The sequence below is a fragment of the Moschus berezovskii genome, chromosome 11 (assembly GCF_049115385.1).
Source record: "Moschus berezovskii isolate FMDL1 chromosome 11, NW_MosBer_1.0, whole genome shotgun sequence".
Classification (NCBI taxonomy): Eukaryota; Metazoa; Chordata; class Mammalia; order Artiodactyla; family Moschidae; genus Moschus; species Moschus berezovskii.
Genome location: NC_142470.1, coordinates 78137795 through 78275456, shown reverse-complemented (window position 1 = coordinate 78275456; position 137662 = coordinate 78137795). Strand labels below are relative to the sequence as shown.

Genomic DNA, 137662 nt, shown 5'->3' with positions numbered 1-137662 from the left:
GGGTTAGGGTGAATGCCCCAACCTAAAAACATTGAGAAGTTTAAAACCCTACAGGCCATGAAAATATGTCTTCAGGTCTGATTTGGTCCTAGGGCTGCCAGTTGGTGCACTCTGGGTGGCCACTAATGTTTCCTGATTACATGAATAGTTTGTTTCACAGGTGCTATAAAAGGGTCTAAGCCTTGGTTGCACTTGTTCTAAGCCAGCATCCAGAGAGCCACCCCGAGGTGGTACCTGCCCTCCTTTCTCCTCAGAGGGCCATGTCAGTAATCTAGCTCATTCTCTAATCAGCAACAGAGCGCTTTTCTGCTTTATTTTGTATAAGCTGTGATCTTAGCACCCGAGTTTGTTGAGGCTTGGAAATATTCATTGATAACACTTTTCCCTGATACCTTCCTGGTGGTCCTTTATCTTGAATCAGACATGGAGAGAAAAGGCCCGATGAATTGCAAGCAGAGAGAGTAGGGTGAGGATGTCAGGTTATCTGAGAAAGGAAAGGCAAGGTAGTCAGGCCAAAGTGGCACTTGCAAGCCTCTTTCAGCTCCGTGAGCTTAAGTCTAGGTTTTACGGAGAGTGGGGCTAAGGAGATAAAGCAGACTGTTTCCTTTAGAATTCACTATGACTGAAGTAGCTTTCACGATTGAAGCAAACCCAGACAGCAACCAGATCAAGGATAGGAATCCCCAGAAGGATGAATGCAAGGAAGAAATGGACGTGTCGTGTTTGAGTGCAATGAAGGGAGTGTGGGGGTGAATTAATAATAGCTAAAGCTGAAACTGGTCCCATCACTTCATGGGAAATAGATGGAAAAACAGTGGAAACAGTGTCAGACTTTATTTTTTTGGGCTCCAAAATCACTGCAGATGCTGATTGCAGCCAGGAAATTAAAAGACGCTTACTCCTTGGAAGGAAAGTTATGACCAACCTTGATAGTATATTAAAAAGCAGAGACATTACTTTGCCAACAAAGGTCCGTCTAGTTAAGGCTATGGTTTTTCCCGTGGTCATGTACGGATGTGAGAGTTGGACTGTGAAGAAGGCTGATTGCCGAAGAATTGATGCTTTTGAACTGTGGTGTTGGAGAAGACTCTTGAGAGTCCCTTGGACTGCAAGGAGATCCAACCAGTCCATTCTAAAGGAGATCAATCCTGGGTGTTCATTGGAAGGACTGATGCTAAAGCTGAAACTGCAATACTTTGGCCACCTCATGCGACGAGTTGACTCACTGGAAAAGACTGATGTTGGGAGGGATTGGGGGTGGGAGGAGAAGGGGACGACGGAGAATGAGATGGCTGGATGGCATCACCGACTCTGTGGACATGAGTTTGAGTGAACTCCGGGAGTTGGTGATGGACAGGGAGGCCTGGCGTGCTGTGATTCATGGGGTCGCGGAGAGTCGGACACGACTGAGCGACTGAACTGAACTGAATATTAATAATAGGAAAACAATTGAGAAGAAAGGGGGTGGGATTATTAACTCCAGAAATATCAAAACTCTCATGATAGTACACTGCCTACCTTAACTGTGAATTTACCTCATTTAGTTATAATAAGTTAAACACCAATAAGTGATTTAAGGAAAAAGTTTAAAAAAAACCTATGTTGGGAATGAAGGGTGTTATGAGAATAAATCTACTTTCTGTAATATAATGTCTAAAATTGGAAAATAAATAGCCGAATAAACACATTAAAAAACATGGAGATAAATGCTGGAGGATTCTGAGAGAGCTGAAAGTGACCAGGGCAGCATTGAGGGGAGGGATTATCATTTTTTATTACAAACCTCATGATGTTACAGTTTGATTTTTTAAAAACTGTATTTATTGCTTCAATAAGAAAATCAATATTAAATTGACAATGAACACAGAAAAAGAAAACTGCCTAAGAGTATATTTAAATTACGATATTATTCAATTCGTATGTTGACTTCTTAAGAAAAACCCAGTAAACACAATCTCATACTTTTGCCCTAAGTAAATTGCTTTATAATGTAAGGTTGACAGGGAAATCTGTCTTATCTTACATCAAGGACTATCTAATATCATAAAATATCTTCAAGCACTCTTAAAATTGTGACTGAAGAGAGTTTACTATTGAAAAAAAAAGAAACATACCTAGGGCCGGGGAGGCAGAGGGGAGAATGGGCAGTGACTGATTATGGGTACAAAGTTTCTTTGGGGGATGATAAAAATGTTCTAAGATGAGATCATGGTGATAATAAAAACACTATAAATATACTGAATTGTATACTTTAGGCAAACTATGTAGTATATTTTTTTCTCAAAGCTGTTAAAAAAGAATAGCTTAAGTAAATGTAATAACAGCTATGTGTCTGGCGTACTCAATTTACTCTGTGTACTGTCTACTCTCAACAAAGTAAATACTATTATTACATTTTAGAGACAAGGAAGCTGGGGTGTAGGGAAGACACGTGACTTGCCAAAGATCATCAAACATGAGGAGATTAGGATACAAATTATTTTTCTTTCATGTAAAGGAAGTCTGGAGGGAGGAAGACTAGGTAAGTTGGCTCCACAAGCATTAGGGACCCTGATTCTTCAAGTTTGTCTCTCCACTGTGCTCAAATTCTCTTCCCAAGACCCCCTCATGTCCCAAGGTGACTGCTGGGGCTCCAGCCAATGCACCCACATTTCACTCAGCAGGAAGGAGGACTGTGTAAGGATGCTTTTCCTTGCTTTAAGGAATCCTGGACTGTTATACAGATTGCTTCCACTTACATCTTCTTGGCTAGATTGAGTCATGTGTCCATGCTGAGAAAGCTAGGAAATGGAGTCTTTTGGCTGTCCTCCCTACCTCATAAGGGCACTTGGACCAAATTCATTTTGAAAAGTGTGTTTTGGGAATGGCAAGGGACTTTTAATGTGATGCTTTGCGATGATATTTCTTCTGCCAACCTTCTTCAAAGCCCCACCTTGTCAAACTGTTAATTTAATACTACTACTGGGCTTCCCAGGTGGTGTTAGTGGTAAAGAACCCGCCTGCCAATGCAAGAGATGCAAGAGACACAAGTGTGATCCCTGGGTCGGTAAGATCCTCCAGAGGAGGGCATGGCAACCCACTCCTATTATTATTTGATTTATTTCTTCTCAAAGCATATCTTGGCTTCTGTTCTTTCTCTTTCCTGAGTAATAGCTTCTTTGGACTCCACTCTGTTCTGTAATCCTGTTTCCACTTGAATCCAACTAAGCTGAAAACTCAGGACCTCATCTGTCTTGCCCACAGTTCTCAGTGCAGCAGGCATTGTGTCTCAGGAAAGACTTGTGCACAGAATGTGATCTCCCTGGAGACGTGGGTCACTGACCCATGGAGCAGGGACTGTCATGGGGCCCAGTGTGGTTGCTTCTCTCTGTGTCATTGTGAAGGCCAGGGGAGCACTTGAACACTGGCACGGATGGAACAAGACGATCCTCCACAGGAGGCGGAGGGCAATGACCTCATGGCTGGTTGGTGGTGGAGTTGGCCTGGAGGCTGAGTCTCCTGACTGTCCGGCACCTCTGACCTAGAGCTTCTCAATCAGACATTTTCAGACAGCCACTTTGCACAGGGTCAGTAAGTACAATGGAAATGGATGGTAAATTTTTATGTATTCAGAAATTTTTTCTCTCTTCCCCTCCTCTTGGGATTGACTAACTCATTGGAAATAATGAACCTGAACTGATTTTTGAGCACCAGATCTAAGTGGTAATTACTGTACTTGTACCTTGTTTGCAGACTTTACAGAGACTGTAATACTTACTAGGATAATCCTTTTCTCTCCTCTGTCCCAGTTTTTCCCTTGGTGTAGGAACTGACAAGCCAGAAAAGTGAGCTGGAGAAAGATAGTTTCAATTTTCTAGGAGTTGTGTCCTCTTTCTGAAGGACAGTGCTGGAAATGCCATCTTCTTCCCTTTGGGGAAGCAATCATACTTGAAGGACAGTCACTGGTGGACAGGTTCCAGGGGCAACAAGGCCAGTTCAGGACCTGCAGTCTTGGGCCAGACCCCTTCCTTCCAGCAGTCTTGCTGACAGAGGTCCCAGGGCCACCTCCGAGGGTGTTTTGAGGCCATTTCTGCTTTCTTCGGACTTCCCACAGAAGATTTTGTGGCTCTCTTAATGACATTATCTTTCAGATCACTTGAAATCAATCCACAGATACCTCTTGCTTCCTCCAAATGAATCCTCGACTCATTTGTTCTTAGCTGGCTTCTCAGGGTATAATGGAGACCCTTTTTCTGAGTCTCAGGGGTTGGCGAGCAATTCTGTCTACCTAGTGAGGGACACGGAGGCCTCATAATCTCCCCTGGAGCTAGTCCCAGGGTGACTCTGGCCTAGATTCTGTGGTCACCAGAGGTCGCAGGTGACAGCTCAGAGAGGGTACCATCCCCTAGGAGACCTGGGGACTCTTACTAGGTGGAAGATGTTCTCGTATTGATACATCCCACCTGGGCCCTGGCAGCACAACAGCCAAGTAAGAAAAGGCCCAACCTCCTTGACCTGCAGCTGAGTTTCTTCTTCTACATGTGGAGCTGTTACCCTCTCTGGTTCCTTCCTGGAGCTTCCAGATCCCTGCCGTCCTGGTCCCATGTTCTCCCCCATAGTCCAGGAAGACTAAGGGCCAAGTTCCTGGAACACCTTCACCACTTTCAACAGTCTGATGTCAATTCTTCCTTACCCACAAGCATCTTGATATTTTAATATTGTGAAGCTCTGCTGTTTCCTGATCTTGGCTTCCCACGGGCTGGCCTCCTCCTGTCCTTGACCCTTTCCCTGCCTTTGGCCAGCCCCCGCTTCAGCTACTTCACCAACACTCCTGCACAGATGGAGGCTTAGGCTGTGGGAAGGGTCCCTTTGCCAAAAGAAATTCATTTCATGTAGCTGGGACTGTCCTTGGATAAACAGGACTGCAAGGATCTTTAGACAGCTCTGTCAAGTTCAAGCACCTGAGAAAATTAAGGTCACACAGGTGGTATGGAGTGGAATTGCCAGAAATGGGCATGTTAAGAAGCCACCTGTGTGTCCCCATCCCAGGGTGCTAGAGGAGGCTGGACTGGATGTCCTCCAGTGAGACTTTTGCAAACTCTAATCCACTTCAATGGTGAGATGATTCCTGATACGTGTTCACCATCCCCTCCTCATCTTTCTTGGCAAAGCCCCTCCATGCAGTTCAGAAGGGGCTGCAGGTCACAGGGACCACTGTCCTGGCCAGAGCGGTGGGCGAATGAGCCAAGCTTCCCACTGGAGTTTACAAACAGATGAGCAGCCCTCCCTCCAAGATTTTACACTGGGGTGTTGCTCACCTGGAACTGTTTATGGGCATGCCCCTCCCCTCCCTTCATCTTCTTTTGCCCACCCAGCCATCATCACATGGAGCCCAGCAGTAGCAGGGAAATTTGAGTCAACGGAAAGGAGAGCTCTTAGAGAGTGGTGGGGGAAAGGTACAAAACCAGGCTGACCACGTTGTTAGAGTCCCTGGCCTCCCTCCCTGGAAGCCAGCTCCACCCCTGGGCTCTGTGTCACCAAGCCAACCAATTCCCTTTGGCTAAGTTACTTTGAGTGTGGTTTCTGTTGCTTGTGACCAGAGGGTCCCTGGATGATTCATGCACAGATTTCGTTCTGAGCCAAAATGAAAACCCATGACAACCAACTCCTAATGGGCCTCAAAAGAGACATAGGAGACTCGTGCTTCTGTGAATTATTCAGGCATCCACTATTTAAGGCAAGTCTGACGTGAGGTGTTTTGCAGCATCCTGAAGACCATAATGCGGTGTTGCATGTGTGGATTGAATAAAGTGGGGTTAGATCAGTAACACGTGACTGCACCTCTTCCCCAGGCTGTAGCTTCTGAGAACAGTTGTTTCCCCACTGCTGTGTTTGCACAGTATCCAGCGCGTGGCCACACTGGGCACTCATTTAGAATGAAATACATTCATGCAAACATCTTTGCTCTGCCTCTAGACCTCAGAATGTTAACCTCACCTTCCACATTTGTAAATTGAGCTGCTAATAATTAAACTTTTTTGCTTTCAGATAAGAGAAAGTCGACCTATACCAGCTTATAAAAAAAGAGTCATCTGAGGTTGGAGATGCTGGAAGCTGGAGCAGTGCCGGCTGGCCACCCTCCCTCCCTTCCTCCTCCCTGCCTGTTTGAGTGTTGATCTCGTCCTCAGGTTCCTTCATGTGACAGGAGGACCCTGCCACCAACAAATAGTAACAGTCATCTCCTTGCATCTCTCAGTCCAGAGAAACAAGGGCCTCTCTCTTTCCGGTCCCTATGTAAAGTCCCGGGAAGGATTTCACTCGCTTTGATTGAGGCAGAGTCTACCAGGGCAGCCCCCCAGAACCGTGCGGCATGGAGGAGGGGCTTTCTAAAGGAAATAGGGGGCGGTACCCTGATGAAGGAAGTGAGGAAGGGATGCTGGGCTGAGGAAAGTGGCATGCGTCCACATCTTTACGGAGACTTGTGTGATCGAAAGAGGCGTGGCTTGGGAGGCCGTCATACAGAGTGAAGTAAGTCAGAAAGAGAAAAACATTAACTCATGTGTATGGAATCTGAAAAAATTGGTATAGACAATCTTATTTACAAAGCAGAAATACGCACAGAAAACCAGTGTATGGATACCAAGGGGGAAAGGGTGGGGGGAGTGAACTGGGACATTGGGATTGACATAGACACCATTGATACTAAGTATATAATAGGTAACTAGAGAGAACAGCCTGTATAGCTCATGGAACGGACTCAATGCTCTGGGGTGACCTAAATAGGAAAGAAATCCAAAAAAGGGGGAGGAATATATGTACACACAACTGATTCACTTTGCTAAACAGTAGAAACTAACAACATTGTAACACAACTATATTCCAATTCAAAAAAAGAGAGACATGGCACAGCCTCTGGCTCCTAGCAAGCCCTCAATAAGAGTCAGCTGTTGCTATAATGTCCGCAGAGTGGGGAGGGAGGGAGAGGAGGAGAAAGTGGAAGGAACACGCAGCGAGGTGGCGACTGAGCGCTTTGCACGGGGGCATCCAGCCTGTGGCCGAAGGGGCAACATTGCAGCCTTCACCCGTCACCCTGGTCTGGCCTTTTATCTGCTCAGAGAGGTGTCTGGTAGCCTCAGAGGCCCACGAGTGAACCTTGGCCTCTGAGGAGGAGGGGATCTGTGTGCTGAAACAGAACTGAAATCCCTGAGCTCATGATGGCCAGAGTTGGGAAAAATAATTCTCCAGTCTGGTAAATGATGCTGCATGGAGCGTGAAAGAAGGAAAGGTTTCAGAAAATCATTTTCGAGGACCAAGAAGCCACTGAGCCTGGCTTGGTTTCCAAGTGGAATCAGCCTAAGAGAAGGCACTATTGACACTCAACTTGGGTGTCTGGGGGGCCCTGTGCCTCCTGTCCTAGGCCGTGGGGACCCTGCTGAGTGTGGCCCGCAAAGACGAGGGTGGGGGAAGGGAACAAAGCCCAATGAGCACCTGGCGGGGGCCACGCACTCTGCACACGTCATCTCATCCACCTTGCCGCAAACGTGTTACCTACACAGACCCACAAGTGGAGGCTTGGGGAAGGGACATTAGCTGTCCCAGCCGCGGAGCTCACAAGTGATGGCTGTCACCATGCCTCCTCCCCCGTGAGCCGGCTCACAGAGAGGACAGCACCGTCACCGGCAAGCCGGCCGACAGGTTGCTGAAGCCCGTGCTTTCCCGACTAGTTCAGTCGCTCAGTCGTGTCCGACTCTTTGTGACCCCATGAATCACAGCACGCCAGGCCTCCCTGTCCATCACCAACGCCCGGAGCTCACTCAAACTCATGTCCACAGAGTCGGTGATGCCATCCAGCCATCTCATTCTCTGTGTCCCTTTCTCCTCCCACCCCCAATCCCTCCCAGCATCAGACTCTTTTCCAGTGAGTCAACTCTTTGCATGAGGTGGCCAAAGTATTGGAGTTTCAGCTTTAGCATCAGTCCTTCCAATGAACACCCAGGATTGATCTCCTTTAGAATGGACTGGTTGGATCTCCTTGCAGTCCAAGGGACTCTCAAGAGTCTTCTCCAGCACCACAGTTCAAAAGCATCAATTCTTCGGTGATCAGCTTTCTCCCGACTTACCCGCTAGTAAATACAGATTCGGAGAGTTGGAGGGCCTCGCTCAAACTCACAGGACTGGTAAGTGGCAGAGCTGGATCTTCGGTCTTTAAATCTGCAACACCAAACAACCCCACTGGCCGCATCGGCAACATTTACTCAGCAATGTCTTTGCAGGAATTTTTAAAAAATATTTATGTATTTATTTATTTGGCTGCACTGGGTCCTCTTTGTGGCTCTCAGGATCTTCCGTCTTTCAGCATTCAGACTCTTAGTTGCTGCATGTGGGAATCTAGTTCCCTGACCAGGGAATAAACCCAGGCCCCCTGCCTTGGGAGCAAGGAGTCTTAACCACTGGACCACCAGGAAAGTCCCCTTTGCAGGAATTTTCCAATCAAACTTCTGGTGGGTAGTGACCTGCAGAGATTATGGGGTGTTTCATTTATCATGTTGACAGGTCCTTGTTTCTCACTGCGGCAACAAATTTTGTAAGATTTTCCTCTTTTCATCAGCTGAGAAATACAGCCCCACACTGTTTATCTGGTACTTTCCGTAGGGAGATACTTTTCCCCTAATTCTTCCAGGGGTTGACTTAAGTCTGGACAGAACTCAGGTGGTGGGGAGAGGTTTTTAAGGAGGAGGAGGCTGGCTGCTAATGCTGCAAAGCCCTCACTTAATGGATGCTCAGCAGACTGTTGTGTAGGGAATGCCTGGCCCGAGGCAGCTGTCTTTAATGTATCCATCATCTCCTAGTTTAGTCTATTTTGTTGGTTTCAAAATCCCTCATGGACAGTCCAATTAAAAACTTGGAAGGAATTTGGACTCTGTGCACTGTCCTCAGTGGAGCAACTGAGAACTGAACACAGTAAAATGAAAGCTAAGACAAAGCCAGAGCCAGGTTAGGATAATGAGGATCTGAGGCGTCTTCCTTGTGCAGGAGGAAAAAAATGTCCTGGTGGTCTCCAGTAATTAGAGAAAGAGAAATGTTTTATCAAATCAGGCGTAATCCTGACAACTGCCTTCTACGGGAGCTTGAAAAGAGGTCTGGGAGTGTTTAATCTCCCAACACTTTCTCTGTCCTTCCCTGAAGACACTTTTCACTTTCTGCCAAGTTATTTATATCTTGGTCGTAATATTTAATTTTCGCTTCTAGATTGTATATTACTGTATCAACTTCAGTGGACAACTCACAGTGGCTTGTACTTAGAAGGTGTTCAAAAAATTATGTTATAGAGATTCGTGGATGGGTGGATGATGGGTGGATGGGTGGAGCTGCATTGATGGATGGCTGCATCAATGGATAAATGGTTGGATGGATGGCCTCTTGTAGTTACAGGTTGAAATAGGAGAAGTAGGATTTGTGGATTGATAGAGGGAGGTAAGAAGGGAACTGAGTATCTGTGCTAAATACTGTGTTTGGCACTTTATAGTATCATTTCACACCAATGCAGTAAGGTAGGTTTGTTTTTCTATTTCAGGATGTTGAAACTGATGCTAAGAGAGTTTAAGGAATTCACTTAATGGGACCCTCATCTAGGTCAGTCTGAATAGAAAATGACACTGCACTCGAACGTCAACCCAGCACCAAGCAGACACCAAAAGCTGACTTTTGTGATGTTGTTTACTCAGAGCACTGACTCAGAAAGCATGAGGATGTGGCTTTAAGTAGAGTAGGCCCGGGCTTGACCGAGGGTCTGCAGTAGGGACTGAGGGAAGAGCTGCCCCCTCCCACCCAAAGGCCTGGGTGTCATATTGCATCAGCCTTGGAAGACTGTGTCCTTCCTTGGTTTGAGAGGAGCCTGAGGATAGGTGTGGCCTTGACAAGCATGTCTTGGAATGCTGTTTGCTAAAAGGGGGGGCGGGGGCTAGGCCACCTGACACTGCCTAGCGTGTTCCTTCTCCCCTCGCATGTCCTTCAGCCCTGCCTTCCCCCAGCCAGCAGACCACCCCCTCCTCAGTATTCATTCCACGGTGTAAAAGCAGAGAGCAGGTGTTGAGTGAATGTTGCAGGAGCTGAGGGCTGCCTGGGACAGCCCCAGGCCAGGGCTTGCTGGTGTCAGAGGAGCAGAGCTCAGAGGAGATGAGCCAGCAGGGAGCAAGTGGGCAGAGCGGTTTGGGAGCCCAGACTGGATTTGGTTCTGGAGACTGATTGGTGGTGACAGCCCAGCATGATTGTGGTTTGGCTCGGAAGCCCACTTCACCTTGGTTGTGGGCCTGTCCTCCCAGAAGCCTGGTCAGCCACCAAAGAGAACACATCAATCCCATTAGGTCCCTGTTAAAGGGAGAGAAGGTCTGTGGGGCTGGGATCTGGAGCTGATTCTCCTGGGAGGGGGCTTGAAGCCAAGCCCAGCTGTGCTTCCATGCACTTCTGTTTTATTTATTTCGTATTTTATTTTTGGCTGTGCTGGGTCTTCGTTGCTGCACGTTTTTCTCTAGTTGTGGTGAGCAGGGGCTACTCGTCGAGCACGGGTTCTAGGGCACATGGGCCTCAGTAGTTGCAGCTCCCGGGCTCTGAGCACAGGCTCCGTAGTTGTGGCACATGGGCTTAATTGCTCTGTGGCATGTGCGATCTTCCATCAGGAATGGAATCTGTGTCCCCTGCATTGGCAGGTGGATTCTTTACCACTGAGCCACCAGAGAAGCCCTCCCAAGCTCCCCTTTCCCTTTGGCCACTGGCCTCTGCTGGCATGACCCAGGCAGGAGAGGCTGCTTTCCAGTGAAGAAGGGCCTGGGTGCAGGTGTGTGGAGTGAAGAGTGGACTCAGCAAGCTGGGGTGCTCACACCTGCACTTTCCAAAGGCTTGGCCCTTGAGCTGCTCCTGCGAGAAAACCTCTGAGCCCTGGGAAGATCCTGCTGGATGGCAGTTTCTTTGTTCACCTGGGAGCTTGAGCCATGCTGCATAGTTTAACCTAATAATATGGTTCAAAGTGATCACCTGGGCCCTGAGCAGTGCTGTGTTGGTTTGCTCTCTGGAGAGACTGAAGACTGAGTAGCTAAGGTCTGTCTGCGGGTGCTCCCTGCCTGCGTGACTGACTCCCATGAAAACCCTGGACACCAAAGCTTGAGTGAGTTGCCCTTGTTGGCAATACTTTACATGCTGTCACATGTTGTTACTGGGAGAATTAAGTGCTGTTTCTGTGGTTCTGCTGGAGAGGATGCCTGGTGCTTGTACCTGGTTTTTCCTGGACTCCGTTCTATGTGCTTTTGTCCTTTACTGATTTATTTATTTATTTGGCTGCACTGGGTCTCAGTTGCGCATGTGGAATCTTTAGTTGCGACACGTAGGATCTGGTTCCCTGACCAGTGATCAAACTGGGGTCCCTTGCACTGGGAGCACAGTCTTAGTCCTTTGCTGATTGTAATCTGTATTCTTTCACTGTAATAACCCACAACTGTGAGTACAGTAGCTTGTTTGAGTTCTCTGAGTTCTTCTAGTGAGTCACTGAGCCTAAGGGTGGTTTGGGGGACCCCTGACAAAAGGTGCCTGGGCCTGAGCCTCATGTTTGTTTCAGAGATCCTACAGCAGGTGATCTTGCCAACTTTCAGCCTCAGGAAGCTGGGAGTGGGGGAAGTATTGGCATCACTGGTGAAACTGGAGAAGAGCTGCCTGAAATCTCAACCCAGAGGCAGCTGCTGACTTGCCTGGGGTTGCAGGTTTTCTTGAATGTCTCAGGTAGGGTGCTGGTCCCTTCATTCTCTGGGAGCAGCAGGTAAGCATTGGTGGGGCTGGGCCCTGATGTGGCCACTGGGGCAGATGGGGGTGGGGATTGATGGTGGAGACGTGGGGAGTAAAGAGATTTTATACTTAACAGTGGTGCTATTTCCAAGCTTTGTCTCTTTGTTATTCTTACAAAAACCGCATGGGATATGGGCTAACCTTTGACTGACTGGTTTTGACTGTGCTGGCTCGGTCTTTGCTGCTGCACAGGCTTTTCTGTCGCGGCGAGCAGGGGCCGCTCTTCAGTTGCGGCACACAGGCTTCTCATCGCAGTGACTTCTCTCGTTGCAGAGCATGGGCTCCAGAGCATCTGGGCTCCAGGGACTGCAGCATGTGGGCTCAGTAGCTGTGGCTCCTGGTTTCTAGAGCACAGGCTGAGTAGTGGTGGTATGCAGGCTTAGTTGCTCTGCGGCATGCGGGATCTTCCCAGACCGGGGATCAAACTCATGTCTCCTGCATTGGCAGGTGGATTCTTTACCACTGAGACACCAGGGAAGCCCTATTTTGATTCTTCGACCAATGAAAAGGGAAATTGCTTGTTAGGGAGAATGGCGTGAGGCTAGAGGGGCTGGGGAGGGGCAGACCTTCCAAGTTTCGGGAACAGAGATGCTCCCTGGCTCTCTGCTGCTGCTGCTAAGTCACTTCAGTCGTGTCCAACTCTGTGTGACCCCATAGACGGAAGCCCACCAGGCTCCCCCGTCCCTGGGATTCTCCAGGCAAGAACACTGGAGTGGGTTGCCATTTCCTTCTCCAATGTGTGAAAGTGAAAAGTGAAAGTGAAGTCGCTCAGTCGTGTCCAACCCTTAGCGACCCCACGGACTGCAGCCTACCAGGCTCCTCCATCCAAGGGATTCTCCAGGCAAGAGTACTGGAGTGGCTTGCCATTGCCTTCTCCACCCTGGCTCTCTAGCTCTCTAGCCAGGAGAAATCTCCCTCTCACCACTCTCTTGCCCCAAGCTCTGTGATGCTCAGGAGAGAATCTGGGGAAGTTGGAACATGGAAGAGGGAGACAGATTGAGAGGTTCCTGTGAATGTTGGGGTGTTTGGTTAATAGAATTAGAAGCCGGGCTGGCAGAGACCCTGTCACATAAACATTCAGTCAACACAGGAGCCTGAGCATTTGTTAGAAATAAAACAAGGGATGGCTGGAAATTTGTTTTTAAAGAGAAGGCGTATTAGGGCTTCTATTCAGCTTCTGTTCTCTGCAGCTTGAGTCAACAAGGTTGATCCCAGATGCTCTCCAATGGCCTTTCTGTGGCCTTTGTCTGTTTGGTAGAGCTTACATCGCCTTCTACCAGGAGCAAAGGCTTTCCCTTCCCTCTGCTCCATCAGAATCTGGTCTCCGAGACAGGCTCCACTATCAGTCATTTACACTTTACTGTGAAAGCGTACTGTACTCACTCTCCCAGCGATGTATGCAAAGACTGAACTTTCCTATGAAAGTGGCTATTACTGTAAAAGACTCCCTCAAGGAGCAAGGAAGGATTTGACTTGAGGTAAAAAGACTGTTAGTGTTAGTCGCTCAGTCGTGTCTGACTCTTTGCAACCCGTGGACTGTAGCCCGCAAAGCTCCTCTGTCCGTGGGATTTCCCAGGCAAGAATACTGGAGGGGGTTGCCATTTCCCTCTGCAGGGGATCTTCCCAACCCAGGGACTGAACCCACGTTTCCGATATTGCAGGCAGATTTTTACTGCTTGAGCCACCAGGGAAGACTTTTTCAGTTGCAGGGTAAGGTAACCTAACTTCAGCCCACAGGCAAAGGCAGAAATGATGGGCTCACAGTGGTAAAGAAAGATTTGGAAGAAGAACTTTAGGCACCAGGCCTCGGGGAGCACACTGGGCTCAGGCAGGCAACTCGGTCTGCCTCTGCTTCCTTTGCACAGTGGCCTCCCTTCCCCTCCTGTAGGCAGACCCTCCACATGGCCGAGGAAGGGGTTGATCACTGGCTGACAGGCCCTCACATCTAACCCACCTGCCTTATAGCAGGCTGTCCGGTACTGCAGAGGCTAGAAGGCTGAAAACGGCAAGTCCCCGACTCTCCTGCAACTCCCACTCTGGATAATGCATGTTAGATGCACTTGCACAGATTTGAGAGGCAGATTGGAGGTGGAGCCCATGCTTCTGCTGTTTTCTGTCTGCAGCTGCAGAGCTGAAGTTTCCATTCCATTTAATTTCAATTCATTTACAATTAAAGAGTTGTGTGTGGCTGGCGGCTACTGCATTGGACATCACAGCTGTAAAGAAGAGGACAGACCAACAGGATGACCTGGAGCTCATGGAGGTTCTCACAGGGTTAGGGGTGTGTTGAGCCTGCAGCTTTCAGCAGGAAGCCAGCCCATCCTCAGTGGGACACAGTTCCTTCTTTCCTGCATCCAGATGGCTGGTCCCACTCAGCCCAGTCCATGGACAAAGAAGAACTGGGACAAACTGTCCTAGCTAGGTTGGGGAAACAGCTGAGGTTTGCTAAGGATGGTTCTTGATAGGAATCCCTGTGGCACTTTGACATTCTTCCTCCTGAACCTCGGAGTTACAGGCTGAAAGCCAGCCGCTCATTTTGCTGACAATGAAAAGTAACCACAGGAAGGCGGGGAGGTCTGTTCACCACAGGCCAGAGAGACAGAAACCAGAGAGGCAGAAGTGAGCTCTCACACCAGGCATTCGTTGCCTTATGGTTACACCTTTCTTTAGCCGATTCCACCAACATCTCTTCTGTGAATGTTTCTCTCAAAGTGGAGTCGGAAAGAGCCACAAATGTACTTTTTTTTGCCCAGATTCCACTTCTTATAATCAAGAAAGCACTATGCCGGTTCTAGGCCCAGGGGACTGCACACAGGTCCCTTCCCTGTCTTCCTACACACAGTTCCTTCTGCCTGAAACACCTCTACCCCTCAGCAGCCAGCTCACTGGGCCCCTCTTGCACTCAGCTTGGACAACCGGACTCTGAGAGGCTCCCTTGACTGGTGGGCTGGCTGCCTCTCTGTGGGCGCTCCCAGCAGCCCACACGGCCCGCGGATGTGGAATGCTCATCCTGCAGAGCTGCCAGGCCCTCTCTGCTGTTGGCCTCCCACAAGCCTGGAGTGAGGGCTGTGCTGTCTTTCTCACCCTGTCTCTCCAGGCCCTAGCATGGCAAGAGGTTGCTGGCCCCAAACTAAATAAATGACCTATCCCCTCCGATCTGGGACCAAAACGGGAAAAGTACCAAACTTCCAGGGTTGGTAGGAGATTGAGATAAACACACAAAACCCTTGTCCAAGAGCCTGGCTTGGCAAATATAAGTTCTTTTTTTCTTATCTTCTCATTAGGCTTCCCTGGTAGCTCAGCTGACAAAGAATCCGCTTGCAATGTGAGAGATCTGGGTTTGATCCCTGGGTTGGGAAGATCCCCTAGAGAAGGGAACAGCTACCTACTCCAGGATTCTGGCGTAGAGAATTCCATGGACTGTATAGTCCATGGGGTCGCAAAGAGTCTGACATGACTGAGCGCCTTTCACTTTTCATCAGGAAAGCAGAAAGGTAACTGACCATAGAAGGGAAGTGTTGGCAATCCATCCGGGATGGCTGGGTGGAGATCTATTGATCAAATGTCATAGGAATCTTAGGCCTTAGAGCTTGAAAGGAAGGTAAGGACCACTTCATGCAGCTGAAACACCCACCTGAGCTGATTATACAGCTGGGGAAAGAGGCCCAAAGACAGAGGAAGGCTGATGGGTGACCACAGGGCAGGCTCCTCCATTGCAACAGCTAGCTGGTAGGTCTCCGCTGGAAGCAGAGGAATGGGAAGGCCTCTTTCCAGAAACACCACAGGCTACAGTTTTGCAAAGTTGGGTATGATTCCTAGGCAGATCAGAAAATCAATAGCATTAAAACAAACCCAAAACAAACCAGAATGGAATATAGTACACTGTGTATCATTGCAGCTATACGGAAACTTTGGGGCTTAGGGGAGCCAGGGAGTGATTTTGTAGATTGAGGCGGGCAGGGCCTGTACTTGAGTGACCTATCAATTACTTCTCATCTCTAGAGCAAACTGAAGGATAAAGATAACCTGGGGAGGAGGCTGAGGAGGAGAGAGGAAGCCTCAGTGGCATTGGAGATGGTGATTAAAGAGGGGTCAAAAAGGAGAGGTTTTCAAAGGCATCGTGGGCAGAAGAAATCATTTGGTTGCAGCCTTCACTCCAGTATTCTTGCCTGGAGAATCCCATGGATGGAGGAGCCTGGCAGGCTACACTCCATGGGGTTGCAAAAAGTCGGACATGACTGAGCGACTAATGCACTTTCTTTCCTAGCTGGCTCCACAGAGGGCCTGCTGCAGAAGCCATAGGAGCTTCCTGGTCTCTTATCATGAAATGCTTCTGTAACAGTGATATTGTATATGTGGAGCATTTACACTTTTCAGCATTCTAAGCCTCCTAGGAGGTGTGGGGAGGGGCGAGATCATTATCCTATTTTGCAGATGGGGAGACTGAGGATCTGAGAAAGCTGACTGCCAGATGCAGAATGAGAATCCAGTCTTCCTAGCTTCTGAATGGGTGGCCTTTCCACCACACCACAATGCAAGCACTCTGTTTAGACAAGGTTTAGGGTTTAAGACGTTGGTTGTCCTTCAGAATCACCTGGGCAGCTGCCAAAAAATTCCAAGGCCTGCCTGCTTCCCTCCTGCAACCACTGAAATCAGAATCGGGGCATGGGGCTGGGGTATCAGTATCTTTCAAAGCTCCCTTTGGGAAGCCTAGTGCACAGCCAGAACTGAAAACCTTGGGCACAGTTGGGACTGTTTCCGCAGTGCTGTTTCCTCCATACCTCTACCTTCTTTCTGGGCCTGGCTATCAGGTTCTGCCTTGGCCCATCTGGCCAAGCTGCCTAGGATGTCTGTTGGTGCCCTTCGCTCACATGAATGTCACTGTTGTTTTCCAGAGTAACTCCCCCAGGACGCTGCCACCCAGGCCCAGTCCTCAGAGCCGATGTCTCTTGGGGTCCCCTGAGAGGAGGTGTGATCAGGGAGGTGGAGAGGCAGGAGGCTCTGACAGACAGAAAGCAAACAGCTCAAAGGGGTGGCAGGCTTCATTTTATTCATCATTAATTTCAACACCCTTCAAACCCTCTCTTGGAGTGCTGCTCAAAAAAATAAATGTATTGTTTAAGAAACCCTGCAGACTGGCCCCGCATGCTCTAAGTCCCTCCTAAGAGAACAGGGAGCATAGAAAATGATCTGTAAAGCAAGCTGGGAGCTTCCCTAGGGAAGAGAGGGTAGAAGCGGGGACGGGGTTGGGGGTGGAAGGGGAGGAGGCTGACAGCAAGGGGAAGGGGAGGGTCTTGGGTCAGGTTGGTGCAGAAATTTCACCACTTCAGTGTGAAGACTGGCTGGGTGGGCACGGTGCCTGGAGGTGTCAGAGCTGCTCCAGGGGCCAGAGTCCATGTTGATGGCCCTGTCCTCAGGATCAGGAGTGCTGTCAACAGCCCTCTCCCCGTCTCCCCCACCCCACAGAGTAGGGAGCCTTTGGCAGCACCAAGCAGCACATTTTCTAACAACTGTTCCAACAAAGAAATGAGCCCCAGCCAGTGCCTCTTCTGGACTCAGAAGTGCCTCAAGCAGTCTGTCTGAATGTGCTTTCCAGACAGTGAGCACGTGCAATTGTGCTTTTTGTTTGTGAAAAATGTAAAAAGTTACAGTAAGATGGAGCCATCTGGCCCATGGCTCCTGCTGTGCCGGGTCACTCCTCACCCACCTGGGAGGGGGCGTGCAGGAAGCAGGGCTCTGCTGGGAGGCCCGTCTGAGGGATGGAGGAGCCTGAGTACATTCAGCAGCTGTTTTCCAGGGTTTGGCTTGGGTTTGGTCGCTGGCTTCTGTGTAAAACACAGATTTGTGCAAAGTGTTCATGAAACTCCCCCAAGACAGGGAGGAATTTTCCAGGCCCTTGCAGATTTCCAGGGAGCTAAAAATGCAAAAATCCTTCTTCTTAAAGTAGCCCAGACTGGGATTTTTTTTTTTTTTTGCCTTGAGGAAAGGGGCTAGTAGCTCTTTATAAAGCTGACGTGTGTGTGTGCGCGCGTGCGCGCGCGTGTGTGCATGAGGCTGCAATATGTGACAGTCCTGGCAAAAGCCCAGGATTGCCTGGCATTTTCTCCAAACTGCGGGCCTAAGGCTGCCTGAACCTTCTGCCTCCTTGGCCAGACCCAGACAGAAGCACTGGCTTCAGACAGAGGGCCTGACTACTTGGTCTTCTTACTGAACATGGCACCAAGGTGTGCCCTTGCCTGCTCGGCTCTGAGAAGGCCGGGCTCCTGTCTAGGATTCTGGCCTCTGCGTGGCCACAGCTGGGTGACAAGGGCTCCTTAGAGCCCATGCTGTCTTTACCGGAGCCTCACAGACCCAGCACGAGAGTAGAGAGTGTAGGCCTCAGGTTAGGAAGCAATTCTTGGAGCCTGAGGGCACTGTGGGTCAGACCGGAGACCCCCCGTGTGGTGGGAGAGGCCACCGCATCTAAAAGAATGGAGCACTTTCTTAGCTGGGGGTTCAGAAAACCATAAGTTGGGGGTGGGAGGAGAAGGGGACGACAGAGAATGAGATGGCTGGATGACATCACCGACTCGATGGACATGAGTTTGAGTGAACTCTGGGAGTTGGTGATGGACAGGGAGGCCTGGCGTGCTGTGATTCATGGGGTCTCAAAGAGTTGGACACGACTGAGCGACTGAACTGAATAAAGTCTATAACCCCGAAATTACAGGAGGACCCAATCCCAGCTTGTCAGGCAGGTCTAGTTCTCGATGCTCGCCCTCAAGCAGGATGTCATACAAGCCCTTTGGCTCTGGGTCTCGGCTCTGACAATCCCACTGACCTTGCGAGTTTGGCTTTTCCAAGGGAAGCAGCCCCTGACATCTGGGGCACTGAGCCCTTTGGCCTGAGGTGAAAGACAACGTTTATTGAGAAAGGGGAGTAGACTAAGGGAACATGAACAAAAGTAAGGGGCTTAGGAGGCCTTTCTCAGCCCTGATCTGCCACTGTACACTAGAGGACCGGTGTTTCTCTGGGAGGTTGCTGAGGAGGAAAGGTCCCTTTCCTGGCTCCCTTGAATGATGCTTTCAATTCCCTCAGAAGCGTGCTCAAGCTGTCTGCAACTGCCTCCTTCCAAAGCCAAAGCACAGGAAAAGAAGTGAAAACAGCTAAGACTGCCGCATGAGCAACCCAGAAGTAGACGTTAGGGAGCAGCGGTGACAGAGAAGACTGCCAAGGAAGGTGGTGAGCTTTTCTTCTCTGGAGGCAGATCCTGTTCCCTCCTGTGGGGATGGGATTCTGTGTGGTCCTGTTCTCGGTCAGAGGATTGCTGGACGCCCTTTCTAGCCTGCCTAGCTCAAGCAGCCTTGAAGGCTGTGTCTTAAGTCTTCTGTGCTGTTCCTGGGGCTCACCTTTCTGGGTAGGCTGCTGTTTCGCCTGTTGTTAAGTTCTCATGGTCTAGGTATCTCTGTCACGGGGATATCTGCTTTCCCTCTGGATGGCTCCGATCCCCAAGTTATTTCCCGTTGCCTAGGTGACATCTCTAATTGGATGCCTTTTAATCTTTCCTTCTTTTAAAGGGACAGACCTGAAACTTTATTTCTAGGTCCCATTAGAGGACTCTGCCCTGAAAACATGCGTGTCTCTCTGAACATGTGGTCCCTTCAGTGTGACTGCAGATGTCGCTCAGATGGCGGAAGGGGTGGTGGGGTTGGGAAGGGTGGCTCATGGAGCCAGCCTAACTGATGTCACAGTGCATCCTGGAAGTGTGGCTCTCTGGAAGCCTACCCTTCAGGAATTGGCAAGATTGACTTCTTTCCAGGCCCTCTCCTCACTGGCTTCACCCCCAGATTAGGGTCTGTGTTTAAAAGCCAATTCAGATCCAAATTAGAAATGACCCCTCACCACCCAAAAAAGAAATGATCCCAAAGTAGCTGGAGGGTTGCTCAGATCTGAATTTGTCTTTTCCTTCCTGCCATGAACTGGAAGGGGCGAGGGGAGGCTGACATTCAAGCCTGACTCTTAATGCTGTGTGTGTTGTTTGAGAGTTCCAGGCACATACGCTTCCCTCATTTCCAAGAAGGGAGATTTCACGGCTTTTGATGCTTCTCAGGCAGAGGGTGTGCGGTGTCCTGGTGCTTTTCTAAGACTTCCTGTCAGAAGCTGTATGTATATTGGTGGGTCACACTGTGTCTGACTAGACTCTGGTATTTATCCTTGGGATCATCATCTTTTTTAGATGAGAAAATGGGTCCATAGAGGACAGAGGATTGTTCCTTTATAGTCCGAGACCTTCATCTCTTCAATGAAGACTGGACATCGGGCCTTCCTCCAGGTGGATGACTCCCTGAGAGGCAGAGGGTGAGTCTAGGAGAAACTGTCCTTCAGCTTGAGGATCATCCAGACCAAAACTTGAACCCCCAAACTGCTTCTTCCATCCACCAGCTCTCTCCCTCCAGCTTGCCTCCACTTCCAATACAGACAGTGTGTGTGGAAAAAAACACGTTCACCTGAGTATCAGAGAGACCAACAGGGCTCAGAATGGCATGTATCCCAAACACATCACGGGCTCTGGAGTCATATTCTCTGTCACTTGCAGGATGGCTACTTTGGTGGTGCCCACCGGTGCAGCTAGCGGAGCCCTGCTGCAGGGGAGGGGCAGCTGGAGGGGGTGCTCTGCACCCCTCAGGCTCTCTACAAGGGAAAAAAAGGTTGAGAAAAAAAATCCCCACCAACAAAGAAAAATCTTGTCTGAGAAGACTCAGATGTTCCTGGCTAACAACAAAAAGCATTCCCATGGATGATGCTGGTGAAAGAAAGAAGAGTTGGGGGGATTCAGAGATGTGCCCTGAGCCACAGAGATCAGCCAACTGAGGCAGAGCTGGGCTCCTGTAGCCTGAGTGAGCCCTGCAGACCACTCCAGGCTTTCCCTCCTTAAAAAGAGTTGCCCAGCTCCATGTTCTAAGTGGACTAACTCCAGGCTGAGAAAGGCCTCCTGAGCCCCTTACCATGGCAATTCCCGGATCTCTGGGAAATGCCACAGCCCGTAAGTTGGTGCTATGTTTCATCTCATTGCATAATACTACACCATTCTCTGTGTGTAGCGGCTGTTCTATATATATACATCAGGAGGCAACATATGGCTCTCCCCACCCCCACCTGTCATAACTGTGACTATATCATTTCTGACGACCAGAAGGAAGCTGCTAGGCTGGGCCAGGATTCTAAATGCTGCAGAGGTAATTCAGAGCCATGGAAAGTTGCACCATATGCTTTGGGGTTGCCAGCTGCTTATGTGCCTGGAGGCGGGGTTTAGTGCCAGTCTGCAAAACCCAGGGGCGGCACTCCCCTTGCTGCCGTGTGCACCAGGCGAGGGTCTGGGGTGCCCCTTCTCTCCCCGGAGGAGAATCTGCTGGGGACCACAGTTCTCCAAGAAGGGGACCCACAAGAATAACAGGCTCCCCCAAAACCTGCTCTTGATAACATCAGGCCTGGCCAAATAGTATTTCTTTAAAAAAAAAATTTTTTTTTTTTTGGTTTCATTTTATTGGATAAAGGTTAAGAAAGCGCCAGCGTCTGAGAGGAGAGCAAATGCCGCCCGGCTGCACGCCAGCCTTCTTGAGGGTCCGTGGTGCGACAAGTTGCGCGTCTACCTGGAGGCGCTGGTCTCGGCCAGGCGGTTGTTCATGATGCCCAGCGCACCTACGCCGCCCGAGAAGCCGTTCTGGCGCGTGTTGACGCACACGCTGCGCGGGTAGCCGTTGGCCGTCTCCGACAGCTGCTTCTGCAACAGCGCCAGCGACACCTTGTTGGAGGCCGTGAGGTCGCGCATGGAGATGAGCTCGCCCGACAGGCGGCGGCCCTCGGCGTCGCTGTCGCGGGCCGCGGGGTCGGCGCCCAGTGCGGCCAGGCGGCGGCGCAGCCGGGAGCCCGGGGTGATGGCGTTGCGCCGGGCCAGGGGCGCGCCGGGCGCGGGGCAGCAGCGCGCGCAGCAGCGGCAGCTCAGCTTGCGCAACATCCAGTTGAGCACCTGCTTGATGAGGATGGAGATGACGTTGAAGAGCGAGTAGATGCAGCACACGCCGAGCAGGATGAAGAGGAAGTTGCCCAGGCGGTAGAGCCCCTGGTTCCGGTAGGCGGCGTGCTGGCTGCTCACCAGGTCCCCGAAGCCGATGGTGCTGAAGGTGACGAAGCAGAAGTAGAGCGAGTCCACGTAGTCCCAGCCCTCCACGCTGGTGTACATGGCCGAGGCGCAGCAAGACAGCAGCACGGCGAACAGGCCCAGGATCAGCAGCACGTGGTACACCGAGGGCTTCCAGCCTGCCAGGCAGTCGGCCTCCGAGAGCGCGGAGCCGCGGCGGAAGGTGGCGGGCAGCAAGCCGCTTCGGCGCAGCTGGCGCTCCCGGCAGGCGCGCATGATGAAGGCCAGCAGCGAGATGATGCGCTCCAGGAAGAGGTTGAAGAACAGGATGGTCCCAGCGCAGCCGAACAGCCCGTAGGCGATGAGGAAGGCCTTCCCGCCCACCGTGGCGGGGGTGGTCATGCCGAAACCTGTGGGGACAGAGCAGGGGTCAGCACGGTCCTGGCTGGACAGGTGGACCCCACCCGGCGCGGCGCAGTTGTATTCAGGTGTTGACATGGCTCTTACCTGAGTGGCATCACTCAACTGGAGGAGAAACAGTGCCAAGACGTTTCTCTCCCTTGGTGGCACCAGATATGGTTCCTAAGTCTGGACAACCCCTAAACTGATAGAGGATACATGACTCCTCTTCTGGGGGATCTATAAATCAATGCCAGTGGGGTGAGAGAGTCCCTAGGAAAGACCCATCACAACACACAAAACAGCTGCACAGGGGAAGATACTGAGATACCCACAAATCACACAAGTGTCACCTGTTCTCTCACCACTCAAATCGTTTTTTAATGCACCAGTGGCACACTTGGGCCTTGTTAGGACAGAATTCCATAAAGGCTTCATCTGATAGAATCGCTGGGGACCAGGTATATTGTATTTAGTCCAGGTAGCTATATTTGACGGAGAAGGCAATGGCAAGCCACTCCAGTACTCTTGCCTAGAAAATCCCATGGATGGAGGAGCCTGGTAGGCTGCAGTCCGTGGGGTCGCTAAGGGTTGGACACGACTGAGCGACTTCACTTTCACTTTTCACTTTCACACATTGGAGAAGGAAATGGCAACCCACTCCGATGTTCTTGCCTGGAGAATCCCAGGGACGGGGGAGCCTGGTGGGCTTCCGTCTATGGGGTCACACAGAATCGGACACGACTGAAGTGACTTGGCGGCAGCAGCAGCAGCTATATTTGATGATCTCTGAGAAGGGGTTTATGAAACTAACAAAGGATTGTTTGAGAACGAGTCCCCAACCTTCAGACAGTGAGCGTGTCTCTGCCATTGGACATCAGCACTTTCTCACCCAAGGACCACCATCAATCACCCTTGCTCCACTTGTAGCTAAGGGAAAGGTTTCCGCCCAGCTGGGTCCTGTGCTGCTGTGTGTCTGGAACGGCTTTCATCCTGAGAGGTCTGCTCTATGCCTGGGCAGCTGCTTAGTGCTTTGAACTCTTATAATTAAGTCTTAATTTACCCACTTGTTCAAAGCACAGTCTTAAAGGGAGTTTCTTTATCGACTGATTGCTGCAGAAGGCTTGGCTTCCCGCCAGGGTGCTTGGCCCATGCTGGCCAGGGTCCCGCAGAGTGGCTACTCTGCTCCTCCACCATGAGCTCTCAGCCAGCTGCCAGCTGTGATGTCTTTGTGGGACCCATGGCTACCTGACTCTGGTTATGGGAGGGGATGCTATCCCTTAGCATGAAGATTCACTGCTGCTTGGAGTCTGAGCTGAAAACACATTATCAGAGCAGCACGATAGCACCTATCAAGACCTCTGCAGCTAGAGTTCAGGGGCATCCCTGTTTAATGCATGCCCAAGGTCAAGAGGTCTACCTATGCCTTGTTAGTGGAGTAAGGCCAGCTCTGGGAAAGAGGTGGCTTAACTATTTCCCTGAAAAACCTTGAAGTTAGTTTGTTTTTTTAAGAATGATCCCTTAAATGTGTATGCTAATCATTTTCTAGGATCCTTGGAGGAAATGCCCCCTTGCCTGACATTGTCTTCATCTTATGCTTAGTGACTCAATTTAGGAGAAAATCTTATAGTGATACCTCTGTTGAGGAAGACGGATTATGTCCCTAGGTTCAGAATTTGGCTGTAAGAGTGTGAAAAAAACCAAACTAGCAGTGTAACCAGGAATTCAAAATGAGGAATTTTGCTACACTTTAAAGTCAAACTCAAGTTTCTGAATTCATAAAGAACTCAACTCTGAATCAATATGACTATATGTGGAGTGGGAATGTTTGTATTTGTTTCTGTGTGTATTTATAAAAAAAAATCCTATTAATTGATAACCCAGGTGTCTACCGCCTAACTAATTCATGGTCAATTCATACAAGAAAATACTATACAGCAAAGAAAAAGCAAAGACCACTGCTACCTGCAACATGAATGAACCTCACAAAAAGAGGGTTAAAAGAAACTGGACACAAAGGAAGTATTCCATTGGCATAAAATTCAAAGCCAGGCAAAACCAAACTCTAGTACCTTTTTAGGGATGCATATTTGATTGGTAAAATTACAAGGGAAATTGAGATAAAAGCAGAATTGGAGTTTGCTCTGAGGGTGGCAGGACAGGGTGAACGGAAGGGGACCCAGGGAGACTCTGCAGTGCTGGAAATGATCTGTTGATCTGAGTGGTGGTTACATGAGTGTTCATTGTATAATAACTTTTCAAACTATGTGTTTTAAGAGCTTTTTTACTCTCACGATAAAAAAACCCTCAAAATGCCTAGACAATTAGGAACTATGAGGGACCTTAATTCTGGTCTACCTGTCACTGTATAGATGAGGGAGCAGGGGTTGAGGGAACATGACCTACAGCTCATGGGGGACAGATGGTTCGTGGGGGACAGATGCCATACTTGTGTCCTGGCTTCTCGCCTGGTGCTTAGACCATCATACACAACACCGCTGCTACTCAGGAAGGGAAAACAACACCTCTGGTTGGGGGATCACTTGGCTAAATTCCTAAAGAAATGAAAAATGCTGAGCCTGGAATATTAATACTATGCCTAAGAGAATATTGAATGGGATTTTCCTGTTCTTTAGAATTTTCAGCTAAAACTTTAGCGTGGCATGTAATACATTAGCCCTCATTCTAAAGAGAAGTTTTAAATATTTATTTATTTGGCGGTGCTGAGTCCGAGTTGTGACATGCAGGATCTAGTTCCCAGACCAGGGATCAAACCTGGGCCCCCTGCATCGGGAGCTTGGAGTCTTAGCCAATGAACCACCATGGAAACCCATAAAGAGAAATTTTAAATATGTCTACATTGTATCTATTAAGTCAGCAAAATAGGGTGACCAATAACCCGCACCACCCACTTCCAGGCTATACAGAAAGACTAGAAAATACCCGGGGATAATGGGAAATGGCCTTGAAATAGGAGGGTGCTGTGGCATCCCCAAGTCAAGAGATGGTGGGGGTGGGATTGGTCAAGAGAACATCAGGCTGCAGCAGGGACAGTCCTGGCAGCTGGTTTCCTGGTGGATTCTGACTGAACTGCAGACACTTTTAAACTCACCCTGGAGCACTGGAGCAGAGCATGGTGAGGGTTCTGGGAGAGTCAGAGGTGTCTCCTGGAATCTGACCCTGTGCTGCACAGTTCTCTGGGTCGAAGGCTGACTGGTGCAGCTCACACAGGCAGGGGCAGGAAGGGGGCACTAGTGGGAGCAGTCTGCTGCCCTGGCAGTCTCCTAGGGCATCCTGCACCAGGGACGGGGGAGAGTGACAGGGGTCAAGTGAACTCTGCAGCCAAATCTGAAGAGACTGCCCAGGAGGGCTGCCTGCCAGATCATGGGGGCCTGAGGGGCGGAGGACAGGTGAGCATGCAGTGTAGTCATAGAAAGCACCACCCACTCAAGGAAAGGTGCAGGGTGGTGGTGCCTGTGTTTGTGGGGGTCACCAAAGGTCCATATGGGCTCCATGAAAAGGTATGCCTGTCCTAACAGTGGGTGTTGTGGTGCAGCCGTAAGGCCAACCCCTACAGGCTCATTCCTTTTCCCAGCAAACACTGAGGACCTGGTTTGGCAGGCCTTGTGCTAGGCTCAGGGCTTTGGTGGAAAACCAGACAGACGCCCTCACAGATGACCTAGGCTGCCTTCTTAGAGGTTTTATACAGCTCCCCACTTACCCCTCTGCTGTCAGCGGCCCAGCCCTGGACAGGGGCAGAGCTTTTCCCTGCTGCCTCCACGCAGAAGCTGGGCCAGACCTGGGCCTGAGGTCTCCTCGTGGCTATGACTGTAGGCCCCAAGTAACCCCAAATGTGTGACTGGCTATGGCACTTTCTACCAAAAATGAAGAGGACAGGCAGGTAGGAGGTTCCCTGACATCACAGAGGACACCCAATGCCAGGGTCCCTCTCACTGGCCTTTTCCTGAAGTCTGGCTCCCGTGCCCACTTCACCTCCCTTTGCTTTCCTACAGACCCACCGTCAGCTCAGCTCAGGAGACAGGATGGAGGGGGCACGGCCCACCCTCCTTCCCCATCAATGCCAAGAGGCTCAGAGCTCTGAGGGCGGTAGGGTCAGTGCCTGGTGCTGCTGCCTAGCCAGATGTTCCCACAATGGAAGAACAGTCCCCCCAGACTCCGGCAATCTGTGGGGAGCCAGACTGCCTCTGGAGAAGGGCCTTGAAGCTTCAGCCAGAGAAAAGGCAAACCCAACCACCAGAGAATTCCCCCTTCCCCCACTCACACTCTGCAGAGGCGTAATCTGTCTCCGGGTTTGCACCGAGCCTGCTGTTTTGTTTATGCCACAATTGATCTGCCATCCCAGTTTGCAGAGAGCAGACACTTGGGGGCTTTATTATGCCACTTTGACAAAAGCTGTGAAGCTCATCCCCAAAGTCTGTCTGGTGCCGCCTTCGCAAATGGGGCCCCAGTGACAGGGCCTCTGGAGTTCAGCTCTGAGAGCCTGGATGTGAGTTGGGGAGGCCAGCACTGATCTGTCTCAGGCCCTGGGTGGCAGCCTCTGTGCTGGGCACTGGACGTGTCCTCTCATCCAGTCCCCTCAACCATCCTGAGAGGGACGCATCATCAACCCCAACAGTGCAGGCAAGGGCATGGGCTGAGCGAGATACTCAGCAAGTTACTGTTTGCCCTTTCTCACTGCACCAAATGGGACATTTGGGTTCATCATCTGGGGCAACTTTTCCCATTAGCTCTGTGGTGTCATCTTGGTGGAGGGGAAATATAATTTATAATTTAATCTGAGATACTTGACAGCAAATAATTACCCCAGGACAACAGGTGTAAGCCACAGTGAATCCAAGCAACTGGGATGCATGATTAAAATGCAGATTCCAAGGCGGGTCCCACTCCAGAGACTTATTTAGAAAGGCCCAGGACTCTGCATTTTAACAAATGTCCCCTGATGATTCTAATGCAAATGGGCTAAAGCGCTTCCTTTAAGAAAAAATATAATGCTCTATTGTTAATGACCCTACTGGTTGGAATTTGCCCAATTTCAAATATTCTGATTTAAATTCCCTAAATTTTTCCCCCAGCTTTATTGAGTTGTAGTTGACATATAAACCTGTAAGATATTTAAAATATATATCATAATGATTTGTTGGTTTAAACTTCAAGTAACATAAAACCTTTGTTGTGGACATTGCAGCTATCTCCTTTAACCATCACCCCACCCCCACCCCCCTATAGTATAGCAGCCAGGCCCCTTGAAGAACTGACCCAACAGCCAGGGGTGGGCTCCATTAGTCTAGTCCAATCAGGAAAATCCAGTCCTTTACTATAACTGGTTGGAGGATGGATAGGCCTAAGCCAACCAGTGCAGGGCATTTTCATGGCTACAGAGTTTGGCTCAGGGATGGGCATGTGAACCCATTCAGACCAATCAGATGAGAGGAGAGTTTCTCTGATAGTTTCTGGGTCAAATGCTTCTCACTTTTAAGAGTGCTGCCCTGGGTATGGAGGCAACAGGAGGTGGCCCCAGGAGTGGTTGGTGGCCATTTGTGGCCATGAGGGGCCAGCTTAGATGAAGCTGACACTGCAGAAGGCTGAGTCACGGTATCCTGAAAGCCCTAATGAACTGTCCAGTCAAACAGGCCAGGCTGTCTGGCCTACCTTTGGGCTTCTAGTTACATGAACCCATAAATCCCTTTTCCTACCTAAGCCTTCTGTCATGTGCAACCACACTCCAGCTGGTGCCAATGGTTAAGGGCCTGGTTAAACATCCCAGGGTCATGGAAATTGTACCAGACTTGAACTCTAACCTTTGACTTCTGTTGTAGCCCCTATCAGCCAAGTGACTGAAGCAAGTCACTATCACTAACTCCTCTGAACTTCTATTTCTTCATCTGTAAAATGTCAAGCTCTTGATATGAACCCTCTCTGAACCGTAATATAGCCTGCCAATGGGTGTTGCTCAAGATGAGACAGTAGCCTTAACGGAAGGTGGAGAGAATTCCCATGATTTAAAAAACAAGTCAAAGTGAAACAAGTTTATTTACTGTGGGGCTTTTCAGAGTGCTCACTGTGTTAATAGGAAACCATGAGGGCTATGCTAACACAGTCCAGTGTTCCCCAAACATAAGCCATTGACCATAGAATGTATTTAGTCACCTCGAGTGACTTGAGTATTTCAAAATATAATCTTCAGGAAATGCCATACTTATGCTCATGAAAAACTAAGGATGAGACACTTAAAAACATTCGTGAGGATTTCCCACATTTTAAAAAAGTCACTGCAACACTGCAATGCCTTTGCAGTGCCTGGCATGTAGAATGTGCTGGGCCATTTATTGAGTGAATGCATTGACTGTCACTCTACCTGTTTGGAGTAGTGATTCTCAGACTCAATTATCTAGGATCGACCTGGAATCTTGTCAGATTCTGAGGTGGCGTTCATTATTCTAAATTTCTAACCTGACTCCAGGTGAGGCAATTGCAACTGGTCAGTGAACCTTATTTTGAGCACCAAGCATGGATGACTTAGAATTAACTTTGTGGGACTGTCTCCACAATGAGTTTGGGAACCCCTGGGGAGTAGGAACCAAATTATATTGGCTCTACAATGAGTTTGGGAACCCCTTGGGGGTAGGGACCATTATATCGGCAATTTGGAATAATAGATTATATAGGCTGCTCAGGTTTGAATCCTAGCTCCACTAGGATTTGTCTTTGAGCAAATTAATTAATGTTTCTGTGCCTCCATTTTCTCATCTGTAAAGTGGAGATGATAATATTTGTATTTTTGTACTAAACTGAGTCAAAACATCTAAAACACTTCGGACAGTGCCTGCCTAGCACATTGTGCTATGCTGTGCTCAGCCGTTTCAGTCATGTCCAACTCTTTGCGACCCTGCAGGCTGAAGCCCACCAGGCTCCTCTGTCCATGGGATTCTCCAGGCAAGAATACTGGAGCCGGTTGCCATGCCCTCTTCCAAGGAATCTTCCTGACCCAGGGATCGAACCGGTGTCTCCTGTGTCTCCTGCATTGTAGGCAGATTCTTTACTGCTGAGCCACTGCAGAAGCCCTTGCCTAGCACATTAATAAACACTTAATAAAGTCTTCTTTTTATTCTTCCCAGTGGACAAGGGAATCATGTGTAAATTAGGCACTGATAGTTATTTGTTGATTGAATAACTGAAAATAAAAATTTCAAGAACCTCTCAAGGATGAGAGTTAAATATCAGGGAGAGTGAGAAAGCTGAGGTCAGGGGGTCAGTGGGCAGAAGAGGGGAAAGGACCCATTAGGACTCATCAGATAAAATATAGGACTCCCAGATAAACATGAATTTCAGATAAACAAATGAACTTTTTAGTGTAAGAACATCCCAAACATTGCATGGGCCATATTTACACTAAAAAAAAAAAAAAAAGATTCGTTGTGTTTCTGAAATTCATATTTAACTGGGAGTTCTGTATTTTTATCTGCTAAATCTGGCAGCCCTACCCATGGCCTACTTGTCTGCTGGGCACACTCCTCTGGGAAGCATCTCCCAACACCCCCCTCTCCTGGGATCCTTCCTGACTGCTGGAGGAGGAGTAACAGGCTCACTTTAACACTCAAGGGGCCTAAAGCTCACACAGAGCTGGGCCTCGCCCAAGGCCAGGCCAGCAGCCGGGTCTTCCAGCACCTCTCCTTCTCCAAACAGGACACAGTGGGAGATATAGGGTGGGCTGTGGGGCAGAGGCTGGGGCAGTCTTCAGGCTGCTCTGTGGCTGGAGCTGACACTGACTTGGGGAGAAGGCAGGAAGCACATGGCCATGCTCCATGGAGGCAGGCTGGACACTTGAGAGGTGAGACTTAAGACTCACATAAGCCCCAGGTCTGGAACCTCGAGGCTGCCCATGTCATCCTTCTCCAAGATCCTCTCCTGAGGAGGACAGCTGAGCAGCCTGGCCAAACCTTCTGAGAATGAAAGGAAGGCTGGAAGAAGTTACTAAAGCATTTTGTGAGGAGTGGAAACATGGGATATGTGATAATTATCACATAATAGCTGATATATTTGAGCCCTCACTCTTTCCAAGCACTGTGCCAAAGCTTCATGTAAATCAGTGCATCCATTCTCACAATTCAGTGAGGCACTGGGTGTCATTCGTCCTAAATCATAACTTTTTTCCTCAAGTTTTAACACCCCTGAAATCAGGATGCACCTTACAATCAATGACTTAGTTTATTTGGCAGCATTCAAAATTCTTGATAGTATACATTATTGGTGCATCTATAATTGATGGTGTCTTAGATTTGATGAACTACAGTGGGAATTATTATCATTCCCATTTGTGAGATTAGTAAACTGAGTCACACTTAATAAAGGCACTTAGGTTAAATAACTTGCACAAATCACAGAGCAAGCAAGTGGCAGAGCCCAGTGTGAAACTAGAGGAAGGAGTTTGTGAAGTGCTAAGAGAAAGTCAAACGCACGAGAGTTCAGACAAAAGAGACATAGGCTGCTTTTGGTTAGATCAGCAGTTCTTAACTCTGGCTTCAAAGTGGAATCGCCTGGGAAATTTAAATTTCCAAAGCAGCTTAGGTCAGAAGCAGGGCTGGTGTTCTCCTGCAGTGACTGAGAGAGTCTTATGGAGGAAGAGGTATTCATGTTTAGTCTTGAAGCGTGATGGGACTTCGAGAAGGAGGAAGTTAGAGACCTGGTGTGCCCTACTGGGAGAGCGGTGTGACAAGGCCAGGGTGAGGGGCTGGGTCCAGCCTGGCTGACTCCCACGTGCAGCTTGGTGTCCGGCCCACAGACTCTTGCTGATGGAGTGGGGGAACCTGAGGCAGAAGGAGGAGGGCAAGGCTGGGACCCTCCTGTCCACTTTGTACTCAGGCTGAACTTGCAGGAGCTCTGTGGCAGTGAGAGTGTCATGTGACACCTCCAGAAGCTTCTCCATCATCTGGGCGTGGCATCCAGCAACATGTCTGGCCTTGTACAACAGAAACTCACATACTCTGACACACTTGATTTCAGCTTTGGAGAAGGTGGTGCCTCCCCCCAGCACAGGGCAGAGGCTGAAGCCAGCCCAGAGGAGATGTTGACACTCACTTGGGACAGCTGAGGACACAGTGGCCCTGTGAGGTGAAGGGACAGCAAGTTAGTGGTGGAGTCATCTTGGGTATGTGTACCGTAGAAACTCACAAACTCTGGAAGCATCAAGCTCAGTGAGCCTCCCTTCCTGCAGGCTTAGGAAGGGCCAACATTGGCTTTCTTTGAGAGCTGAGGGCAGGGGCTGTGGCATCAAGCTCTGGCACCTCTACTTGCTAATGGGCCGATGGGGACACGTTATTCTCCCTCTAAAAATCTCCCGATGACCGCCTACCTCGTGAGGTGGCTGTGAAGAGTGGATGAGGAGGTGGTTCCCTCGTGCCTCCCACAGCACCTAGAACATGGCAGGCGCTCAAGAAGCTGCGAGCTTAACTGGGAAACACACGGGCGAGGCTGGCCCTCACATCACAGCTGAAGAGCCGCAGGGGGAGCAGGGCCCGTGTGAACTACAACTCGGCATTTCAGCGGCAAGGAAGAGCCCCCGTACACACACCCAAGACGACTCCACCACTGACTTGCTGTCCCTTCACTTCACCAGGCCCCCGTGTCCGCAGCCATCCCGGGTGAGTGGCAACATCCCCTCTGGGCTGGCTTCAGGCTCTGGTCCCCATGCTGGAGGGGAGGACCACCTTTTCCAATCCTGAAATCAAGTGGGTTAGTGGGTGGAAGGGGTTGATACTGGAAAGTGGGCCTGTGATGGAAAAGCCAACGCTCTGGGTGCAACGTCTGCTGGTACTTGTGTGCGTGTGCATGCATGCGTGCTCAGTTGTGTCTGACTCTTTGCAAACGTCATGGAGTGCCTGCCAGGTTCCTCTGTCCATGCTATTTCCCAGGCAAGAATACTGAAGTGGGTTACCATTCCATCCTCCAGGGGATCTTCCCAACCCAGGGATTGCCCCCGTGTCTCTTGTGTCTTCTGTATTGGCAGACGGGTTCTTCACCAGCTGAGCCACCAGGGAAGCCCTCTAGTACTTGAGGATTTGTCTAAATTGTAAACCAGATGGGAGGCTCCCTGAGGGCTCAGTGCTGGTGAGGGCTTGGTGCCACAGTGGGGCGTGGGGCTGGCCTCATGCTAGAAGCTACCTGTGTGCATGTGCTGAGCTGCTCAGTTGTATCTGCCTCTTTGCGACCCCATGAACCACGCCAGACTCCTCTGTCCCTTGGATTTCTCCAGGCAAGAATACTGGAGTGGGTTGCCATGCCCTCCTCCAGAGGATCTTCCCGACCCAGGGATCGAATCCCTATCTCTTACGTCTCCTGCATAGGCAGGCAGGTTCTTTACCACTAGTGCCACCTAAGAAGCTCCCTGACTCAGGACAAAAAGGCAACACAGAAGAACACAAGTCCCGTGGAGAAAGCGGGCCTTCTCACTCTCCTGTTCGCTTTTGCTTGTTCTTTGGGGGCCTTTGGGATGAACTTTGCTGAAAGCAGGTGGGTGTATGGGGATGGCTGAGAGGGTCTGGGACTTAAAAAAAGTAGGCTGAACCCCACAGGCTGCAGGCCATGGATTTTTAACATTAGAAAAGTTTCGGTAATCTGGGAGTGACAGACACGTGACCCCAAGAGTCGGCTTTGGAACTCAGAGCTGTTTCTCTTGCCCGTGGGGCTAATTGAACCTGCCTCCACTGTGCACTTCATCTGTGGGATTAAGGTTTTTCTCTCCTCACCAAAAATCATTCAGCAAAATGAGTTATTAAAAGCCGGTTAACTACGCCTGCCTCCGGGACGCTCCCGCTTAACAACCTCTCCTGGGGAGCAGCTGTCAAGCTGGAGCCTCGGAGCTGGAGGGAAGATGACTCATTTACATAGAGCTCGTCCTCTGTCCTGCCCCCCTAGATCTGTCCCTGTCTCTCTGATGACTAATCCTTTCCAGGGATGAGCTCACCGCCCCTCCTGCCCACCACAAAAAGAGCAGAGCCCAGAATTTAGCCTCAGCCCAGAACTGTAGGATAAGACTGACTCCAAGGCCAGGGAAGGCAGGGACAGTCCCTGATGTGACAAAAGTCTGGCTAACAACAGCCGGAGGTGGGGCAGTGAGGTGAGGAAAGCCCTGAAGCCCACACAGCCCTGGCCTCACTCCCCCGAACCTCAGGGTCCCCATGCAGGGATGTGGTGAGGCGCAGGCCACCCCCAGAAGGACAGGTAGACCCGCTCTGGGGAGAAGGCAGGTCCCTCAACCCAGAAGTGTCCATACACCGTCAACTGAATCACACTTCACCGCCAATCCTAGCTGACAGAGGTGCAGATTCTTTTTAAAGGGAACCTGTGGTAGGTCCCAGGTACCCTGTCAAACTGTCCTCTCACGTGCACAGTTCCAGCTCCTCTCAGTTAATTCAGTTTTTATTCACCTAGAGAAGCATGTCCCCCTCCCCGCCCATGCAGCCCCGAGCCACATTTGAGGGGGGCCTCTGCACCCAGGCTGAGGGGAGACATGAGGAAGGGGCTGCTTCTCGGAGCTCTGAGTTCATCTCGCTAACTCTGGTCCCCAAGCCTGGCCACCTCCCCACACCTCTCCTCACAGAAGGTGGCCTGCCTGGCTGTCCCAGAGGAGGAAACAAGCCAAGAAACCATAAGAAAAGCAAACTGCACTTGAAGCTGCAGCCAGGTCCAGCTGCCCTACAGTGGAGCAGGTCCCCGGGGAACCATGGGTAGGCCGCGCTGTCCCGCTGACATGGCCCCTTGCCTCAGGCTGGTAAACCAGCGTGAATGTCTCTGTTAGGGCCTGGCTGGGTCAGGAGGGCCCAAACATGTGGCCCCTGCACTGAGGCTAAGTAGGGAGGGGGCGCATCCTTCTCCAGATGGGGTGGGGGCCATCCCAGCTGCACGTTCAGCTCTCGGCTGCCCTGCAGGGAAGGGAGGTTGATTCCTGGCTCACAGGAAGGCAGGGTGGAGTGGTGGGTGTCTGGAGCCTACTGTATGCCCCGCACTCTGCTGGTGCTATCACAGATACGCCCCCAGAGCAGCTCCTGGGTGTGGTGGGGGAGTGTGTGACTTCTGGTCATTATTCAGGTGTGGAAACCAGGGCTCAGAGAAGTAAAATAGTGCCTGAAAGAACACCCCCAGCACTCAGGCCTCAAGCCCCACATTCACGACTCTTTCCATTCCACCTCTTAAGGTCTGCGTCAGTCTTTGGTTTGGAGATTGTGGTTGTGAGTTTGCTTTGAAACATGCAAACAATCACACCAGGCAGGAGGACTGGCTGTGGCCAAAATGCCTGCCCTGGGCCTATGAACCTGCACCAGATCCCAAGCAACGAGAGACAGGGGCCGGGGCACAGAGGTGTTGAGGACCTTGCTGAAGGTCACAGAAGCTCAGGCCTGCCAACTCCAAATCCCACTTTCCTTCCTCATCACCTTGTTTTAACCCCTCGCCCCATTTGCACAGAGACACCCTGATGACTTGGGACCAAACTCCTGGTTTTCTGGAAATATTCTCTGTCCCTGTCCATTCTGACCTTTGTCCCAGACCCAATGCACTGAAGCACAGCTCTGCCCAGATCTCTCTCCTGCTTACACTGCAATGAACTCCCAAGTGACAGGAAGATCCAAAATTTCTTAGACTTAAATTCAAGGCCCCAATTAACTTTTCTAGCATCATCTCTCTTTGAACCTTCTTCTTCAGGGGCATAGGTCCCCTCACTGATCCATACGCACACATTTTCATTTACCAGGTAATTACTAAAATCCTGCTTCATAATGGATACCACATCATGGGGATATGAGATGAGCATGGAGGGCAGAATTCCAGCTTGAAAGAAACTAGTGTCTAGCAAGCATACCATGAACACTCCCTCCTCTGTACCTTTGCGCCCACTGTTTCCCATCTCTGAAAGTCTGCAATGACTTCTTTCCTTTTCTGTTCACCTACCTGAATCCCATTCATCACCTGGCAGCACTTAGAGCTCATCAGGCATTTAATTATGTGCTACTCTTGATGGCCTCTGTACTATTGACTATGGTCCTGGAGTATCATTTCATCTTGTGTGTTTCTGTGTTGCCTTGCCAATGAGGACGTGGCCCACGTCTTAGGTTTCTTCTCATCCTTCACAATGCAGGGGCAGAAACTGCAGTTTGGTGACCACCAGTAGGTTCTGTACCAGAAATGTGATTTCAATCTTCATTCTAGTTAATCTACCTAACATGTTTTTGAGACCTGCTATATGCCAGGCATGGGGGTGGGGAGGAATACTCAGATGTACAATATTGCCCATACCCTGCTTCCAAAGATCACCAGGAACACACCTGCAGTTCCACAAAATGGAATCTATTGACTCACAGTAACAAAAGAGACTCTATCATGGGGATCTGGGGGACTCATTTAGGATTTGGCCTTGAGTCAAGTGACTCGGGCAGGACTCAAGAAAGCAGGACTTTGCTCTGAACTAGATGCCACCAAAGCAGGAAACAGAGGATAAGTCTAGGTTTGAGTATCTTAATCATTGTTACCTAGAAGGGGGGAATAACGGAGGAAAGTCAAAGCTGTGGTTGATAAAGAAATAGCAGTTGCTCATATTAACCTGATGGGGGTGTTTGGTCATTTCTTTGGTTTGGATGATGTTGTTACTTGGTCTGTGTTCAGACATGATATTGGTGAGTGGTCTGATTTTTAATCTCCACCTTTGTCACAAGGTGGCCTTGGCTGCTGTAGATGTCCTGGGAAAGTGCTTATGTTCAAGGCCCAAACCCCATCCCCACACCTTGTTGACGAACTGTGAGTTCCAGGTTGGCTCCTGACTCTCAGAGGTTGCCTTTGTCTTTCTCAAAATAGTTCTGCTCTAAGTGTTCCATAGATGCTATTTCTTTAATTAATTCCTTCCAAGTTTCCTCATATATTGGCTATATATGTGTATGCGTATGTGCCCACACATGTATTTAATTCCACAGGTGAAACATACATCTAGATTGTGGAAATACGGGTGATTTTTATTTCTGTTTTCTTCTGTAATGGTGGTTTAGTCACTAAGTTGTATCTGACTCTTGTGACCCTGTGGACTATAGCCCACCAGGCTCCTCTGTCCATTTCCCAGGCAAGCAGACTGGAGTGGGTTGCCATTTCCTTCTCCAGGGAATCTTCTCAACCCAGGGATCAAACCTGAGTCTCTTACATTGCTTTTATAAATATTTCACATTTCCTTGTGGTACAAATGTGGTTCAAAAGTATGGCTACTTTTGAAACCATAACTTTTTTCCCAATAAACGCTGTTTTATTAAATTATAAATAAAAATGAATAAGACCCATGTTTTCAAGAGAATAACCATGATACCTTATAAAAATAACAACATGGAGACATCATGGGATGTCAGGAAACAAAAGATCTGAATGGGCTTCCTAGAGACGCAATAAAGATGTCTTACCCAAGCAGGTGGAGGCAATGGAGACAGTATTGGAGGTCTGGGCTGGAACATCTGTTCAAGGGTCATGTGGATAAGACTTCCCAGGAAGCATGTACAGGATGAGATGGGGGCCCCTGGAGAAGGGGCAGAAGAGGAGCCCGTGAAGGAGGCTTTCATTCAGTCAACAAATAGTGACTGAGGGCCCACTCTCTACCAGGCCCTTGGGCTTTATATGTGGTCCAGACAGACACAGCACCCTGTCCTCACAAGGCTTACATTTCAGCATGGAATATGGATAATAAACTGTGAGCATACTGTGCAAGTAAACTGCATGGTACACTAGAAAGTGGCAGTGTTACGGAAAGAAGAAAAGAGTTGGCTGAGTGGGTGGAGAGAGCTGGGGGAGGGAGGAGGCGGTCTGTGGTGCTCAGTGGGGTAGGTCAGCACAGGCCTCACTGAGCAAGTAACATCTAAGGAAGAACTGGAAGGAGATGACATCTACATAAGCATGTTCCAGGCCAGTCAACAGCCAGAGGCGAGGAGATGGAGGTAGGCGAGAAAGGAAGAGGGAAAAATAAAGGAAACACAGGACAAAGAGATTGGTCATCAAGTCTCTTATGGACACTCTCAGGACAAAGTTTCAGTTACATAAATGCCCCAGAATATGAAAAAAACCTATCCCTCTCATTTTATTTTCATTATTATTATTTTTTAATATTCATTTAGTTGGCTATACTGGGTCTTAATTGCAGCATGCAAGATTTTTAGTTGTGGCATGTGGGATCTAGTTCCCTGACCAGGGATCAAATCTGGGCCCCCTGCGTGGGGAGCATGGAGTCTTAGCCACTGGACCACCAGGGAAGTCCCTCATCTGACTTTAACATTAGGGACAAAGAGGTAAACAAGCGGTTTTACAAAAAGAGGAAGAAATGCAATAAATATTCAACTAGATTCCAAGGGACATCTGAGATGCTGAATATAATTTTCTCTATGAGCAGAACCTCCTACCATTTTAGAAGGTATTAAGATGATAAGAATAACCATCAACATTTTTTAATATCTCTGGACAGTGTATAGAGCAAATTTTTATGTCTTATCTCATTTGGTCATCACGATAACCCAGGAAAGAATGTCATCATTGTCTCATTTTATAGATGAGGAAATTGAACCCACGAGAGATAATGTGACATAAATGGCATGTGACTCCCTTGAGTCTGAGCCTGTCTCCTGTCTCTCAACCTCATCTCTCAAGCCTGTAATCTTTCAGTTATAACAAGGGAAATATTTGAGGGCATATCAGTTTATATTCTGAGTACAGTGTTAATATATGCTAAATCAATGTTTATCTACTAAAAATTTTACATGACAGTTATAAAAGGAAAGGCAGTCTCTCTGGTTGCTGTGATGAGGACATCTGAAGCAGCAGGTCAAAGAGTCCAGTTCAGAGGTATCAAAGAGGTGGGCTTGCCCAGAGCAGGACAGTAGCCCAAAGGGAACGAAGGAACACGGACTTGGCAGAAGGCACGGAAACTAGAGGAGGAAACAGGAATGAGGCGGTGCTCAGAAACTTCCTAAAGTTCCCCTGGGCTTTGGCAACTAGGAGGAAGCTGGCTGTAGGTGTGAGGGGAGGGAGACAACCTTATGAATGCCAAACTGCAAGGGGCCGCCAAGGTGCTGAAGAGGGAAGAAATGATTGAAGGCCTTTGAAGCAGCATATGAGGAAAGCTGGGACACCCACACCTGGGAAGGCCAAAGCCAAGACAGGCACTTCACTTACTTATCTCAGGGAGTGCTATGGACTGACTGTTTCCACCCACCAAATTTCATAGACTGAAATCCTAACCTCTAATGTGACAAGACTAGGACGTGGGGCCTTTGAAAAGTGATCAGATGAGGGTGGAGCCCTCATGCATGGGGTAAGTGCCCTCATAAGAGGGGCCCCGAGATCTCTCTTTATCTCTCTGCCATGTGAGGACACAGCGAGAAGGCGGCCATCTGGAAGCTAGGAATTGGCCCCTCACCAGACACTGAATCTGCCAGTACCTTGATTTTAGACTTGCCAGCCTCCAGAACTGTGAGAAAGAAATAGTGTTTAAACTGCTTAGTCGGTGGCATATTTGTATAACAGCCTGAACGGACTAAGCCAGGGAGGCTGAGTCAGTCGCTAGGGCATCCAAGCAAGTGGTTAAAATCCCTGGCCTTGGAGTCAGAGATCTGGGCTGTACGTAGGGCCCAGTGCCCACTCAGAGCTCCTGGCCATGTGTCCATGTCCTCATCCATGGAATGGAGACAGTATTACCTCGCAGGACAGCCGCAGGGATTGCATGGGGTGGCTCCCAAGGGCAGCAGAGTGCTTGGCACAGAGTGAACACTCAGTAAATATGCTCATTATTAAGGTTACACACCCTGCAGAGGGCAAAGAAGGGAGAAGACGGAGCTGGGCAGAAAGTACTGGGAGAAAGTACAAATGATGCACCTAAATTTTCACAAGTTCATGTCAGTTGTTGGCTTTTGCTTCTAAGACATTTACTCCCTATCTTGGTCCACTTGGGCTTCTATAACATGATTCCACAGAGCAGATGGCTTATAAACACAGATACTGGTATCTGACAGTTCTGGAGGCTGGAAGTCCAAGATCAAGTCACTGGCAGGCTCAGGTCTGGTGAGAGCCCTCTTCTTAGTTCACTGGCAGCAGAGTTTTGCTGTGTCTTTGCATGGTACAAGGGGCCAGGGAGCTCTCTTGGGCTTCTTTTATAAGAGCACTAATCCCGGTCCTAAGGGCCCTGCCCTCATGAGCTGATCAGTTCCCAAAGTCCCCACCTCCTAATAACAACACCTTGGGGGTTAGGTTTTAACATACAAAGGGGAGGGCACAAACACTCAGACCACAGCAGTCCCTCACGTGTGCACTCACCTGGGCACTCACTTTTATAACATCATGAAGTGCCTACCCAGTGCCAGCCATGGGGTGCTTGCTGTGCCAAAGGGCTCAGTGTCTGGCCTGGGATGTGGGAGGGTACAATTACCCCATTAGGGGCTTGAATGATAGTCCAGAGACCTAGCACAGTAAGTCCCCTCTTGTGGGAACTCCAAATGCCATTTCTATATTAAGTCAGGTCATCAGAAAATAGCCACCATGGACCATAGTATCCTGCTCCCCACAGAAATGCATTCACTGTTATTTAATGTTTTGCCTCATGCCTTTAGGAAGGGATGGTGGAAATATCCTTTTGAAGATCATGTCTGTATCTTTTGCAAAACCCCAGAAAAAAATATCATTGCCCATGTCCCTTACTTAAAGACTTGTGAGATTCATCTCTCCTTGAATTCAGGATCTGAAAGTGCTGGCTTCCCAGGGGCACTCATCCACTTGGTCCCTTTCAGTGAACCCTGAGCACCGTTTGCCTCTTGATAGAGCCAGCGCAGTGCTCAGTTGCTGTAGGTGTCTGGCATGTGGCACATCTCTCATCAATTCTTAATTGTTTTTAGTTCCCTTCCTGCCCACCCACCTGTCCCGTTCTTCCTGTCCACAAGATCTGCTGCGCACCTGCTAAGAACAAGCACCATGCTAGGACACAGCGCTGCCCTCTTAGACAGCACAGTTCAGCGTATTCTAGGTTTATCACTCAAATTTGTTCAAGTCCTTTGTGGGATTTTAAGCTGGCTTTTAGTCATAGATAATAAGCAACAGCAGTTTCCAGAAGTGTCTGAGTCACAGTGAAAAGTGAAAGTCGCTCAGTTGTGTTGGACTATTTGTGACCCCACAGACTAAACAGTCCACGGAATTCTCCAGGACAGAATACTGGAGTGGGTAGCCTTTCCCTTCTCCAGGGGATCTTCCCAACCCAGGGATTGAACTCAGGTCTCCTGCATTGCAGGTGGCTTCTTTACCAGCTGAATCACTAGGGTAACCCCACCAAATACATGGGATCTCTTTCTCTAAGGTGGTCTTTAAAATACAAACCAACTCTCTGTCACACAGGAGGGTGCTATGATGTTTCAGTCTAAAGGTAGGGTGATGGCCACAAGGACCTCTTGTCTCCCCCAAATTTCATATGTTGAAGGTTATCAGTATCTCAGAATGTGACTGTATTTGTTGGTAGGGCGTTTAGAGAGGTAAGTAAGGTAAATGAGGTCATATAAGTAGTCCCTAATCCAATATGCGGAGGATGAGATGGTCAGATGGCATCACTGACTCAATGGACATGAACTTGAGCAAACACCGGGAGATAGTGGAGGACAGAGAAGCCAGGCACGCTGCAGTCCACGGGGTCATAAAGAGTCCGACACGACTTAGGGACTGAACAACAACAACAATCCAGTATGACTGGTGTCCTTATATGAGGAGATTAGGACACAGACACGCACCAAAGGAAGACCATGTGAGGACACGGTGAAAAGGCTGCTATCTCTATGCCAAGGAGAGAGGTCTCAAAAGAAACCAATTCTACCCATGACCTTGATCTTAGAGCTCTGGCCTAAGAATTGTAATTTTTGCTGTTTAAGCCACCCAGCCTGTGACACTTTGTTTGGGCAACCTGAGCCAGCTAACAGCCCATTTGCTGGGCTGCAGAAGCCCTGCATTGCTGCACTCTAGCTTGTTCTGTTTTCTGCAGTAGCCAAGGCTGCAGAGAGCTCAGATGCAAAGCTTAGTTTCTGAGCCCTGATCGGGAGGCTGTGTTTATATTTATCCTGCTAACTGCAGGGGACTGTTTCTACCCATGGCAATAACCTCCTGGGGGAGCTGAGGGCAGCCAAGGAAACAGCTGCCTCTGTCAGGCCCACTGAGTCCCACACACTCAGGCCCCACACTTCTGAGCTGCCTCCTCCCTTCAGGCTCTCTCTGATGCCTGGCTCTCCTAACCCCACACCAGGCTCGGGCTCCCGGGCCAGAGTTAGTCTACCTGGCACCTGTGTGAATTGTGAGGATGCAGACTGCTTCTCACAACCTCTCCGGAACGTGCCCAGGCCAAAGACTGGTGCCTTTGCAAGCAAGTCACGATGCTAATCTCACTCAGAATCTTCTGATCTGCAGTCAGGTGGGTTATCCATTGCACCAGCCTCACGTAGATTCAAAACAATACCAGGTACTTAGTAGGTACTCAATGAGCAGAATAAGAAGGGTTCGTTTATTTTTTTTCTCTTCATAATCTGTGCTGCCTTTGCCACCCATTCTCCTGAGAACCTGGAGGGGATGGTCTCTTGGGAGAGGGTCTCAGCAACCCTGGGCTCTTCTAGGGTCCTGCAGCCAGCCAGGAGCCTACAGGAGGTTTCAGTTGGACCCCTGGCCATACTGCACAGGTTCTTGTTTTATCTGCAAGAACTGGGACTACTGAGACCCGCTGCTGGAGGGAGAGTGTAAGGTGAGAAAACCAGTCAGAGGGACGCTGCTGCTCCTGCAGAAAAGCCGAGCTTACAGGAAACCAGTGCACCACAGGGACACGCAAGAAAAGACAGGGAGGAACTTATGGGTTTTCAGCGCTGGCTATGGAAACACTTTTTCTGGTGGATAAATACATGGGTCAGTCTATATGACATGTGAATGTCAGAATTTGGCTCAGTGACCCCATGGTGGGTGGCTCCCCTTGCAGGTTTATGACCATCTGCAGCTTTCAGAGTAGAAACCTGTGGGAAGCTCAGCTGGCCCACTGGGTACAGCTGCCCCCTGGCTGGACAGATACCCCACAAGGCAATGGGGTGTATTTCCCCAAATGTGTGCCCTGTTAGCTCTTTGGGAGAAAGGATGGTCAGAAGGTTCTGGACACTGCCCTTGGACTGGTCTTCTGGAAGCTGGGCTCAGGTGCGGAATGGCTCATCTTTCCTCTTCCCCTGCTGCTGTGGCTCTGGGGATCTGGAGAAGAATCAACACTTCTTTTCCTAACTGGAGGATAATTGCTTTACAGCGTTGTGTTGATTCCTGCTGTACAACAACACAAGTCAGGTCAGCCATAAATATATATAGCCCCTCCCTCTTGAGCCTCTCTCTCAGGCACCCCCACCCTACCTCGCTAGGTTGTCACAGAGCAGCAGGCCGGGTTCCCTGTGTTGTACAGCAACTTCCGGCTGGGTATCTGTTTTATGCATGGTGATGTATATTTGTCGATGCTGCCCTCTCAATTTGTCCCTCCCTCTCTTTTCCCCTGATGTGTCCACAAATCCACATTCTACGTCTGTGTCTCTATTCTTTTCCTGCGAATAGGTTCATCAGTACTATTTTTCTAGATTCCATATATATGCCCTAATACATGATATTGTTTTCCTCTTTCAAAGTCTATTTCCCACCCCTCTGCCAAGGAGTACAGCATCATCCACCAGCTTCAGTTTTCATAGCTCTTGTGCCACTGATGGGCTCAGGGCACAGATTCTTTTCATAAAGGAGTCTCCTGGGAGCAGGCTCCCCCAGATGTGGTGTGGAGTCCCCAGGGCCTGCTCGTAGTGGCAGCAAAAGGCCAAGAAACATTCGTGACACCACCAATTTTACCTTTTTCAGACTGACTCCTCTGTCTCAGAGGAGACAGACCTTGACCCTGATGTCAGACACACAGATATGCCTGAACCCCATCTTTGCTGCCTCAGCCCCCCACCTCTCCCTCAACATATACATGGCATCTCGGGGATAAAATAGGTCAAAGGAATTCTCTTCATATCTGTTCTCAGCTGGTCTCAGCCTGTTCCTCAAGGCCACATAGCTCTGGGAAGCCCACATCTCTGTAACAGCTCTGAAAGGCAGGGCTTGCTTTCTGACAGCAGTACCTAGGAGAGCCTTTCTTTTTCACACCCTACCTCCCCAGGCCCTAGAGATGGCTACCCCATTGTTCACTGTGCTCTTACTAAAACACATCACTCCCGTGTACTTCCCTGTCTGAGTAACTCATAGATTGCGAAAACTATAATTTCCTGGGATCTGTTTTAAATGCCCTTTGCTGGCAGACGTGGGCTCAGCATGAGTTCTCTGTAATTTTCCAGCCTCCTAATGCCCCCCCTGTAGCTAACATGTACCACGCACCAAACATAACCCACCTTCTTTCCACCCACCAGACAACCCAATTACTCACTCGCAGAGTCTTCAGCAGTGCCATCCTGAGGGTCCCTGGCTAGGTTGTGGAGGAGGGGATGTAATTGTGCTTCTGACAAACTATAGCTCATCCTCTCCAAGGAATACTATGTGTCCAACAACAGAAAACAAAGATCATGACATCTGGTCCCATCACTTCATGGGAAATAGATGGGGAAACAGTGGAAGCAGTGTCAGACTTTATTTTTGGGGGCTCCAAAATCACTGCAGATGCTGATTGCAGCCATGAAATTAAAAGATGATTACTCCTCGGAAGGAAAGTTATGACCAACCTAGAGAGCATATTAAAAAGCAGAGACATTACTTTGCCAACAAAGGTCCTCTAGTCAAGGCTATGGTTTTTCCCGTGGCCATGTATGGATGTGAGAGTTGGACTGTGAAGAAAGCTGATCGCCGAAGAATTGATGCTTTTGAACTGTGGTGTTGGAGAAGACTCTTGAGAGTCCCTTGGACTGCAAGGAGACCCAACCAGTCCATTCTAAAGGAGATCAATCCTGGGTGTTCATTGGAAGGACTGATGCTAAAGCTGAAACTCCAATACTTTGGCCACCTCATGCGACGAGTTGACTCATTGGAAAAGACCCTGATGCTGGGAGGGATTGGGGGTGGGAGGAGATGGGAATGAGAGAGAATGAGATGGCTGGATGGCATCACCGACTCGATGGACATGAGTATGAGTGAACTCCGGGAGTTGGTGATGGACAGGGAGGCCTGGCGTGCTGTGATTCATGGGGTCGCAAAGAGTCGGACACGACTGAGCGACTGAACTGAACTGAACAACAGGAATGCTTGAAAAGTTTATTCCTACATTTATATGCACGCATGCACTCAGTTGTGTCTGACTTTTAACGATACCGTGGATCGTAGCCTGCCAGGCTCCTCTGTCCATGGGATTTCCCAGGCAAGAATACTGGAGTGGGTTGCCATTTCCTTCTTCAGGGGATCTTCCTGACCCAGGGATCAAACCCACCTCTCCTGAATTGGCAGGCTGGTTCTTTACCAGCTGAGCCACCGGGGAAGTCATTTTATATATAAGTAAATAAAAAGCAGGACCCTCAATTTTTTAGGACCCCAAATCTTTGTCCAGAAAAAAAAAGACTTGTAGTGGTTCTATTTTATGGTGAAAATGTGGGGATTTTTTCAAGAGTTCTAATTGGCATATATTATTTTAATGAATTATAGACAACTCATTTTGTCATTATTTTTTAAAGTTAGGGTCTGACAGCATGGTGGGGTAGGAAGTCACACATCTGTGAGCAGATAAGGCCGTGAGAGGTCAGTGGTGGGTGGTCAGATGACCATAGGCAGAAGCTCAGGAAGAGGGTCATGAAGCCTGCATTATCAGGGTGGGCTCTGCAGAGGAAGTGGCTGTTGCACAACATAGATTAGGGGGAAGTACAGGGGGATGGACGGTTGAAGGTGTTCTGGGCAGAGGTAACGTAATGAGTACCTGGAGGTACATGGTATCTGGTCTAGTTTGGCTAGAGTTAAGGGTGCCGCAAGGAGAACCTTAATCCCTCTCGGGGTTGGAGGGGCTGGGCCCAGTTTGTAGAGCCCTGAAACTAAAGGAGGTTCCCTGGAGGAAACCAGGGAGCCTGCCACCAGAGGATGGGTCCTTTGGGAGGCTTGGATACATGTCGATGTCTTTTCCCTATTCAGTCATTTATTAAGTATCCTTTATATCTCTAAATTCCTCATCATTCAAGGAGCACCAACTTTGCCTTCCAGGGTGATAGGGTGGGAGGTGGGTGAAATGGCAGAAGCCGCAGGGCCACCTGGCTTAGAACCTCAGTTCTGTCACTCACTGGCTCTTTGATCTGAGAAAGCCGCTGAACTTCTCTTTGCCTCGGTTTCCTCATCAGAAAAGCGAGGTTATGAATGGTACCCACGCCCACAGCAGGTGATGGGGAGAGTCAGATAAAGTGTGGAAAGCACTTAGCATGGGGCTTTGAAATGTTGGCCAGTTGTACGATTACAGAACAAGGAACAGAGTTTCTAAAGATGGGGTATAAGGAAGGATGGAGAAGAGCAAGGTGGGAGAATGAGTAAAAAAACCAAGACTGAATTTCTCTAAGCTCCTTTTGTTTTCTTTGGGGAAATAATTTGCTCAGGAGGCCAGCCCACATATTCTGTGTGCTCTTTTGTGGGGAGGAATCCACCTGACAGAAAGAGAAAGAGATAACTATGGACCAGACCAGACAGGGAAAAGCTGTAAAGCCAGCAGCACTTGAGGGTTCCAGGAACAGCTGCTCCCCTCATTCAAAAACCTCCAATGCCTTCCCAGGGCCTAGAACCACGGGGCCCAGTCACCTGGCTCGGACGCCTTATGACTGCAGTTATTGTAAAGGCAGCTCAGCTGTCATGAGTTTCTCCGACATTTGTGCTATTGGTTTCCAAACGTATCAAATGACTTTATGATGGTGAAAGATGCATTTAAAAGTGGTACTGAATTAGTGCAGAGGACTTTGTGTGTCAGTATTTTCCCTATTGAAAGTGTAGTCGCTCAATCACGTCCGACTCTTTGCTACCACATGGACTGTAGCCCGCCAGGTTCCTCTGTCCATGGAATCTTGCAGGCAAGAATACTGGAGTGGGTTGCCATTTCCTTCTCCAGGGGATCTTCCCAACCCAGGGATTGAACCTGGGGCTCCCGCCTTGCAGGCAGATTCTTTACCATCTGAACCAGGAAAGCCCATTCTCCCTATTAATGAATAGATATTGCAAGTATTTGTAACTTCTGTCAGACGGGTTCTGTAAAAGTATCTCTAGCTTTTAAAGTCGGAGAAGGCAATGGCAAGCCACTCCAGTACTCTTGCCTAGAAAATCCCATGGATGGAGGAGCCTGGTAGGCTGCAGTCCGTGGGGTCGCTAAGGGTCGGACACGACTGAGCGACTTCACTTTCACTTTTCACTTTCACACATTGGAGAAGGAAATGGCAACCCACTCCAGTGTTCTTGCCTGGAGAATCCCAGGGATGGGGGAGCCTGGTGGGCTTCCGTCTATGGGGTCACACAGAGTCGGACACGACTGAAGTGACTTAGCAGCAGCAGCAGCAGCAGCTTTTAAAGTGGTCCTCACACTTGAAAAAACATGCTTTTTGATTTAAAGTGATCATCTCATCACCAGATCTTATCTACTTTCCCTCCTAAGAATCTCTTAAAAGGAGATTAAAGGGCTGCTGCTGCTGCTGCTAAGTCACTTCAGTCGTGTCCGACTCTGTGTGACCCCATAGACGGAAGCCCACCAGGCTCCCTCGTCCCTGGGATTCTCCAGCAAGAACACTGGAGTGGGTTGCCATTTCCTTCGCCAATGTGTGAAAGTGAAAGTGAAGTCGCTCAGTCGTCTGACCCTAGATCTCCTGTGGATGAGGAACTTCAACAGACTTCGGGAAGGTGGCCAGCAGGAGCGAGGGGTGACTGGCAAAGGTGGGAGCTGCTCAGAGAGGACGACAGCCAAGGAGGGGAGGAAGATGAACTGTCCCATAGAGCCCCAGGGAGACGTGGGTCTGGGCAATACCGCACAGATAACACTGGCTGCTCACCCGCTGACCTGAAGAGAAGCCTGAGTCCACAAGCGCCCCCTGTGCCCACTGAGCTACTGTCAGAGTTGATTCCAATTCCTAGATGTGAGTGGGCAGCCACAGTTCAGACATCTGCGATAAGCCTGGGGCCTCTCCCTCTAGCTCAGTCCCACCTTTATCTTCTAGACCACTAACGTTTTGTCTTCAGATCACTTCTCTTCTGCGTATCAACGAGCACACTGTAGGACCTTGGCTATATATTGAAATTACCTAAGGAATTTAACAAAATATGAATTTCTAAGTCCCACCCCTGGGGAGTATGATGCAGTTGGATTGGCGGTGGAGGGCGGGGTGGAGGGAGGGGTATCAAGACTTTCAAAACTTCCCCGGGTAATTTTTTAAAAATGGGTTTCTTTTTGTCTGCACTGGGTCTTTGTTGCTGTACTCGGACTTTCTCTAGTTGTTAGGGGTAGGGTTCTTCTTTGTTGCAGTGTGCAGGCTTCTCACTGTGGTGGCTTCCCTTGTTGCGGAGTTTGGGTTCAGCAGTTGCAGCCCGTGGATTTAGTTGCTCCATGGTGTGTGGAATCTTCTCAGACCAGGGATTGAACCCATGTCCTAGATGGATTCTTATCCATCGTACCACCAGGGAAGTCCTCCCCAGATAATTTTAATATGCAGCCAGGGTTGAGAACACTGTCCTTGTTGATATTTGGTAGGGCTTTAAATAATACTATGGAAGAGTGGTTTTCATCCCTGCCTGTACATTGGAATCATCTGGTGAACTTTTAAAACTATCAATTCCCAGGCCTGATCCCCAGCAATTCTGATTGAATTGGCCTAAGGTCAGGTCTGAATACTGATTTTTTTTTTTTAAGTTTCTTAAGTGATTTAAAAAAAAATTATTTATTTGGCCATGACAGGTCTTAATTGCGGCATATGGGTTCTTTAGTTGCAAAATGCAACCTCTTTGTTGCGGCATGTAGGATCTAGTTCCCTGACCAGGGATGGAATCTGAGGCCCCCTGTAACTGGGAGCCTGGAGTCTTAGCCACTTGACCACCAGGTAAGCCCCTTAAGTAATGTTAATATTGCTGCAGACAGGGTTAAGAACCAGTGGTCCAAAGACTCACAAATTCTAAATCTGCATCTCAGTACCAACTGCCTGACTGACATCCAATTTGAAGTCAAGAGACATCTCAAAATAAATATTTTGAAAACTGAGCCCTTTATTTTCTCTCCCAACCACCCTCTCCTTCGTTCTATTAAATCTTTCCTTATCTCAGTAAATGACAAGTCCATCCTTCCAGTTGTTCAGTTCAAAAATCTTAGAGTCCTTTTTGATTCTTTCCTTTATCTCATACTCTGTATCTGATCCATGAGCAAATCTACCTTCAAAATAGATCCAGAATCTAACCACTGGCTTTTGCTTCAGGCCATGAGGAAATAACTGGATCCAGATTTCTTTCCCAACATAAATCACTAGGAAACTGGACAAAATTTATGAAGTAATTATTTTCAGGCCCTGGAAGACAGGTAGTACAAGATTATGGTCCCTGAGAGAGGGAAACAAACAGGGTGAAACCTTTGATTACTCTGGTTTTCTGCTTGGATGCAGTCTGCAGATAGCAATAGAGGGAACAGGGGTCCAGAACCTAGCAGTCTCACTGAAGGACAAAGCAGCTTCAAAAGAAGGCAGACTTGCTGGGCAGCAGACCGGAGAGGAAGGAGCTATCAAGAAAAGGAGCTCCAGAATCTGTGCAGGGGCTCCGCTGAGTCTTTGCCTGAATAACAGTGCAGGTATAGGGTGAAGCGCCTCAAGACCAAGATGGGGATGGTGGTGAAAGCTTCCAGGAAAAAACAGCTGCCAGAGAGCTGAAAGCCAAATAATTCCCAGAGCTCTCACAGAGCCAGGAATCACCTGAGTTCCCATCAGTTAGGGTGAAGAGGTTTCAATAAACACACGAGGAATTCCATAGAGCCCTAGAAAGGGTATGCCCTTTATGCCCTGTGGCTAAATTAGTCCCAGAGAAAAGGTTCTTTTAGACCTCACTTTAAAAAGCTTAAAAACAAGCCTAGAAAAGATCAAACTTGCCCATAAGCAGCTTAACTGTCTGCCATAACAGAGTCTACCCCTGTTTAAAGGAGGACAGCATAATCAACCATCAAAAACATAAAGCTCGCAATATTCTGGTCTCTAATAAAAAAAGATCAGACATACAAAGAAGAAGGAACATGTAATCCACAAAGAGAAAAATCTGTCAACATAAACAGACCCAAGAATGGCAGAGATTAGGGAATGAGTAAAGACATTTAAACAGCTATTATTAATATATTGAATATGCTCAAGGATTTGAAGGAAAAGATGAACTTAATGAGGAGAGAAATGGGGAAAAAATGGAAGAGAACTAAGCGGAACTTCTAGAGATAAAGAATATAATATTTGAAAGAAAATTTCCATTGGATAGAATACTAGGTTAGACACTGCAGAAAAAAAAGACTTAACTTGGACATAGCAATAAAAACTATCCAAAATGAAGCAGTGAGGGGAAAAAAAAAAGACTGAAAAAACAAAAAAGAAAGCAAGAGCCTCAGTTACCTGTGAAACTGTATCAACTAGTCTAATATATGTGTAACTGGAGTCCAAAAAAGAGGTAATGGGAGTAAAAAAAGACTATTTAACAGATTTTGGTCAAAAAAATTTTCAAAGTTAATAAAACTTATAAACACACAGATCCAAGAAGTTTAATAAGACCACAGTAGGATAAACACATACAGTAAACTATGCTGAGGCACAGCAAAATCAAATTGCCAAGGGAATTTTCTGGCAGTCCAGTGGTTAGGACTCCATACTTCCACTGCAGGGGCCATGGATTTGGGTAATCCCTGGCCAGGGAATTAACATCGCACAAGCTGTGTGGCCAAATAAATAAGTGAACAATTTTAAACAGTCAAATTGCTGAAAATCAAGAATGAAGAGAAAATGTTAAAAACAGCCAGAGGGGAAAAGGGCATATTACTTAAACATAAACAAAGATAAAAATCACAGACTTCTTGTCAGAAACCATGCAAGTGAAGAAACAACCTTCTAAATGCTGAAATTAAAAAACAAAACAGCCCTTCAACCTAGATTTCTATGTTGTTGCTGTTGTTCAGTCGCTCAGTCGTGTCTGACTCTTTGCGACCCCATTGACTGCAGCACGCCAGGCCTCCCTGTCCTCCACCATCTGTTGGAGTTTGCTCAAACTCATGTCCATTGAGTCAGTAATGCCATCCAAGTATCTCATCCTCTGTCGTCCCCTTCACCTCCCGCCTTCAATCTTTCCCAGCGTCAGGGTCTTTTCCAATGAGTCAGTTCTTCGCATTAGGTGGCCAAAGTATTGGAGTTTCAGCTTCAGCATCAGTCCTTCCAATGAACATTTAGGACTGATCTCCTTTAGGATGGACTTGTTGGATCTCCTTGCAGTCCAAGGGACTCTCAAGAGTCTTCTCCAAAACCACAGTTCAAAAGCATCAATTTTTCAGTGCTCAGCTTTCTTTATAGTCCAACTCTAACATCCATACATGACTACTGAAAAAACCATAGCTTTGACTGGATGAACCTTTGTTGGGAAAGTAATGTCTCTGCTTTTTAATATGCTGTCTAGGTTGGTCATAGCTTTTCTTCCAAGGAGCAAGCGTCTTTTAATTTCATGGCTGCAGTCACCATCTGCAGTGATTTTGGAGCCCAAGAAAATAAAGTCTTTCACTGTTTCCACTGTTTTCCCATCTATTTGCCATGAAGTGATGGGACCAGATGCCATGATCTTAGTTTTCTGAATGTTGAGTTTTAAGCCAACTTTTTCATTCTCATCTTTCACCTTCATCAAGAGACTCTTTAGTTCCTCTTCACTTTCTGCCATAAGGGTGGTGTCATCTGCATATCTGAGGTTATTGATATTTCTCTCAGCAATCTTGAATCCAGCTTGTGCTTCTTCCAACCCGGCATTTTGCATGATGTACTCTGCATGTAAGTTAAATAAGCAGAGTGATAATATACAGCCTTGACGTACTCCTTTCCTAATTTGGAACCAGTCCATTGTTCCATGTCCAGTTCTAACTGTTGCTTCTTGACCTGCACACAGATTTCTCAGGAGGCAGGTAAGGTGGTCTGGTATTCCCATCTCTTAAAGAATTTTCCACAGTTTGTTGTGATCCACACAGTCAAAGGCTCTGGCATAGTCAATAAAGCAGAAGTATATGTTTTTCTGGAGCTCTCTTGCTTTATCAATGATTCAACAGATGTTGGCAATTTGATCTCTGGTTCCTCTGCCTTTTAAATCCAGCTTGAACATCTGGAAGTTCATAGTTCATGTACTGTTGAAGCCTGCCTTGGAGAATTTTGAGCATTACTTTGCTAGTGTGTGATCATACGTGACATGCATCCATACATGACTATTGAAAAAGACCACAGCTTTGACGATACAGACCTTTGTCAGCAAAGTAATGTCTCTGCTTTTTAATACACTGTCTAGGTTTGTCATAGCTTTTCTTCTAAGGAGCAAGCATCTTTTAATTTCATGGCTGCAGTTACTGTCCACAGTGATTTTGGAGCCCAAGAAAATAAGTATAGATTTCTATACTTAGTGAATATATCTTTTCTGAAAGATCTAATCACATTTCTCTGACACTGCCCATCACACTCCTGTCCAAGTCACCATCATCTCTCACCTGGAATATTTTAAAAGCCTCCTAACTGGTTTCTATGCTCCTACATTTGGTCCCCTATGCCTATAAACTCACTGCACTCCTCTTCTCACAACCCTCCAAAGGCTCTCATTTTACTTAGAGTAAAATCTCAAGGCTTTGCCATGGACCATAGACCCTGCATGATTTAGTCCTTGGCTATTGGCTCAGATGGTAAAGAGTCTGCCTGCAGTGCAGGAGACCCAGGTTCAGTTCCTGGGTTGGGAAGATCCTCTGGAGAAAGGAATGGCAACCTACTTCAGTATTCTTGGCTGGAGAATTCCATGGACAGAGGAGCCTAGCGGACTACAGTCCATGGGGTCTCAAAGAGTCGGATACAACTGAGTGACTAACACACATACACATTGCTCTGAGTTCACATTCTAACATTCTCCCACTTGACCCTTCTTCAAACACTCCTCCAGGCACACTGGCCTCCTTGCTGCTTCTCCAGCAAACCACCTACTTAATCTTCTCCAACAACTCTCCTACTTAAGGACCGTGGCACTTGCTGGAATAATCTTCCTCCAAGTAGCCACATGGTTTGCTCCCTTGCATCACTCCATGTCTTTCCTCAAGGATCATGTCATCAGAGACCCTTTTAGATTACCCTATCCAAAAAATCACCCCCACTTCCATCACCCTTCATTCTGTTACCTTATTCTTTTAATAGCATTTATCACTGTCTGCCTTTTACTTATTTGTTGACTGACTGCCTCCTCCAACTAGCATGTTAGCTCCATAGAGCGGGGACTTTGTCTGCTTACTCACTGATGTACTCAGAATGTGAAATCAGTAACACACGTGCATGCATTTCTACCTCAAGTTTGTTCTGGAACTCCTTGATACATAAAAACATTTTGGTGCCAGTTCTGGGTAAGACAGGTCATTGGTTGAAAGTTCAACTCTAACCACGGGCTTCCCTGTGCATAGCTCAGAGGGGCTGAGAAGAGCTCTAAATGACATGTGTGTCACTTCAGTGGCACCATTCGGGGGTTGGAAACCCTGGGAAAATTACAAGGGAGAACAGCCAGGGCCTTGCAGATGCTGGCTCATTCAATCACATTATACTGAGGACTGGGCCTATCTCTGCGGGGTCTGCATCAGCTCTTTCCTCTTCCTCAGCCCTGGGGAGAGGAGAGGGTCAGGAGCTAGGACAGAATTAACCAGAGTACTCAGCTCCGAGTTGAAGTTAGAGTGCCCTTCAGCTAAAACAGCTATAAACGAAGAAGACATTTTATGGAAAAACATTTAAAAAGATATAAGCCAGGGATTTAGAAGAAGGTGAAGGTGATGCTGACAAAGATGTCATGAATTAGGGTCATTGCAACACACCAACGTCCTTTGCATCGAGGCCCTCAGTGCCTTTCTCACCTGCTGGGCACAGAAGCTGCCCCCAGCAATCTCTGAGCAGTGGTTGGGGGTGGGGAGCCTGCCCTGTTGAATTCTGCTTTGGAGGAGGGGCTTTCTCATCCAGACTCAGCCTGACTTCACTCTCTACCTCCTGTACAGCTGCAGCATCCTCAACTCCCTTCCTCCCATTATTAGACAGGCATACAAATCTCCAGATGCATCATAGAGATCCCCAGGCCCACAGTTAGCCCCTTTTCTTAGATCTGCACGTGTGACTTTGATGTCAAGAAACTGAGGAGGAAGAGAGGATGAGAACCAAGATTAGCGGGGGTCCTATTGAGTCATGCTGAATGCGGGTTACTAGACCCTGCCATTTGGCTCTCACATCTCTCACGCTTCCTCTTCTCCTTTCCAAAGGCCACAGGATCCCCGGCCCTGATCGTGATCGCCCTCCACTCAAATCACTCTGCACACAAGTATTTAGCATCCTGGGCTGCCACATTAACAAATGAACAAGACTTACTGACCTGTTATGTGGCCAATTATGTGGGTCCTTCCCACGACCGCATAAGAGAGATGTCATTGTGAGAAAGATTCGTACGCAGCTGCTAAGCTGGATGTGCCAAATTCTGCTCTTTGTCCACAGTGCATACACCAGTGGCTGTAAAACAAGAGCTATCATATATCATGAGCCACTTAGAGCTCATGAAGAAATAATACACATTGGCAATCCCTTTGAATGAGTTTGGAATCACAGTTCAGAGATGAATATTACAAAATCAAGGATTTGCCACCTTAGAGACACATAAGCTCCCCATAAACTGAATGGGACAGCTGGTAGTGGGCTGATTTAAATGTTCAAAGTGAACAGCCAAAACAAGGGACTTCACAATTATCTGGTTGCTTCCAGGCCATTTAGAGACCGACAATTTAGACTAACTAGATTGCCTGATTTAATGGCATAACTATATAGTGACTAATCAGCCAGAATGTTCTTCTCCAACATTCATCATCACATTATACTCCTGCTCAAGAACGTGTATTGGCCCCTTAATGCTCCTCACGCCAAATCTAAGGCATTTCTGCCCAGCTTTCAATATGACCTCTGATAAGACCTAAACCTACTAAGCAGTTTTACCAGTTGCTGATCCTCCACATGCCTAAGGCAGGCCAGTTCTGACCTCCCACACACTGCTCCCCCAGGCCTACCCTGAGAGGTGGCATGAGACACACTGAAATGAGCAAAGGATCTGGGGTTCAGCTTTGCCATTCACTGTGTGATATCAGCCAAATTACTAATAAAAACACTAACTCATATTAAAGTGTTTATTAAATGCCATGGCCAGATGAAGCACCTATCTTCACGGTCTATATAATTCTCCCAACAACCGTGTGAGATAGACACTGTTTTATTCCCCTTTTGTAGATGCTAAAACAGAAGCTTTAGAAGTTTGTTTGTTTGTTTAACAAACACCAGGTGCTGTGCGGTGCACTGAGAATATAACAGGAGATGAAACAAGACCTTTGTTCTCACAGAGCAGGGAGTGGCTAGAGGCCATGCAATAAACAAGTAAATACAGGAAGTGGATGATTTAGGAAAGTGGTACACACTCTATTAAGACAGCAGTGTGATGAACAGCAGCTGGGGGTGAGTGGGCAACACTACTGTAGTCAGGTGGTTAGAGAAGGCTCCTCGGGGGTGACATTTTCATTTTAGATGTCGAGGCATGAATGTCATTGAGAAGTCAGCTGTGCCGAGGGGACATCTAGGAAACAGGGCTCCAAGCAGCAGAAACTGCAAATGCAAATGCAGTGAGGTCTAATAAGTCTAGTTTGGCCACAGGGAGCTGAGCAAAGGGGGAAGCAGTACCAGTGAGGCCCAGAGGAGGCAGGGCCAGGTCACTCAGGGCCTTGTGGGTCATGATGAAGAGACGGAGTTCCTGCATTGGGAAGTCACTGGCAGGTTTCAAATAAGGGAAGCGCTTGACTGATTCATACTTTTAAAGATCTCTTTGTGGACTTCCCTGGGAGTCCAGGGGTGAAGAATCCGCCTTCCAACACCAGGGATGTGGGTTCAATCCCTGATCGGGGAACTAAGATCCTCCACATGCTGAGGATCTTAGCACACCACAACTGGAGAAGCCAGAGCACTGCAATGAAGCCAAAAAAGAGAAAAAGATCTTTTTGGCTGCTGTGTGGGAAAGAGGTCAAAAGCAGAGAGGAAGCTGGAGGATTCGTTGGGAGACTGATTTGGTTGTCCCAGCAACATACGATAATTGTGATCAACGTATTCCATTAGTGACAGGCATGGAGACGGGGGATGGAGGTGGGGAAATGTTGACTAAAACTATCAACCAGGCACAGTGACCACCACTTGCCTGAGTAGTTTCACAACAGGAGGTCCCAATAAGGAACACGGTGTTGCTGTCAAAACTAACCAGAATTTGGGAGGGACCATAAGAAGCATGAGATGGCCAACTTCCCAGAATCCTTCACACTGGAATCCGTCCTGGCTGAGGGATGCATGTGCCACCAGAAAGGACCCTGACTCAGACCAAATATGGGCACAGGCAAGATGAGTGGCCTGAGACAACCCAGAAGCTAACCCCATCACCATAAAACCTGAGACTCCAAGCCACATGGCAGAGCAGTTCTCCTGGGCTCCCTACCCTGCTGCTCTCTAACTAGGTTCCCCTTTCCAATAAAGCCTCTTTCTTCATCAGCACATGTGTCTCCCTGGACAATTCATTTCCAAGTGTTGCACAAGAGTCCACTCTTGGGCTCTGGAAGGGGTCCCCCCTCCTGCAACAAAATTGGAGTGTATTTTGCAGATTGAGCTGACACGATCTGATGATGAATACGGAAGATTAGAGGGAAAGGAATCAGGACAGCTCCTCACAATGGCGCCAATTGTTGAGATGAAGAAGACTGGAATAAAGCAGAAATCAAGGGTTCTACTTTGGTCTTCTTATGTTTTGATACATACTAGACCTCCACGCAGAGATGCCAGTTAGGCTGCTGGACCTCCAGTCTTGGAAGCATAGTGTAGAAGATTGGGGTTATTCATCTAGAAGTCATCAGAAGATAGATGGGGTTTAAAGCCAACGGTGTTGAAGGGGCTCAAAGAATGTTACCCCAAAATATTCAAAGTTGGCATAAGGATTATTTTAGCTAGAAGCAATAGAGAAACAACAGACACAGGAAAAGCTCTCTACCCTTCCCCTATAACAAAGGTAAGGTATAACTTTTCCTTTGTGAAGGTGTCCCCCCTCCTCTCAACTATAGCAGGAAAGAAGAACAACTCTTAATCACAAGAGACACTTCTCACCCCAAGACTGCAAGAGATGGAGTCTGCACAATGAAGCTTACTAAAATAAACCTTTCCTTCCATTGAAAAGAAAATTTTTTTTGAAAGTGTTAGTCACTCAGTCATGTCCTATTCTTTATGACCGCATGAACTGTAGCCTGCCAGGCTCCTCTGTCCATAAGTTTCCCCCATATGTTTACGTTCTCACAATCTATTGCTCCAAGAAGTCCAAATCCTTGTCTGTTCCTTACTATTTCTCCACAATTTACAGCTTTGTTAAAATGGCATATAAGCCCCAGGCATAATTGCTCTTTCTTTGGGTCTTCAATTCTTTTCTCTAAAGGCCTCCATATGCATACATAATAAGCCTTTTCTTATGTTCATCTCTTTCATCAGTTTAATTTGCAGTATTCCAGGTTTAGAACCTAAGGGGACAGAAGAAAAAAGTCTTCCTCTCCTACAGGTCGAATCACAAGGTCTGGAAAGAGAATCCAGGGAGAAAGGGACCCTCTAACAATAAGAGAGCACAGAGGAGAGGTTTCAGCAAAGGAGACTGGATGGCAGCCAGTGAAGGTCAAGGAGTGCATGTGCCTCAAAAGCCAAGAGAAAAGAGGATTTCAAGGAGGAATGGCCAGTGCAGTCAAATGTTGCTGAGATGCTGAGTAAGATGAAGATAGGGAAGTCATCACTGGAATTATAGAAAGGAGGTCATGGGGAATCTTACAAGAGCAGACTCAGTGGAAATATGGGGCTGGACTCTGGTTTGAGGTGGATCCAGTGGAGGAAGAGAGATGTTGACTACTCTTTTGAGATGTTTTCCTGTAAAAAGGAGCAGTGAAATGGGGAGGTAGCTGGAGGATGATGCAAAGGGTCAAGGGAGGAGTCTATTAAGAAGGAAGAAAATACAGCATGTTTGCACACTGGAGGACAGACCGACAGTGCATGGTGTGTGTAATGGCAAAAACAAAATCTTTGAGAAAGCTGGACAGGATGAGTCCCAGTGAGGCAGGCATTTGAAAGTGGGCAGTCCATCTGCTGTTTTAAGGAAGAGGCAGCTCCACATGATGAACGGATTTGGAGTTGTAAAGATGAGTCTGATTACTTTTATTTTCTCAATGAAGTGTGAGCAGAGAGTGAGGGGTGTGGGAGGCTAGGAAGTCAGCCTCCCTGGGAAGAAGAGGAATAAGCAGTGAACTGACACAGTGGGAAGGTGGGTCTGCCAGGATGGAGTGTCTGGCTGGTCCCCAGGGTCATTAATTTAAAGGTGGACTGGCCAGCATCTTTGCATGATTTTTTCTAGTCACATGGAGCAGCTTGGGCACAAGTAAGGAATGGGTGGAAAGCTGGTATTTTGATGGTACCAGGGTAGGTATTGGAGAAGGCAATGGTGACCCACTCCAGTACTCTTGCCTGGAAAATCCCATGGGCGGAGGAACCTGGTGGGCTGCAGTCCACAGGGTTGCGAAGAGTCGGACAAGACTGAGCGACTTCACTTTCACTTTTCCCTTTCATGCATTGGAGAAGGCAATGGCAATCCATTCCAGTGCTCTTGCCTGGAGAATCCCAAGGACGGCGGAGCCTGGTGGACTGCCGTCTATGGGATTGCACAGAGTCAGACACGACTGAAGTGACTTAGCAGCAGCAGCAGGGTGGGTATAGGGACACAATGTAGGGAGACAGAGGGGCAAGGAAGCTAAGGGTCCTTTCAGAGACAGTGAATCTAAGCTGGGTTAGGAAAGAAATGAGGGCCCAAAGAAAATGATGGAAACATCAGAGTAGGAGACTACAGGTTTGGGGTCCAAGGAATACTACATTGGGGCAACAGAGGATGTGAGCTTGGAAAAGTGGGAGGTGGTGGCCAGAAGGTGGGCTTTGAAGGCAGTGCAGCTCACTGGTCATGGATGGAACAGAGGACTTGCTGGAGGCGGAGAGAGGAAAACACTGCTATAGATGAGATGGTCAAGGAATGTGAGGCTGGGGTCTTGGATGGGTCATGCCTGGCAGACTGGACAGGGGTGGAGATGAAGGCAATGAGCAGGACTTCTTAAGTGAGTGATCAGGAGATGTTCCCTGGCAACCCCACTAGTGAATGACAGAGCTGGAATCCTAAGGCAGGCCAGGGTCCTCAGCATTTGCCCGTAATCACTACACTACACTAAAAACTGCATCTTGGTGATGCAAATTTATTCATTCTTAACCTGGAGGCACCTTCAGGACCAGACTGCCTGGCTGAATAATGCACAGCAATGAGCTTTATAATGCACTTTCCACATGTTAGGCATATGCTCTGTTGGTTGGACCACTCCAGCAGATCTGAGCAACTCCAGTTGGAACAGGGCACACCACTCACATCAGCTCTTGAAATCCATGCCTCCGAACTGCCCACTTGTCAAGTGTAATGTTCATGAATTTGACCAGAACCCCTTGACTTTAGGGACTGGGCTGCCTCAGAGATCTGGGGTCTGTGTAGCAATGGCAGTAAGGGGACTTGATGTGGCTGCCGGCTTGCTGACATACTGGCTGCATGCTGCATCTCACTTGAAATGCACTGGTGTCCCTGGCTACTTACAGAAGCACCAGAGTGAATCCCTCTGCAAACTGAAGCTTTCTTTTACAAAGTAATTCATCATCTGATTAAGTGGAGATTTTTGTATTTTACATTTTTGTTAAACTGGTATCTAAGTAGAGTTGAAAATCTTGGAAATGACCAGTTATTCAAATTTATGTTCATTCCACAAGTATTCATGGAGCCCCTCCCTCCCATGTGCCAAGCCCGGTGCCAGGCATGGGGAGATGGAGCAGAGAACAGGAGAGAGAGGCTCTGGGTATTGGGAAGGTCAGGCCCTGCAGTTCCACTCAACTTGGGCAGTTTTGTGTTTTCTTTTCCCTCCCTGGCCCGGACTGTCCCTGCAGCTTTTCTGGCAGGTCCTGGTGTGAGCAGCTCACCATGAGGCGTTCAAAATTCAGAACACTTGGCAGCAAGGGGATGAGATCGTGGCCATTTGGAAAGGATTAGGGAGAAGTCACGTGGAGTGCGATTTGAGGCTTATGTTTATCTCAACTGTAACTTTCCAGAAAGCTGGGACACCCCATTCCAATAAAAGCTCTCCCAAGCATTTTTGGAGGCATTGTGATGGGGCTCGGCTGTGTGGATGAGGTGGTTTTCTGGATCTGTGGAACTGCATTTAGTTACTTATAAAACTTCTGTTCAATTTGTGAGCCAACATCTGGTTTCTAAAGGGTGCGCCATGGGCTAGTGATGGAGAAGGTAGAGCTATTGAGCTGAGAGGCAGAATTCAGCAGGGCTTCCTTGTGGCCAGAAGCTGCCAGGGCCAGATGGGCCATCTGGGTTGGTGGGAGAGCTGGGACCAGAAGCCTGGATTCACTGTTCAGAACTGAACCTTTCCCACCACTCCCGGGGCACTGGGGCTGAGGCTCAGAATCATCTGGTTTGGTTTCACTCCATTAATTCTGCCGGGCCCCAGGCAGGGTAGGACAAGGACCCGGCTGACTCAGATAGCCACGGAGACAGCACTGTCCGCCAGGGGAGCCCCAGCCAGAGTGAGCTGGCTGTCTGCTGCACACCTGCCAGCCGCTGAGAGATCATTAAACCAGTGGCCCAGCAGAAGGGCCAGTGCACAGCCAGCCCCTCTGGCTCCTCAGGGCGGGGAGGGAAAGGCAGGTGCTGGGAGGTTCCTGGAGCCCAGCCTGCGCCCAGCTTTTTCCACTCTCTTTTTATTATTTCCAGCAGTCCAAGGTTTTCAGTTACTCACACTCATTTATTCATTCCATCCATTCAACATACGTTGATTAATCGCCGACTTTGTGCCAAGCATTCTGCTCCACGATTTGCAGAAACCACCTCTTTGCTTTTTAATTATCTCCATCTCCAAACATGGTGCCCACTTCATAGTAGCCATTCAACGCACGGCTGCTGCCATATGGCTATCACTGTCATTAACCAGCGGTGACAAGCACTACTAAGACACGGCTCCTGACCTGGAGGAAGGAGGAAGGGCACTACTGGGCTCTGGGTCCTATGCCAGACTTTACTACACCCTACCCCACTGAGCAGAGGCTGGCTTTATTGCCGGGGAAACTGGCGTAGAAACAGATGATGACCACGTGTCTTGGGGCAGTAAGAGGGGCTCCAAGAAGGTCTCGCTCTCGTGGTCTCATCTGAGCTGCAGCTTGAAAACCAAGTTCATTTGGTGGAAAATGGAAAGAAAGGGAAGACCATCCAGGTGGAGAAAACAGAATGAGCAAAGGCCTGGAGGCTGAAGGCGCCTGGAGTTCAGGGGTGGGGCTGTGTGGGAGGGTGGGGTGGAGGGGGGCTGGCCAGAAGCTGAGAGTGGCGAGAGTCGGGGGTGCACTGGCGGGTCCTGGGTTTCATGCATTCCCTCAATGTCTGAGCAGGTTTGCCTCTAAGACATGACCTTGGATAGTCCTGAGCTGGCCACATCCCCAGACTTTCCTGGCTGGTGTGCTCAAGTACGGACCTTCGGGTTATTTGCTTTTCTGTTCCCACCTCTCCTTGGCCACTGCTGCTATCCCAAGTACATGACTGAGGGCCCTCAGGTCGTGAGGTCCTTTCTCTGGGCAGGAGCTTGGTGCAATGGGCCCTGAACGTTCCCATCAACACAGCTCCTAGAGTTGCAGTGAGCTCTGCACGGAGTGCCATGCTCATCCACACTATCTTGCCTGATGCGTGGTGGTGTGGGAGGGAAAGCAGGCAGCCCTCGGCTCAGCATAGCCACTGGGGCTACAAGGAGCACAGCAGAACCAAATCCAAATCCCTAAACTGTGCCTGAGCCCTTGCTGACACAGCCTCACATTCACCTCCTCTGCCCCCACTACCCAGCAGACCCTAGACTGGGCTGGGACTCGTCTCCCTCTGTGGCTGTGCATGGCTCAGGGGCAACAGAGAGGTGGTTGTGCAGTCAGGGCTCCTGAATCCTCTGTCTTGCCACTGATTTCTTTGCTGTGTGACCCTAGGCAAGTTGCTTAGCCTCTCTGAGCTGTCTCATCATCTGTGAAATGGGAATACAGTATTCTCTTTGCTGTTCTGGGGTTTGGGGAAAGATTCCTGAGTAAACACAGGTAAAAACACTGTAAACGGGCAACGGTAACACGTGTGTATGGGGGTGTGATAATCAAAGAGATCAGAGATGCTTCAGTTACCCTCTGGCTCCCCAGAACAAAGGCCCTGACTCCTGGCAGGGTGGAGTCTGGAGAGGGAACGTGCTGACAGGCTCTGCAGCCTCGCCTCTCCTGCCCTAGACCTGGGGATGCTGTCTCCACCCATCGGGGGAGCTGAGGAGCCCCAGGGTGAAGAAAGTAGCAGCACCCTGCCTGCCCCCACAAAGGGGTGACACCATAGTGCCATCCTACAACTGCCTCTCCCCACAGTCCCAACACCAGACCCGCCTCAGAGAAGCATGGTGAGGCCTGGCCTGAGCCATGTCTGGACTCTCTGCTGGTCTCAGCTCCACGACCTCCCTCCTAAGCCCAGGCCCTGCCAAGAGGCCCCAGTCCACCAAACCCAGAGGGTGGGCGGTGGGAAATAGAGGGTGGCTTCCCAGGGCTCTGCTCAAGCGGTGAGGACCAGAGACACAGCAGGGGATACTGGTGTAAACCACCATTTGGTCACTTGTTCAGTTATTCACCAATCTTCTTTAAAAAGATCAAACAGCACACACCCGAGGCATTAAAAATTCCAGTTGAAGACCCAAAGAAAATGCATTTTAAAGAGCACCCTCCCAGGTCAGATGTAACAGTGTCAGACAGCAATGCATCCCAGAGATAGTGGCCCAGGAGAGGGTAATAGATGCCACAGGGCAGGGGCGGCGAGACCCAGAGGGCTGGACGCAGCACGGTGGGTCAGGGCTAAACTCAGCTTCCCTTTGTGCAGGGGGGCAGTGTAGGGCTCGCCCATGAGGCTCACCCTGTTCTGAGGGGCTGATGCTTTCTGAAGGCTTGCCAGGCACTGCACACACAGATTAGCTCCTTCTTTCCTTGTGGGCGCCCATGGGCAGGGAGCATTGCTATCCTCACTTTTCAGAGGAGGAAACTGAGGTGAAAAGAGGCATGCCCTCTCACTAGCAGCGCATGGCTCAGAAGTGGCAGAATCGGGACCGGGACCCAGTCTGCAGAGTTGGTGTGCTTGGCCTGCACTGCGTGCACCAGAGGATGTGAGCGAGCAGCCTTCCCAGATATGAGAACATCAGAGCTGGAAGGGACCCAGGTGACCCCAGCACTCCCTACTTTTAGGTATGAAGACACTGTGGCCCCGCATGGTGACCGGTCCTGCTCACAGCTGTGCAGCCAGTGAGGGGCAGAGCAGGTCTAGGCTGCAGCCCCTGACTCACTGCTGCTTCTTTATACCCATGCTGTGTCCAGTGCAGTCTGGGAACCAAGAATATGGGCATCTCTGGGAGCTAGTGAGGAATGCAGAGTCTCAGGGTCCACCCAGACCTCCTGAAACCGACACCCGCACTATGATCAGAGCTAGTAATTCGGATACTGTCTTGATTGAGAAGCACTGCTCTCTGCTGCCCCGCCTTCTTGGTCGACAGTATCTGTTACTGGGAAAATAATGCCATTGTGTCCAGACACTGTAAGACTTCAGCTACTGTCTATTTTCTGTAATAGGTGGCTTGCTCTTTTTTGTTGACAAAAAGGTATAAATGCTTGGGGAAAGTTCTAGAGGATTTTTACATTGCTATCCAGCTGGAATATTCTAGAAATAGGTATCTGCTCCATGTGGCACAGTTCTGGGCCAGTCCAGGCTGGGGTCCTTGGGGACAGTCAGGACCAAAGAGACGTACCCCCTCCATCAGCTGGCTTGGCCCAGAAGTGGTGGCAGACATCCCTGGGAATGCAGGGGATGGGAAAGAAGAGGCTCCAGGTATTCCCTCTCTGTCTTTGATGGCTGGGAAGCTGTTCCTGTTTTCCTTCCTGCCCTCTCCACTTACCTAAATTTCCCAAAGAAAGTGGCCCTCAGTAAAGCAAGGGAGGCTGAAGATAGTGAAGCCACTGCTTTGTTCAGGGGTCAGCGCAGTCCCAAGGACTGAGCGCAATCCTGGAGAAAACCAAATGGACCTGTGGCTGTTTCCATGGAACAATTTGCTGGGTAACTGTCTAGTCTCTTCAAGGCTCTGTAGAGGTTGTAGGCTCAGCTCAGGAGAAATCAGACAGTCCTTCACTTCAAAGGGACTGGCCTCAAGAGCCATGAAGATGGCAGTGTCTCCTGACTATCAATTTCACTGCTGGGAATTCAACCCAAGGAGATACTGCATGAAGAAAAGGCCATCTGCATAAAGATAATCACTGTGGTATTACTCAGAATAGCCCCCAAACTGAGAACCACACCCAGAAACCCAGCAATAGGGGTAGTAAATTATAGCACATCATTTAGATAGAATATTAGGCACTCATTAAAATTAGTATGTGGTGCTTCCCTGGTGGTCCAGTGGTTAAGAAACCCATCTTACAATGCAAGGGATACTGGTTCGATCTCTGGTCTGGGAAGATCCCACATATTGCAGAGCAACTAAGCCCCTGCGCCACAACTACTGAGCCTGTGCTCTGGAGCCCACAAACTGCAACCACTGAGCCCACGCACTGAACTACTGAAGCCCATGCACCTAGAGCTTGTGCTCCACAATAAGAGAGAAGCCACACAATGAGAAGCCAGCAAACCACAATGAAGAGTAGCCCCCGCTTGCTGCAACAAGTCTACGTGCAGCAACGAAGACACACCGCAGCTAAAAAAGAGATAAAATTAGTGTGTGAAGGACATGTGGAAACAACACTGATGATATAAAATGTTAGACCAAAAGCAGCTCAGCGCTCGTCAATTAGTTTCCTTTCATTTTCCCACAAGAGAAAGAACTGCAAGGGACCTTGCAAAACTGAAAACAGTTACATGAGGGCAGAGTATTATGAGTTATCATAATTATTGACTATTTACAAAGTGCTGGGTCCAGTGCTGGTTGCTGAGGAAGGAGCAATGAATTAGAATGCATTTTCCTCGTGGTCCATCTAGAGTTCCAAATCTAATGATGGATTTTTCCCCCCTAAATGTCCTTCAAAGCTGTCACAGCGCCATCTTCCAATTAAAAAGAAAAAAAAAAACTGATGAGAGAAATAAGCAAAGAAAGGTGATCCTCTGCTTCTGGGTAATGTATTTCACTCCCGGCATCAGAACCAGCTCCAGCTGGATTACATACATGTCAGAAGAAAACCAAATGTAAATGTGGTAGTGACATTTAGGTCTTATAATGTCTTAGTTTCCTTTGAAACAAAAACATTTTAAAAACTCCATGTTAAAAAGGAAGAAAAAAGTTAGAACTTGTTACTAATCTTGCAGTTGAATAATTAAGTATGCCTAATTCTGAAAGTAGCAAGCTAAATTATGCAGTGCCAAAAGTGACATCTCTTATACCTACACCATCCCGGCTAGAGCAGCATGGTTTTAGCTTTATAGCTAAAATACGCTGCCAGAAAACCTAATAAAAGGAAGCAAAAATATTTCTGTTTATATCAAGCTGCCATTTGAGAGAGACTTTTAAATATGTTCTTCCCTATGTGTAAATCTGACAGCAGTTGCATAATTAAAACCCCAGTGGAGAGTTTCCTTTTAATCTTTTCAAAGTAAACCAATAAAATATCCTTCAGGATGTGAAATGACAGATTAATACTCTTTGTGTATTTGAATATCATTCACCTAGGGACTGCCTCCAAGAATACTGTTTAGTATTAAAAGAGCACCAGTTACTGTCTTTATCTTCAGGAGTTCAGGTTATCACTGGAGATGCAGATAACTACATGCCAAAGGCGATACATGCATGGTTGTGAGTTCTGCTTGCTTAGGATTTTGTTAAATGGAGGAATGAATAACTGGATGCATTTACATTAAAATAAACTTGATTTCATCTCCTTGGGAATATGTCACGGAGCATAAATGGGAGAAATAATTGCCCAGGATTTCAGTTCAGTGTAAGCAATCAATATGAATAATTTAGACCACAAAGTGGATTTTCATTTTACTTGAGCTATTCAGACTGAATTTCTATTCAGCCTCACCTACCACTGAACAATCACTGGCAAATCTTCCCACTGGGTCTATGTTGTGTGGACATACATGTGTTTCAGAACTGCAAATTACCTAGCTCCAGATATGGGCCTTGTTCAAGCCAAATGTCAGGACAAATATTCCACCTCATCAAGATGTTTCATCTAACCTGAGTATACATAGCCACACCTGAATTTTTCTTCTATCTCTCCCTCTAGCTGAAGGCCCATTCCTGACACTTCTTTCCCTACTCTACACACACACACACACACATACAAACTGGTGCAAAAGAAGGCAGAGAGCAAGTGGCTACTGTTCTTGGACCAGAATTTACCCAAATGTCTCCGACTTGTTAGCATTCCTGTCTCTGACCTTCTTGGTACTGGCTCTTGTATTCCCAGCTGTCTAAGACTTGCCAGAGGTGTCTTTCTAGTATATCTGACCTCTAAGATGTGTCTGATCCTTCAAGTTCTCTCTGGACTTAATTGCTGGCCTGACCAATAGACCAGTCCGTCTGCTCAGCCCTGCTGCAGTGTCAGAAACACACACACATTATTAAATACTTCAGCCTCAAACAAGAATGTGCCCACCAATTATATGAATGAAATTGGTGGAATAAACACAGCATAACTTGGACCCTGGACCCAGCTGAACACATAATTAACTGTGACCTGAGACACATCCCTTAACACTCTGAGCCACATGGGACTGGACCAAAGCACTCATTCTTGTTTCAATCATCATTAGTGAGGCTAGCCAAGATGTGGCGCCCATGAACACTGCAATTCAGCCGCCCTTGTTGGAATATGCTTCAACCCTTGCCTTGTAGAGTAAACTTTAACCTTTCAAAATATAGCACTCAGGGCCTGATATACACATTATATCACAATATATCATATTTATGGGATAGATGATGGCAGAGTTTTCTACACTAAGGTCTAGACAAATCTGTTAGCTGGGTCTACACAATACAAGAAAACGTCCACATTGCTGCATGGACCACACACACTGTGATATTCAAATAAAACTGAGTGCATGCTAATTTTCCTCTTCACTGGGTGAGATGGTACATATCGAATCCTGACAGCCCATTTTGGACTCAGCTTTGGCTCCCTGAGCTGCTGAATAGCACCAGTAGTGATAATCATTGTCTCTGAAGACTCAGGGCATTTAAGGGAAAGGAACTATATAAACAGAAGTGAAACTGACGTATGTAGGTACGTATGTAGGTCTTTACTTAAATTTCATCCAAGTACATTTTTGCAAAAGAAGACTGAAATAAAAATCATTCTACTTCAGGATTCAGCAGAACTTATCTAATTGCCTGAGACCATGACAGCAGATGGGTCACTGGCAGAGACCCTGCTATCTATGTGGCCCTCTTGGCACCTCTGCAAAGGGGCTAGTTGAACGCTGAGCTGTCCACCAGCTGATTCTGGTCCCTAAGTGTTGCTCTTATCGGAGATGAATGTCTCCCTGCAGCAGATTTTGGAAACAATGTGCTGGGTCATTTGTAACACAGCCACAAGCTTCAGCATAGTCCTCCTACAAGGCTTGCCTACATTCCCAAACACAAATCAAGAAAGAGAACATAGTTTCTTTCTGCTTGACTAAAAAACAGCCAATCCTGCCAGTAGATTAAAGGCTCCTGCTTGGAACAATTTGCCAACATGTTGACTTGATTTCATGCATAGACCTGACAAAAGCCGTGGCTGGGCAGTGAATAAAGGCTGTGAATGAAGAATAAAGAAGGGAGCTCATCAGAAAGGCACAGAGACCACAGGTCACTGGAATGAGGCCCCATCTAGAAGGACTCATGGCCTGTAGGGGAAGGGGACACTGCTGTCACCTTTTCCCTTAACCGTGGGTCCTATTAGGAAGCCAAAGTCAGAGCACACTGCCGGGACAGAAATGCTGTGACTGTCCAATATGTGCACAGGTGTGCCTCTAGGTGAAAGCAAATGGGTGTGTTTAAAAGAGGAAGAGCATAAATCAATAATGAGCTATGAACACATGATGTCATCAGGACTAAGCATCTTTAGCACTTTTAAAGCACTTAAAAAAAACTAGTTGCTATAGCAACTTGATGCAGTTCTTAAAAGGGGATTTTTTTTTAAGGGGGTCATTTTATATCTTCAATCACCATAACAACATGATATAGCTTTTACAGGGTATTTTGATCCAATTTGTTTGTGCTTTGGACTTGGGCCATATTTGCCTTTTCTATTTTAAGTCATCAGATCAAACATGACACATGAAAATTCATTGAAAAGAAGTCCTTTCGTAGACTGTACATATACGCTCAGAGAGCCATCTCTAGCTGCTCATGTTCTGCACATGGATGCAGTCTTTCTGCCTTCCAGCAGCCATCTGCAATGGCTTACACTGGGCGGTTAGTCCATACCCCAGCTCCAAGCTGGTGTACCACTTTCCAGGCCAGAATTCACCCAGAGAAGGCTGCCTACGAAATTCTTCACCTTTCAGTCCTGTGAGTCCAGTACCCTCCGCCAAACGTACCACCAGCAGATAGTGCTTTGGGGTGACTGGAAGCAAGAGCAGCCAAATGCTTTTTTTCACCCTGGGACTCGAAGGAGTGGGTGAGACACAGAGTCATGCCAAAGTGACAACCGTGTATTTATTCTGCACTCTCTCCAGTGATGGGAGGAGATCCGTTTCACGTGACACCCCGGGACATGGGGGGATGCGGAAAGTGGGTCAGAGAAGAAGAGAGACAGAGACACGGTGGCGTGGGGAGCAGTGGGGGCTCCTGAGTCTCTACAGAAGCAGCTCAGAGGAGGGTGAAACGTGGGGGGAGGGGCTTCAAGGAACATTCACATCGCATTTCTTGTACTGTTACAAAACCATAAGCTGGGTATTTTTACCGAAAATCGGAGGAAGGGATGATGGACAGTACAGAGAAACTAACCCCTGCATACAAGGTACCCCTTGGTGCCAATATTTATTGGAAAAGACAACAAGGTTACAAAGAAAAGAGGTCAAGAAATTGGAGGGAAATTGCGCGGTGGGTAGTAAGGGCGGAGGACCAGAATCAGAGCAGCTGAAGTCCTGTTCTCCAAGTCTAATGGGCTTTTTGCTTTGGGAAAGGATGGTACAGACTGTAGGAAAACGGTGGAAGGAGACCTGGGGGTTAGTCTGGAAAATGGTCATCTTTTCCAAGGCAAAGGGTCTAGAGGACTCAGGGGAAACGCGTGGGAAAAGAAAGAAGAGGGGGAAAAGAGAGAAAAACGCTGAGTGCAGAGAGAAAGGGCTTTCCAGATTACCTGGATGAGGAAACCGAGGAGCGGGGACCGTGAGAAATAAGACGGAAGCCCCAGGCCCCCCCTATATACTCTCCCCTGTCCTTTTCAGAAGCGAACACTGAGGCACAAGAGGTTAGGTCACGGAGTTGGCAAGTGCTGGGGCGCAGGCGGCCCCCGGTCTGCCCCATGCCCGGGTGAGGGTTCTCCCGTTTGGCCTCTCTGCAGGACAGTCACCGCTGGATAAGGGCCAGTGATGGGCCTTTCAGGCCACCTCCCGCGCCGAAAGCCAGTAAAGAGGAAGACGAGGCAGGAAGAGGGACTGGCGGGAGGAGAGGGCGCGATGAAAGTAGGCACTCAGGCATTAGAAGGGAAGAGGGAGCCGAGGGACAATGGCTCGAGCCCCGGAGCAGTGGAAAGGGCGGCAGGTGAAAGACGCGGAGAGGAAAGTCGCGCGCCGGGCGCGTAGCTCACCTATGGTCGACACCACGGTGCCCACGAAGTAGAAGGCGCCGGGGAAGTCCCAGCGCGGGCGCAGCGCATCGGCTCGGACGCCGGCTGCCAGCGCGGCCTCGTAGTGCCGGAGGAAGGCGCGCAGCTCCGGCTCGGCCACGCCGTGCGCCGCGCTGAAGTTGCGCAGCGTGGCGCCCCAGCGCGCCCGTGCCTCCGCCTCGCCCGGACTCTCGAGTGCCGAGAAGACGGTGGCGCCCGCCACCAGGTAGAGGCCGATGAGCGCCGCCAGCAGCACGAAGCGGCCCGTGTCCTCGTTGAGGTGTGAGCGGCGGCAGCAGCAGCAACAGCAGGAGGGGCGCGACAGGCGGCGGCGGCAGCGGCGGGGCGGGGGCCGGGGGCTGCGGGAGGACATGGTCCGGAGCTCAGCCCCGGGGCCGGGGCGGCGCTCGGGGCCCGGGCCGCGACATCCCCCCCGCGGGAGCAGAAACGTGAGGATGGTGACCAGGGGACTGGGGCCGCCGCGGAGCAGCCCGGACGGCAGGGAGCCTTCGCCTCCTCCTCTGCGCTCAGGCCGCACACGGGTCCCGCGGCCCTTCGGGCGCCAGAGCTGGGGCGCTCCTCTCCGCGCCCCGACGCCTGGCCGGCTCCCGCGGCTCCTCACCCACCGCCCTCGGGCGCGGGGGTCTCAAGGTAGGCCCCTGCCGCCTTGTGGCCGGAGTCCGCGGGGCCCCGGGCCTCATACTCCCCTCCAGACAGGCCGCGGGCTGCGGGCGGGGCGGGCTGTAGAGCCCGGGCGCCTAGGACTGGGACAGGGCAGTAGGGCACGGAGAGAGACCCCGGGGGCGTCCCATGAGGCGTTCCCGGCTAAGCGGCTCCCAGACGCAGGCTCCGTGGGCAGTCCAGCTCCCGCCCCCAGGCTTGAGCCGGCGGCGTCGGCTTCGGAGCCTTGGAACCGAGCGGAGTCCGGGGAAGCGCTCCCTTTCCAGCTCCAGCCGGAGAGCCGCCCGCCACGGAGAGGCGGAGTCACCAGCGCCCGGGGCGGGGTGTTGGGGGGTGGGGAGTAAGGACGGGAGAGAAGGGGTGGGGAGCTGGGCTCCTGCGACGCCTTCCCGGTCGTTCCGGTGACACCAATGCGGGGCACCGAAGCAGGTGTCCGGGCTGCGGTGCAGCTACTACCCCGCCGGAGGACACCGTCCAGTCCTTCCCTGCGCTTCGGCCCCAGAATCCCTCCCTAATGTCCAAGCGACAGCCAAACTTTGCTCAACTTGACGTTGCCCTGCGGTCGCAGGTGCTGGAGGCCGAAAGACGCTAGTTCCCCAACACCGGGTTCTCGGGCTCCGCTCCGAAGTTTAAGTTCCTTTTCGCTCGCTTCTTCTTCCTGGATCCATCCACAGCGCCCGGTCTCGGAGAGTTCCTTCGGGGGAAAGGATCCTACTTAGGAGCGGGGGTGGGGTCACTGGGCTCGGGGCGGCGGGAGAACGAGGGCGTCTCCTCCCACTGCCGACCGAGCGGGCGGCCGGCGTCAGCACCGCGGACAGCGCATCGGTGCCGCAGCCGCGGGGCGGGCGGCGCTCGGGCTGCGGGGACCCGCGGCAAGGGCCCAGCCGGTCACCCTGATGCGTTACGCTCCCCAAACCCTCTCTTTCCCTTTCTGCCTCCCGTGTGTCCCCTCGACCCGTAAGGCAGGTGCGGTCGCTGAAGCAGAGTGCTGACAGGGCGGGGACGCTGCGGAATAGAGACGGGGGAGGAGTCAAGCGCGAGTACGGGACCAAGGTTCCTCGGGAGGAGGGAGCGTTCAGGCCCACCCGGCTGCAGGATCTTCATTCGTCACCCCTACCCTCTGATCCTTCGACCCAGGGTGGTGGGGGACCGTGGAGGCGGCAGGGTGGGTAGAGGAGATGTAGGGAGAGCTCACTAGCCAGCTCCCCCAGGCCAGCAGTGGGAAGGCTGTGTTCTTGAGCCCTGAGGGGGAGGGTGTGTGTCGGGGGCCGGATATCTTTGCCCCTCTCCGCCCCGCCGCAGCAGGGGAACACCGCGCGGCGCTCAGCCCTACCGCGTGAGCTTCTTCGCCCAGACGCAGGCCAGCTTTGCCTGGATCTCTTAAGTTCTGTGTCGAGGAATGCCCTTGGAACAGACAGGAAACTGTCCTCTTCTGGCAGCCAGCCCCTTCTCTGTGCGTCCCCCTTCCACAGGAGAGGGGGACCCTGAATATGATGCAGATGACAGAAAATGAAGATAATGATGGGGACTGTGCTTTGATACCCCAGATGGGTGAGCTGTGAGGAAACCCAAAACCAGCCCCTCACCCCAAATCTCAGGCTGTCTGATCTCCACAACAGAAAATATTCAAGCTAAGTTCCACCCAAAGTAGTGGCATCGTCAGTCCCTTAAGTGTCAAGGAACTCAAAGTGGTCCTTGAGCAAGCCTCCACCTTTCACTGAGCATTTCAAAGCCTGGAAACACTTCTGACCCATGCCCTGACAGGAAGACTGGAGGCCGGGGGCGGGGGGGGGGGGGGGGGCGGACAAGAGAGCTGTCCAGAAGCTGAAAGGCATTGGACTTGAGATACTGCTTTCCCCAAACCAGGACACGTCAGAGACTTGGCTCTTCTTAGAAATTCTACTCCAGTTTATAGATGGAGCCAACTGTACTCTCCTTTGTGTTAGGGAAGGGACAGATGGGAGAGGCTCCACCACTAATAGAGTCAGAAGCAGCCTTACTGGTCCTGGATGGCGTGTGGTTAGTTTTACAGTAGTCTTCTCAGAAAGGGTCAGGGGAATCTTTGAGTGAGGGGAAAGCATCTCATCCACCGAGAATACAGAGTCCTCTCTTTTTCTGAAGCACAGTGGGAGCCTTATGTAAACACAAATCATTGCCACTATTGTTATTATTGACAAAATACACTTCAATTATTCTCTCCAAGCCTTTGCCTCCCCTGGGCCCGCTACTGGTGTCATCACCCTAGCCTGTTCCTCCATCCCTATAATAACCCTGTCTCTACAAACTCCTGCAGGTAGGGAGGACAACCCAGCCATGGGCCTCCAGGGCTGGATTCCACTTGACAGGTCAGCTCTGACAGACGGCCTACAAGTGTCATTCCAGGAGTTGGCCCTATAGTCTCCAGATGAAGCTGAAGGGCATTGCCAGATCTCTCGGTGGTTTTCTCTGCCCAGACTCCCAGGGCAGGAACAGAGTGCTTTGCTGCAGTGTTCTGTGCCTCTGGACTTTCTCCTTACCCATTTGGCAGAGGGCCTGCCTTGTCCTCCAGCTTGTTATTCTAGCTTGATTAGTAGCAAACCCCTGGCATCAATCTCAGTTCTGAATGACCTAATCGATTTATATAATAGGGAAATGATCACTTCCCTGAACATAGACTTGGGTCCTTTGGGGAAGCAGCACCATGATGAAAGCTGTCTTTGCCCACTAAAGCTGTAAGTCACCAGCTTCCAGCTGGCTGCCAACAAAGCTTTAACCTCAACATTGAATTGCTGCAACAGCCTCCAAAAAATGGGGGTTTGCTATCATAAATGTGTCCATGCTTCTGTCTATCCTGCCTGTACCTGCCCGTCATTACCCTGATCATGTCTATTTGATCTGATCATGTCATGCATGTCCCTAGACTACAGTCTCCAATGGTTCCTTCAAAACCATAAAAATTTAGTCTTTAAACCCTTGTGGCTGTTCTTCAAAGACCTTGATGATGTGATTCCCATCGAATCATTCCAACCTCACCTTCTACTACTTGCTGCTTATCCCCCAAATACTCCATACTCAGCCCAATCACCAGTGCTTTGCTTATGCTGTGGCCCCTGCTGGAATGCCATCTTCTTTCTCTTTTTCTCCAGCTGTTTGTGTATGCAGCTCAACTCAGGTTAGACCTTTGTTCTTCCAGAAAACTTTTTCTTTATAGGATATTATATTTTGACCCAATCACATTGATTGCTGTAGATCATTTGATTCTGAATGTCCTCATGAACTTTAGACAGGACACTTGAGCAGATACACCCTCTGTCTTCTCGCCCTGTCTCTCCCTGTGTCTTTCTGTACTTTACTTTGTAAAAGAAAACACAATGGAAGGAGTGTTAATCAAGAAAATTAGGTCAGGTCAAGTGCAATCAAATGATGATTCTACTCCTAGGTATATACAGAAATAAATGAAAACATACATTCATGTGAAAACTTGAGTGTGGATGTTCACAGTAGCATTATTCACAGAAGTGGAAACAACCTGTATGTCCATCAGCTGACGAACTGATCAGTACAATGTGGTGTGTGTGTGCTGTGGCTCAGTTGCATCCGACTCTTTGTGACCCCATGGACTGTAGCCCTCCAGGCTCCTCTGTCCATAGGATTCTCCAGGCCAGAATAATGGAGTGGGTATCCATTTGCCTCTCTAGGGGATCTTTCCAACCCAAGGATCGAACCCAGGTCTTCCACATTGCAGGTGGATTCTTTGCCATCTGAGCCACCAGGGAAGCTGTACAATGTGGTATATTTATACAAAGAAGTATTCAGTAATAAAAAGGAATAAAAATAAACTCAAAATGGATTAGAGAGCTAAATGTAAGACCAGATTCTATAAAACTCCTAGAGGAGAATGTAGGCAAAACACTCTCCAACATAAATCACAGCAGGATCCTTCAAGACCCATCTCCCAGAATATTGGAAATAAAAGCAAAAATAAATAAACGGGACCTAATTAAAATCAAAAGCTTCTGCACAGTAAAGGAAACTATAAGCAAGGTGAAAAGACAGCCTTCAGAATGGGAGAAAATAATAGCAAATGAAGCAAGGATTAATCTCCAAAATATACAAGCAGCTCCTGCAGCTCAATTCCAGAAAAGTAAATGACCCAATCAAAAAATGGGCCAAAGAACTAAACAGACATTTCTCCAAAGGAGACATAAAGATGGCTAACAAATACATGAAAAAATGCTCAACATCCCTCATCATCAGAGAAATGCAAATCAAAACCACAATGAGATACCATTTCACACCAGTCAGAATGGCTGCTATCCAAAAGTCTACATGCAATAGTTGCTGGAGAGGGTGTGGAGAGAAGGGAACCCTCTTACACTGTTGGTGGGAATGCAAACTAGTACAGCCACTATGGAGAACAGTGTGGAGATTCCTCAAAAAACTGGAAATAGAACTGCCATATGATCCAGCAATCGCACTCCTGGGCATACACACCGAGGAAGCCAGAATTGAAAGAGACACATGTACTCCAATGTTCATTGCAGCACTGTTTATAATAGCCAGGACATGGAAGCAACCTAGATATCCATCTGCAGACGAATGGATAAGAAAGCTTTGGTACATATATACAATGGAGTATTACTCAGCCATTAAAAAGAATGCATTTGAACCAGTTCTAATGAGGTGGTTGAAACTAGAGCCTATTATACAGAGTGAAGTAAGCCAGAAAGAAAAACACCAATACAATATACTAACGCATATTATAGAATTTAGAAAGATGCAAATGATAACCCTGTATACGAGATAGCAAAAGAGACACAGATGTATAGAACAGTCTTTGGGACTCTGTGGGAGAGGGGGAGGGTCGGATGGTTTGGGAGAATGGCATTGAAACATGTATATTATCATATGTGAAACGAATCGCCAGTTCAGGGTCAATGCATGTTACAGGATGCTCGGGGCTGGTATTTGGGGATGACCCAGAGGGAGGATAAGGGGAGGAGGGAGGTGGGAGGGGGGTTCGGGAGGGGGAACTCATGTACACCCGGGGCGGATTCATGTCAGTGTATGGCAAAACCAACCAATATAATATTGTAAAATAATTAGCCTCCAATAAAAATTAGAAAAAATAAATAAAGTATCCAAGTGATAAGTCATATTGATATCATGTACCCTCTGACATGATTCAATGAGAAGGGTGTAACACCCCAAATGCATAACTCTGTCCACTCACAAGAAAACATCTGACAAACCCCAACTGAGGGACATTCCACCAAAACTAAACTGTACAAAAGACTTTTCAAAAGTGTCAAGGTTGTGAGTGAAAAGGGAAGACTGAGAAATTATCACAGATTGGTGGACACCAAGGAGATATGATGCCTAAATGCAAGGTGGGATCTTGGATTGAATCCTGGAACAGTGAAAGATCACTAGTGGGAAAACTGGGAAATTCCCAGTAAAGTCAACAGCTTAGTTGACACCCGGGGCAGATTCATGTCAATGTATGGCAAAACCAACCAATATAATATTGTAAAATAATTCAGTTCAGTTCAGTTCAGTTCAGTCGCTCAGTCGTGTCCGAATCTCCGCGACCCCATAAATCACAGCACGCCAGGCCTCCCTGTCCATCACCAACTCCCGGAGTACACTCAAACCCATGTCCACAGAGTCGGTGATGCCATCCAGCCATCTCATTCTCTGTCGTCCCCTTCTCCTCCCGCCCCCAACCTTTCCCAGCATCAGAGTCTTTTCCAGTGAGTCAACCCGTCGCATGAGGTGGCCAAAGTACTGCAGTTTCAACTTTAGCATCAGTCCCTCCAAAGAACATCCAGGATTGATCTCCTCTAGAATGGACTGGTTGGATCTCCTTTCAGTATAAGGGACTCTCAAGAGTCTTCTCCAACACCACAGTTCAAAAGCATCGATTCTTCGGCGATCAGCCTTCTTCACGGTGCAACTCTCACATCCATACATGACCACGGGAAAAACCATAGCCTTGACTAGACGGACCTTTGTTGGCAAAGTAATGTCTCTGCTTTTCAATATACTATCAAGGTTGGTCATAACTTTCCTCCCAAGGAGCAAGCGTCTTTTAATTTCATGGCTGCAATCAGCATCTGCAGTGATTTTGGAGCCCAAAAAAATAAAGTCTGACACTGTTTCCACTGTTTTTCCATCTATTTCCCATGAAGTGATGGGACCAGATGCCATGATCTTTGTTTTCTGAATGTTGAGCTTCAAGCCAACCTTTTCACTCTCCTCTTTCACTTTCATCAAGAGGCTTTTGAGATCCTCTTCACTTTCTGCCATAAGGGTAGTGTCATCTGCATATCTGAGGTTATTGATATTTCTCCCAGCAATCTTGATTCCAGCTTGTGCTTCTTCCAGCCCAGTGTTCCTCATGATGTACTCTGCATATAATAGCCTCCAATAAAAAAAAGTCAAAAAAAAAATAAAAAGGAATAAAGTACTGATTCATGTTACAACATGAATGAATCTTAAAAGCATTATTCTAAGTGCAAGAGGCCAGTCACAAAAGATGACATAGTGTATGATTTTATTTGTATGAGATGTCCAGAATAGAAAAATCTATAAAGACATGATTACTTAGTAGTTGCTTAGGTCTGGGGAATTGAAGAGGAATGAGAATGACTGCTAATGGGTATGAGATTTCCTTTGAAAATGATAAAAAAAAATTCTAAAATTGATTGTGGTGATGATTCCACAGATCTGTGAATATACTAAAAATCTTCAAATTGTACATTTTAAATGTATGAATTGTATGTAATGTGAATTATATCTCAATAAAGCTGTTAAAAAAACAAACAGAAATGCAACTAGTCAAGGAAATCTTTACTGAAAAAATGGAAATAGAAAAGAACTTATCCCAAGAAAGATAATTTCTTTAAAATTAAAAATGGGGGAAAAATAAAAATGGGAAAAATTGGAAGCAATATGGCTATGCTAAAGGGAAAATTTATTATGAAGTTGAACTTGAATAAAGGAGTTTGTGTCACAAAATACTTTATGTTAAAAATTAATCTGTATTGGTAATATTTTGATGAAAAATTCAGCATTCCAAATAGCAAATTAAAAATGTTCTGGGTACCTCCAAACCTCTTTGATCTTCCTGATCTCAGAACTCCTCTAATATTTGTCTACATTACTCATTTGGTAGTTAGCTGTGTTACAGGATATATATAATATTATATGTAATATGTAAATATAGCATAAAATCTGGAGAAGCTGGTCATCTCTATCGCCTGTGAAGGGCCAGTTGAGCAGCCTTCATTTGTACAAATGCAGAAGCCCTCTCCTCTCATTTTTCTTTAATTAGGGTTTCATAAGGCCTTTTATGGTTTATGTGATTTGGCCAAAAATTTCTCACCCCTTGTTTTGCAAGGCTGGTGACCAAAGAGGAGTGAACCAGTTTTACCCAAGGCTTTTCAGGATGGAAAGGAAACGTGTCTAATCGTTCTTCCCTGAATCTGAGGTCAGAGACGTGTTGAAGAAAGACAGGGGGCAGTATCTAACCATAGCTCAGGACTGGGATGGAATGAGGAGGGGGGAGTGGGGGAAGGACTCTTGAAATTTTTTGAGGAGTAGGAAATCTGAGTAGAGGCTGGGCTCAGACAAGTGTCTAAATGCTTTGGTGGGACAAGATGTAGCTGGTACTGGATGCTCCCTAGGTCTATCTCCCTGGTACTGTGTGAGATTTGAAGAGTAGGGTTAAGCCTGGACTTGTGACCTGTGAGGAGGGCAGCCTTGATGCCCACAATGGCAACTCATGGTAAAGTGCATCCGAACAGTGATAGAAAAGCAATGTCACAAAAGATGTGGAGACACTTACAGTAACAGGGGTGATCTTGCTCTTTTTTCTTTCCAATTGGCGTTTGGAGGAGGGAGCAACTTTTAGACTGAACATCTACTATCTAGATGTTCTATCCATTATTAAAAGTGGGTATTGAAATCTCTAACTTTGTTGTTCGGTGCACATAAGTTTACAGTTGTTATAACTTCTTGATGGATTCGTCCTTTTAGCAATATGTACTATCTTATTTTTTGTCTCTTGTACCAATTTTTTATTTAAAGTCAGTTTTGTCTGACATTAGCCATTCCATCTTTCTTTTGGTTCCTTTTTGCATGAAATGTCTTTTTGAATCCTTTAATTTTCAATTATTTGTGTTTTTTGAATGTTAAATGAGTCTCTAGTAGACAAAATATAGTTGGATCATGAGACTGTCTTGCAGCTGAACTTGTTAAGAATGCCTATGATTGTACAGCTGGCTCCTGATATATTTCCAAATAATCAGTGAATAAATATTTACCAAGAATATACCAGATACAGAACAGTGTGCTATGAAATGTGTTTGTGTGATGAGCTCTGCTTTCACTGTAAGAGTTTAAAGCCTGGCTGGAGAGATAAGATATGCATATGGGAAGCAGTAAGGAGTATGTTACAGCAGATACAGTTAGGAGCTGACCGTGTGGTACTGATCATGAGAGGTCAGAGAAATGGGATCTGTGGTGAGGGCTGTAGGAGTTAGAAGTTTTGGGTAGCAGGCACTATGTGGGCTAGTCCTGAGGATGGATAGGGTTCAGATGTATGCAAATAAGGAGTACATTCCAGCCAGGAACATTGACCTGGGTACAAGTGTGCAAGCAGGAAAGAGCATATTTTGTTCAAGGAACTGTGGTGAGCAGAGAGTAGATGTGGGTGAGAAGAGAGGGAATAGCCTCTGTCTTTTATATTCCATGACCTGATTTGCTGGCCTCTCAGCCTCTCGACTATTGTATGCAATAACTGACCCTGTGAAACTCAAAGATAATGCTCTCCTTCCAGAGTGAGAATCAGATTCTAATATAAATCGACTCAGGCTTAATGAAGTCAATTTAATGGCAAATTTTTAGTTTCCCCACATACACGACCATATGGGGTTAGCCATGCCTACAGAGGAAAAGAGGGACAAGTGGAACCTATTGGGCTCCAGTCAAGGGCTCTAGTGTTAAAATCTCCCTGGGCTCCACAAATGTCTTTGCAAAGAATGCACCGTGTCATCTTTATATCACACAATGCTTGAGGATAAATGAAGTCACTGATGCCTGTCTGTTTGCAAGGAGCTTAGAAATGAAGCCTAGCATCCTAGAGTGAGGAGCTGCCATGAGGCCACTGGAGACCACTCCTTGCCTAATTTTCTTGTCCAGAAAACTGTGGGTTTCTTGTCTAAATGTCTCCATGAGCCCACTCTTGCAATGCCAAATCATTTTTTATTAAGAAGTGATTTTTAAATGTCTATCTTAATTCTTTCTTATTTTAAAATCTGATTTTTTTTGTTCTGTAGCTAAGGCCATACGTGCACTGATTTTTGCCCCAAATAGATTTTGATAAAGCTTTTAAAAGGCTATAAAAGTAATGTATAAAAAGAATGATTGGAAGACTTGGAAGATTCAATAAAGGAAAAAAACAAAAATTACTCCAAATTCCATTCCATTATCCAGAGAGAATTATTATTATCGGTTGTTTTAATAACTCTCCTGCCTGGTTGGCTGGCTGTATTAGTCTATCTATCTATCTGCACATACATACTTAATTTTGTTAAAATTATGGGATATGTTGCATACCACTTTAAACTTACTCTTTAACACTATAGGTCATTCAAAAAATATTTCAAGTATTTCAATTCAGACATATCTGTGGGGCACTTACTACAGAAAGAGAGAGTCATTTGTTGGCATACTGTCCTTCCAAATGAAAATTTAACTAAATTTCATATTGGCAAATATTCCTGGATTTTTAAGGTTTCCCCCTCACTGCTTGCTCTCCTCTTTTTATATTGTCTTTTGCATGCATGCATAGTCGCTTCAGTTGTGTCTGACTCTCTGTGACCCCTATGGACCATGGCCTGCCAGGCTCCTTTAGTCCCCTATTAAAATGGACTTCCCAGGTGGCGCTAATGGTAAACAACCTGCTTGCCAATGCAAGAGATGTAAGAGACATGAATCTCATCCCTGGGTCAGGAATATCCCCTGGAAGATGGCATGCTAACTCCCTCCAGTATTCTTGCCTGGAGAATTCCCATGGACAGAGGAACCTGGCAGGCTACAGTCCATAGGGTTGCAAAGAATTGGACACACTGAGGTGGCTTAGCACACACGCAAAGTTTCAATAGATATTTGGGTTTGACTTCTTAGTGAGACTGCTAGATCCCACTCAAATCCATTCTCTACCTCTTTTTCAACAACAGAACATCCATTTTATTTGTGGTGTCAATGTACCCAATTAAAAGGCTACATTTTCAAGCCTCCTTTGTAGTTAGGTGAGACTGTGCTTTTAAGTGCTAGCAAAATATTATATGGGACTTTCAGGAAGGCTGAGGAAAAGGAGATAATTCCACAGGAGTGAATGCCCTTTTATCCTTTAACTATTCCACCTTCTTCAGTCATGCATCCTAGAATGTGGATGTGATGACTGGGACTCCAGCTACTGTCTTGAATCATGAGATGACCTTAATGAAGGAAGCCTCATTGTTGAAGAGCAAGATGATGAAATGAGCTTGCATAACAGAGAAATGCCTATCTCTAGTCTTCTTATATGGAAGAGAATTAACCTTTATGTATTTGACCCACTTACTAATCAATCACTATTACTAATTACTAATCACTTCACTAATTCACTATTCTGAATATTCAAAAGTTCCTGCCTGAAATCAGTCTGAGATGAGAATTTAGACCTTCAAATGTTGTGAGACAATCAACAGGCCTGACTCCTTCTTCTGCTTCAAATTTTCCCTCTCACCCTCCAACTTCCCTTCTTTCAGATGTCTTTTCCCTTCTTGTGGTCTTATGGTGGTTGACTTTCCTCTGAATATGTGTGTGTGTGCATTTATTATTTAGTCGCCAAGTTGTGTCCTACTCTTTTGTTACCCCATGGACTGTAGCCCCGCCAAGTCCTCTGTCCGTGGGATTTTCCAGGCAAAAATACTGGACTGGGTTGCAATTTTCTTCTCCATGGTATCTTCCCAACCCAGGGATCAAACCCACATCTCCTGCATTAGCAGAAGGGTTCTTTAGAACTGAGCCACCAGGGAAGCCCACACACGTGTGTATATTTCCAATTTATTCTTATTATATACATTCTTTTAGTTGGGGGAGCTGCAATATCAGCAACTTTTCTAATTCAAAAACGCTACTTTATCAGACTCAAAAGCAAAAACAAAGCAGAGGAGATGCTTTGGAGGATGGGATGCCTTGGAGTTACCATAGCAAATATTTCATTGCTTGAATGAGTCAGAAGTCTAAGAATACTGAACTGATCTTTAGAGATTAGATAATTTGTTCTAATGGGCCACTCTTATAAAAGAGGGTTGAGCCCAAGAAGAGAGAGGAATGGAAGGCAGCATTGGAGAATGGGCATTTTCGGGAAGAAGTTGTTCATATAACCAAATCGTTCTTCAGATTGTTAACTGTTGCTATGAAACATGTACAAAGATGAGGTTCGTTCATTAGGCATCAGTTTAAACCCTTGTGCTGAAGATGGATCACAGCACAGAGCATCATGCTCACCTTAAACAATTGAGAGGGACATGTGCTGTTTCCCTTGCTAATAGTCCAGTGATGAATCTTGGTGGGTAGAGAGGCTGGAGGAGGGCATGACATGGGGATGGTGTCTGGAGGGGTAGGACTGATGGAGGTAGGTGCAGAGATGGGATGGGAAGAATCTTGAGGACCCTTTCCAGTATTACATAAGTCAGTAGGGCTTCTAGACGCAACAGTATTCCTTGTGGATAGAGGCTCTTCTCTATAAATGAATATGCAAGTGTGATCAGTCTGCCTTAATTCCTCCTCCCCTCCCCCTCCTTCCACTCTTTCCTTCCTTCCATCCACCTATACAATAAATATTTCCAAACCTCTACTCTGGGCCAGGCACTGTGCTATTAAGGATTCTGACTAATGACAGGTGATTTTAGGATGGGGTAGGAAGGAAGGTAGAGTGCCACTGGGGGAGTTGGAATCATAGATGAGAAAGCTAAGGCCCAGACAGACAGTCAGAGGTACTTATATCCTGCAGTACATTTGTAATCTATCCACCCAAAAGCCCACTGGACTGACTGGGCTTGAAGTAGAGTGTGTTCCACAACTATTTAGTCCTGGAGCCTCTTGCACCCAAATTCCCTGGAGTTCTTACTGAATATGCAGTACTCAGGGCCTTGCTTCCCTTGTGGCTCAGCTGGTAAAGAATCCACCTGCAATGCAAGAGACCTGGGTTTGATTCCTGGGTTGGGAAGATCCCCTGGAGAAGGGAAAAGCTACTCACTCCAGTATTCTGGCCTGGAGAATTCCATGGACTATATGTCCATGGGGTTGCAAAGAGTTGGACCTGACTGAGCAACTTTTACTTCACTTCACAGGGCTCATCCCAGACCTGCAGAATTCCAATATCTAGGGATTGGGCCTGGGAACTTGCATGGGCCACAGACTTCCCAGGTGAGCTTCCTGGACTCTCGAGTCTGTGGAAGTTGGGCTTGGGCCATTGGATCAATTGAAGTAGACCTTAGAGGGTCAGAGTCTGGAAATATGTGTGCATGTGTGCTAAGTCGCTTCAGTCTTGTCCAACTCTGTGCGACCCTATGGACTGTAGCTCGCCAGGCTCCTCTGTCCTTGGGATTCTCCAGGCAAGAATACTAGAGTAGGTTGGCATGTCCCCCTCCAGGAAATCTCTCTGACCCAGGGATCGAACCTGTGTCTTTTATGTCTCCTGCCTTGACAGGTTCTTTACCACTTGTGCCACCTGGGAAGCCTGTATGGAAATATATTTGGCTGTAATTCCAGTGTCATGAGGAAAAGTAAAAGAAATACAAAGCCTGCTTCAGGTTCAGCTCTGCCATTCACTGGCTAGGTGACCTTAGCTAGTTGACCACAGCCTATGAGTAATTATTTGAGCCAAACCCACCAACAAACATACCCTTCCTTGATCTAGAATCATGATTATGTCCAGGTATCCTGAATGCTCAGCCCACAGACAAAGAGGTGATGTCATTAAAAACGTTTCCTTTGGGTGATTCTTAAGATAAAAACCTCTTCAGAGTTGGAGGACGTTCTATTTCTATCCCAGACTCTCCTGCCTTGTTGTTAGGAAAGTTCCCTGGAGCCTAGGAACCCAGTCTTTCCCAGGAGCCATCGTGAAATGTATCTGGGAGATCATCTCCAGGGCCCCTGAGGAGGTCAGCCTGAGCCCACTTCAACAATTCACATTCTTTCGTAGAACAGTTGAGAACTGCCAGGCAGAGAGGTGAGGGAGATTGAAAACGGAGACAAGCGGGACCAGCTCTAGAAAAATTTGCCAGAGAAGTTCCAGTCTCTCCCCGGTTTGCTGAGCTGGGAGCAAAGTGCTGAGTAAAAGCACATTGGAGAGCAATTACAACCTGGGAGGTATTCTCACTGTATGAGCCCTCAATATGTTACATAAAAAAGCATAAGATATTGTAACCTGAGGAAAGAAGCCAGCGGCTGGATTCACTCTGAGAGGTATGGCTGCCTTCCTCAAAAGCAGATGTTATGAGGAGAAAAGTCCAGGCTGGGGCCGATGGGGAGGGCCCTCATGAAAATGCTGAGATTTCAATGACTCTCCTCTCTTCCCACTTCCCTGAAGAGAACTTCATCTCAACAGGTCTCAGGTTCATGGAAAAGATCCCAGGCTCATTTGCTCATTTCTTTTCCATTTTGCAACAAGTATTATAGGGCATCAACCGCATGTCAGGTGTGCTGGTAAGTGCCAGCTACAAGAGCCAACATTGATGTTTTCTGGCCTTCACTGCAGCTTCAAGCCACTGGGGAATCACAAATCAAACATGTATATGAGAAATTAACAATGTAACAACACTGTGAGAGAAACAACATGGTTCTGTGAAAAATGCATACAGGGAGATTTGACCAAACAGGGCAGGGATGTACAGACATTGACAAAGGGGAGGGCATGTGAGTGCCAGAGAGTGGTCACACAGAAGGAACAGCCTGTGCAAAGGCCTATGGGCAGCTGGGGGGAACTGAGGAAGCATGCTGTGGGGTGGGCGGGGCCAGCAGAGACTCACCCCCTCAAAGCTTTGGAAGCCCTAGGAGAATACCTCCCAGAAAGGGAAGCCATTGACACATTGCACGCAGGGGTGCTGGATTCTCAGGCTGCCTCTGATTCTCCCAGGGTCTCATTATGGGTCAGGGGGAGCCTGGTCTGGAGCTGTGACTTCCTCTCTCTCACCTGCCACATCTAAGCAGACACCCAACTCCTATCCATCCCACTTTAGACATTGCTCTCAAATGGACCTTGCTTCCTGAGTCCCCTGCCACTGCCAAGCCTTCCTTCCCCTGGACTGTTGCCATCCTCCACATTCTCCACTTGAGAGACTTCCCTCTGCAGTCCACGCTCCACAGCAACTTCCTTCCTAAAACACACACTCGGCCTGCCCCTGACTTGTGCAGCTCTGGTGGTCCCCAGAGCCTGGAGGAGCAGTCCCGATCTCTTCAGAGCAGCTCTCTCATCTCTGCTCTTTCTGACCTAAACTACCCGCTACCTTGTCTCCTTCCTCCCTGTACACCTGATGCAAGAACTGCAGATGAAGGACTTCTCAGCCTTCCTCAACACACACATGCCATCTCTACACTGCTCCCTCTTCCTGCAGTGCCATTCCTTCTTCTTTACTGCAAACTCCATTTCCTTTGTTAATACAGCAGCAGGCACATCACCTCCTGTGCCAGGACACCATCAACCCCCCATCTCTAACCCCCAGGCAGGAAAATTCTGCTGCTACAGATCTTTCTCCCTGGCTAGGGAGGGCAAACCTCTCTTGAAGGCGAACACTCATGCAGTACTGGCCCATAATGCATGCTCAAGAAATAGTGAAAGGAAAGACCATATATTATGTGATTCCATTTATATGAAGTGTCCAGAACAGACAACCATAGGAGATAGAGAACAGATTACTGGTTGCCAGGGGATGGGGGAAAGAGGGAATTGGTAGATATGAGGTTTCTTTTGTGGTAATGGAAATGTTCTAGAATTAGATAATGGTTGCACAATATTGTGAATATACTTTAAAAAAACACTGAATTATACAGTTTAAAAGGACTTAAATGGTGAATTTTATGTATCTGAATTTTCTCTCAACAAAGAATTTTGGAAAAGAAACAAAAAGATAAATGAGTAAGGAATCACTTTATCTTACGTTCTAATTTGCTTTTATCTCATCCTTTCCCTATTGGCTCTCCAGTACCCCATTAGCCAACATTTTATTTGAAGTAAAAAATTTATCCAATCACAGATAAATTCTGACTTATAAGAAAATACCAATTGGCAGTGTTGGATCAATGGGATTTGATTCTCTCATGATGTGTCTTTTTCTTGCTCATGTAGAAACTTTGAAGGGGAGAAGCTACCAGGTCTGGGTCATCTTCAGTATATACATTGCCCACTTTGCTAAAGACCAAACTTGGACTGGTATCAGAGAAACAAGTTATCATTAGGATTGTTCATTAGACTGTGACCAAAATAACTTTTCAAAGCCTTTCATGCCCATGAGCTCATTGGTTTATCATGAAAACCTTCTGAGGAGGGGTGTCCTTTTGAGGGAGAGAGAAACCATGTGTCCTTCTTAGCTCAGGAGTGACCAGGCGGGCTGAGCTGAGCTCTTCTGACCTGTGATTTCTGCTCCTGAGGGAGAGAGAATGAGCTGAACGTTTTTTCTACATGTGGGTTTTACTTGTTACACTTGTACTTGTTATTTAAATTGAACTTGTTACTACTGAGTAATGCAGCCTTTTAAGGAAACTGAGAAAACACTAGAAGGTACAAGATCGAAGACATCACTGTGATCACTTCAGAAGAGAAAGACAACAAAAAACCCCAGTTAATGAAGATGCTTATGTTGACTCCACTTCAAACAACTGACTCAAATCCCCGTCTCCAGCTCCAAAGACCTGTGAGACACACCATTAAGTGGAAATTACAGCAAACATGTTTCTCCCCAAGATGTCCCAAACACTCCTGTGATTAGAGAATTCTCAGTAAAGAAGCTTAAGACCTGATTTACAATAATGGATCAGTTTCAGTTCAGTTCAGTCACTCAGTCGTGTGTGACTCTTTGTGACCCCATGAACCGCAGCACGCCAGGCCTCCCTGTCCATCACCAACTCCCGGAGTTTACCCAAACTCATGTTCATTGAGTCGGTGATGCCATCCAGCCATCTCATCCTCTTCCGTCCCCTTCTCCTTCCGCCCTCAATCTTTCCCAGAATCAGGGTCTTTTCAAATAAGTCAGCTCTTCGCATCAGGTGGCCAAAGTATTGAAGTTTCAGCTTCAGCATCAGTCCTTCCAGTGAATATCCAGGACTGACCTCCTTTAGGATGGACTAGATCTCCTTGCAGTCCAAGGGACTCTCAAGAGTCTTCTCCAACACTACAGTTCAAAAGCATCAATTCTGCGCTCAGCTTTCTTTATAGTCCAACTCTCAAATCCATACATGACCACTGGAAAAACCATAGCCTTGACTAGATGGACCTTTGTTGGCAAAGTAATGTCTCTGCTTTTTAATATGCTGTGACTCATTGGAAAAGACTTTGATGCTGGGAAGGATTGGGGGCGGGAGGAGAAGGGGACGACAGAGAATGAGATGGCTGGATGGCATCACCGACTCTATGAACATGAGTTTGAGTGAACTCCGGGAGTTGGTGATGGACAGGGAGGCCTGGCGTGCTGTGATTCATGGGGTCGCGGAGAGTCGGACACGACTGAGCGACTGAACTGAACTGAACTGAACTGAGGTTGGTCATAACTTTCCTTCCAAGGAGTAAGCATCTTTTAATTTCATGGTTGCAGTCACCATCTGCAGTGGATCAGGGACTGAGTTAATCTATGAAAACCTTTATAAATATTTTCCCATGAATTAATAAGGAAACCCTCACTCATATTACAAAAGAGAATTTAACCATACTGACAAATTATGTGAGTGACTTGCTATAAGCTAATACTTCCTTGGCACATACTATATGCCACGTACTATCCTAAATGCTTTAGATGGATTAATGCATTTAATCCCCACAATTACCCTAAAAGAAGAATGTTCCTGGTGTCCCCATTTTACAGATGAGAAAATTGAGGCACAGAGAAGTTCAGTTATTTGCCCAAGGTTACACAACTAGCAGATGGCAGAGCTGGAACTTGAACCCAGGCAACCTAGCTCCAAAGTCTACCCAACAAGTGGAGCCCACAGGGTAGTGTGGTTAGTGGGCCAGGCCATCAAGGCAAACACAATACACAGGAGTAAATCTGCATTTAATAGGATCTCACTGGAGGTTTAATTTGTGACTGTAAAAGCTTTCTGTTATGCAGTTTGCTTTATTCCCCAGAGAGGGGACAATCTGCCAGGACTGTTTTCATGTTTGTGAACTGGCAGGTGAGCCAGGTTAAAGACCTAGGAGCTTTGCTCTTGGGGAACAGAGCAAAGATAAGTGGTCTGGGAAGCGGAGGAGGCGAGGTCAGCCTCCTTATCCAGCTCCCCGTCTCCATCCTCCTTGGCGCTCTCCAGACTACAGTCTTCATGTGTCTCCTGTCCTTGCCTCCAAGACACTGGATTCCCTTGCCATTTCAGAAAGACCAAAAGTCACCTCCCTGTCCTCTAGAGAGAAGTGCCCTGTTTCTTAGGCAGAGATGGTTAATTAAATTTTCAAGTAAGTAGACAATTCAGCACTAGTTCTTTAAAAAGAAAACTGTAGCGACTCAGCAAATTCTGAATATAAGTTGGATGTTTGCCTGACTTGTGCCCAGACAAAGGGCCTGGAACCCACCTTCTCCCTGCCCCACCCCACTCCCACCTCCTTCCTTCAGGAAAAGCTCAGCAACTGCACTCTTTCTTCATGCAAGTACAGGACCTGAGGGCCGACAGGAAGTGAGTACCCTGAGGTGGATCATTCCCTGCTCTAGAGGACAGAAACGTTCTGGAATGAATGCCTTCTGCATTCCTTGACCAAGATATATTCCTTGGTCGATCATCACCAGAACTACAGTGAGAGCTGTGGTAGTTCTAACTGAGTGTGTTGAGCAAATTCTGGGAAGAAAGAGCCTGGCATGGGCCACAGTGGTTGTGGAAGTGGCATTATGACTTCTTTTACTCTTTATAATTATCTATATATCTGGGATCCCTACAGAAACTAGGCATTACTTTGTTGTTTAGTTGCTAAATCATGTCTGACTCTTTTGTGACCCCATGAGCTGTAGCCCGCCGTGCTCCTCTGTCCTTGGGATTTCCCAGGCAAGAGTACTGGAGTGGATTGCCATTTCCTCATCCAGGGGATCTTCCCAACCCAGGGGATTAAACTCTTGGCTCCTACATTGGCAGGCAGATTGTTTACCACTGAGCCACCAGGGAAGTGGTTGTGGAAGGAGATCATGAAAGGAGGACTAGGATCCTGTGTGAGAGAAATAGCAGCCCCCAGGGAGGGAAGGGGCAGGAAGAAGAACAGTCCTGTTAGCTTGTTCTGGTGTGGCTAAGACTGTCAGGTGGTTGGAGAGACGATTAAGGGAGAGTCGAAGGTGTCAATAGAGCCTTGAGGGATGTTGGCCGTGTTTTCTAACCAAGACACATGGTCTGATCCAAATGTGGCATAGGGATGGATGACTGAAAATCAGGGCTGTGCCAGGGGACCTGTGACCCACAGTCAGGTCCACTTACACAGGAATTATTCCTCTTGTGCTGTGTCCCCCAAAAAGTTCTCAGCAAGAGGAGGGAGGGATCAGGGATGTTCCATTGTTTGGGCAGACCACATTTTGCCTGTCTGTTCACCTGTTGATGGACAGTTGGGTTGTTTCCACCTTTTGGATATTGTAAAGAACAACACCACTACAAACATTCACAGACAAGTATTTTTTTGACACCTGTTTTTAATTCTTTGGGGTATATGTCTAGGATTAGAATTGCTGGGTCACATGGCATTCTATGTCTAACTTTTTGAGGAGCAGCCAGACTCTCTCCATAACAGCTGAATGTGAATTCAGCTTTTTTTTATTGTCGTGTATGACTCAAGGTTATTTCCTGGTGGCTCAGGTGGTAGAGTCTGCCTGCAGTGCTGGAAACCTGGGTTTGATCCCTGGATTGGGAAGATCCCCTAGAGAAGAAAATGGCAACCCAATCCAGTATCCTGGCCTGGAAAATCCCATGGACAGAGGAGCCTGGCAGGCTACAGTCCATGGGGTCGCAAAGAGTTAGACATGACTGAGAGACTCACTATGACTCAAGGAGCCAAGGCTGTGCCCTTGATCATCTCCAGTGCCTCCAGCAGGATATCCTCACTGGTTTGGGATCGTTCCTGGGCTGGTGACTGCAATGGTGCGATCCAACACTCAGGAATGATCACAGCTAAGGAGCCCTGTCCTGTTGCCTCCTAAGGCCCCTAAGGAACCGTGTCTCAGAACAGCCTCCATTTCTGCAGCTGGGAGAAACACATCTGGGCAATGTCCCTCAGTCCGTCTGTCCGTGCTTTCTGCCTGGCTGCAATGCTGAGAGAAGCTAGGCTGCTTTGGGCCAACTTTCAGTTGGGTCAAGGCTGTAGGATGGTCTTTCTCTCCATAGACCCAGGCTTTGGGGCTGAGATGGGTGAGGGAACAGCTGCCCACCCATCAGCACGATGGGAATGCTCTCCACGATAGGTGAGCTGAACCCGGGTGTCAGAGGAGGTCATAGGACACGACGGCTAGCTGGACCCGGGCAGGCAGAGGCTCCTCACTCCCTCCTCTGTCCTTGGAATGTACATTCTGCCCACTGTCCCCACACTGGGAACTTTTCCAAAGATGCAGCCTTGAGAGAGTAATGTGTCATTGAGACTAACTGCTGCTGCTGCTAAGTCGCGTCAGTTGTGTCCGACTCTGTGCAACCCCATAGACGGCAGCCCACCAGGCTCCTCTGTCCCTGGGTTTCTCCAGGCAAGAACACTGGAGTGGGTTGCCATTTCCTTCTCCAATGCATGAAAGTGAAAACTGAAAGTGAAGTCTCTCAGTTGTGTCTGACTCTTAGCGACCCTATGGACTGTAGCCTACCAGGCTTATCTGTCCATGGGATTGTCCAGGCAAGAGTACTGGAGTGGGGTGCCATTGCCTTCTCCTGAGACTAACTGGTCCCAGTTAAATCCTTTATATAAACTTTAAAGATGCTGGCAGTCAAGTGTGGAGATCTACTTGTTTGTGTATATTGCAAGACAAGCCTTGTGTGTAAGTTCCCTTACTTATTAGCCTGCCACCCATCAGTCTGAAGTAGTCTGCCTTTTTCTTGGATTTCTCCTTGCCTTCTGTGTATGAGGGCCAGTTTCAATTTCACCCAGGAAGCTCCCAGATTACTCCCTCTCAAGGAACAGAGGTTACTGAGGTTACAGATGGGATAAGGGTTCTTCACGACAGGTAGCGCCAAGAGGCCTTGGTATGAAGGGAAGAGGTGGGCAAGGCCTTGGTGAAGGAGGCCAGCACTGGGTTTCTGCTCAATGCTTCTAATGTTGGCAATGGGATGCCGGTGATGGGTAAGGGCTGGGGTTGGCCGGGGCATGACAAAATGACCACTAGGTGTTCCCCACCCTGAGATCCCAGACTCTATAGGACTGTAGTCCCCCAGAGCTGGAGACCCCTTATCCTTGTTGCCCTGGCTCCTGGCCCTCTGCCATGCAGCAGAACACAATAGAGGCACAGAGAAGGTGAGGCTGTTGAGGGTGGCAGTGTGGTGATGGTGGGGGATTTGGGGGGACATCCATTCCTCAATCCAATCAGACCAGTGCAGACTACTCCCTCTCTGCTCTCAGTCCCTCAGGCTAGGGCTAGGGACTGGCAGGGCCAATTGGATCTGTACTAAAGGGAAAGAGCTGGCAGAGCCCACCCATCAGCCTTCTCATTTCTCCAGTGAGCCAGGGGTCTCTGCCCAGTGGAGATCCTTCTGATCAAGCCAACCAAGAGTCAGTGTCACAGCTTTGCCTGGGTGAGATAGACTTTCTCTGTGATAGCTTAGAGATAGCTTTCTCTGTGATGACATTTAAGACGTGGAAGAGGCTCCAGTGCCACCTGAGAAACATCTCTATTTTGTGCCTGATCTCTGGTCATTAGGAGTTGTCATCTTTGAGTTTTAAAGGTTTTAATGTTTACAGAAAGGGGAGGATGTTACACTTGAAGACGCCTCTCTTCTGCATTGTATTTCTCCTAGGAGAGAAGTGCCCTGGGATATCACAAATCCCCCATCCCCCCAAATCTGGAACAGGCTGGGGGTGGAAGACCCTCAAGGGGAGTGGGTGTGTAGAAGGCCAATGTTCTTAACTTCTCTATTTTTGCTGTGAGAGTCACAGCAGTGTCTGAAGGAGGGAACAGGCAGGCGCAAAGGGGGAGGCTTGATGTGAGTGGTTGCTGTGAATTTTAATTCAATTCTGTCTGGCTGGCTTACTGAATCGATGTTGGGAAAACACAGCACTCTCCTGGGAGGAGAGGTGTTTGGTATAAATAGAAGGTATTTTCATTGTGAGGCAACTGGGGGATGCCACGTGGCTCAGGGCAGCTCAAGGCAGCTGTAAGAACCCCAGCCGTGGGCTGTGGGGCAGCCAGCCACCTGCTCTCATTTGCTTGTCCCAAGAGAAAGGGCCTTTCCTCCAGTCAGAGCTCACCCTCAGGGTGACCTCAGCAAACCCAGAGTCCTCTCTGAGCCCTTAACCCCTTCTCTGCTGGACACGTTGGACCACGTCCATTCTCAGTGAGCATTTGATGGGACTACAGCCCTTGAGGATTTTGTGCCAAGTGGCTTCCTCATGCCCTGGGAGGTATTCTCAGGCTCCCATCTCTCAAAACATCTGCATCTCTCCAGTCAGGCCAAGTGAAGTGCTCTTCCCCACAGCAGGCACACATTGTTAAAAAATGGAATTACTCTTGATTGATTCATGAACTTTGGGTGGCAGTGCCAGGGGACGGCATGTGAGCTGGAGACCCTGTGAATGGACCATAACAAGGGATTACTGTTCTCCACTCAAAATCTTAGCAAGAGCTGTGCCTTCCCCTGACCCACCACTATGCTCTTTATTTTCATTTTTTGAATGACTTTATTTTTATTTATTTTTTGGCCACACCTCACAGTATACAGAATCTCAGTTCCCTGTCCAGGGATTGAACTTGGGCCCCCTCCAGTGGAAGCTCAGAGTCTTAACCACTGGACCACCAGGGAACTCCCCATGCTCTTTATTTTTAAACAGCTTTATTGAGATATAATCTACACACCATACAGCTCATCCATTTATGTGTATAATTCAATGGTTTTAGTTTATCCACAGATGTATACAGCCATCACCACAATTTTAGAACATGTTCATCACCCTCAAAAGAAACCCTGTATCCCATAGCTATCACTGCCCCCGCATCACCATGCCAGCACCCCAAGCAGCAACTCTTCTTCCTGTCTCTATAGATTTGCCTAGTCTGGACATTTCATGTAAGTGGAATCATACAATATGTGACTAGCTTTGTAGTATGTTTTCAAGGCTCATCTATGTTGTGGTATGTGATTCCTTTTTATGGCCAAATAACATTGGAAGGACTGATGCTAAAGCTGAAACTCCAATACTTTGGCCACCTCATGCGATGAGTTGACTCACTGGAAAAGAGTCTGATGCTAGGAGGGATTGGGGGTGGGAGGAGATGGGGATGACAGACAATGAGATGGCTGGATTGCTGGGAGCCAGTGAAGGAAATCCTACCCGTGGCAAAGGTCAATTGGGGAAGAGGCCTGACGGGCAAAAGCTAATCAGGACTCGAGGAACCCCCTGGACTTACCTGAGCATCTACCCCAAAGAAAACTGGAGTCTGACTGCCTTACTATCTTATGCCTCTTATCAAGTCCTCTAATACGGGGGCTTCCCCCCAACCACCTTTCTCTGAAAACATTAATTCAGAGCTGTAGTTAAAAAGTTCTCCTCTCCTCGGCTTAATAGGAGTGTTCCAATCCAAGCCCCTCTGACAGCTTTCTAACTTGCATGACAAGTTTGTCCGGGCTCTTACAACTCTGAATGTGACTGTTTACAGCCTCCCAGCCGCACAAGGACAGAAAACCTAATATTCTAAAATACAGGAATTTGTTGAAGAAGTTAAAATCATTAGAATAGTACTAAAAAAGATTTCATTGTTGAATCAATGCTTGCTGCAAAGTTTCCTCTATCTATTGTATCCTTGGAAATATATTAATCACATATAGAGAATATAAGTAGTAGCCTTTGATTTAACCACATCAGATCTTAAGTTAATAAATTCCTTTCTTGTAGGTCACTACACCTGTGCCTTATAGGAATGTAACTTTGTCATGTGTCTAGCCCCTGACTTTAGGAAAATCATCTTAAAAGAATATAAGACTTTTTCTAGCTAACTAACCTTTGTTAGGAGAGAGGGCCATAAACTGTTAGCAGGCCACCTGGCCAGAAGATGAGGTAAACCACCCAAAACTTTTGTATATCACGAGACATACAAAAATGAGCCCTGATCCTGATAAGGGTCAAGACTGCTGACCCCGTGTGATTTTGGCGTGACTCTATACCTCTCTTTCTCTATTTTTTATGTACACAACTTAGGGTATAAAAACAGCACTGGAAAAGAAAGTTTTGGGCCTTGCTCACTGAAGCTTGGTCTCCCCGTGTCGTTCTTTCTCTTTTTCCGTCCTTGTCTCTATTCTCCTTTTTTCTGGTTGAGATCCTTGGAGCGCTAGGCCCTCTGAGTTTACTTATCTGCCTGGGCTTCTAAGACTCACTCGAGGGGGTGCCCTGGTGGGGTACCTCCAGTGATTCGAGAGGGCGCCTGCGGCCTACGTAAACAGAGCAAACCCCGTGCTGGGGTTTTATTGGTTTCCAGCGTAAACCAAGGAATCATCAGCCCCTGTCTCTCTCTCTCTTTCTCTCTCTCTCTCTCTGACGCCGACGCCGTTCATCCCGAGGATACCCTGGGCCATATCGAGGCTGGTCCCCGATACTGGGTGGCATCACCGACTCGATGGACATGAGTTTGAGTGAACTCCGGGAGTTGGTGATGGAAGGGAGGCCTGGTGTGCTGTGATTCATGGGGTCACAAAGAGTCGGACACCACTGAGCGACTGAACTGAACTGAACATTCCATTGTATGGACATATTATCTATTATTTATTAATTCATCAGTTGTTGGACATTTGGCTTGTTTCTACCTTTTGGCTATTAAGAGTAGATATTTACAATTCTCTTGACACTGTACTTAGACATGGAATTGCAAGATCATGTGGTACCTGTATGTTTAATCATTCTAGGAAATCCACCTTCTTCTTAACCGTAATTGCCAAACAACTAACTGATTAACTGGGGCCCTAGGCAGTCATTCAACAAATACTTATTTAACTCTTTCACTGCTCCAAGCACTCTTCTGGAAGCTGGGGAGATAACACTATGAATAGAAGTCAGCCAGCTATGTAGCTTTACTGCTGTAAGGACTTTGGTTTTTATTTTAAATGGGATGCAAAGATCTTAAAGGCTTGTTTTTTCTCCCAAAAGGTTTATTGAAATATAACTTACAAACATTAAACTGCACGTGCATGAAGGGTATAATTTCATGAGGTCTAACATTTTTCTATCTATGAAACTATCAACACAAGACAGTGAACATCATTCCCCAAAGTTTCCTTGTGCCCCTTTTTGATTTCTCCCTCTTGCCTTTCTCTCTCTCTACTTACTTACTTCCAGGCAACCACTGATCAAACTACTGATCAGTTGCATTTTCTAGAATTTGTGCTATTTTGAGTGTGCTTCTTTCGCTTGACATAATTATTTTGAGGTTTACCTATATTGTTGCTTGTATTAATAATTCATTCCTTTATATCGCTGAGTATTAATCCATTATATGAATATAAAATAATTTGTTTTTCTATTCCCCAACACCCCAAATGTCTATTTCCAGTTTGGAATTATTGTGAATAAGCTGCTATGAAGATTTGTGTACTTATCTTTGAATGGACATATGCTTTGGCTTCCCCAGAGTAAATATCTATGAGTAGAATATTTAACTTATAAGAAAATAACTATTTTCTAAGTTGATTGTATCACTTTACATTCCCACCACCAGTATATGAGAGTTCCAGTTACTCCACATCTTTTCCAACATTTGGCAGAGTCAGTCTTTTTAATTTTAGCCATTCTAATAATGTGTAGTGATATCTCACTGTGATTTTGATTTGCATTTCAAAATGACTAGTGCTGAGCATCTTTTCATGTATTTGCCATCTATATCTTCTTTGGAGAAGTCTCTGTTAAATCTTTTGCCAATTTTTAAAAAATGTGTTGCTTATATTATTATTATTGAATTTTGAGAGTTTATTATTTATATACTAGATACAAGTCCTTTATCAGATTTATGATTTGCAAATATTTCCTCCCAACTTGGGGCTTATCTTTTCATTCTCCTAACAGGTTGGCTTGAAGCTCAACATTCAGAAAACAAAGATCATGGCATCTGGTCCCATCACTTCATGGGAAATAGATGGAAAAACAGTGGAAACAGTGTCAGACTTTGTTTTTTTGGGCTCCAAAATCACTGCAGATGCTGATTGCAGCCATGAAATTAAAAGACGCTTGCTCCTTGGAAGGAAAGTTATGACCAACCTTGATAGTATATTAAAAAGCAGAGACATTACTTTGCCAACCAAGGTCCGTCTAGTCAAGGCAATGGTTTTTCCCGTGGTCATGTATGGATGTGAGAGTTGGACTGCGAAGGAGGCTGACTGCCGAAGAATCGATGCTTTTGAACTGTGGTGCTGGAGAAGACTCTTGAGAGTCCCTTATACTGCAAGGAGATCCAACCAGTCCATTCTAGAGGAGATCAATCCTGGATGTTCATTGGAGGGACTGATGCTAAAGCTGAAACTGCAATACTTTGGCCACCTCATGCGACGAGTTGACTCACTGGAAAAGACTCTGATGCTGGGAAAGGTTGAGGGCGGGAGGAGAAGGGGACGACAGAGAATGAGATGGCTGGATGGCATCACCGACTCTGTGGACATGAGTTTGAGTGTACTCCGGGAGTTGGTGATGGACAGGGAGGCCTGGCGTGCTGTGATTCATGGGGTCGCGGAGAGTCAGACACGACTGAGCGCCTGAACTGAACTGAACTGAACTGAACTGTATCTTTCAAATAGAAATTCTTAATTTTGATGAAGTCTGAAGCATGAGTTTCTTTCTTGGTTCATACTTTTGATAATACAAGAAAACTTCGCCTAACCCAAGGCCACCAAGACTTTTCTCCTATTTTCTTTTACAAATTTTACAGTTGTAGGCTTTACCTTTAAGACTATGATTCATTTTGAGTTAGTTTTTGTATATGGCGAGGCATATGAAGTTCATTTTTTGCATTTGGCTCTCCAGTTAGTTCAATGTGGTAGGTTGAAAAGACTTTCCTTTCTCCTCTGCATTACCTTTGCATCTTTGCTGAAAATCACTTGTCCTTTTACTTGGATCTATTTCTGGACTTTATATTCTGTGTCATTGATCTATTTGTCTATCTTTATTTTCTTCCAGCTTTATTCTTTCTCAAAGTCATTTTGGCTATTCCGTGTAAATTTTAGAATCAGTTTGTTGATTCTACAAAAGAGCCTTTTAGGATTTTGATTGGGAGTTCATTGACTCTAGGGAACAATTTGGGGAGAATTGGTGTCTTAACAATACTGAGCCGTGACCAGAGTACTATATATCCCTCCATTTGTTCATATCTGTGATTGCTCTCAGCAATGTTTTGTAGTTTTCAGTGTTTAGGTCTCTGCAGGGTAACTGTGCTCCCACAAGTCTTAGCATAGACTGGTCACCTACTAGGTGAGCTCCAGATCTGCAGCAATAGATATGGGACCACTTGCTGGGAATAGAGGTGATTATGAATAAGTGGTATAACTGCCCACTTTCCCTGCCAGAGGGTGCCCTGTAGCTGCCACCTGGGGACTAACAAGCCTTTCTGGCTGCCATCCTGCAGACCTGCAAGCCCAGCCCAAGTGCCTTGGAAATTCGTGCCCAATTCAAGCCTGGCACCCAAACCCACTGTAACAGGATTGAGCCTTTCTTGCAGAAGGCCAGCTCCTTCCTCACACTCAGCTTTATGCATATCCTTTCTGACCTGGTCTCATCATCTCAGATCTACGTGTGTCCCTTGAATCATTTTCCTGGACACTGCTTTCTAAGTTTTTCAAGGAAAACACCCACAGATGAGAAATAGCCAGACTGGTGCTGTTAACGCCAGCAGCCAAAACATTGTGGTGTCAGGTGAGTCAGGAGTCCAGAAAAACTCTAGGTTCTTCCCCTATGTATTTCTTAGATTGGTCAGTTCCCACACTCATGCTCCATCCTTTAACCTCGTAATGGGTTAAAGCAAAGTGCCAGGCTGGTCTCCACATCATTTCTGCATAGAGTGGGCTAGATATATCCTCTTATGTCACCATAGTGATCATATTGCTCAGCTGCTCAAGAACCATCCATGACTCCCCAGTGCCCTCAGAATAAGGTCCAAACTCCTTGACCTGGTGTTCAAGGAAGCCCAGAATCTGGTCTTTCTCCATGTACCCCAAATAGTCTGTTCCAGCCAAACTAATCTTCTCATTGGCCTCAGCATGCTTCTACCGCTAAACATAGGTGCCCTGTCCTGCCCTCTCCCACATACACCTGTCCGAATCTCACCTCTCAAATCCCAAATGAGTTGACTCCAATCCCATTTTTCTATGAGATGCTACTAATAGTTCCAGGTTTAATTAGGAGTTTTACTTTACAACTTTCTTTCACCTTCATTTGTTTTAATTAAAATAATTATTAACTAATAATAAGAGCTTCCTTTTAATGAAGAAAGAGCCCTGGTATCTATGCCAGGCACCACATGCACGTCACACACAATTTTACATTCTTTCCTTGGTTTATAAAAGTTTGTTTTCTTATAAAAATTGTTTCTAACACACATCAAAAGTCTTGACTTCCAACGGTCCTAGTTATAGAAGGTGACATGGAGATTCAAAGAGCCTGAGTGACTGGCCCAGGTCCCACAGCAGGTGAGGGTTGTGGGTGAAATCGGACTCCTGGCCTGTGTCCTTTCCACTGGTACACAAACTCCTACAGCCCTGGACGCAGGCGGGCCCAACAGCCTCATATTAAAGAGGAAAGGGATAGAAGGCCAAGAGCTTTTTCCCTTCAAGGCCATGCAGGAAATCAATGGGACCTTCCGTTTAAAAAAAAAAATTGTGATAGAGTACACATTAAAAAAATGTACTATTTTAACCATTTTGCAGTGGGCAATACACTCCCAACGTTGTGCAGCCAACATTACTCTTTCAGTTCAGCTCAGTTCAGTCGCTCAGTCGTGTCTGACTCTTTGTGACCCCATGAATCACAGCACGCCAGGCCTCCCTGTCCATCGCCAACTCCTGGAGTTCACTCAGACTCACATCCATCAAGTCGGTGATGCCATCCAGCCATCTCGTTCTCTGTCGTCCCCTTCTCCTCCTGCCCCCAATCCCTCCCAGCATCAAAGTCTTTTCCAGTGAGTCAACTCTTCGCATGAGGTGGCCAAAGTATTGGAGTTTCAGCTTTAGCATCAGTCCTTCCAATGAACACCCAGGACTGAACTCCTTTAGAATGGACTGGTTAGATCTCCTTGCAGTCCAAGGGACTTTCAAGAATCTTCTCCAACACCACAATTTAAAAGCGTCAATTCTTCGGCGCTCAGCTTTCTTCACAGTCCAACTCTCACATCCATACATGACCACTGGAAAAACCATAGCCTTGACTAGATGGACCTTGGTTGGCAAAGTAATGTCTCTGCTTTTTAATATGCTATCTAGGTTGGTCATAACTTTCCTTCCAAGGAGTAAGCGTCTTTTAATTTCCTGGCTGCAATCAGCATCTGCAGTGATTTTGGAGCCCAAAAAATAAAGTCTGCCACTGTTTCCACTGTTTTCCCATCTATTTCCCATGAAGTGATGGGACCAGATGCCATGATCTTCGTTTTCTGAATGTTGAGTTTCAAGCCAACTTTTTCACTCTCCTCTTTCACTTTCATCAAGAGGCTTTTGAGTTCCTCTTCACTTTCTGCCATAAGGGTGGTGTCATCTGCATATCTTAGTTCCAACTTATTTCATTACCCCAAAAGAAACCCTGTACTCATTGAGAAGTCTCTCTTCTCTTACTTGCTGCCCTCAGCTCCCCGTAGCCACTAATCTGCTTTCGGTTGCCTATTCTGAAAGTGAAAAAATGAAAGTAATAGTTGCATTGTTGTGTCTGACTCCTGCCAGGCTCCTCTGTCAATGGAATTCTCCAGGTGTGAATACTGGTGTGGGTTGCCATTTCCTTCTCCAGGGGATTTTCCCAACCCAGATGCCGGGGTCCAGCCTCGGCAGAATCCAGGGGTACCCTCCGGATGAGCGGCGTCGGTGAGAAAAGAAAGAAAACAAAGCCAGTCGAGTCTTGGTTGAGTGCAGAATCAAGACTATTTTCTTACATCAGTGTTTATATGCCCTAAAACCAATAATTCTAAAGAGGGAGGAGGGACTGTCTTGATAGGATTGTGCCAGGAATGCAGTCATAAACCATCTTCCAGAATAGTCAATACCTTCATGGATAATTCTTAAACAATTCGAATGGGCCCTTAAGACAGCAAGGCCACAAGGCATGAAGAATGGCTTTATTTGTGTAGCAGTTAGTCAACTGCAAGGGCTATTGGCAAGCCTTATCTTGGGAGCCTCAGTCCTTGGCAGACTTTGTGGCTCCATAGGTAACACAGTATTTGGGTTTGGGCTTTACCCCCATACATCTGCGGAGACAATTTTCCACACTGATTCTATGTGCTTACTTATTCTGTTATCTACCTTCATCTCTATGTTTTCTTCTAGTGTACTCCCAGGCACACTATAGACAGGGGGCGGGGAGGCATAGCAGCAAGCACTGGTATGTGACCCTGAGGGCCAAGGGTCTCATGAGCTACCTCCAGATCTCACACTAAGGTGCCCTTCTAAACTCGTGAAGGGCTCTGTATTTACTTTTGCTTGTGGGGTGTTTAGGCCTACTGTTAGCAGACTTAGTTTTATGCCAGGGGCACTTAGTGCAGTCTTGAGCATTCCAAATTCTAAATTGACATTTATAACCCCAACCGGGCCAGAAGGGTTAGGATGTTCTGTGTAAAAATATTTTCTTCATCCCTGGCCTGTTTATAGGGCCCATACACCTGCCCGGGACTGTATTGCTGCCATGCAAAGGTTTCAAGGGGGATTTTTGAGCAGGAGTCAGAAGGATTCTTAGAAAGCATAGAGGACTACCAAGCATCAGAAAAAGAAAAGACGGAGGCCCGGGAGTAGATGATGGGGCGGCCCCGAGAAATCCCCGGAGGTCTGGACGGCCTTGTGTGCCAGCTCCTCGAACCAAGACCTTGTCATGGACGGATCTCTCTTGCCGGCTCCCGACACCCAGGGATCGAACCCAGATCTCCCACACTGCAGGCAGATACTTTACCGCCTGAACCACCTATTTTCTGAACATTATATAAAAGTGGGATCATACGATTTTTGGCCTTTCATAACTAGCTTCTTGTCCTTGGGTCCTTTCATTTAATACTGCCATTTGAGACATAGCATCTATGTCATAGTTTAAAATCATGTGTCAAATGGTTGTATCAAAAGACTATGAGCCCTGAGTGGTGATACATAGCCCGGAGCCCAGGTTTTCTGATCTCTGGGCTGTGGCCAAAAAGAGGCACCCCTCTGCTTGCCCTAGTGCTTGGAGTCTGGCCCACAGTCTTGCATTCCCTCTAATTCAGGAATCCCCCCCTTCTTGCTTTTCTCCCAGGTCCTACTCCCACCCCAAACACACAACATCTGAAACAGAGCTGGGCAGCCCGGGCACACCAGAGCTGGTTGAGTTACCTGCAGCTGGCGGAGTGTCTGACCTCCTCTGACACAAAGGGCCCAGCAGGCGGGGCTGGGGGGCGCCTCCGCCACTCAGTTGTGGTCTCCACTCAGCCTTCTGCAGGTCAAGCCATCAGCACTAAGCCTGAGTACCTTCCCCCACGCCCTGCCCAGTGGGGTGGGGCTGATACCCTCTCCAAGGTTGTCTGCCCTGGACTGGTATGTTTCCTGCATATGCAGCTAAAAGCAGCACTCCCCAACAGCTTGAATTTTTCTCCTCCTCCCTTGCGATTCCTCAGCATGCATATGACAAGCCTCAGAGATAGATGCGAAGGCCAGTTAATTCCAAGTCAGGGGCTAATACTGGTACAGACGTGGCTGGATACAGAATTGCATGACCGCCAAGGTCCTCTGCTGACTCAGCACTTGGAGGAGCAAGTGATAAACCTTGGGGCCTTCTGGAGAGCAGGCGTGATCTTCACTTTTCAGCTTTCCTACCTGGAAAGCAAGTCCCAGCCACTCTTCCCACCCTACCTGCTCACTAAGCCAGATGATGTATTGTTAAAAGGGATTTTCTGCTCTCCAGGGACCTCCCTCATCAAGTCCAATCTCCTGTCCCTACCTCTGGCACCTGAGTCCCACACTGGAGGGTCTTGGGTTTGTGGGCCGGGGTGGGGAAACAAGATCACTATTAGAGGCAGTCTCCAACAGACTCTTTTACTGCTGCTTGTCTCTAATAGAGACAGTGCCAAGGGCTGACTGTGAGAGTGGTGAGCTGTAATCTCCAGTTACAAACACCATACTTGATATGCTGACCTGGCTTCCACCCAAATCCACCAGCTTACTCTTCAACCAGATTGTCCGCTTCTGACATAGATGTTCCAGAGCCACCTCCGACTCTTGGTATGAATGAGTACTTTGGCCTTTTCCTGCAAGGGAGACACAGGTCGCAGACCTATTATAGTTGTTAGGTTTCTACATCTTGGCTCTGGGTGCGGTTGCGAGGTAGGTTTTTGCCTGTGTCTCCTGTGCCCGTGTGTGCCTGGAAGCATGTGTGCAGTGAGCACTGCAGGCTGTCTCCACCCTCTGGCAGCTGTACAACTTAGCTTCGTGCAGTTAGCACTGCTTTGGGTTTAAGGAGATAAGTGGTTTATAGACCCCAAGTGCTGTATGTGGCCAAGGTCTCCAGTGCCCCAGCCTGTTCTAGAGGTTTCCCTAGGCCTGGATGGGCTGTTGGCAATGTTTCCCCTCTTGCTGTCTTACCCCAAATGTGACCCAACTGAAGACTCAACAGTTTCTTTATTGGGCATTTCACTTGTTTCCAGTTGTTAGGCTGTTATAAATGATGCTGCAAGGGTCATCTTTGTTCATTCTGTCTGTCACTGGAACGGCCTCAAAGAGAGCCAGACAAAGACAGGAGAGAATCCAATTGGATTTAAATTATTCAAGAGGCGTGGCCCTGCCAGATTGGAAGAGCATAAAAAGAATTTAGAACAGCATTAAGCAGTCAATAGACAAGTTCTAATGGAGTGTGGAAGGGATGGGGGTAAGGGTTGGGGATGAGTGAGGCTTGCAAACTCAAATCACACTTGATAATTAGGGAAGGTGTCACGCAGGGCACAGGCTGTGAGACCACCCTATTTGGAGGGTATGGAGTGGGAACTGCAAAGTTTAAGCCGAGCTACAATATAACGGGGCTCCAATTATCCCTACTGTCATGAGAAAACTCACATGAGTCTATTGCTGCAGATCTCACGCCCCAACCAAAAATGTGGTCTATGGGTGACTCTAGCCTGGCAAGAAAGTCACACCTAGTTGCTTGGAATGGTAACCCTGATCCCCTTCAAATGATAAAATTATTGCTCCTTCAGTGAGTTGAAGGTTTTTTTTTTTACCCAGAGAAGATTTAGAATTAGGTAGGAACATGAAAAAGTAATAAAAATCATGGTATTGCTGGTTTTTTTCTTATTAAATTTAGGAATAACCAATGTATATTTGGTTTTTAAAGTGTTTGTCTAGAGTAATTGATAGATTAGCCCCATGATTCCATCTTTCCCTGCCCATCCCCCATGGTGGCTTAACACAATGACAGTAATAATTTTGCTCTCTTCATTTAGGCAAAATTGCAGCCTGCCCGATTTCAAAGAGAAGAGAAATAAAGCTCCACTTCTTCTTGGGCGGGGGGGGTGGCTGGCGGGGGTGGGTTCCCTGATGGCTCAGATGGTAAAGAATCACCTACAATGCAAGAAATCCGGCAAGAAATCCAGTTTCAATCTCTAGGTGAGGAAGAATCCTGGAGAAGGAAATGGTAACCCACTCCAGTATTCTTGCCTGGAGAATTCCATGGACAGAAGAACCTGGTGCGCTACAGTCTATGGGGTCACAAAGAGTCGGACACGACTGAGCGACCAACACTTTCACTTTTCTTCCTGGGTAGTGGCATGATTCTAGAAGGGCAAGTGAAACCGGGAATATTGTTGTGGATCCACGCCACCCATCTTGTCCAGACAGTCCCTCTGAAGCCCTTTAGGTTTTCAACGGTCATTTCTTCAAAGTCCTTTTAGCCTCCATCTAGCACCCAGTACCAAAGATGCATTTGGAGGCTTTATTTTTTTTTAAGGTCTTTTTAAAAAAATATGGACCGTTTTAAAAGTCATTATTGAATTTGTTACAATATTGCTTCTGTTGTTTATATTTTGGGCTGGAAGGTATGTGGGATCTAAGCTCTCCGACCAGCAATAGAACCTGCACCCCCTGCATTGTAAGAAGAAGTCTTAACCACTGGACTGCCAGAAAAGTCCCTGGCAGCTTTATTATGGTAGCATCTTGCTTCCAGGCCCCTCAGTCTGTATGAAGTATTTCTTGCTGCACAGGAAACTATCCCCAAGTGTGGTAGCTTAAAACAATGACAACACTCATTTCTCTCATAAGTCTTCACTTTGGTGCATTCTGTTGAGTGAAAGCAGCTGGAAGGCTGTGGCCTGGCCTCCTCTGGAGGCTTACTCACGCACATGTCTGGGGATTCATCCCAGCTGCACTGAGCAGGCAGAGACCAACAGATCCATCGATACCGTCCCCACATGGCCTGGGCTTCCGTACAACATGGTGGCTGAGTTCCAAGACCACGTGTCTAGAGAGGGAGAGGCAGATGGAAGCAATATTGCCTTTCCTAGCCTAGCCTCATGAATCATACAGTGTCACTTTCACCACATTCTGTGCTGAGGTAGTCACAAAGGCCCACTCGATTTCGCCAGCTCTTGGTGGGGCAGCAACAAAGTTCTGGAAGAACATGTAGAACACTGATGTGGCCATTCTGGGAAACTCCAGTCTGCCCTGTTTCTGCACGAGTCTCCTTGGCTGTGGGTTAACCCCTGGGGATACCAGCTCCCAGGTGCTTTCAGCTGAGAATGGTAGTAACCTAAGGGCTGTCTTCTTAACGTAGGTGTGGACACATGGAAGTTGGGGAGGGGGTGACAACAATGCTCAAGGGGACGTCTAGGGGTCCTGGGAAGCACATCAACAGTGTCTGTTCCAGGCCAATAAGACAAAATACTGATAACTCAGAAGTCAAGGTGAATCATATTCCTATTCCTTGTCTTGTGCAGTCACAGGCATCTCAGTCTTTCAGGAAACATTAAGTGACCAAAAAATGTGAACCCAAGATCAGCTAAACGCTCATTTATAACCAACAGTTGGCCTGACCTGACATGTCCATCTCTCAAATCCTTTTGGTCTCTGACCACTCAAGGGACGTACCAGTGGCCCTTCCTTAAATCATAGTGTTATTCATCTATGACTTGTTTTGATCTAACAGAGGCTGGAAATTAACTAGTTTGCTTTTACACATGGTCCTGTATGTGTGCAAAACGAAGACGCCTTTATCCACTGAACATGTTCTTTGAATAAGGTTTTGAGAATAGCTACCAAAATAGATTTATATTTGTGTTTTTTTTTCTTTTATTGAAGTATAGTTGATTTTCAGTGTTGTGTTAGTTTCTGATATACAGCAGAGTGATTCAGTAATACATATATACACATATATCTTTTCCATATTTGTTTTCATTATGGTTTATTATAAGATATTGAATATCTTATACTCAGTGTGAGTTCCCTGTACTACACAACATGATCTGGTTTCACCTATTTTATATATGGTAGTTGGTATTTGCCAATCTCAAGTTCCTAATCCCTACCCCTTTCCTTTTGTAATAATAAGTTTGTTTTCTATAATTTGTTAGAAATTTTCTATAATTTGTAACTCTATAAATTGAGTTTGCTTCTGTTTCATAAATAAGTTCATTTGTGTTATATTTTAGATTATGTATGCAAGAGATATATGGTATTTATCTTTCTTTTTCTGATTTCACTTGGTGTGATAATCTCTAGGTACATCTATATTCCTGCAGATGGCATTATTTCAGTCTTTTTATGGCTGAATCATGGTCCATTGTGTATATATACCACATCTTCTCTATCCATTCATCTGTCGTTGGACATTTCAGTTGCTGCCATGTCCTGGCTATGGTCAACAGTGCTGCTCAGCCACAGGGGTGCGTGTATCTTTTTGCATTATCGTTTTGTCTGGGTATATGCCCAGGAGTGGGGTTGCTGGATCATATGGCAACTCTATTTTTAGTTTTTAAAGAAACCTCCATACTGTTCTCCATAGCGGCGGCACCAATTTACATTCCCACCAGCAGTGTAGGAGGGCTCCCTTTCTTCCATCCACTCCCCAGGATTTATTGTTTGTAGGCTTTTTAATGATGGCCATTCTGACAGGAATGGCGTGGTACCTCACCATAGTTTTGATTTTAAGTCCTCTAATAATTAGCAATGTTGAGCATCTTTTTATTAACAAGATACGTTTAAAGATCTTAATTGGGCCGCTAAGACCGCAGTGTTTTGATTATGGTGAACTAGCTTCTATGAGAAAACAATGAGAAAGACCTTTGCTCTAAAGATGAGCAAACACGTTCGCGGACAATGAGCATGAAATAGCTGCAGAACATACTCCCCGCCTGCTGCTGCCAGGAAGACTGCTTAGTAGAGTAATAGGAAATGTTAGGATGGTGTCATAGAGTGGACTTCATGCTAAGGACGTTTTTTGTGCTGCATCAAACCTGGAAGTCTTTCTCTTACCGCCCAAACTTCATAGGCACTTGGACCCTTCTCACAACCACAGTGTAGCTCTAAGAAAGCTCAGAATAAAAGAGGAGGATTCATTGAGAGGCCCCAGGGAAGCCAAGAGAGCGTGAGAAGCCGTTCCTGGATGGAGCAGACATCCTTTTCTTTGTAAGGCAGTCTTTGCAGGAGTCAGTCCGGCTCCAGTTCTGACATCACAGAGAGAAGAACCTACCAAGTTGCCTCAGTTTCCTCAATGCAGCTGACTCTATGGGTCTGAAGAGATACCAATGTTGGTAGGAACACTTAGAGGTCAGCAGCATCACTCCTGCTGGGCAGTCCACCAGGTGAGCCCCACAGGATAACCTGTGGCACAGCAGTAGCACTCACATGACCTCCGGTAAACATTCAGTCATGTTTCTGGAGACCAGGAGCTCCCAGCTCTCTAAGGTCCCAGGCCTGCGGCTAGATTCCATCTACTTTTCTAAATCAAAACTCACTCATTCTGATCCATGTTAGAGTCTTTAATGGAGAAGAGTTTTAGTACACAAAGTGCCTTCTCTGGGAAGATAACTCATCAAATCTCAGGTCTCTGTCTCCTTGGAGAAGTAAGGTGCTATCCCCAACCACAAGAGAAAGCCATTGGAAGATCCCCAGACCCGTGTCTGGGGAACACGGAAGGAAAAGAATGATCACACTCTGGAAATACAGCAGGCTCTTTCCTGGGTGGGGCTTCCCAGGTGACACTAATAGTAAAGTCCCGCCTGAAAATGCAGGAGACATGAGAGAGGTCAGGAAGATCCCCTGGAGGAGGGCATGGCAGCCCACTCCAGTATTCTTGCCTGGAGAATCCCATGGACAGAAGAATCTGGCGGGCTACAGTCCATGGGGTTGCAAAGAGTTGGACATGACTGAAGCAACTTAGCGTGCGTGTACTTCCCCTTGGTTCCAGGGTGGCGTTCAGCCCTGACCTCCCTCTTTCCTCTTCCTCTTTGGTGGATGGCACAATAGGGAGCAGACCTGCTTTGGGTTTTTCTACTAGGACTGTTCCTTCAGCAATGAGAAAGGCCCTGGATCTGGAGATGGAAGACTTGGAAATTAACCCCAGCTCATCCCCCACTAACTGTGTATCTGGGACAAATCCTAAAGCCTCTCTGAGTCTGCTTCCTGTCTAAGCCTGTCTTCCCTTCCTCACAGACGAGAGGGGAGGACAGATGAGATGTGTGGGAAAGAGCTCAGGGAGTTCCAGAACGTTCTGTCCTAATATCAATGGTCATAACTGGCGCTGACTTAGCACAAGGTTCCAGGTTCCTTGTTTCAGGTCCTGGCACAAGATCTCCACAGGATCTGGAAGATACAACAGATTTGATTGATTCCTACTGACCACTGGGTTGCCCTGGAGACAGACGTTGCAAGGGCTGACTCCCTCGATGCATGCTTTGAACCTCTCAAACACACAGCCTCTCAGAGCAGTGCTGTGGAAGGAGGGGACGGACTGTGGATCTGGTGACAGGAATGGATTCCTCCTGTAACCGACTACTGACACAGAACACAGAAAGTTAACTTGCAGAATTAATGAAGACCTCAGGGAAAAGCAAGAGTTGGGATGAAATGCCAGCCTCACACTGAGTTGAGTATGACTGGTGAACTAGAATCTGTGGCTGGTGTGAGCTGACCACGCTCCCACTCCAGTTGCCCAGAGCTTCCACCTACCAGGACAAGCCCTCAGGAAAGTCCTGCTGTCAGTCAATTCATCTCCAACTTCTGCAAATGGCAGCTGTGTGGCTCTTCTCCTTCAGGTGTCCGCTCTCCTGAGGCAGAGTAGAAGGTGTTGGCCCCGGGGTTAGGGATGCTCGGCTCCTGACTAGCAGCTCAGAGAGGGTTTTTAGGTGCATGAGATCTCCCTGGCGTCCCAGCAGTTCCTCACTTTCTCTGTATTGGAGTCAGACTGACCTTGGAGAACCCTGAGACATGGGCCATGACATGTCTCGGGGATGATCTTCAACTTTCAGATGAAAGAAGCAAGTCTGGGGAGGAGCTGCACTCTGATCCAAATGAGGCACTCGAGGCTCATTTGAAAGCTCCAAGCAGGGCCAGTTGAAGCTCAGCTGGTTTGCTCAGCTGCGTGTAAAAAGAGGCCCTTTTATGAGAATAGAGGCTCCTCAAGGTCAAAGGCCTCTGGGGGAGGGGATCCCAGGGGTCCAGACACTGGAGAGAGCCCTGAGTAAGTATGATTTCAGGTGCTGGGAAGGATGTCTCCCCTCCCCACCACCGTTTTTTGTTGTTTGTTTTTTTTAAAAAGATTGTAATCTGATCCTTGTGCTGCAGCTCAACTGCAGATGCCAGGGGAGGGTCACAGTGCCTTAGTAATCTACCCTCCCCTGTGAAGGAGCTCCAGACCTATCCTTGGAATCTTTACCGGAACAAAGCAGGTGGGCCCTGGAGGATATCAAAGGCCCAGAGTTAGCAGTTATGAAGTGAGTGCTGAAAGCAGGCAATGGTAGACACTGAGCTTGTTCTCTCTTGTTGCGTGTGTGCTAAGTCGCTTCAGTTGTGTCCGACTCTTTGCAGCCCCATGGACTGTAGCCCACCAGGCTCCTCTGTCCATGGGATTTTCCAGGCAAGAATACTGGAGCGGGTTGCCATTTCCTATTCCAGGGGTCTTCCCAACCCAGGGATAGAAACCGCATTTCTTATGTCTCCTGCGTTGGCATGCAGGTTCTTTCCACTAGTGCCACCTGGAAAACCCTCTCTCATGTTGGTCTCACAATAATTAAGCAGGGTTGGTCTTATCCCCATTGTATACATGAGGAAACTGAGGCCCAGCAAGCCATTTGTCTAAGGTCAGTCAGCCTGGGGCACAGAGTGGCATCATGCTCATCCTGCCATTTCCCCTACCCTCTCTTATCTGGCTTAGAGTCCACGGTCCAACTTACCAAGTCTTTATTGCAAATACCCTTAACTTCCTTGCCTTCCTTCCCCCTCTGTTAAACCCAAGCTCATTCCCACTGTGCAGCTGCAGACGAGCTTGCATCCAGGCTGACTGTGCAGCCTCTTTCTGTTCATGACCCCAAACTTCACACAACACCAGACACCAGCAGGCCTTCGTCACCCGACTTCCTAGGGGAGCCCTGTCTTGCCTGCACCCTTGCCCATGTTCTTTCTCCATCTCCTTCCTGGAGAAAACAAACCTTTAAAGGGAACTCCTTCACTGACCTCTCCCAGTCCCCAGCACCGGCCTGCCTCGTGCTCCTGTCACAGTGGAAGACCCGTCTCTGCTCCTGTCTAAGGCCAAGCCTTAGGCAGAAACTTCTTGGTCTGCAAACCCTCCCCCGCCCCCACCACATGCTCCGGCATTTCCATCTCCAGCCCTGCCTCCTCCCTGAGCTGCAGAGTCCACATCAAGCCCCACCAAGCCCCACTTGGTGTCCAGTGGGCAGACCAGGGGCTGAGGCAGGAGGCCCAAAGCCAGACAAAGCCTGACCGCCGCTGGGATCAGTCACGGAGGACAGTGCCCTCAGAGAATGAAGACTCATCCCCATGATTTGGAGAGATGAACAAGGGGGAAAAGCCTTGAGAGGTCATTGCCATCAGGAGGGCAATTTCCCACCTAACCCCTCAGATGTCAGTTGCTGCAGAGCAGACTGCCAGCGGGAGAGAACTGGCAAAGGCCTCCTCCAACTCTGCTCTAACAGGCTGTGTCTGTGGCTACCCTTTGGCCTCAGAGCTGACCCACCTCATAGGGAGGGATTTCAGGGCCAGCCTCTCTCTGGGCAGATGAGATGGGGGGGTCCAGGCTCAGGTGCTTGTACTGCTTCATCTTAGAGGTTGTTGGGGGTGGGGGGGATTTGCCCATAGCCACTGTCCTGGTACTGCTGGGGAAGGAGACCAAGGGAGCCCCTCCCTGCCTGCCTGGGGGCTTTGGGGCTCCGGGTTCCAGACAGGCTGCAGAGGCATCTCATTAGGAAGCTCCCTGACTGTGGGTGTGGGGACAGGCTATTCGTTCACCCTGCTTCCTGAACCATCCCCTCTCCAACTCCCCATTCTTTCCAAGCAGTTTGTTCCTTGGCCAGCGTCTGGGAGCCAATTTATTCAGGCCCTGAGGTTTGTTTTGTTAAGGATTTTAAAATGTATTAAGAAAAGTGCAAAGAGCTTTGTCATCACTTTCCCCTTTCTAATGTACTTGAGTGACTGGATCAGGAAGTCCCTGTTGGCCTCTTGCCCTGGCGGGTGGCCAGCTGTCCCGGGGCAGGAAGCAGGGGCTCCGTCCCCTTCAAGCCATTCCTCTGGCCACATAACCTGCCTGGGCTGTAATGATCTGAGTACAGGAGAAGGCGGCGGGTGGGTGCCTCTCTCTGTGCTGTCTCTTCACTCCCTGTGTTACAGGGGATGGAAGGTTACAGGGGATGGAAGTTTCCAGGAGTCAGAGCCCGGGACTCTGGGGCTCCCAGCTCCCGGGGTACTCTACAGAGCATGAGGAGGACTTGGGTGATGACAGTCACTGAGAAGGGAGGGCGAGGTGTCTGTCTGCATCGTCTCACTGGGTCTAGCCTCCATCCTCTCTGATGTGCCTCCGCCAGGCTGCAGGGCATGGGCCAGGGGTCCCCAGGGTCTGTCCTGAGAGCTCTTCTGGCTGTGGAGGGGATGTTTGCTGTTGCTCTGAGCTGAGCTTGGGAGAAAGAATGTTCATCTCAAGATGAGTTTACGGGTATTATAGGTTCAGCTGTATACCCCACTAAAATGATATGTTAAAGCCCTAACCCCCAGTACCTCAGAAAGGGATCCTTCTTTCTTTTTTTTGGTTTAGGAAGTGATCTTATTTGGCAATAGGTTTTGTTACCAATGCAATCAGTTCAGATGAGGTCAGATTGGGGTGGGGGGCCCTGATCCAATATGACTGGTGTCCTTGTAAGAAAAGAACAGAGTTGCTCAGGCAGATGACAGTCATGCAACAAGGGAGGCAGAGATTGGAATGAGGTGTCTATAAGCCAAGGAAAGTCAAGGGCTGCTGGTGACGCTAGAAGAGGAAGGAAGATTCTCCCCAACAGGTTTCAGAAAGAGTGGGGCCCAGTCCCCCGCTCTGTCTGACTTCTGGCCTCCACAACTGAGATAATGCATCTTGGCTATTCTCTGCCACCCGGTGTGAGCTGTTATAATACAGCAGCCCTAGGGACTAAGACAGAGGTGAAGGCCAGTGCAGTCCCGAGCACCCGTTTAAAGATCAGTTTTGCTGTCTGTGCCCTGTCTGTCAATGTTGCCAATCTGACCCAGCAGTCATCCTCCGCCATCTGTCCCTTCATTTCTCTACTGCTGGAGCCCTGGATGGGATGCAATCACAATCAGGGCCAGGGGGTCCTGTGTGATGAGTCCACAGGGACCTCAGGCAGAGGTCAGGCCTGGGGTCAGGAGCTGGGGTCATGTCTGCTACAGAACCTCGTGAGGGGCCGCTCCTGGGAAATCTACTAGACACGCTTGCTCACTGAGTCCATGTGATTGGATTTTTAGACAAACAGAAATTATCACAGGTCACAAACCTTCAGAATCAACTGGAGGATACTCGATATTCTGAATGGTAAATGGAGAATGGCAAGGGTATGGGATTGCGTGAAGGTCCCTGCGCCATTCCAGCACATGTCTAGCCTGCCTGAAGGTCTCAGGGGACCCTGGACAGGCAGCCGTGTCTCCTGTGTGGTGTATCATGCGTGGGGACTCTGCTGTGCTCCTCTCATGGTCACCACTACCCCTGAGAAAACTCAGCTCTCCCAAAACCACACCTGGCCAACCGGAGAAACAAATTCAAGTCCTCAGTAATAACAATAAGCTGCATTTGTTCACTTCCTAAACCCTGTTCCAGGCATCATCCCATTTTATCTTCACAACAAGTAGATGTGTTTTATCCCCTTCTATCCCCTTGTTACTGGATGAGCACTCGAAGACTCAGAGAGGTTGAAGACTGGACCAAAGTTCACACAGCTGGTGATGGGCGGAACTGGAACACGAGCCTCATTCTGTTTCACTTCAAAGCCCTGACTTTCTCCTCTGGGTCCTGATGGGGACTCGCTCCATCCTCTTCCCAGGACAGCTGCCTACTTTCCGACAGGAGCTTTTTAGAAAACCGTAACCCTTAGGAATTTCAGGCACCATAACACACACCGCAGATGGAAAACGTTGGCGTGGCAAGTCCTTCTGGGGCAGCCTGTATGCCTGTGAATTCAGAAAAGTCTCGAGGCTTAGTTCTGGGGCTATTTTTAGCTCCTCTCAACCTTGCCAGGCGTGGCCTGAAGTTCGATTGGCCTCCTGGAGCAGAGCTGCCAAGAAGATTGAACTCTGCTTATTAAAATGCTCATGGCATTTGTGATGAGGAGCTTTTCCCAGTTAATTCTAACCTGTCAGTATTCATTTTCCCTTTTGAAGCCCAAATAGCAATGTGTCACCTCCCTAAACAAAGGGCCAGCATTGACTTTGGCCCCCTCTTTGGGTTAAAGTCATGGGAGGTGTAGGAATCAGAAAGATGGGGTTTCTGCTCTTGTGTGTAGGAAAAAGATTATGGGGTTACATAAATTATAGGGCACCTATTCCATGGAAAGCAGTACAGTTATTAAAATGCCAGTGTATTTATCAATATGAAAGTCATTTGTAATATGCTATAGAGTAAAAATAAGAACTTACGAAACTGTGGAGCATAACCCATATTGTATCTAAAACTTTATCTACACATAATATGTATATGAATAACTGATTCACTTTGCTATACAGCAGAATCTAGCATAAAAATGTAAAGCAACAATACTCCAGTAAAAATTACTTTAAAAAGTATATCTACACACAAAAATTACCAGCAAGGCATATTCTGAATAGTTAAAATTGTTATTTCTGGGTACTGACATTGTGGATAATTTTATTTTCTTTTGTCCACCTCTCTGTTTTTTCTTCTTATCTCCCCCCACCACCCCCATTTAAACATTATATGTTCAAATTTAAACACAACAAATTTACTGATAAATGTGGAATTTTAACAGCAAACTTCATGCCTCAATTTCAGTGGATACTGGTCTCCCTCAAATCAGGTCACAGTAACTTATGTTTGAATGAAATTCTATTCAGGTCTATATTCTATTCATTTTTTTTTAAACCTAGTTTTCTATTTTGAAAAATTTAAAGCCCAAAGAAAAGTTGTAAGAATGGTACAATCAACACCCTAAGTCCTTCACCTAGATGGTTTGATTGATTGCATTTTTGCCACATTTGCTTTATCTCTGTATTGTTATATGTATTTCTAACCCTCAACATCTGACACTGTTTTCTGTGCATGAACAAATGGCTGCCGTGGCAGGAAGGTCAGTCCTTAAAGGGCAAGGTGGTTTGTGCAGTGGGTGCTACCTGAAGTTCAGCTGGTGGCAGAGAACCAGAGGCAGAATGCCCCCCACCCCAGGTAGAGAGCAGCTTGAAAAAATATTTGGAGGATGGCAGCACAGAGCTTCTACTGAGCTAGACAACAGGGAGTGGGATGGCAAGTGGAGGTGAGGCTGAACACACATGCCCTGGGGTGGGGGTGGGGGTGGAGGACCCAAAAGTTCTCAGCTACAACACAAAAGGCTTCCTTGGTGTCTTAGTGGTAAAGAATCCATCTGCCAATGCAACAGACCTGGCTTCAATCCTTGGGTCAGGAAGATCCCCTGGAGGAGGAAATGGCAACCCATTCCAGTATTCTTGCCTGGGAAATCCCATGGACAGTGGAGCCTGGAGGGCTACAGTCCACAGGGTCACAAAAGAGTTGGACACGACTTAGTGACTAAACCACCACCCGAAAGGGTCAAAGTGTAAGGGGAGGGACTTCCCTGGTGGTCCGATAGGTAAGAATTTGCCTGCCAACGCAAGAGACAGGGGTTCAGTCCCTAGTCAGGGAACTAAGATCTCACATGCCTCAGAGCAACTAAACCCGTGCACCAGAACTACTGCGCCCACGTGCCCTGGAGCCTGCGTGCCACAAGAAAGACCTGATGCAACCAAATAAACACACACATAAGCATTCATATATAGATGTATTTAAAAGGTGTAAGGGGAGCCACTGAAATTTTGTGTATTTTGTAGATCACTCTACTGCCATGACAGACATGGACTTGAGAAGTACAAATGGAAGGATGAAGTAGAAGACCAGTTAGGGGGCTGTTACAGCGGCCCCAGACAAGGGCAGGTGGGAGAGGACAGGAGGGGGCATAACCAGTAGCTCTGGAGGGGATTGCCTGGGTTTGTTGAGGCAGCGAATAACGCGGGATGGCTCCAGGTCTGGTTTGGAACATATGCGTGGAAACCAGGGCTGTTTCTTTAGATGGAGAACACAGAATGGGGAAAGTCAGTGGTGGGGGGAAGAAGGGAAGCGGAGCTGCTGACTTCAGTTTGGGTATATTGTGGTTGAGTAGCTGTGGGATGTCCAGGTGGAAACGACCAGCAGGCAACTGATTATGGGTCTTGAGGTCAGGACCGAGGACAGGTCTGGAGATAGAGATACTATAATCCCAAGACTCTTATGGGTTGGATGACCACCATCTGGTTATCCTGGAGTTGGCCTATTCGTGTCTATAACGTGACATATTTATTAACAGCTCCTCTTTCACTTGCCTGGTTCAGACAATGAAGTATACGGTACCCTTGAAAAGCTGAGATTTGTTGCTTCCTGTCTTCACTTGATACCGCTCCCTGTCTTGGCCTGGCTCTGTGGTTGTGGATGTGGTTAATTACTAGAAGTATGTGTCCTCTACCCTCGGGTATCCCCATCATGTTTCACATGCTATCTTTCAGGTGAGGTGTTAGTCACTCAGTCGTGTCTGATTCTTTGCGACCCCATGGACCATAGCCCATCAGGCTCCTCTGTCCATGGAATTCTCCAGGCAAGAATACTGGAGTGAGTTGCCCTTCCCTTCTCCAGGGGGCCGTCCTGACCCAGGGATTGAACCCGTGTCTCCTGCATTGCAGGCAGCCTCTTTACCATCTGAGTCACCAGGGAAGCCCCTTTCAGGTAGATGGTGCCAAAGACGTCATCTGTGTGCCCTAGGTTGAAGATCCACAGGTCCCCATCTTCTGAGGGAGAGAGGGTGGAGAGGTTCTGTGGGTTATCATGCAGGAGGCTGATGGATTGAGATGGCCCCTGACAATCTCCTACTAGGTATGGGATTTAGGAAATGTCAGAGAAGTGAGGAAACTCTAAAATATTCCCACCTTGCTCCTTTCCCTCCCTGCCTGCTTGGGTTCTGACAGCTAGAGTGCTGGTGAGACTCTGTCCCCCAGAAGCCCTGGAGGCACCTGGTGCTGAATGAGTCCTTTGGGAGTCCACCCTGCTGATGAGAGTCACCCCCTGGGCAAGCCCTGTTCCCTCCTGGACTTTGCTTCAGCCAAACAGCCCCAAACATACCCTGGATAGTTTTGCCTTTGGGACCAGGAATGCCCCTGTCCCAGGCCCTCATGCCCCCAGCCCATGTCTAACTGTTAAAATCGACCTGCCCTTCAAGGCTGACTCACACGTGTCATGGTGCCCCAGGGGACTGTCTTGGATCCATCCCTGCTGGATGCGATGCTCACTTCATCTGGAAGGTCCTCTCAGCTCTCACTGCCTTCTTCATTGTTTCATCTGGGCTTTCTTGTCTCACTCTTTGGAACTCAGGGTGGAGACACTTTCTTTTGCATTTTTGTATTTTTCTACAATGCCAAACATGGGAGTAATCACTTCATGATGTGTACAGGAAATGCGTGATGAGTTCAGTTGCCAGGAATTTAGTCTCCAGATAAGAGAGAACCACTGAAGGTTATGAAGCAGGGAATAGCAGGATGGAAGCAGAATTTATATGTACTCCTGCATTCAACCGGTATTTATCAACAACCTTTACGTACTTCACACTCTGGTACATAGTGAATTTAAAGAAATAGTGACTTGAGTAACTTTGGGGACCTCACTGCAAGACTGAGTGCAAAGTGGAATCGGGAAGGGCTTCACCAAAGAAGTAACATTTAAACTGGGTATTGAGGCATGCACAGGAGTTTGCCAGACATCAGGGGAAGGGTACTGCTGATAAAGGGAATAGTAAGGGCAAAGTTACTGAACCCTAGATAGGATTGTGTAGAGAACTGAAAGAAACCCTGTGCCAGGGGTGAGGGGGAAATAAGCATGTGGGACAAGCCAGGGAGATGAATCCAAGGGGGAGGAAAGGGGCCTGACATTGAGGCAAAAGGTAGGGTTTTGGTGGCTCACTGGTAAAGAATCCACCTACCAAGGTGTGGGTTCAATCCCTGGGCTAGGAATATCCCTTGGAGAAAGAAATGACAACCCACTCCAATATTCTTGCTTGGGAAATCCCAGGAGTAGCCTGGTAGGCTACAGGCCATGGGGTCGCAAAAGAGTCGGACACAACTTAGCAACGAAAGAACAACAACACGATGTGCTGACAGTGAGGAGTGAGGAGTGTGGAAGATAGGTAGTTGTGAACACACAGCTGCTCCCCATCCTTCTCCTGGGGCTGCCCCGAACTCCTGGTCGTGGCTGCTTTAATTTGGATTACAGGTCCCTAAGGTGAGCTGCCTGCCCCATACCTCCAAGTTGCCAGCAGTAGCTCCAGATCCCAGTCACCTCCCCATCTACTCTCCTGGGGACAGAGACCTCAGCAGAATTGGTCTCCGGACTGAACCCTCCTCTGCCACCTGTGCCCTTAGGGGGTGGGCAGATGGCAAGGACCGCCCTCCCAGCTGGACAGCCTCGCTGGGCTGGTGGTGCCCTTTGGATCGTGCAGGAGATGGCAGGAGCCTGCAGGCCAATATCCGCCCTCCCAGGTGTCCAAACTTGGCAGTTCCACCAGTATCCAGCCAACTGTGTCCTTGCAGATGAAGCTGGCTAAAGGAAGGACCTCGATTCCAAATTGCTCCCTGAGTTTTTCACAGCTTTGATGTTTCCCATTCTGTCTGCTGACACCATTAGTCCTTTTTCTTTTTTTAACCACCTCTTATATGCTACCTACATAGTCTTGGTCATCTAGGGTGTAGAATGATCCCCTCCCCCAACCCTTCGTGCTTTCCTATTCCCTGCTCCTCTGTGGTCTGTTTGGAGAGCAAGCTGGCCTTTGTCTTGTTGTGAATGTTAATGGAAAATGTCAGAGTTCAATCTATAAAGGAGCCCAGGTGGGGAAGTTCCCAAAGCAAACATCTGAAGGTGCAGTGTGCTTCTCTTAAGGGTGGTCCATGGGGCGAAGCTGGTGCAGTGTCAACTCACAGCCTCACATTTATTCAGCACCCAAGGCAAGAGCCCCTGCCCTCCTGGAGATGCCAAAATGAAAAAGACAAATCTGTAGCTGGTGATATCCCAAGGTCAGAGTCACAGTGCTGTGCAAGCTCTTGGGCAGGAGTGTCTTGTCCTGGGTGCAGGCAGGGAAGGTTTGGTGGAGGACGGACTGGAAACCTGGGTGGAAAATGAACATACTTCCAAGAGGAGAGGTTATGAGGGATGGTGAGGACATGTCAGGCTGGAGTAGTTGTCTGACCAAAAATCTGAAAGGAAAGCTCAGGGACATAGGTGACAGGCCTGCAGGGTGTTGGACAGACTCAGAGAGCCTTGAATGTCTGGCCAGGGAGTTAGGCTCTTCCGTGTGCAGGAGAGGAAGTGAGGCTCGTGGAGGGGTATTGACGCCTAGTACTAGTCCTCATGGTGGATATGTCTATAGCCTGGACCTGTCTGTGTTTTAAAAGATGCTGATGCTTCTTATGCATATCACTGGATAAATCCATTTCTAAAATCCCATTAATTGTAAAATGGTTATATTTCTGAGATAGGAGACAATGGTGATGTAGTGAAGGAAAAACTTTTCCTCCACCCTCGTAGGTTCAGTTCCTGGGGTCTGTGAATTAAAATGACAACAGGTATTAACAGGAAGAAAATGTTTATTTACGTGCTTCATGCATACGTGTGGATATGCTCAGTGTTGAGTAACTCAAAAGGATGGTTAGAATTGGGGTTGTATATACCTAATTTAGTAGAGGAAATGGAAGAGACAGAAACAAGTCTCCTATTGCAAGAACAAATGGGTTTCTTTAAGAAAGAAAAATGACTTTTAGGAGAATAAGTGGGAGATAAGAGAATTTGTGATAATATTTGTCTATACAGCTATGAGTAGCCTTTACCTCTTCTTCAGGGCCATACAACTCCCCCAGATAGAGTTGGTGGATTGGCAAATTATGGTATACTTGCTCTTGGCCTCTCTCCTGGAAGTGGACCCATCCCTAAGAGGGAATTTATGTTAGTCCTGATTTCTCAGAAGATTCTGCTTTTAGTCAGTTGGGGGAAGCTCCGAGAAGCCTTCTTTCTGCATCTGTTGAATCTCAAATGTCTACAGCTGAAAATAATCGTTATACCAATTTTGGGGTTCTGAGTTACTCCCACAGTTAAATGGGGGAACTGTAGGAATTCCTGGCCAGACTGGAGCTGACCTTCACAACCAGAGGAAACGCAGTGACTGAAGATTCATTCTCACTGCGTAGGCCAAGCATCTGAATCACTGGGGTTATGTGGATAATTTCAAAACATAACTGATGCTGGGGCGTGGAGAGACTTTTGGGGACTGAATGATCCAGATAATTGTAGTGGTGGTGATGCCCTCCCAGCATGCCCTGGGGTGGTGGGAGCACATTAGTCATGGGTTGGGGTGAGGAGAGGTGGTTGAGGAACAGGGAATAAATAAAAGGAGTGAGCAGTCTTGTTTCCAGCAGGCCTGCAAGGGCGGGCTGGGAGTGGGGGCGGCTGCCGGCGTCCCAGGCAGGGAGACATGAGTCACACCCTGAGACGCTGACCTGCCAGCACCCGGCCTCTCTGGGAGAAGGGGGAAGCAGGCAGGCGCTGGAGGTTCCAAACACCAGGCTTTGCCTCTCACCGTAGCCTCAGGCTAGAGATCTTTGTCATCCCTCATCAGCAACCTTTGCAAAGCCATGTGACTGACTGGCCTTTGTTCATAGTTCTTCTGCCACTCTTTACCCTTAAACCATCAGAAGCTCTACTTCTGACCATAAGAGCTGGAGCCACCCAGCCATGGTTCTATTCCTTGGGACTGTGCTCTGTTTGGGGCTGGTTTGTGAAGACGGGAGGGAGGAGAGACTTGTGTAGTCTTCACAGCAGCCTGTTCTCCCCCAAGGCCTCAGTTTGCTCGTATTCCTTCCCCTGTGTGACCCTTAGCCCATACAGGAGATCAGCTGCCCAGAGAGGAGGTCTTCTCTAATGTTCTGAGAAGAACATCTAGGTCCTAACCCCGGGAAAGGTTATCACCTGTAAAGCTAGCCATCGCTAGGTGACATAGCCAGGCAGCTGTGGGTCAGGACCACTCCAGCTGAGGACAGTTGCTTCCCTCTGGGGCCCACTTTCAAGGAGCCAGAGGCCAGAGCCATGGTCTCCTCCTGCTACTGAGAATGAGAGTTAGTGCCCCCCACCCCCTTTTCAATGGGTTTGGCTGCACTGGGTCTTAGTTGCCGTATGCGGGGTCTCCGTTGTGGGATACAGGACTTTTTTTAGTTGCAGCAGGTGGGATCTAGTTCCCTGACCAGGGATGGAACCAGGGCTCCCTGCATTGGGAGCATAGAGTCTTAACCATTACACCACCAGTGAAGTCCCAGTGCCCCCTTTTTTATCTCTAGTCTGTGTTCTGTAGCCTCCTGGGTCACACTCTCACCCCTGCCCAGCCCAGCCCCTCTCCCTCATCTAGGTCTGTGCCTCTCCCCTGCTCCATGCCTGGTCTCAGATGAGTGTGCAGCTTAGGGCCAGTGCTGCAGGCTTTAGCCTTGCTGGGGGCAGCTTGGGTGGGAGCGAATGTTGGGAGTTCTCAGCTAACCTTGGCAGAGATGGGCTGAATCTCTCTGAAGTAGCTGAAGGCCATTTTCTGCCAGTGTGAAGGACTTTCGTTCCCAGGATTCTGCTTGATGACTCTGGGCAGTCTTGTTAGACGAGCTGAAAAGTTCATCTTTTGTTCCACTACTGGATGTTTATAATGTCTAGGTACTTGCCTTTTTAAAATGTCATTGTCTAGAAGCGCTTTATTTTATGTCCGGTCTTCCTTTCTTTTAAGTGGGAAATAGAAGACCAGAGTGAGGGAGCAATTGAGAGGCTTGCGCTAAGCAAGGGACACAAGATCTCTTTCCCCAGTTTGCCCCTGCACGTTCCTTCCACAGCTCTAGAGCGGAGCTCATATTCCAGCCGCCAATGCGCCCCTTGACCTTGAACCGGCACAGCTGGTTCACACTCTGACAGCCCTGGAACAGGAGTGGCTGCTCTGAAATAACTCTGAGATGTCATCCTAGAGTGGAGACTGCCCTCCTTCTCGGAGCAGAGAGGGAAGAGCTGGAAGGACACAAGATGCTTCACATCCATGGCCTCTGGCTTACAGAGCACCTGGCCCTCCCCTGGGGTGGGGGAAGGCCTCCATTCCTTTGCGGAGGGGCCCTTGGTGAAATGCTTCCCTCTCAGTATTGGGATGTGGTTGATAACAGAGATTCTCGCTATGCAATGTGGTAGTCATAGCCATGTGAGCATATATAAATCCACATTTATATAAATTAAAGTTTCTAAATCATTTCCTAGGGACTTCCCTGGTAGTCCAGTGGTTAAGACTCTGCCTTTCCACTGCAGAGGGTGCAGGTCCAATCCTTGATCTGGGAACTAAGATCCCACATGCCACGTGACATAGCCAAAAAGAAAAGAAAAAAAAAAACAGTTCCTATTGCACTAGCCACATTTCAAGTTCTCTACATGTAGCTGGTGGCTACCTCATCACATGGCATGAATACAGAGCACTTCCATCATCACAGAAGACTCTCTTGGACAGCCCTGCAGGTGACTGGGAAAGAAGTTTGACAGAATTGATCAAATCCCCTGTACACTGACCTGTCCATACAACAGATGTTGCATTCATGCTTCTCTGACCTTTCGGTGGACATTCAGAGGCTTCATTCTCTCTGCTGACACCCCCAAGTTTGTTTCTCAACCCAGAGACCTGGTTGCCCTGGCCTTGTGAAACCGCCCTTCTAGAAAGAATAGGTAGCATGCCTCTGATCCAGCTGACTAGGATAAATTACCAACCTGACATCTACTGCCCAGATGAATACCGGAGACAGATGATGCCCACTCTGTCTCCGGCAGTGACAGTCCTCACTTGGCTGTCCGGTCTCACTGCTCTTTAGTAACTGGTAGACACTGGATGACAAGACCCATCAGATGTGCTGATGTCCCAGGATATTCCTTCCCAGCTCCTCAGTGTCATCCCTCCCTTCCCCCTAGCGCCACCATCTCCCCAAATAAAAGGTCTGTTAACATCCTAGGTGCAACCTGTATTGGAATAAGTTGGTGGGAGGGGCTTGTTTAAAATACAGATTTCTTGGCTCTGCCCCAAGCCTACAGAACGAGGATCTCTATGGGAGTGGGGGTGAGGGGGTGAGGGGCCAAATCTGGGAACCACTGCTAGTGAGGGAGTATCTCAGGAACCGTCCTGGGAGCCCCTGGAAACTAGGAATTGACCGCCTTTGCATTCTGGGGTCTCTGGTATATTGCAGATCACACCACCCCTGGGGCTGACAGCTGGACACTGGGGGCTGCTGATGGTGGGGGAGCGACAGATGTTTGCCACACCCTCTCATTTCTCCACCTGCTCACCCCCCGTGCACACTATACCCCATTAGGGCTGCTGGCTAACTAACAGACCGTCAGAAAGCCCTGTTCCCAGCACTGCCTGTGGGGCAAGGAGGAGTTCTGGGCCCTCTCTCACGGGCCCTGCTGTGTGGAGCCTCAGGAACTGAGCCCTCAGGACCTGCCTCAGAGAGAACGTCTTTCTTTCCTCTAAATCAGGGTTTCATGACCTTTATCAGCCCTGCTCCACGTTAACGAACGTTAAACTGCCTCAGGGATTCTAATGTGCCATTATGTCCTCTCTTCTTGTCCCTCCAAAATGTTCTACAGTTTGTGTTATAAGAGTTCCCCCTCACTTCCCAAATGTAAAATTATATACACATAACACCTAACAGAGCATGAAGGTACAGTTCGTTACTGGAAAGAAAGGCATACTGCTGGAACAGCGTCTCTCTAGCAGGAGAACACCGGCCCCGCCCGAGACGCAGATTCAGGAGGTCTGGGGCGGGTGCCCAAGAATATGCAGTGCTGATGAGCCTCCAGGTGCCGCTGCTGCTGCCACCACTGGACAGGGAAACCACACTTTGAGAATCAATGCTCTAGAAAGACTGTCTTCATCCCATCCCTTGAGCCCAGAGGAAGTTCAAGCCTTTGTTTGAAACACCCAGGTCATCACATGGCCTGGTCTCTCTCTGTTCTCCCTCCTTCTTCAGATCAGAGAGTCTATAAGACCAACCCTGTGGTCAGTAATGCTGATGGCCTTTCCTGGGGAATCTTCATATTGTTATCAGACCAGGTCTCTGTCCCTGCAAAGACTCCATCCATGTGGGGTAGCTGTGAAGACAGATGATATGAGGAGAGAAGAACCCTTTCTTGCCAAAGCTATACTGAACACACATTTCCAAACTCTACATCCAGGAGGCTGGGTGTCCTTATTCATAATTGGTAGTAACCACAGCAGAAAACTCGGGACTCTGAACGACACTGGTGGAGACTACAGGCCTCCTGTTCCAGCCAGGACTTGGAACAATCATACAGGTTGTGTATTTATTCAGGCCTTGCTGTCTTGGCAATGAAGAAGTTTTGTGGAGTAAATGAGCAAAAGATGGAGAACTTTTCTGCTCTGTGTTTATAGGTTTTGACATTTCCCAAACGATCCATCTTGAGGTCTCACCATCAAGCAGGCAAGCAGCCCTCTGACACTCTTGTTAGACGTTTCACACTATTTATTTTTTGCCCTGGGAAGCAATCTAGTTCTCTGCCACCGAGGCTGTCAGGCAGTAACAGAGTACCTGAGCTCACTCCGTTGTTTATGGGGCTTTCTCTGAATCCCCAGCCCTTTCCCATAGATGAGAAAAATCAATGGAAAAATCTCTAAGCAACAAGCCTGAATGGCCCATCTGTCCTCAGCTGTCCCCAACTCGCTCTTTGTTTAGTGTCCCTCACATCGATCAGCTAGTCTCTTTCTACTCTGGGCTACTCGGTCTTACCTGGACATTTACACTCAGTTAAAGGAACTCTGAGAGGAGACTGGCCCAGATGGTGATGGACTTGCATGCATGCCTTCCCAGGAAAGACACAGGGGACTTGGAAGATGTTATCTAGAGAAGGGTCCTCCAGGGACAGCACTCTGCCTTCAGATATCCAAGCAGCTACCAGGTAGAAACCTCTGGGTCTTGCTTCCTGTGCTCCAGAGGTAAACCCTATTTTGTCAATCAGGCTATTTGCTGGAGTTTTTTCTTCTCCAAGTGGGCTTCCCCAGGTGGCTCAGTGGTAAAGAATTCGCCTGCCAAAGTAGGAAACGCAGGAGACACAGTTTCCATCCCTGGGTCGTAAAGATCCCTTGAAGGAGGAAATGGCAACCTATTCCAGTGTTCTTGCCTGGGAAATCCCATGGACAGAGGAGCCTCAGCAGGCTGCAGTCCATGGAGTCATAGTCGGACATGACTGAAGGACTGCGCATGCGCACATGCCTCTTCTTCGGGCATCTAACCTTGGTGTCCCTTGGAGCTCTTCTCCCTCCCCCCCTCCCTCTATAGGAAATTTCACTTCTTCTTCTTCTGGCTTTAAATGTCGTCTGTAGGCTGATGACTCCCAAAAGCATATCCCTGGCCCAGATCACTTTTTGAAAATGTAAACGTATATATTCAACTGCTGACACACATTTCCACTTGATATCTTCCTGACATTTCCAAAGTAATATGTGCAAAAGCGAACTCTTGATCTGTACCCCTAACCCAAATCTCATCCTCCTACAGTTTTCCCATCTCGGTGAATGGCACCAGCCTCCGCCTAGTTGTCAAGTCAGGGATCTGGGAATCATTTCTGGCACTTCCTTCTCATTCATACTCCACATCCAGTCCATCAACAAGCCCTGTTTATTCTCCCTCTGAAATGTGCTCTGAGCTCCTCTGCTTCTCCCACCTTTGTTTTCACCACCCTCAGTTAGGCCTCCCCTGCTTCTTATAGGGTCTGCTACCTGTATTCCAACTGGTTTTCCTGCTTTCCCATCACCTGCCTCCACGCAACAGCAAGAGAGACATCTGAAAACTCCACATCAGATCATGTCATCCCCCAGCTTAAAACCCCTCGGTGGCATCTGAGACAGTTAGAATAAAGTCCAGGCTCTTTCCAAGACCTGCAGGGCCCTGCACGATCAGGTTCCACCTCCCCCTCTCACTTCATTTGGTACCACTCTGTCACCATCAGCAGGCACTTGAGCCACACTGGCCTCTTACAGCTCCTCAGGCGCACCAGGCTGTTTCCTGATCCCTCTGCCTGGGCTTGCCTTCCAGGGTGCCCCCACTCCCTTCCCTCTTTTAGTTCTCATTTTATACACCACCTTTCCAAAGAAACCGTCTGTTTTAGTTATCCACTGCTTTGTAACAAATCATCCCCAAACCTAGTAGCTTAAAGCAACCACCATCTTCTTCTCACAGGTAACCTTACCCCAGGTAAGCTACCTGGGGTTTAGCTGGTAGTCCCTGTGCTGGTCTTGCTTGGGGCTTTCTCTCTCTTTTTTAAATTATTTATTTGGCTGTGCAGGATCGTAGTTGTGGCATGCAGGATTTTTAGCTGTAACATGCAAACTCTTAGTTGCAGCATGTGGGATCAAGTTCCCTGACCAGGGATCAAACCCAGATCCGTGGACTGAGAGGTTGAAATCTTAGCCACTGTACCACCAAGGAAGTCCCGGGGCTCTCTTAAGTGGCCACAATCAGACAGCGACTGGGGCTGAGACATTCAAATGGTTTCACTCACAGTAACCAAGATGGTTACTTAGCAGGAACATTCCAGCTGAAACACTGGGATGACTGGGCTTTTCTGTGTCATCCCAGGGGCTCACCCTCTCCAACATAGTCTTTTCCAACAGGATGGTCAGACTGCTCTGGGCCTGGGTTGATCCCATTAAGACACTTGTTAGAATAAAGAGCCACAGATATGTATATTTCTTAGTGTGGATAACTGGCCTCCAGGAGTCTCAGTGTCATATAGTAGAAAAGAACAGGAATTTGGAGACTAAGATTCAAATCCACTTCCTGTTCTTGCACTTTAATTAAGACTCTTTTGGGGGACTCGCTGGTGGTGCAGTGGATAAGAATCTGTCTGCCAATGCAGGGGACATGGGTTCAATCCCTGGTCCAGGAAGATCCTGCATGCCACGGAGCAGCTAAGCCCGTGTGCCACAACTACTGAGCCTGTGAATCCTAGAGCCTGTGCACTCAAAAAAGAGTAGCCCTCACTCTCTGCAACTAGAGAAAGTCTGCTCACCACAACGAAGATCCAGCACAATCAAAAAATAAAACAAATTCTTTTTTACAAAAGGACTCTTCTGGTTGGTAGCAATGGGAACAGATTCTGGCTTGCCTAAGCCGAAAGGGGAATTTGTTGGAAGGATCATAAGGCAGGGTTGATAACAGCAATTCAACAGTAGATGTCAGTGGCCTTTCTCCAGAGTACAGCTACTAACCTGTCTCAGCCTCCGTGATTCCTTATCTTTGTGTCTCTCATTCTTTAATTTCAAGTCTCACATCTCTTAAGATTCTGCTTGATCCAGCTTGGTTTCAGTATTATATTCCTCGTTGATACATCAGCTAAGGCCAGAGGATAGTCACATGGTACAGAAAAGGTTGCTGGGGCCCCCTGAGAATGGGGTGCAGGGCCAAAGAGGAAGTCAGCTCATCTTCCACTTGCCTTGCTTCATTTCTCTGAAGAGCCCTCATTCCTTTTGTGGAAAAAGATACTCAGAAGCCAAGATCTGGTCTCTAGATATCCTCACCGCTATTGGGATGTTGCTGCTTCCAGGGGCCTTCAGGGGTCAGACAGAGGTAGAGAACACACACACACACACACACACACAGAGTCACACCTGCAGGGGTGAATAGTCAGTCACCTGTTGCTCTGGCTAAACCATGAGAAAATCACCATGGGAAAAGAATAAAAGCCAAATATAGCAGTACTGCTGCTAAGTCGCTTCAGTCATGTCTGACTCTGTGCGACCCCATAGATGGCAGCCCACTAGGCTCACCCATCCCTGGGATTCTCCAGGCAAGAACACTGGAGTGGGTTGCCATTTCCTTCTCCAGATATAGCAGTACAGCATAACCCAAATAAAAGTACATCGGGTAGATCAGTTGGGGTCGTCATACTCTGCTAAGCTAAGGAAAAACATAGTGTGGACCTTGGAACGCTGGGTCAGCACAAGTTCAGAACACTGCTTGTGCACACACTGAGATGTTTTCCCAAGGCATATGTGGGTCTATGACGTCCAGCTAGGTAATAGCCCTTGTACAGGAAAATAACACAGATAGTTTAAAGTAATCACTAAAATAGGAGACGTGACCGGGGATGCAGGAAGCTGACTTCACCATAGCACAACAGATACTTTCTGCTTGCCAAGACACTAAATAAGAGTGATGTGGCTCCGAGGAACAGGGCTCTGGACCCAAGAGGTCTTGAGTCTCCCTGGTCCCATCTTTAATCCTGTCTCTAGTTTCTTTTTCCCAAACTGTGCGTTGACCACTTTCCATCCCTACCTGCTGTGCTGGCTGCAGCACACACCCACAGATGTCTACATTTATTTCTGTCTCTCCAAACATGAAAAATCGAGAGTTCACATGGATGCCTGCAATTGCAAACCAACACCACAGGGTTAATGTTTGTTTTCTATCTTTCTATATTTGTTAATCTACTGATGTTGATAACCATACTGTGGTTGTGAAGGAGAATGTTCTTATTTGAAAGAAATACACACTGAATGTATTTACCCAGTGATGGGGCATGAAGTCAGCAATTTACTCTCAAATGATTTTGGAAAAAAATTCTCCAAACCATACTTGCAACTTTTCTTTGAGATTTTGCAAAATAGATTTATTTTTAAAAGTGTTCATAGGGAATTCTCTGACTGTCCAGTGGTTAGGACTTGGTGCTTTCAGGGCCAAGAATGCAGGTTCAGTCCCTGGTTGGGGAACTAAGACCCTGCAAGCCTCGCAGCATGGCCAAAAAAAAATTTTTTTTTTTTTAAAGCTCTCATACAATAATAGCCCTGCATCTGTGTCATTTTCTACACAGGAAAGAGGAAATGCTATGTCAAAGGGCCTATGCATTCCTAATTGTAATGACTATCACTCCTATCCCCCTCCATGGTGGCCTTGTCAATTATAGACACTCCCATCACAGGGAATGGGTTTCCCTGTTGGCTCAGACAGTAAAGAATCCACCTGCAATGCAGGAGACCTGAGTTCAATTCCGGGGTTGGGAAGATCCCCTGGAGGAGGGCATGACAACCTACTCCAGTATTCTTGCCTGGAGATTCCCCATGGACAGAGGATCCTGGTGGGCTATAGTCCATGGGGTCGCAAAAGGTCAGACATGATTGAGCGACTAAGCACAGCACAGCACAACAGGGAATGGTGTCCCCAAATCAGTGTTTTATCAAATTTTAATTTTTTAAAAATAATTCAGTTAATGAAATCTGTTCTCTTTGGTACTTAAAAAAATTTATTTATTTATTTATTTATTTGGCTGTGCCGGGTCCTAGTTGCAGTATGCAAATTCTTAGTTGTGGCCTGTGGGATCACTGACCAGGGATGGAACTTGGGACTCCTAGACACTTGACCACCAAGGAAGTCCCTCTAATGTACTCTTAATCTGCATTTCTCTTATTGTGAATGAGTCTGAGCATCTTTCAGAGAGACTCAGAAGCCAGTAGTATTTTTCTTTCCTTGAGTGATTGGGGCACAATCTTTCCCCATGTTTTTATTGGCTATTGTTCTTTTATTCCTGTAGTTATGTTGTTGATTTTATTTAGGACCTCTACACATGATGGAAATTATCCCAAATGCAAATTTTAAAGATGCTTTTGTATAGTTTTTATTATTATGTAGGCATATTTATGATCTTCTATTTTAGAGCTTTTTGGTTTTGTTTTACACCAACAAAGGATTATTCACAAATCTTTTCCCTATGGTTTGTTGTGGTATGTTTTTAAGTTTTATTTATTTGTACATTTAGATATTGGACACAATTGATATTTATCCTCATCCAACTTCATGGTTTTTCCCAACTCCATTTATTGAATAATTCCTTTCCCCCACTGGTTTGAGATGCTGCCTTTACTATACATAGAATTTCTCCAAGTATTGGGATCTATTTCTGGGGATTCTGTTCTGCCCTTGGATCTCTGGGTTCTGCCTGGAGACACAGTTTCTCATCTGTGTCTCTGGCTCTTCCTTCTCTCCCTTCCTCTGTTTCATTGCACCCATCCTGTGCTGTGCTAGTACATTTTCCCTTCTCTCTGCCAAACGGATCTCATCCAGCTTCATGGCCTTAAGTATGAGCCATGCATTGATGGTACACAACATTATTTCTCTGGCCCAGACCTCTCCCCTGAACTCCAAGCCCATGTAGCCAGCTGTCCTCTCAGTCTCCCCTTTGGAGGATTAATCTGCATTTCAAATTTAACATTTCCAAATCTGAACTCCTTATCTTTCCCAGAACCTGATTCTCCCACGAAGTTTCCCAATCAAGAAACAACAGCCCCATTTTTCCCATAACTCAAGTCAGAAGCCTTCAAGTATTTTAAAAAGTATTTGTTTGTCTGACTGTGCCAGGTCCTAGTTGCAGCATGCGGAGTCTGATCTTCATTGTGGCACCCGGTATCTTTAGTTGTGGCTAGCAAACTCTTGGTTGCGGCGCGTAGAATCTAGCTCCCCTACCAGGGGTCGAACATGGGCCCTTTGCATTGGGAGTGGGCAGCCTTAGCCCCTGGACCACCAGGGAAGTCCCCCAAATCTTCAAGTCTTGACTTCTCTCTCCTTCTGTACACCCACTCTATCAAGTCCTGTCAGTTTTGCCTACAAACAAATGCAGAATCTAATCAGCTCTCACCACCTCCACCACTGCCCTATCAGCCCTCACCTGGGTTACAGCAGTAGCTTCCTAACCAGTCTTTCTGTGACATCTTTGATTCTCCCCACAGTAGCCAAATCAATCCTTTAAAAAAGTAGTCAGATCCTCTCCTCTTCTGCTCATAACTTTCCAATGACTTCCAAAGCCCCACAGAAGTTCCCAAGACCCACCTAACCTGGCCCCCAGCCAACTCTCAGAACTTTATTTTCTTCCATGCACCCACTCTTGCTGAGCTCCAGCCGCATTAGTCCCCCCTCTGTTCCTTGATTATACCAAGAGGACTCCTGCCTCAGGACCTTAGCACATGCTGTTTCCTCTACTTATGATGCTCTTTCTCCAGGTATACCTGAGACTCTCTCCTTCACCTCCTCTGTGTATTTACTAAAATGCCACCTCCTGGGAAGGTCTTCCCGGACTTCTTTGTATAAAATAGAAACCCTACCTGGTACCCCAACTTTCTGTCTTCTTACCCTGCACTTCAGTCAGTCAGTTCAGTTACTCGGTCGTGTCCAAGTCTTTGTGACCCTACGGACTGCAGCATGCCAGGCTTTTCTGTCCATCACCAACTCCTGGAGTTTACTCAAACTCATGTCCATCAAGTCAGTGATGCCATCCAACCATCTCATCCTCTATCATCCCCTTCTCCTCCTGCCTTCAATCTTTCCCAGCATCAGAGTCTTTTCCAGTGAGTCAGTTCTTCACATTAGGTGGCCAAAGTATTGGAGTTTCAGCTTCAGCATCAGTCCTTCCTGTGAATATTCAGGACTGATTTCCTTTAGGATGGACTGGCTTGATCTTCTTTCAGTCCAAGGGACTCTCAAGAGTCTTCTCCAACACCACAGTTCAAAAGTATCAATTCTTCGGCACTCAGCTTTCTTTATAGTCCAACTCAAATCCATACACGACTACTGGAAAAACCGTATCTTTTACTAGACAGACCTTTGTCAGCAAAGTAATGTCTCTGCTTTTTAATATGCTGTCTAGGTTTGTCATGGCTTTTCTTCCAAGGAGCAAGAGTCTTTTGATTTCATGGCTGCAGTCACCATCTGCAGTGATTTTGGAGCCCAAGAAAATATAGTCTGTCACCGTTTCCATTGTTTCCGCATCTATTTGCCATGAAGTGATGGGACTGGATGCCATGATCTTAGTTTTCTGAATGTTGAGTTTTAAGCCAACTTTTTCACTCTCCTCTTTCACTTTCATCAAGAGGTTCTTTAGTTCTTCTTTGCTTTCTGCCATAAGGATGGTGTACTTACAACCCTGAAATATTGCATATTTATTTATGTCTGTTTATTGTCTATCTTGCTAGCGTGAATATCCCCACGAGGGCAGAGGTGTATTATTTTCTTTTACTGACACTCTTTTGCATCTAGAAGAGGCATAAACTAAGTCCTCCATAGCCTTATGTGGACACAGAAGTTTATCATATGTCACGTGCTAAGTCACTCAGTCGTGTCCAACTCTTTGCAACCCTGCCACGCTCCTCTGTCCATTGGAATCCTTCAGGCAGGAATACTGGAGTGGGTAGCTATTCTCTTCTCCAGGGGGTCTTCCTGACCCAGGGATCAAATCCGGGTCTCTTGAATTGCAGGCAGTTTCTTTACTGTCTGAGCCACTAGGGAAGCCCATCAAATATCACACTTGGACGTATATAAGAAAGAAAATTTGAATGAGCAAAATAAACTGACTAAAGTAGTTCTAAAGTGTCTTTACATTCATATTTTGATTCTGACCATTGATGTCCTTCTTTTTGCAACCAATTTTGTCCTCTGTGCCTGCAAGAGTCCCACTTTGATGATGCAGCATTTCTTAAAAGAATACCCCACTATTGTGTCCAAGAGTTTCTTCCAAGTTGCTCACAATCTTGGCCAGTGTTTTTGTATATGGACAGGTGATGACAATTACCTCCTGACTGCCACCTCAGTGGCAGATGTTAAATTGTAAAAACAACAGTCAACAGGAAGCAGAACCAATGAATTATGGTACTTATCTAGTAGGACTGATTCCCCCAGTTATTCTTCTTTTCCATTTTTTTTCCTAATTATTCTTGGTCATTCTTTCTCTACAAGTAAAGTTAGGAAATCTTGTTTATACAAATAAATGACAATATATGACAAATAAATAAATGACAATAGTAGAAGCAGAAACATATAATCACTTGGTTGATTATTTTATGTAACAGTTGTAACTGCTTTTTGCATTAGAGTCATATCAACAAATAGCAGGTAGTCACTCCCATCCCATGCTCCTAGCAGACACTGCCAATCCATCAGGAATCTATTTTCCATGGTTCCCAGAGGAAGGCCTTAAAATCCTTTCAACACAGTATTCCAGGAAGCCAATAGCAGTTGATTATAGTCTGCACATAGATTAAACGCGCTAAGCCAACAGTCACTCAGGACACATGAAAGTGAAAGGGCAAAAAAGTCTAAATCTGTTATCAGTTCTTCAACAAGACAAGATATGCACTCTCAACACCTCTTGTTGCTGTTCTTTAGTTGCTAAGTCACGGCCGACTCTTCGCGACGCTATGGACTGTAGCATGCCAGGCTTCCCTGTCCTTCACTGTCTTCCAGAGTTTGTTCACTCATGTCCACTGAGTTGATGATACCATCCAACCATCTCATCCTCTGTTGTCCTCTTCTCCTCCTGCCCTCAATCTTTCCCAGCATCGGGAGTCTTTTCTAATGAGTAAGCTCTTTTCATCAGGTGACCAAAGTATTGGAGCTTCAGCTTCAGCATGAGTCCTTCCAGTGAATATTCAGGTTTGATTTCCTTTAGGATTGACTGGTGTGATCTCCTTGCAGTCCAAGGGACTCTCAAAGAGTCTTCTCCAGCACCACAGTTCGAAAGTATCAATCCTTCGGTGCTCAATCTTCTTTATGATTCAGCTCTCACATCCATACATGACTACTGGAAAAGCCATAGCTTTGGCATTTGTTGGCAAAGTGATGTCTCTGCTTTTTAATATGTCTAGGTTTGTCGTAGCTTTACTTCCAAAGATCAAGTGTCTTTTAATTTCATGGCCGCCGTCACTGTTCGCAGTGATTTTGGAGCCCGAAAAAATAGAATGTCACTATTTCCACTTTTCCCCCATCTATTTACCACTAAGTGATGAAACAAGGTGCCATGATTTTTTGTTTTTGAATTTTTTCAAAATTCAATTTTGAATTTGATTTTTTAGTTTTTTGAATGTTTAGTTTTAAGCCAACTTTTTCACTCTCCTCTTTCACCCTCATCAAGAGTCTCTTTTGTTTTTCTTAGATTTCTGCCTTTAGAGAGGTATCGGCTGTATATCTGAGGTTGTTGATATTTCTTCCAGCAATCTTGACTTCAGTTTGTGAGTCATCCAGCCTGTCATTTCGCTCTGCATGTTGTTGTTGTTTAATCACTATGTCGTGTCTGACTCCTTTGCATCCCCATGGACGGAAGCCCGCCAGGTTCCTCTGTCCCTGGGATTCTCCAGGAAGAAATACTGGAGTGGGTTACCATTTCCTTCTCCAACGGGTCTTCCCGACCCAGGGATTGAACCCGCATCTACTGCATTGGCAGGAAGATTCTTTACCACTGAGCCACCAAGGAACTATAAGCAGGGTGACAGCATACGGCGTTGACATGCTTCTTTCCCAGTTTTGAACCAGTCCATTGTTTCATGTCTAGTTCTAACCTGCATGCAGGTTTCTCAGGAGTCAGGTAAGGTGGTCTGGTATCCCCATCTCTTTAAGAATTTTCCAGTTTGTTGGACACACACAGTCAAAGGCTTTAGCTTCAGTTCAGTTCAGTTCAGTTCAGTTGCTCAGTCGTGTCCAACTCTCCACGACCCCATGAATCACAGCACGCCAGGCCTTCCTGTCCATCACCAACTCCCGGAGTTCACTCAAACTCACGTCCACAGAGTCAGTGATGCCATCCAGCCATCTCATTCTCTGTTGTCCCCTTCTCCTCCCGCCCCCAACCTTTCCCAGCATCAGAGTCTTTTCCAGTGAGTCAACTCGTCGCATGAGGTGGCCAAAGTTTTGCAGTTTCAGCTTTAGCATCAGTCCTTCCAATGAACACCCAGGATTGATCTCCTTTAGAATGGACTGCTTGGATCTCCTTGCAGTCCAAGGGACTCTCAAGAGTCTTCTCCAACACCACAGTTCAAAAGCATCAATTCTTCGGCGATCAGCTTTCTTCACAGTCCAACTCTCACATCCATACACAACCACGGGAAAAACCATAGCCTTGACTAGACGGACCTTTGTTGGCAAAGTAATGTCTCTGCTTTTAAATATACTATCTAGGTTGGTCATAACTTTCCTTCCAAGGAGTAAGCGTCTTTTAATTTCATGGCTGCAATCAGCATAGCTTAGTCAATGACTAAACACCTCCACCCCTCCTTTGGGAAAAATTGAAACCCTGTATCAGTTAAAGGCTATTTAAAGACTTCCCCATCACACCCCGAGTCTAGCTGAGTTCAAAGCTAAGTTATGAACCTGCAGCCCTGCTGCCAGTCCATGGGGTCGCAAAGAGTCGGACACGACTCAGCGACTGAATGAACTGAACTGAGGAACTAAGATCTCTCACACCTCAAGGTTGAGGCCAAAAAAAAATTTAAAAAAAGTTAAGTGAGGACACAGGATGGGGTTCTGATTCAATAAGATTGCTATCCTCATCAGAAGGACACCTGAGTTCTTGAGTTCCCCACCCAGGGTTCAAACCCAAAACGCCCCCTGTGGTGGAAGCACATAGTCTTAACAACTGGACCCCCAGGGAAGTCCTCGTCCTCATTTAACCCTAATCACGTTTTTAGAGGTCCTACCTCCAAAGTAAGCCTGTGAGTTGGAGTTTCAACATACAAATTTTAAGGAGACACACGCACTCAGGCCATAGCACTAAGCGTAAGAACACCGGGGGAAAATGTCCTACTTTGTCTTTTCCCTAAGAAGGCAATGGCAAGCCACTCCAGCACTCTTGCCTAGAAAATCCCATGGACGGAGGAGCCTGGTAGGCTGCAGTCCGTGGGGTCGCTAAGGGTCGGACATGACTAAGCGACTTCACTTTTCACTTTTCACTTTCACACATTGGAGAAGGAAATGGCAACCCACTCCAGTGTTCTTGCCTGGAGAATCCCAGGGACGGGGGAGCCTGGTGGGCTTCCGTCTATGGGGTCACACAGAGTCGGACACGACTGAAGTGACTTAGCAGCAGCAGCAGCAGGAAAAGCAAGTATTCCCTGGACACCTGCACAGGCCTGACCTCAACACCTGAGATGATCAAGCTGAAGGATTTATCAGGGACTAGATCCAGCAATATTGTGTTGTGTTGGCAGGAAAAATCCTTTGTCTAATTATGAACCACCGCATCCCAGAATTGTGGGGCGAAGTCTGTTTTCAATTCCTTTTAACAGAGCTTCTCTCTGTGACAGTTCTAGCCAATTAAGCCTACTCTGCAGGTTCCAGGCAGAGAGGGCTCTGTGTATGGGCTATATTTAGTGCCCAGGTGGCAGATGGACATGGGCCATGCTGAGCACAGCACTCCTGTGCTCACCACCCCAGCTGTGCCAGGATGGCTCCCGGGGGCTTGTGTGGCAACACGGAGGCTCCCCATGCCTGTGCCAAACCAGGCCTCCTGCCCAGCCCCAAATGGCTTTGGAAAAACCTGCCTTAGGTGACGCAGTGCCTCTTTATGGGCACCATGCCCGGGGCCTGCTGGCTTTTTAAGGGCTCGTAGAAAATATCTGAAACCTGAGTTTAAAATGTATTGGTTCCAAGAGACAAAAGTTTCTAATTTGAAATCAGTAAATGTTAATTAAATTCCCAGAAAATGTCAGTGGTCACCTACAGTTTAACTCTTTGTTGTTAGTCACTAAATCATGTCTGACTCTGTGAGACCCCATGAACTGTAGCCTGCCAGGCTCCTCTGCCCATGGAATTCTCCAGACAAGATCACTGGAGTGGGTTACCATTTTCTTCTCCAGGGGATAGTCCCAACCCAGGGATAGAACCCGTGTCCCCTGCTTAGCAGGTGGGTTCTTTACCATTGAGCCACCAGAGAGAACAGTAGTGGGGAGTGGTTCAGGGGATCCCTGGTGGTCCAGTGGTTGGGACTCTGTGCTTCCAGTGCAGGGGACATGGGTTCAACCCCTAATCAGGGCACTAAGATCCAGCATGGCAAAAAAAACAAGTAAGAACAATAAGGATAGTTTATTTGAAAAAGCTAAAAAGTATAAAAGTCCTTTCAAATTTTCTAGAGCAAAGAGATATTTAGCATGGAGTTTGGGTGCCTTGTGATGTTCGCTATGATGTGGGAGATCAACTTGCCCAGGGCCTGGCCCAGGTGTGTCCTCTAATGACCATGAGGACTTGACATTTGGGCAAAGCCTGATTCCCAGCCCACCTGCTGCCATGTTTCTGAGGTTGCCTAGCTGTCCCAGTTTGATCCAGGCATCACCAAGGCCCCAGCACTCTACAGCAAGTTCCTCACGATGTCATCTAGGAACCACCTGCAGCATTTGGAGCTCTTGTTTAAAATGCAGCTTCCTGGGCCTCAGGACCTACTGGATCAGGTTATCTAGGCAGGGCCCCAGGAAGCTGTACGTCAAACCAGCTCCCAGGTGATTCTGATACACAATAAGCTATATACCAGAGCTTGAGAGCGCATGCTTCCTGTTTGGTGAAGAGCTGAGCTGAACAAGTGAGAAGCAGGCCTCTGGATAGGAAACAGGATGCTGTGAGGTTCATGGCAGAGAACTGGGGCCAGAGCCAGGACCCAGGGAAGATGTCTAGGACAGGAGGGGCAGCAGGTAAGCCCAACAGACTGGGGCTTGTGCTCTTTCTGGCTCCCGAATTCTCCCACCTGCCCCAAGCCAGCCTGCAGGGCTCAGGGCTTAGGCACTGGCAGAAGCTCTTCAGAGCTGGGTCAAAAGGAAGGCGGGAGGTGGGGGCGCGACGTGCACTCATTTATTCAGTGTTCATTCATCCATCTAATGTTCCTGAAGCACCCACTCTGCCCCAGATGCTGGGCTAGGCCCTGGCCATACAGCAATGAACAAAAATGGATGTTGTTACCTGCGTTGTGGGGCACACAGATCTGGCATAGCCTCTGGACATATCTAACAGGGCTACTTGGGCCTGGCAACAGCTGCTGGGAAGTGAAGGTGGGATCATGGCCCAGGGAAGGCGTCCCATTTTATTCCAGGTAGGAGGGGCTCAGGCCACTGCAGACGCTGAGGAATGTCAGTTGAGGGTTTCCACATCATTAGCCAGTCAACCAGTAAGTCTTAACACCTGCCTCTTTCCCCCTTACCCCATCCACCTCCAGTTCCTATCCATTCTATTTTTTAAAAATTTTAAACACCAAAAACATTTTGTACTGGGGTATAGCCGATTAAAGATGTTTTGATAGTTTCAGGTGAACAGTGAAGGGACTTGGCCATACATATATATGTATCCATTCTCCCCCAAACCCCCCTCCCATCCAGGCTGGCACATAACATTGAGCAGAGTTCCATATGCTATACAATAGGTTTTTGTTGGTTATCCATTTTAAATACAGCCATGTGTACATGACCTTCCCAAAGTCCTTAACTATTCCTTCCACCCAGCAACCATGAGTTCGTTATCTAAGTCTGTGGTCCCTTTCTGTTTTGTAAGTAAGTTAATTTGTGTCATTTCTTCTTAGAGTCCACATATTAGAGATGTCATATGATATTTCTCCTTCTGTCTTATTTCACTCACTATGATACTCTCTAGGCCCATCCAAGTTGCTGCGATCTTGTCCATTCTACTTTCAAAATATCTCTTGCACTGCCCACTTCTCTTATTCCCTCTGCCACTAGCCTAGCCCAAAGCCATGATCATCTTCCTCCAGGGTGATGGCAGGAGCCACTGACCATTGTCGTGACAGCACCATTCTAAGCCATCTCTAAAACATTATCCTAACTCCCACCAGGGACAGGGATCCCCTGCTTATAGTCAATCAAGTGACTTCCCAGGACTTCCCTGGTGGCTCAAACAGTAAAGAATCTGCCTCCAATGCAGGAGACCTGGGTTCAGTCCCTGGGTTGGGAAGATCCCCTGGAGGAGGGCATGACAATCCACTCCAGTATTCTTGCCTGGAGAATTCCCATGGACAGAGGAGCCTAGTGGGCTACAGTCCACGGGGTCGCAAAGAGTCGGACACGACTGAACGACCAAGTACAATACAGTGACTTCCCAAGGGGCTTATTTAAAATAAAATCCTAACATGATTTATAGAACTCCTGATGACTGCCCCCAGGCTTCCTCACCAACCTTGCCTCATGCAGACACCCCTGCCCAAAAATTTGTTGGCCTGAGGACACTCACACACCTGGAATGCCTTTCCCCA

General features: G+C 47.7%; 1 protein-coding gene across 1 annotated transcript; it reads right to left on the bottom strand.

The window, feature by feature from the left end:
* Positions 1 to 21296: 21296 nt before the first annotated feature.
* Positions 21297 to 70912, bottom strand: KCNK12 (potassium two pore domain channel subfamily K member 12). The gene is made up of 2 exons (XM_055399789.2): positions 69541 to 70912; positions 21297 to 22338 (listed from the first exon to the last, which is right to left on the bottom strand). The coding sequence occupies exons 1-2, from the start codon at positions 69929 to 69931 to the stop codon at positions 21437 to 21439; spliced, it is 1293 nt and encodes a 430-aa protein (XP_055255764.2). The 5' UTR covers positions 69932 to 70912; the 3' UTR covers positions 21297 to 21436.
* Between the last annotated feature and the right edge of the window lie 66750 nt (positions 70913 to 137662).

Excerpts from the sequence above, each read along its gene's own strand:
- KCNK12 (XM_055399789.2), bottom strand. The coding sequence starts at position 69,931 with ATGTCCTCCCGCAGCCCCCGGCCCCCGCCCCGCCGCTGCCGCCGCCGC. Across the intron at positions 22,339-69,540 it reads CACCGTGGTGTCGACCATAG|GTTTCGGCATGACCACCCCC; the intron begins GTGAGCTACGCG and ends CTGTCCCCACAG.